Source organism: Fistularia commersonii, chromosome 14 (genome assembly GCF_037954325.1).
Source record: "Fistularia commersonii isolate RoL2024-O1a breed Wild chromosome 14, RoL_Fcom_v1.0, whole genome shotgun sequence".
Taxonomy (NCBI): domain Eukaryota; kingdom Metazoa; phylum Chordata; class Actinopteri; order Syngnathiformes; family Fistulariidae; genus Fistularia; species Fistularia commersonii.
Window position 1 is genome coordinate 5,402,567 of NC_141297.1, and position 139,744 is coordinate 5,542,310.

Here is a 139,744-nt window from a genome sequence, read left to right on the forward strand (position 1 = left end):
ACCCCTCGACCTTTACAAGATCATTACCTGTACAGCAAATGTTTAACAGATAAATGGTCATTATCCACTCTGTCAAGTAATGACTTGCATCAGACATATATTGCTAGGTTTTGCTGTTTATTATAGTACACTTATACTACTACTCTGGTAAAGCAAGTTAAATTATTTAGTGTTTTTATCCACATTGGTTGCTACAATCTCACATACACTAATACCAAAAGATTCCCATGAAGGAGGTAACAATCAGGGGAAGGTTGTCAAAGACTTCAAAATATACAGAGGCCAGCAATCAGACCACTATACCTCAGAATTGAAAAAAATGCTCCCCGATTTTAGTATGAAACCAATTTACTGTAACTTAGTCAGACTAGAACGGAACCAAACATTTTCTTTTTGTCACAACTTAGCTGTCCAAACATTGTGCCTGGAAACCCCATTATGAAAATTGACCAGCGACAGTTTGTATTGGTAGCATTAATCTCAAAGCTGCCTACCGTCTGGTTTATCTTCTGGTCATTTAACTGAAAGTCTGTAAAGCAACTAGTTAAGGCAATTTAGGCCTGAAACAGAGTCCGCTAGATAGCAGTCCAAAGAGGACTCTAAAATACTGACAACAAGATGGTGGAATACTAAATGTGGATGATACAATAAAGGAAACACAAATTGATCGATACCTTTTGACACAAGCCACCCACTGGCGTCCTGGACAAGGTCTCGTCACAATCTGATATCAGTGGGCACAGAATGCACTCCAATGCACCAAAGGAAAACCAGAGAGTAAAAACACTTCAAGGAAGTCTTTAAAAGATGTGTCTACTCCAAAAGGTCTTCCTCAAAGACAGCAAAAACGGAAATAAACAGCACGAGCGGAGAGAAAAAAGCAGCAGGAAAACAAAAACAGTGTGGTACCAAATATTATGTGTAACACAGGTAGTATTTTCCAAAAGCCAAGCCTTGTGTTCTTGAGTGAAGAAATAGTCTGAGTCAAAGGTTTTTTGAGCCAAAGAAAAAAAAAACCCAGATAGGGGTATGAAAATGTAGTTTACACCATCCAGTGTAGTTGTAGTTGAAGGCACAGGGGTAAGTCAGTTCACAGGGGTAACCAAACAACCACTGCAAAAGTGGATGGCCCAACACAAGAGAGCCAGATCCTCCAATCAAGACCCAACAGTCATATCCACTCTAATAACAAGGGACAATCTTTCAAAGACAGTCAGGTCAACATCATGGCCAGGGGAAGGATAGACAATTACAGGGAGGAGTGAAAGACACCATCTTTGTCAGACTGGAGAACTAGGTCTCTTGAGGTAGAAGGCCCTTTTCAACAAAGCTTCATACAAATCAGGTCTTTGATCACTGCTCTGGTAGATCAACATCAGTTTAAACTTGGGCACATGATCCTGACTACCTCTACTTGGATATTTGAAGGATGGGTTAACACCACGGGGTGGACCCGAATGATTCTCGTTCAAACGCTCATACATGTGACCACTGAATCTGATTCCTTCTCAAGTTGTTGAGGCTCTTACAAACATTCCATTACATTAAATTGCATTTGGCAGATGCTTTTATCCAAAGCGACTTACAATAGAGGACATAGGGCCTGCAAATACACTTGCAAAAACCCTCCAAGGTCAAATGCATGAAAACCAATATGAAAGGTGAATTGATTTCAACATGCTGAAAATAGTTCCATTACCAGAGCTGATCCCTGATGAGGTCCCATCACCACCTTGAACGTCTTTGTTACTCCTACAGCACACCTCACCGCTGTTTTACAGCTAGCATACATGTCCTGCACCATTCTAACATACTTCTCTGCCACTCCAGACTTCCTCACACAATACCAGAGTTCCTCTCTTGGCACCCTCTCTTACGCTTTTTCAAGGTCTCCAAAAACACAACGCAGCTCCCTCTGGCCTTCTCTGTACTTTTCTATTAGCATTCTAAAGGCTAATACTGCATCTGTAGTACTCTTTCCAGGCATGAAGCCATACTGCTGCTCACAAATGCTGACTTCTGCTCTCAGTCTAGTTTCCACTACTCTTTCCCATAACTTCATTGTATGGCCCATCAACTTTATCCCTCTATAGTTTCCGCAATTCTGCACATCCCCCTTATTCTTAAAAATGGGCACCATCACACATCGTCTCCATTCCAAAGGCATCTTCTCACTCTCTAAGATCTTGTTGAATAATCCAGCCAGAAACTCTACCGCTGTTCTCCTTGACACTTCCACACCTCCACAGGTATATCATCAGGACCAACTGCCTTTCCACTCTTCATCCTCTTCAACACTTTCCTCACTTCACTTTTACTAATCTCTGCTACTTTGTGGTCTACAATAGTCACCTCTACTACCCTTGCCTCTCTTTCATTTTCCTCATTCATCAGCTCTTCAAAGCACTTTTTCCATCTTACAATCACTCTTCTAGCATCTGTCAATACATCTCCCTCTCTACCTGGACCTGTTGTACATCCTTTCCATCTCTATCTGTTTTGCCAACCTGTATAGATCATTCTCTCCCTACTTACTGTCCAACCAAGCATACAAGTCATCATGTGCCGTTTGTTTTGCCTTTGTTACTTCTATCTATAACTTACGCTGTATCTCTCTGTACTCCTGTTGGTTCTCCTCAGTCCCCTCAGTGTCCCACTTCTTTGCAAACTGTTTTCTCGGTATATACTCCTGCACCTCCTAATTCCATCACCAAGACTCCTTATCTACTTTCCTTCCAGATGAAACACCAAGTACTCTCCTACCTGTCTCCCTGATAACCTTAGCTATAGTTATCCAGCTATGTGGAAGCTCTCCCTGACCACCCAGAGCCTTTCTCCTCCCTGAAAGACATACAACACTCCTCCCTTTTCAGCTTCCGCCACTTTGTCCTCCTACAAAGCATCATCCCATGCTGCCTGGCTACACTCCCACCTACAACTACTTTCCAGTCACTGATCTCTTTCAGGTTAACTCATCTATACAAGATGAAGTCTACCTGTGTACTCCTACCTCTGCTCTTATATTACCCTATGTTCCTGTCTTCTCTGGAAAAAGGGTTTACTACAACCATTTCCATCCTTTTTGCAAAGTCTACCACCATCTGTCCCTCTGCGTTCCTATCCTGTATACCAAAGCTGCCCATCTCTTCTTCATCCCCTTTATTGCCTGCACCAACATGCCCCTTGGAGTCTGCACCAATTACCACGCTCTAATTTCTGGGGATATTCTGCATCCCTTCATCTAACTCATTCCAGAACTTCTCCATCTCTTCAAATTCACATCCCACCTGCAGGGCATAGCCACTAATAACATTGACCATCACACCTTCAATATTCAGTTCTAGACTCATAAGTCCATCTGACATTCTTTTCACCTCCAGATCATTCCTAACGAACTACTCCTTCAAGATAACTCCTACTCCATTTCTCTTTCTGTCTGTACCATGATAGTACAACTTAAAGCCTGCTTCTGAGCTTCTTGCCTTGCTACCTTTCCACCTTGTCTCCTGGGCACACAGTATATCCACCTTCCTTCACTCCATTGTGTCGACCACCTCTCTAACTTTTCCTGTCATAGTCCTGATATTCAAAGTCCCTACTCTCATTTCCAGAATCTTGCCTTTCCTCTTCTCTCTCTGCTTCCGAACACACCTTCCTCCTCTCCTTCTTCGACCCACAGTAGCCCAATTTCCACTGATACCCTGCAAATCATTGGTACCAATGGCAGTTGTTAACCCGAGGCTCGATTGATCCGGTATGAGATTATTCCGTTTGGTTTTGGCAAAAGCTTTACGCAGGATGCCCTTCCTGACGCAACTCCCTGCATATATCTGATGTCGGGACCAGCTCAGGGACACACTGGCCCATGCCCCCCGAGGCTGTCTCAGGGAGACACTGGCCTGTGCCGCCCTTCGGCTGCATTTCATGGGGCCTGAAGTAATTTCTGAAATACTCCTCCAAATGGTATCACCCAGTGATCTTGACTTGAAAATATTGCAACAATAAAACAAATGTAATATTGCTTTTCGAACCGCTAAAGACAAGCATCATATGTGGCAAAACAAAAATTAGAACAAACCCAAGACCCCAACATTTTTGGCAAATATTCTTTCACATCAGTTGTAACCATTTTTTCTTTCAACTAGACTGTCTTACCCCCAAGTTCCATAATACAACGAACTGCTTATGTAATTTCTTTCCATAATAATTATCCATACTGCTTATCCTGCAGTCAGGGCCACAAAGAGCCTGGAGCCTAGCCCAGCTGTCACTGGATGAGTTCACCCTTTGACCGGTTGCCAGTTGATCACAGTGCCAGATATAGAGATATAAAACCACTCACTCTCTCATTCACATCCCTGGGCAATTATTGGTCTCCAATTAACCTACTGCAGGTTTTGGGACTGTGATAGGAAACCGAAAACCCACGCAGACACAGGGAGAACATGCAAACGCCACATAGAAAGGTTCCCTGGTGGAATCAAACTAGGGACCTTATTACTGTATTTAAATTTTGCCAGTAGGAGTAACTGTGTCTTTGATAAATGTTTGGGGAATATTAGTACAGGTTACAATCAGTCCATTTGAAAATGACAACTTCTTCAGACAAAGGTTAGGGGTCCCCTTAGCAGCTCTCTGGCAGGATGCTGCACAGGATCCTGCAAGTTCCTTTGCTATGATGCATAGAGTGAAAAATCCAAAATATTTTCATATCTTACCTGGGATGAAAATCTGATTCCAGGATCTTGACCAGCCATTCACTTTTCGAGAAACTTGCACATAGTCAGAGTAATTCCAAGGAAAGATTTACATGACGAAGTCTAGGCCTGGTTCTTTTATACTTCATCAATAATGCCACAGAGATTCAATATCTACAAAAGGAGCTCAGTGATGCAATTGTAGTCTTATATTGTAATAGTTTAACTCTATTACTCCTGGTATGGCCTTGAACACTGCTTGGTACTTGCGTTGTAAACGCCAACCTTAACATTTGACCAGTAACAAAGCAAATACACGGTGCTAAGACTGAAGTCTAATGTCAATTGTTAGCTTAATGGCTTCCTTTTTAGTCTACCTTGAAATGCGCTATGGCCAATATTCGGTAATAATAGTAACTGCCGAAAAAAGAGCAAGTATTGGTTGCAACAGTAACTTGTTTTTGGTTGTTTTTTTATGGATGAAAACTTTTTTTACACACAAGCTGAGTGAAAAACAGGTGTGGGAGATTGCTAATTGTAATATTAGCCCTCTGCGCATTGGCGCTCAGGGAAACCCCACGAACCTGACGTTTTGATTAGCGTTACACGGGACTAGCTTAATAGTCAATGACATCGTAAATCGACCAGGAAACTACTTCACTCCATATCTGTAGCTTGGACTCGTGTTTGCCGTCGTTTTTTCCGTCTCAGTCCGGGGAAGAGGTCATTCTGGTCTTTTTCTGGCGTTTTGCGGGAGTTTCGACGTGTTAACAGGGCTTGTGGTCATGCTAGCAACGTTCATAAGTTTCAAGTTCCGAGTGACGTTAATTACACAGCGCCCATATTTATCGTTCAGCTAATATTTGTTTATTTTTCATTAACAGCCATAATATGCGGCGAAAAGTGATATCTCGGGGACGATGAATTTGATACCATGCGGTAATTTCCCGCGGGGAGAGGAAGGGGCTGAAGGAGGATGTAGTGAGGCCTATTGCCGGTTCCATAGCGGGGAGTCCTGCTCTGGGACAGCCTCCATTATCGAGCCTCCAATGATTCTTCCCCGAGTAGGTTCACGTCACAAGGGCCGGGTTTGCCTAATGTGCTCCGGGACGAGGCCGAGAGAGCCAGGAGTCAGTATCGTCCCCCTGTACCCCAAAGGAAACAAAGGTAAGTATCGTATATGTATTTGATATGTAATTGCATTATGCAAAAGAAGCTACTTCCGTGGAGTTTTGATGTCCTTTCCATACGGACGATGCTTGCGGCGCGGCGTTGCCGCTGTCAGGATTTATTGTCTGGGGTTGGAGTAAATCTGCGGAGCTCACTACACAAAGACCGGCTCGGTCACAACAGGAGGCGACTTCAGACGCAGAGAATCGATCGGGTTGGTTCGGACTTCCTACATGTAGCTGCAGAGGATTTTGGAGTTTCCTTCTAAACGGGTGTTGTAATTACATATATGCGCACAGGGACTCCCCCGTCACTACACAGACGTAAGTGTATTTATCACTTTTCTACACTTTCTCTTACGCTAAACTTGAAAAAGATCGCTCTCCCTGCAAATGGACCCAGCTCTCGTCTGCTGCTGCTACGTGTAGAAAACGTTACACGAAAAATGGAAAAAGCCATTTGAATGGCATTTAGCAAAGCGATCGATGCTGGAGAGCATCGAAGTGTTTGTATTTGTGTTTCGTGTCTCATGTATAACCCAAAGTCCCTCTGGTATGTTTCAAGTTTGCACGCGTGTTAAAGTTGTACACCGGAGACGTTCGCGGCAAAAAATGGACAACGCGAGATTTCACTTCTTCTGTTAAATGGGAAAGTGGGAGGAGAATCGGCAGCATGGTGGCCTGCAGGGCGGCCGAGAAGCCTCGCGTGTAAAATAACAACAAATCGCGAGAAAGTGTAGGGGAAGCGTCCAAACACACAGACGCGAAGGTATCTGTTTTCGCCGAATTGTGCGACAGAAAACCCAAAGCCATTATCTCCACAGTCAAACGAACAAAAGGGGATTACAACCCACCCATGAGCCCAGTCTTGCCCCCCTCCCACCCCTCACTTATCAAAAGCAGTCATGGGTAAGGGCTCTCAGTAGCACTGGAAACACCTAATCATTTGCTTCGGTCGTGATATGATCTTAAATCAGGATAAGTCAGAGTGTGACGTACAATCAATGCTGTCAGCTGTCTTGTGTATATAACACAGTCACACTACTGGGGTGGCTGTAATAGTCAAACATACCTGTTTCCAATTACCTTTCCAGTTCCTGTTGTCCAAATAACTTTTTCTCATAGTTTCTGTTTCTTTCTGCAAAGAGGTGCAAGATGTCAACTACATTGGTGGTGTCTCCAGGAGCCTCCCAGGATAGAATCAATCGTTATAAATTGATTAACTGGCTCAACGGACTTCTCCAGACAGACTTTGAGGATGTTCGGCAGATTGGTTCAGGTGCATGTCTTGCCATCTATTAATTTATATTATTGCCCTTTTTGAGAAAAAAGTTAGGTAACAATAAGACTTGATATTCTGCTGAGGCAGACATGACGCTCTTATTAATTCAAATGCAAAAAATAAATTCTCACACTTGATTCTCACAAATCACACTTATAACCGAAAGAGCTTCTGATTTTAAATACATAAATTCCATTAATGTAGAAGAAATGAATGAGAAAACAGAAAATGATTAATCCAACAATTGGAGTGAGCCTGTTTTCATGATGCCTCTTGTCAACATGACTTGCCTCTTGTCATTGACTTGTCTTGTCATTGACTTGAATTTCTTCCCTTGAAGATGTTTCACCTCTCATCTGAGAAGAGGATGAGAGGTGAAACATCTTCAAGAAAAGAAATTTAAGTCAAGTTGCCACAGAAAGATGTTGACAAGACTTAACCATGACGTGGATGATTGAGAATCTCCATAGACCACTTTTCATGCTGCTATTTTGAATCTGTGGTTAAACTTTGTGAATCCTGACTATCCCTTGATTCATTGAGGTAGAGACATTTACTCCTCTTTCTTTCAAATTGCCAGCTAAAAAGAACAAGGGAAATGAAACCATTCATTACAATGTGACATTATGACTCTAGTTGGAAACAAAAATTATCTTAATCTCTTGTAAGTTGTTCCTGAATATCTACTCTTTAGAGATTAATTGCCAACAGACATTATGTTAGTTTATTGTTGCCAAAAAACCTTACCCTTATATTATTGTTTCCTGAGTAACTGCTGCATACTTTTTTAAGCGACATCAATTGCAAGTCGACTACAGGACTTGCAAGTACTTGTCGCTTTATTTCAGCATTTTCCTCATTATTTGTTTAATGGACTGCTGTCAAAGGTTGTTGGGAGGAAAAGACAAGCAGAAGGAGTCACATTGAAAATTTGCCTTGTGGAAATTTGCATTCGGGCCATCACTTTCTACATTTTATTTAATGTGCATGTGTGATGCTGCAGGAGCATGCCACTGTCAGATCATGGACTGGGTTATGCCAGGATCTGTTGACATGACCAAGGTGAAGTTTGATGCACAAGGTGCGGAGGATTGTAAGCACAACTTCAGTCTCCTCCAAGAGGCCTTCAGAAAGAACGACATTAAAAAGGTACCAAGGCATTACAGTTTTTTTTTTTTATTTGTCTGTTTTCACCCTACTATTTTTCCTGTTAATTCATACCTGTCTCCCAATGAAAACCAGCCCACCTGTCAGTGAGCTTTGTAATTGGTACTTGTTAGATCTAGAAGGGACAGTGACTTCCTGCTGACCCCGCTGGTAGATGCTGAAAATGCAGTCAGTATCCATCTATTCACAGTCATGTTGAAAGAAGGTCAGGTGAAGTTTTTTAATCCAGAAAACACTCCTGGAGTTTCACAGCAGTTGCCATCCAAACAACTGAAGTCAACTGTGGGCTATATTTTTATTGTATAAAAACACAGGGGGAAAAAAATCACTCACAAAAAGCTCCCGTGCTGCTTGTCCTGTGTAATCCAGGTTTCTGTAGCCCTCAGCATATCACACTTACTTGAAAAAACACAATTTAAACCACATTGTTAGCAAATATGTCCACGGTTAAGGTTTACACAACAGAGACCAATGCCATAACAATCCTTGGGTTCCCCTTCATGTTGGGGTGCTGACACATGAGGTTTTTTCTAAGAAAAAGAAAATGACTGCTGCCTTTGCAAGAGCTGCTTGTTGCCATCATTCCAACAACCCCTTTGGATTTAGTATAATATACCATGAAAAGTAGGTGATATTGGATATGTTTGTATTTTCAACGATGGTCAGAGGGCTGAATGACTTAATTTTCATTTTTTCTACAATTTTACAGTTTTTCACTGTACCTTTCAATGTGAAAGCTGTTTTTATTTTTAAACGTGGCCATGTCTGCTTTATTTTCATTTAGACAATTCCTGTCGAGGAAGTCATCAAGGGAAGTTTTAAATGGAACTTTGACCTGCTGAAGTGGTTTAAAGCTTTTTACACAGCAAATGTGAAAAGTAAGGGCTTGCTCCACTTGAAAGGGAGGAACCGCATTGATATCAGCCCCTTACCGTTGCCAAGTCCAACAAAAAAATGTAACAACATTTTGCTTACTTGCATTAATAAGGCAGTGTTTGTGATTCAGTCACAGTTTTTGAAACAATATTGTTTGTTTGATTTGGCAGGGAAACCTAAATTGGATTCAGACAAGAAAGAAGACACCATTAAAATAGACTACACCACAAAATGGAAGGATATTTTTGACTGGGCTGAGCGTAGCCCTCTTGGAGACCACTACACCTACTGTAGCATTTGTGACCGAAATCTGAACACATCTAGTAAAGGCATTGCAATCCTCAGGAGACATTTGCGAGCAAGCCTTCACTTTAAAAGGGCTAAACCCCCAAAGGGTACTGGCTTCGAACTGCTGCCTTGTAGTGTTTTAGCATTAAAACTTATTCGCAAACACTGTGACCCCAACTATGCTGACGGTCAAAAGCTATCAAGACATTTTGCACGCTGTAAGCTTGGGGCACTGTACCCCAGCTTCATTACAACTGTTTGCCAACATACTCCTTACAGTGTTTACATATATGGAGGGGTGTCACTTGGAAAGGATTGCTCTGCCTCCTTAGTTTTGCTCGGCTTTTTTGACACAGATGCCTCCCGGCACAGTATCCATTTTCTGGACGCTCTCGAGTCTCCAGCTGAAGATTCAGAAAAGCAAACAGCAGAAGGCGTTCTGGAGACCATAGAGAAATTTGGCCTACCGACGGGTGGTCTTGTCGCTGTTTACTTTAATGGAAATCGTGCAGCAACAGAGGAGATCTGCTCACACCTAAGGCAGGTCAACCCGAACATCGTCTCCTTCGGCGGGTTGTACAACATTGCAGATGCTGCTTACCTTGTAGGGGTGAAGAGGCTCTCCAATCAGGTTCAGGAGTTTATGGTAGATATCCATGCCCACTACATCTCATCCTCTTCCAAGAATGAGAATCTCAAGGCTCTGTTTGCCCCTCATGTCACTGGAAACAGTTCACCTTTTCATCTTAATACCAGCTGCCTTAATTTCTGTCAGTTTGTCACCAAGATCCTGGAAATGTGGTCTGCTCTCATTTCGTATTTTGGCTCCTGTGACAAGGAAGATGACAAAGTCAAGTTAATCTTCTCCCAGCTGCAGGACCCCAAAACCAGGGCAACATTTATGTTCCTGGAGCAGTCCCTGACGCCCCTGAAGAGGTTCCAGAGCCACATGCACCCAAACAATGGAGCCACCCGAGCCACCTTGCCGCTCATCCTGGAAGAAGCCAGTGGCCTTCTGTGCACATACACCTCCTGTTTCCTGCATCCTAAAGCTGCTGCACACTTCCTCAAAGAACGTGATACCCAAATCCTCCATAACAAGAACTTTTATCTGTCAAGTCCTGAACTCAGTTTTGGTGGTAAAGATGTAGAAGACATTCTGAACAAGTCTGACAGTGCTGAGGCGCTGGCACAGTTGCAAGAGGAGGCCTTGTCTTTCTACACTGGCATCACAGTAGGTATTCGGGAGCAACTGCCTTTAAGTGATGGGATGCTGAGGGTCATGGCTCAACTGCTGAACCCCCAGAGCGGAGTGAAAGTAACAGGGGAAATGGTGGAGGAGCTTGGGACTACATTGGGAATCTGCTGCTCCCCTGAAGAGATCAAGCAGCTCAGTAGTGAATTCCTTGCATATCAGCTGGCCAAGGAGCAATATGGCAAGACAGGAGAAAAGGACAGTGCGACTGCAGGTTCCCCAGAGGAACACTGGGTCAGCATAATGAAGGAATTCAAGCCTACCTCTGTTTTTAGAAAGCTCATTTTCACCCTGTTGTGCCTTCCCTGTCCTCCTCTTGATGCTCAACTGCTTTTTGCTCAGGTATGTAGAGGAGAAAGAGACTTAGAGTCCTATTTTAGTGTTTTCCTTTTGTATGTAAATGATTAAGTTTTTGCACATGATGCACTTGGTTTTGAAGGCCCTGGAGAATGGTGATTACACATCACTGAATGAAACCTTAACAGAGAGTGAGTGCGACATCACTTCAGACGTCAGCATCACCAATTACAAAGGGTCCCCAGTGCGGTTGAATTACGACAACATTGGTAAGTAGTTTTCCTCTGTCATCAAAGTTTTCATCAAGATTTATTGAAAAATACATTAATGTTTAGATGATAATATGTCATTATTTGGTGTACATGTAAAGTGTCAACTCACTTTTCAGACATGAATGGCCTTGAATTGAATTTGAAGCCGTGTAGAGTCCACCTTGTTAAATTGAAAGGTAAGAAAAAGAATACAACTCGATGTAATTGAAATATCAAATTAAATGGCTTTTCTATTTTAAGCTAATATTTTACTGAGATTAATTAATCAGCCGAAGAGGAAAAACATTAAAAAAAAGTACTCGGAAAGCACCTTTCCTGAAAGAGGAAAGCACCTGTGTGAAGTGCTGAATCACTGTTCACTCTCCTTTTTAATTCTGAAGGGACCCGGCAGCCAGACAGAGGGGTCACAGTGACCAGTCACAGAGATTGTGCCAATTGTGCTTGAGAATTTCTTGTGGGAAAAATGTCTCTGACTAGGTGTTGCTTTTGAGAGTCAAGGGCAAAATGGCAAACAGGAGCCTCAAACTTTAGTCTTTCTGACTTTCATGCTCATACTGCATCATGTATTTCTGACTTGCCTTGAATGATGGTTTAACATTATGGGTTGCCATCAGTGCCAGATCCAATGTACACAGCCAAGGCTGTCTGGGGAGTTTGTAATAGGTACCTTTTAAAAATAATTCTACAGTGTTTTTGATCTTCACTGCTCTTTTGCCATATCAGATTACAAACATTAGTAGAAACATTCAGACGAAGACTATGATTGTTGTTGTTTCCCTACATAGACCCACCAAACGGGCATTACAGTGTACCTGAACAGAATGGTCACTCGTGGAAAGAGGTAAGTGGCTTGTCCTCACTGTTTTCCTGTGTCTTTTTGCAACGCATCTACACAGGAAATAGGTCAACAATGTGGCTGCTTATTTAAGTCTATTGTTGACCATAAATGGGTCAAAATTCAGCGGACAGCTGTAAACAACTTTGAAATTTTCCTCGAGAGCTTGACCGATACTCCATTGTTATTTATGCAACATTCATATGTTTATATGAGTTGAACTAATATCAGCACATGATAGACAACGCGTGTCAATCTTAACATCACAATGGGTGCATGTGGCAGAAGAATTACTCCCATTGGCATTCAACACCTAGGATCAACCCAGTCACCACACTTATGTCCTGGTATGAATGACTGATCAACAAACTGATCAGATTTTTGATACCAGTTTATCATTGAAGGAATGACATCCAGATACATCTGTCGGGCTCTGCTTTCCTTTCACTAACACATCACCTAAAATTTTTGTCCACTTCTATTTTCTCTCTGGCCAACATTGCCGCGAGGACCTGCAGATTCAGGTGAATACAGCATGTCCTTTCGGTGCACATCAGGGTTGGGTGATTGGGCAAATCACTATAGTCCATTGAGAATTTTGTTACCAGTATTACATTGGCCGACATCCTTCAGAATTCAACTCCCTGAATAATAAACCTTTAAAGCCCAATTCAAAGCACGCAAAACTCTCATCCCATATTTTAGTGCATTTTCTTGTCACAGTAATTTTAGTCTTTCACAAAACAGAGCTGTTATTAGATGAAAATTGAGCCATTGTTATCCATTTAACCATTGTTTGTTTTGCTAGGTGTGTCATCTTTAAATCTCAAATCAGATGATTTTATTTATTTACAACAAGCGTAAAATTACCAACAATATTTGTAGAGATTTTTTTAATTATTGACATGCATTTACAATTTTCAGCGAGAAACTCTGAAGCAGACACGTTTTCAAAAAAGGATTTATCTAAAAATGAACAAGTAATTATCAGAAGAAAGAACAGCAAAACTTTATTAGTGACTATAATTTGAATAATTTGAATTTTTTTGTAGTTGAAGTGTTTTTAGTATTAATATTCATATTTTCATAAATCATAATTGATATTGATTAATATTCAATGCACAAAGTATTTATATTGATCATCATCAGATATTGATCTGATCTGATTTTTTTTTTTTTTTCCCATGTCATCGCATTTCATCGCATTTCATCCACATGTTTATTCTACACACATCTGGGTGACTTTATTGTAAATCAGCCAGTGGGCTGGGGGTCGGTTGTTTTGGGGAAAAAAAACACATCACCCAATCCTCATGTAGATTTGCATGTACATTCTATCTGAGTGTGTAATGAGAGTGTGTTGTCTCTCAGGGGGCCATTAGGGGAGGTTTTGACTGGGAGAACAGCTTGCGCCAGAAGCCACAGACCCGCACAGTGTTTCAGGCTGGTATTAACACCTGGTCCAAACCTGTAGCTGTTGATAAGGACCCTAAGGTGGTAGGTATACTCAAGTATACTACCAGAATACCCCTGGGCTATATCAGGCCACTCATGGATTTGTGCTTCTCTGGGCACACTAAAAGACTGGAAGATAGGCTCCCCTTATCTTAATAGAGGGTGCTATTGTGCTGTGAAGTTTTAAGTCTGATCTTTGACACTCAGCTTTTTATAAACAAATAAACTGGATTCACAGCCTAAAAAGCACGGATGTCCAGCAATGTCTTGGGTTGAATTAGGTTCAATTTAAGAGGAGGATTTGCTTTGCTATACTGGTGATTGGTGGATGTGGAAAATTGAATCAGACATACTTGTTGTGTGGGTTAACTCTTGATTGTCAGCTCATCACATGAAAACAAACAACCGCCTCAATTTCACACACAAGGCTTTTCAGATTTGCCCTCATTTGCCTTGTTGACTTGGCGCAAGTTTGAATTAAAAGGCAAAATACAATAACGCATTGTCCCGATCATAACACCGTCTAACTTTGAATAATCCTTGTTTTTTTCTCTTGTCCAATCACTGTAACACGGTACATCATGCAGCTGCTCATGTTCCCATATTAACACTGAAGGGCCTTTTCTTCTCATTTTCAATAAGTTCTCCCCATTTTCTCTCCTGAGAAATAATAAAGGACGATTAAAGAAGTCTTCTTCCTTAAACACTTAGTACATTCAATTTGGTTGTAATTGCCAGGATAGTGAGACCTCTCCATCCAGCAAAGCCAAAGCCAGAGGACGTAGGAAACAGACATACCAGGTAATGTTGTAGTCACTTGGAAGTTTGAAAATTCAGTACATTTTGGCAATATATTTAAAAAAAAATTTGTTTAAAAGTTTTTTGCTATGTTTGCATTTAAATCTGTTTTTCAGTGATTATTCTTTCTTCGTTTTTGACCTTTGCAGGATAATAAAGGGTTTCTGACTGGAGAGCTAGTGTGGGGAAAATTAAAGGGGTTCTCCTGGTGGCCTGGGATGGTAATGCCATGGAAGACCAAGTCATCTCCCCCGGGAATGCGGAGAGTAGAATGGTTCGGAGACGGGATGTTCTCAGAGGTTTGGAGCTTGACAGTTTTCATCACGATGTGCCACAGGAACAATTTATCAAACCAATCGTTATGTTCAATAAAAACACACCTCTCACAGATCTACACCGAGGGCCTGCTACCATTCCGTGCATTCACTAAGTGCTTCTGCAAAAACTCCTTCGCTAGCCTGCCCACTTACAAAGATGCAATCTTCCAGATCATAGAGGTAAGAGGCTGTTCTTTGGATTGCAACAGACATTGTTGGGGTTGGGGGATCTGTCTTTTCTCTGCTGTATGACTTTGCGCCAAAGTGACTTAATTTTAAAAATTAAAATTAGAAAAACAGAATTCATCTTGATAAATATTCTCTCAAAATTAAAGTTGTTTTATAGTTGCCCATGAAATGATAATATATGAAAGCCCTCTATTTTGTCACATAAAGTTAAACATAAAGCACAACAATACTCGCTGGTGACACTGGTCATTAATGTAACCTATTTCCAATAGCTGGTCACATTTAAAAAAAACATTATGGGCTTCAATAACACCACTGATTCATGAGGGTCGGTGTCTTGGGTGCAAATATTGTGGAGGAGATTAATGTGCCAATTCAGGCAAAAAGATTTTCAGCAACACGTTACCACGCCTGTCTTGTGCAGTTGGCAGGTGAACGCTGTGGGAAGTCATTTGCCAAGGCAGAAGGAAATAAGGAAAAGGAGCTGAAGCTGATGCTGGACTGGGCCTTTGGTGGATTTGAGCCCTCAGGGCCAGAGGGATTCATGCCGTCCTGTACGTCTCTTTTTGCACTTCCACACTACTTTTTCTAGCAATTGTGAGATCGCCTTCAATCTTAAGTCAAAAGCAATTATTTCAAACTTAAAATCCCATTTTCTTTCAAAGCCTCTCATATTTGAAAAGATAATTCTCTTTTAGATTCTTCTTCACATCTCGATTCGGACTCCACAACCTCCGACAGTCAGCCTCCTCCAAAACGGAAATACGTTTTTAAAAATAAAGCGAATGCGACCAGCATCATCATTAACAGAGGTATGTTCATACAAGCTCAACAGAACCATCAACACACTGTTGAACACTCAAACAGAGGGTGAAACAGGGTGAAACAGTCTGCCAGATACAAGTATTTTGGTTTTTATTAATTTTCCCTTCTTGTGACTCACAGAATTGTTGATTCAAAATCTCAAGAAGGGCAGCAAAGTCAAAGGTAAAGTCAATGTGGGAGTTGAGGACTATGTACATTTTATGACCACCTAAGACCATGCGTTCTAAAGCTGAGGCATGTTCTTTCAGATTTATGTTTGTCTTGTGGATCATCTGATATTGAAGTCCAGCATCCTTTGTTTAAAGGTGGTCTTTGTCTCAAATGCAAGGTAAACCGCTTGAACCTCAGACAAACCTATCTGCTCTGTATGGTCCACATTACGCCATTCCACCCTAGTTTCTGAATGTTTAATTATCATCTGAAGCGCCGCAGCTAATCACACCTCCCAATAAATTGGCTCGCCATTTTGGCCTTTTACAGGAGAACTTCACGGAAACACTGTTTCGCTATGATGAAGATGGCTACCAGTCATACTGCACTGTGTGCTGTGCAGGCTTGGAGGTCATTCTGTGTGGAAATTCTAGCTGCTGCAGGTAAACGCTGATCTCACACAGGGATGATCGTTACTCTGCCATTTACTAATCATAGAAACCTTGAGATAATAACTGTATTTATAACACTTTGAAATTTACTGAAAACAATGGTGTCCATCATCAACCAAGATGTTTAAAAAGTCACTATATTTTGATTTTCAGGACATCACTAAAAAATTACTCAATTACCTTAATTTCCTCTTGAAAAATTGAATAATCAATCAAAAACCCTCTTGAAAAATCAACGTTTTCTTCATCAAGACCATGTTTCATGTTTTTCTCAAGTCATGAGGGGTGTCATTTTCTAATTTGGACTTAATACTGGTGGGGTGGAGCTTAGTAATTCTGATGGTAATGGTGGTGAGCGGGGTGCGTGAAGTAGGACTTAGCTGAAAAAAGGAAATCACTCGACAAGCAGCTCAAGTTAAAAAGTGTTGTTTGTTGACTTGAACTCTCACAGGAAATGCATTAACAAATAAAGTGTTGTTTTGCTTTGTGTATGTTTACACACACATACACACGTGCAATTTAGAGCAGTTAAAATTAATTCAACATTCTAGTCAGTGACGGCTGTAGTCTAGTTTGTGTATCCAGTCCCAAGTGTTTCTGTCATGTTTTCAGCCCCACAGTTGAGCATTTCTGTAACAGAGACTCCAATAAAGAAACAAATCTCCTCATAAGAAGGACTGCTTTGTCCACAGTATTGTAAATATCAGCAGGACTCAGAAATATAAGTTGATACAAACTGAGAGGCTTGTTGCATCATCCTGAATAGTCACCTTTATTCATTCATTCACAAGTGCATTGTGTGTGTGTCACCGCAGACGTCATCCAGCTCTCCTGGCATGTGCTCTTACACACACCAAGCTCATAATATGAAACCAGGAGTGTGAACACTGAGTGGACAAGAGAAAAAGAGTCACTCCGGCCACTTAGTGATGCTTAAAACTAATTATCTTTACAAACAAAACAGTCCCTCAGCTTTTAATGTTTTCAGTGATTATTTATCTCAGCAGTGCAAGAAAAACATAAAGCTTCATCAAAGAAACACAAACACAATGAAATAATCTTCTTAAATGCACCAAAAATAATCTATCTCCAAACAATCGTCTTTGCCTCTATTTCACAGTCTAATCTTAACCTCCTGAGACCTCAGCTTTAGTTTTTATGTTTCCTTTAAATGTCTCCTACCTATTTGGAATTAGTAGAAACTTGTAAGTATAAAAATGAATCATTGTCTTTGAAGGACATGCATTAGAAATATATATATGTGCTCATATGGGGTAATTGTTTTGTTTTACTCTAAATAGAAACATAGGGCGATTAAGTCAACCCCAGTTATAATGAAGAATTTGTTTAAACCATGAAAGTGGTTCAGTTATTGTGGCTTGTGTATTCAGTGCTGGATCCACCGCTGGGGGTTTCCTATATTGTTTTCACACACTATATATATAAATGTATATATGTGTGTATGTGTGTGTATGTATGTGTGTGTGTATATATATATATATATATATATATATATATATATATATATATATATATATATATATATATATATATGTATGTGTGTGTGTGTGTGTGTGTGTATGTATATATATATGTATGAGCTATACAGACATACTAAACATCATTGCAGACCCATTGCACCCCAGACACAACCTATTCACACTTTTTCCCTCCGACGGGAAGTACAGATCACTGTGCACCATCACTGTCAGACACAAGAACAGCTTTTTTCCTGTGAGCTTTCACCGTGTTGAAAACATAATTATCGATAACAAGACCTTACATGCTATTTCTTCTAGGGCAACAATGATATCTGTACCTGATCATCACTTCCTCATATACATAATACATCTTAAATGTAACACAGACTTTTCATCATTTCCTGTCACTGCACAATATCACTCTATGCTGCTTATTGTATATACTGGTATACATATTCCTTCTGAAAATAATATCTATATATCATATAAATCAACATCTGAATTATTTTATTGCACTATTACACTGACTACATTAACAATTTACAAATGATACATGATTGTACAAGTGAAATTAAAGTCAAATTCTTTGTATATAGAAAAACGGACTTAGAAGTCTATTAAAAAATATTCTGATTGTGACATGATTAATGCAAGTCATGGTTGAATGAAAGGACATATGTTGTAGAAACTAAAAAAGTAATGTCCTTATGTAAGGACTTAGTGGTCTCTACAGGTCAAAAAGGCAACTTATGCTCTACTCTTAAGACTGTCTATCAAATTACAGTACTATCATCGTTCATATCTGTCCGGTCTCTGGCATTTTTTGTCTTTTACAGATGTTTCTGTAAGGACTGCTTGGAGATTCTGATTGAAGCGGGAACCTTTGACAGACTGAAAGATGTCGATCCCTGGAGCTGCTTCATTTGCCAGCCGTCACAGTGTGCTGGGAACCTCAAGCTGAGACCAGACTGGAGTGTGAAAATTCAGGACTTCTTTACAAACAACGGGGCATTGCAATTTGTGAGTATGATTCTCTGCCTCAGTACAAACTTCAGTTCAGGTCCATAAAAACATGATTTTGGTGTGGGAAACCCCTTTGCTTTCCTTGGAAACTTAGCAAAAAGTGGAATTATACAGGATGACGGATTAGAAAAGCAAAAAACATACAGATGCATGTATTTTCTACAGGAGCCTCAGAGAGTATACCCATTCATCCCTGTTGACCAACGCCGACCAATGAAGGTGCTGTCGCTTTTTGATGGCATTGCAACAGGTTAGTTGACTGTTTGATTCTGTTCTCATTTAAGAAGAACCTTAGAAGTTTTGCGGACGATTTTGATCTGAGAATAACCTACTAATCACATCATGACAGGATACCTGGTGCTTAGAGACATGGGTTTCAAATTGGAGCGCTACATCGCTTCAGAGATTTGTGAGGATTCCATTGCAGTGGGAATGATCAAGCACGAGGGAAAGATTGAATACGTGAATGACGTTCGCAGCATCACAAGAAAACATGTGAGTCACGGAGGAAAAAGACTTCTCATGTTAAGGCATGCAGGTGAATGAGCTACGTCCTCCAAAAAGAATGTGGACCCAACTGTATCTTTGTGTTATGCTGCAGCTAGCAGACTGGGGTCCGTTTGACCTGCTGATTGGAGGCAGCCCATGTAATGACCTATCCATGGTCAATCCTCTTCGAAAAGGACTATTCGGTAAGGTGGGAAGTAGGTCTTGGCAATGTTAACAGTATCTGAATATTTTCCCCCAAATGAATTGAAATGAGTTTGCATTTGTGTGTATGGAGGATTCAACAAGATTAACAAAAGAGATGTAAAAAAATCAGATCTATGAATATTTCAGACTGGGTTGCACCTTCTCCAATAACCTTCTCTTTTTGTCTTTGGTGTCTGCAGAGGGCACCGGAAGGCTCTTCTTTGAATTCTACCGGATTTTGACACTGCTGAAACCAAGAGAGGATGACAATCGTCCATTTTTCTGGTTGTTTGAAAACGTGGTTTTCATGTCTGCTAATGACAAATCGGATATCTGCCGATTCCTTGAGGTGATTCAATTCTACTGGTGGCAAAATGGTCCCGAGAACAGATGTTGTGAAATGTTATTGCTCATAATGAACCTTCTCTGTTTCAGTGTAATCCAATTCTTATTGATGCTGTGAAAGTCAGTCCCGCTCACAGAGCACGCTACTTTTGGGGAAACCTCCCTGGGATGAAGAGGTATATACAAATTCGTCCATACAGCGGTTTGCCCATAACAGGTGAAATGGTGGTGCAGTGGTTAGCGCTTCAGCCACACAGTGGTCATTACTGTGTGGGGTTTGCATGTCACTTTCTGTGCCGTCTCCTGTTCCCTCCCACATTCCAAAAACCTGCAGCAGGTTAATTCAGAAAATTGGGAAAAATTCCCCAGATATGCGAATGAGAGTGTGAATGGTTATCTGTCTCTGGTACTGCGATTGACTGGTGTCCGCTTCTCGCAGAACCTGAGTAGGATAACTGGTAGGCGAAGGATGGATGGTTACCCATAAAATCCAGTTATCAGATGGCACTTCCCCAAAGTACAAGTAACAACTTTCAAACTTTAAATGTCCTGCATTTCAGTCTTGCCACATTTGATTTGCCAAAGGAAATAATCAAGCGCAAGGTGAAAACTCATCCAGAAATGATGACATTGACTGACATTTCAGCTATCAAGCAAGTCATTGTTATAATGTATTATCATTATTTTCTATAGCAAGCATAGTCTACTTGCGTCCTTGTGCACTTTCAGTACACAATTTCTCCATCTGTCAAGTTTAAATAGCAGTATACATTTTCACCTCTTGCAGTCTTAGCCTGTGGTTTGCCTTTTGTAAATGGATGCTGTATTTCATACTTGCGTGTGTTTTGTGGTGCTTTTGTGCGGTTTCTGTTAAGGCACCGAATGTTGTCTTACTGCACAGCTTACAGCTCACAACCAAGGCTCCTTTGGTTAATGCTCGCTAAACACCAAAACACTGGACCATCAGAAATCTGTATCATAACTGCACAAGAACACAGACACTATATCTGTTCCTGAATGACTGAAGGGAAATTACTTTTGCAAAAAAATCCACCATTTGTATGACGTTCTGCTCTCATAGTCAAGAAATAGGAAGCTCTAAAAACACAAATAGACGGCAACATTAAATAGTCAGATATTTCCCTCAGGCCAGATGGAGACCCACTCAGAGCTTTAAAAAAAAGTAAATGCTGGGCAGACAGAAGCACAATTCTTAAGTGAATGGCTATGTTGCTCTGTAACTCTTGCAAGTGTGTAAAGCATATACGTTTAAAATGATCAGTCACAGTCTACTTCAGGACACGTTTCTGTTGCAGCCCTACAGCTAAAAGAAATTGACATAAAGCCGTATAAATAAACTCGGATTAGTGCCGTAAATATGCCAATCTGCTTCTCCTTCTAAGGCCCCTCACTGCTGCCCCCGATGACAAAGTGGCTCTCCAGGACTGTCTGGAGTCGGGACGCAAGGCTACGGTACCGTCGCTGTGCCGTTGCATTATTTATTGTTCAAGTTGGCTGTGAGACCATTATGACTGACAACGCTTTTCCTGCAGTTTGACAAAGTCCGCACTATCACGACCAAGTCAAATTCCATCCGACAGGGGAAGATGGGGCCGCTGCCTGTGACCATGAATGGCAAGGAGGACTACTTGTGGTGCACCGAAATGGAACAGTAATTTCTTTTCTTTTTTCATAATTTTCATGTTAACATGTTCTGTATCAACATAAACAGATGTTAGATAGAATCTCAGGTCATAGTTGTTCAAAAAATAAGAAGCATTCAATGATGTGTAATGACATAGGGTTTGAATCCTCAACCTCAGAGGCATGAATGAAGGGTAAAAAGCAATAAACTTGCCATGGGGATTTTTTTTCTGATACAGATATATAAGATGTTGTTAAAGTCAAAAGATAAACTGATAACTTATTCGACCTAACCAAGCTTTATTGTCTTAGTCTACTATAACTGATCATTTAGTTTAGCTCAACACTAAACCCACCATAAGGAATCTGATGTTTTTGTATCTTTCAATTTTAGGGTCTTTGGCTTCCCTAAACATTACACAGACGTGAACAACATGGGCCGGATGCAGAGGCAGAAAGTCCTGGGACGCTCCTGGAGTGTCCCGGTCATCCGTCACCTTTTTTCCCCCCTGAAGGATTACTTTGAATGTGAATCGCAGCCGTGTAGTGAGTTTGCACCTGAGCAGCCGCATCAGTAAACCTGCCTTTGTTTAGGATCAACTATCCTTCAGCCCCCCGTTAGACACGAATGTGATCTGAAATCTTCAGCAGACACACCCACCCACACTTATCAGGTTTTCCTCATCATCATGGAGGAGTTGTGCTTTGATAAATAATGGTGCTTTTATCAATTGTGTGAACATTAAGAACATAGGAGCGTATCAGAGAGCAGGAGGAGTTTGAGTGCCAGTGGTCTTGTGGTTTCTCTTAGGTCAGGAGTGTTTCATAAAAAGCAGTATTCTTTGTCATATTAAAAGCTTAGTAACTGGAGGCTTTGGCTGAACAATGAGCGCTTGCTGTTAATTAGCTGAGTGAATTATGGCTGACATTTTGGTCAGAAGCAACCATAATCGAGATTTTTGCATGAATGGTTTATCCAAATCTTAGTGTCAGAGGTGCTGCTCACAGCAATGAGCGCACTGATCGACTAATTCTTAAGCTCTGCGGTGTTTCATCATGCCTTTCAAGTGGTTGTTTTGTGTTTATTGGTGGTAGCCAAAGAGACTGATAGTTTCCCTAGGAGTTATTGGATTATTCCTAATCATGGATATATAAATAGGAAACTGCCTGCTAGAAAGTTTATTGGAAAAGAAAGATCCACTTCGAAATTACATCAGTGTCGATTTTCCAGTATGTTTCCGCTGCCCTCAAGTGGCTAAAACATCACTTTTGATAGGTTTTGTTTGGTTATTTCTTTTTGACAGGTGCACTTTCTCACCGTCTTCCCATTTTTGAACACAAAATGCAATACATTTCCCACACTTTTCTTTTTTGAGTTTTATGTTACTGTAATGCTTGTTTTGAAACGCTACAGTTCAAGGAACTACACTTTGTACCTCAAACTGCAATTAGTTTGAAGTTTTTTTAAATCATCTGACGCAGCCAAGAATTTTAAGAAGTGCCATTCTTACCCAGTGCAATCAAATTTTACATTTTATAAGATCATTTTTTTAACACATGATGCACTGTTACATGAGATTTTATTGTTTGGTATTATCTTTTGTCTGTACTACCATTATTTTAGAGTGGTATAAATATACATCAGCAGCTCTTTCAGGAACCCGGTTGTCTAGCGTCCATCAGTATCAGTGAAGCCAAAGACCACTGTTGAACCTGCTTCCTGATATGGCCCCCAGGTCTCTACCTCAAAATAAATCCGCAGTTTCTTTTTTTTTTTTTAACCTGTATTTATTTTATGAATGTAGAAAATATCATGTTTGTATTCTTTCTTTGATATGTATATTTTCAGTTGTTTTGTTTTTACAAGGGACTTTCTAAACTGATCAATAATCATTTTCCCTTTGCTCAGACAAATTCTAACCCTTTTCACTTTCTGTGTAAAATGTTTAGGAGATTAATCCTAGAAGCCTGTTTTTTACTCTTATACTTTATAGTACATGTATATCCAAGTGCTTGGATCTTAGTAGGGTGCACCAGTGAATTTGTCCAAAATTACCTCACTGGTTTTGCAATCATGCAAACAGTTTTATTTGTTTCAAGGACTGTTATTTATACATGACCAAAAATTATGTGGCGTCGATCAAACAAGGGCAAATGTGAGTGTTCATAATATGTCAGCTGTAGTTACCGGTACTTAAATAGTACCATAGTTGTCCATCAGTACTGTACATTTTCCTGCTGCAGAGGTCAGACTCCGTGTGTTTGCATGAAGGAGACACTTCCCTCAGAGGCCTTACTGGCGCTTTTGCACATTCAGTCCCTTTAAATATAAATGTGTTTACATTTTGAAGCAAACCCTTGTGTTTTTAACAGCAGCTAACATTCATGATCAAAGCATATATTTTTTGTTGCATTAAGAAAGCGTTTTAGTTACAAATAATGGTAAAATGAGAAATAAATATCACTTTTACAAAGGTCTTAAATTATCATGTCAACATTTGTTAGAGCCACACAGAAAAACAGCCAGGTAAGTGATTGGCTGCTTCGTCTCTCCACCCACAGTTACAGCCAATCACAAAGCTGCTCTATCCCGAAAAACATATATATAGATATACATAGTAGTTACTAGCATTTAATTGCGACTGTTCCCACAAAACCATCAGTATGGCCTTTGAGTCTCAGCGAGTCTCGACCTAGCTTAAGTTTTTGCGAGTGAGAAGTCTGTTTATTTCTCTTAAGAGTTGACCGTGATGTTTGTGGACGACAGCGTCTTTACATCGGCGTACTGTTCAGGTGTCTCAGAGACACGGATGTGTTGCACCTGTTTTTTATTATTCCTTATAAATAGGATCGTTTCACTGCACATTTCGTTGCCTTATAAGTGAAATATCGCACATTAATTTTTATATTTGTGCATCTTTATGTGCGTGTGTGTGTATGTGCGTGTGTTTGTGTTTGTGTGTGTTAGTGTGCATATGAGTACATTTACACTCTGAGAAACTTGTCTTTTGGATACAATGAACCAACAGTGAAAACTTACCTCAGATTTCTTGGGATTTTGGATTCCTGATGGTGCTATGCTGATGGTGCTAACTTTTTATGTATAGTTTTATTGTTCTGTTTTTCCTTTTTTTTATTGTCCTCAACTGGCACCACTCAGAATGTTTCCCATAGTTAAGCAGTGTGTTTTAATCGAGTCTTTGTCTGTATGTATGTTTGTTTGTTTGTTTGTTTTATTGAACTGGTCAAGCGATGTAGTGTAACATTAGAGGGATGATTAGTTAATTTCCTGAATGGGAATTAAAAAAAAGAAACAACAAATAAAACTGTCAGAGTTTTTTCCACTCTAGTGTGTTGTGTTTTTCTGATTACATTCTAATGCAGTGTTTCAGATGAATTAATATAACAGAAATCAATCATCTTACAAATTAAATATACTTAAATTCATTTGAAGTAGAAAAATTGTCTCGTTTCAATTTTTAGGATGGTTTTCTGGAAAATCTAACTCCTGTCCCTTTTGTTTTGCTAATTTTTATGTCAGTTTCCCCAGCTTTATTATTCATTTTTTAGGTCAAATTTTCCCATTTTTTTTCGGTATTTCCGAAAAAGCACAAAACCATTTTGCCATTTTTTTTCTTGTCTATTTTTCCAGATCCAATTCCAATTTAACCCTTTTTAATCCTGAATATTTTCAGTATCTTAAACCCTCTCATCATGCGTTGTTGAAAATTAGGGGAAGTGTGATAAATGTTTTTTAACTGATTTTATATATGCATGATTATAGACTGAGCCTCAACTATAGATCCACATTGAAACAGTGTCAAGCAGATTAAATGAGTCTTCCTTAAGAAAAGCAAAAAAGCCCGCATTTGAGGTGGATTAAAATACATATAGTGGGGCTTCCTCTCCCTATTAATTAGAGACACCAAATATCTGCTGTATAAATGGATTCCAGTGAAGGTGTTTATTCCATGCAAGTAGATGTAGATTATATTGTATTGTTTTATTTATTCTCAGTTGATATTTCTCTGAGCAAAACTGACAAGGAGCTTAACACATAGTTTAAATAACTGAGTGATCCGTTATTACAGATATATTTATTGGATAGCAACAGCCCACATTAATACAGATGAGTTTTAAAAAAAGATGTAAACTTCAAATAGCTCACACAGGTTAATAATGCAATGTATAGGGTGAAGTTAAATCCAAACATGACCATTGGTGTAATGCAAATTGAAAAACTAAGGTGATGAAAGTGCTTTTGTGGAGACCATATATATATACACATGTCCATGTGTGAAATATATCCTGACTTGTAGCCTGCAAAAAAATTACATTTTATTGTTAAACTCAAAATATATGTAGAATGTACATAACAAAGACAGAAATGATCATTTCTCATTTAATTTTAATTCATTTATTTTAATCTGAGACCATGTCGAGCAAAATGTCTCTTTTTGAAGAGCTTCCCAATCAGTGCTGCATTCAACACATTGTTAGAAACAGACACTAACAAGAAATTAATAAGATTACAAGGAACTTTGCTTTTTCCTTGTCATATTTTTAAATATGATGATACTTAACAGAATCCTTCAAATATCAGGTAACTTTGTCAATGTTTTTTTTTTTGTCTTATTTTCCAGCACTGTAGCATGATGTAATACGCTATATAAGGAACATTAGGAATCAATATGTTTAATTGATTCATTGATTATTAATTAGCTTTGTCAAACACATGGAAACACTGATCAGAGGAATAGTTCTATAAAAAGTCATGACACACCACAGGAGGTGATCACTTAGTATTTTCTTTCCTCTTTCTATCACATTTATTTTTTAACGGAACCGCAAAGACTTTATGGACAGATCAGTTTGTGACGGATAAATTCATTTCTTCGGATAAATTCATTTCATCATTTCTTCCTATTTGCGTGCACGCCCTCTCAAGAGTGTGAGATTGTCATTTGGTCCCTAAACTTTGCTCCCAGGGTTTTGTTCTTCTCTCCATCTGAGACGGCGTGGGGCTCTGGTTGCTCGGATGAATGTCAAGTTTCTTCGCGCCGGGAACGTCCTTCCCCTCCTGGACGAGCCGCATCACTTCTGCGAAGGAAAGCTGCTTGGCTTCTGATTCTCCCGAGACCTCTGTTGTGCAGGTTTTCACCCGGGATACTGCGCCGCCGTCCACCGGGGTCATGGGACAGGAAGCAGAGCTCCACTTCTTGTAGCCGTCCAGATCTATTGGCTCAACAAACCTGTGAGGCCAAAGAACAGGTGCTGTTAGTTTGAAGAATAAAAAAGCATTTCCCGTAGGGATGCAAATGCAAATCACAAGTTTTTCTTCTTAGCATTTATACAAAACCAGCGCAGTCATGTTGATTTTAATTACAAAACAGTTTAGAATATGGATACTAAGAGTGTAAAGTTATATTCTTACACACTTACTAGGCTAAAGTAGTTGAAGAAAAGTCACATGAAAACATATCAGTTTTAGCTTTAGCAAGACAATTTGATGTTTTTAAAAGACACCAATGTAAACTTTACTATTTATGGACATCTAAAAACTCAATGCAGCTTATAGCCATCACAAATTTTTTTTTTCACTACTTCCATCCTCACCTACCACTCTCATCTGTGCAATATTCATACTTATATTCATATTCATACAATCTTCGGAACATCTTACTTATTAGGACTTCAATTTACTTCTATAACTGCACAAACCTTAGTTCTTTTTATATTTTGAATTCTCTTGTATATACTGTACCTAGTCATTGTTTACTTATATCCATATTCTTTCTGTTACTATTTGCAAACTGTCCTACCCTGCCCTGCTGCTGTGACAACTGAATTTACACTTAGTGAAATCAAAAAAGTAAACCTGATCTTATCTTAATTGGACCGACTTGGGTTAATAACAGATTTCGGAATTTAATTTCCTTAAGTCAAAACATTCTGGAGGAGAAAATACTTGCAGTTTCCACACTTCATGCAGAATCACTTCAATGTGAGAAGGAAGTTTAAAAAAAAAAAAACTCCCCTGTAATTCTTCTCCTGTATGATTTTATTAAGCGTTTTTTGATGATTTTCCTCTGAATTTTTCAAGCTGCAAGTCAACTCGACCTGTTGTAGAAGAAGAGCTTCACGTCCAGCAGCGCGTCTTCTCTGCAGGACGGGAGAGACTTCAGGCCGTCCTGGAACCTCCGGTCCGCCTCGAACTGGTAAGAGTCAAACCTCAAGAAAACCGGCTCCATTTTCCACCCCGGTGTAATTTAATTTCTAAATATCTTCAAATCCAACATAGATCTTGGACATCGGAGGCTATGCCGGCCGGGCTGCTCTTCCGGCATGCTTTTACTTTGGAGTCAACAACAGAGAGGAAAGAAGGTCAGCGGCGAGGTTGCGATTGGGGAGCGGTGGCTCTGCTGCTCCTAGTGGCAGAAAGAGGTACTACATCCAGAAAACACTATTTGCACCAATACTAGCCTTCTCCTTCCTCTTTTTGATTCCTATTTCAGTAAATTCTTCTTAAATCTGAAAATGTTTATATGACATGTTTTCTGTGGTTAACTTTAATATGATTATATGATAAAGTCTTTGAAATGCGACCTACTCCCGCCTCACATTCTCAAGGTTTGTGTCTGAGTTTCCATGTTATATCATGGATAACCTGCTGGGGTGAGTAGTCTATCAAGGAAAATAATACAATGTGATTATTTATTATGTTGAGCTAATTGTGACTGGGAAGCACAATTTATCCACACGTATAGTTTTTATTTTTGAACCAAGCTTTCCAGCTGGATGTCAACTATACAGAAAATGTCAGGGAATTCTATACAGACCCAAATGCCATATTATATTTAATCGTATTCATCATAGTTTTCTTGACCAGTGTTCTGTTCCATTAATTTAACAACATAAAGTACACATATAGAGACTCTATATATGTAACATATATAGATGTCATATATATATATATGAGATCATATATAATGTCTCTAATCAAGAGACATTATATATACACAGATATACATCAATATAATGTAATCTATTATGTAGGTATTTATACTATTTAGTCAAAGCTATTATGTATAATCAACTATACATAATATATTGTCCAATTCTATTACAGTATTGCCAAAATACTGTATTTTATTTAACTGTACCGGACCATGGAAAACAGTATTCTACTGTTCTTATCTTTACCAGTTTTAAAGTACTCTGTATTTTGCATGTGGCTTTATAATATCTCATTATACTGTACTTAACTATTCCATTCTACTTCGATACTATTATTCCCCATATATAGTATATATATGGATAAAAATACTCAAACAACTAAATTCTTATCCATATTTTGCAACAGTATTTTAAATCAGGATCATTTTACTGGCATTTTATTGCTTTGTAAGAGAATATCGCACATCACTTGTGTGTGTGTGCATCGCGAGCGGTAACGTGACACGGTGTGTCTCCTCCAGTTGTTCTGCCCTTGACCTGACTAAGGTCAACTAAGGTTGCAGAGACAACATTTTTCTGCAACCCCCGCTCCACAGCAGATCTGAGAATGGCTCCAACGTCATAGTATATCGATGGCTGGAATGCGAAACCTCCGATCTGCAATTTTTTTCAATTTTGGGTTTTTGCATTGAATAGTGAGAAATTGGATGGCACCACATATTCAGTCTATCTGCAAGATAATCCCGCCCTTTCTTTTGACACAAATGTCATATGACAAAACTCCTATGTGAACAACGAAGCAGAAAAAATTAGGAAAAAAACACTTATCTGCATTGTCAGTGGTAAAAATACATGCTATGTATTTTTAAATTATAACATTGAAATATAGTCTGTGAACAATAGAATATTCTTGAATATCTTTAACAAAGACCATACTATAATCAAATGAAACGTTTTTTTCATTTCCTGGAAAAAGTGTTTTTTTTTTCAGATAGGAGGTTTTGCATTCCAGCCATCGATATAACATTTATTTCCCCGCTGGAAATCAGAAACCCACACCCTCAGCGTACTCTTTGTTGGTATGACAGTGAAAGTCACATGACTGCACAAAGAAGGATGGAGCTGAGATCTGGGACTCTTATCTCATTAGCTACTTAGCAGTTTTTCTTTTTCCTTTTTTAACATGTGACCTTACCGCCTCCAGGTGATTACCGGGGCAGAGGCGTTAGACACGAGTCCCGTACACGACTCACGAACAAGACTCAACCAACTGACCAACGGTCATGTGATAGAAATTCTGAGAACTTTTCAGCTATAAATAACCTGGAAATAATTAAAACATCTGACTTTTAGAGATAATTACATTATTATTATGATTTTTAATTTTTTTTAAGATTTAATAGTCATGTACACTTCTATTGATAGCATTCATGTCAAGTTCTCAACACAAATCTAATTTAATACCTCAAATATATCAAAGTTTATGATTCATATGAGAGATTCATTGCATCATTCACTCCCACACTCAACATTTTCTGGTAATTTTGAAAATAATTCATGCCAGAGTAAATTCAGAGATAGTCGTAGCCCCCCCCAAATTGTTCAAAGGTATTAAAATCTTAATCAACCACCAAGGGGTTTAGTGAATCCTCTTGCCTCGGGACAAGCAGTTCAAGCTCGGAAAAAAAAACATTTTGATGCAGCGTTTTTCTGGAAAAGACTGAATGTGACTTGTTTCATTCTCCCCTCAGTAACCCAGGGCTCTATTGCCTGAGTGTGTGTGTGTCTGTGTGTGTGTGTGTGTGTGTGTGTGTGTGTGTGTGTGTGTGTGTGTGTGTGTGTGTGTGTGTCCAACTGTGCTGCTAAGTGAATGCCTACAACAAAAACAAACCACTTGCAGAGTGAAGAACATTTAAAGAATACATTTTTGGGTGTTGAAAGTTTATTCAATAAAACATGAGGTCGTTCGCTACAAAACAACGTAAAGATCATATAAAATGTATTTGCATTATATATAAGTGCAAAAGTCAGATTGAGTCCTAAATCTATATCTAAAAGTAAAGAGTTTCAGAACACCTCCATCTACCCAATCTTTACTTCACGGCACAATGTTGGTGTGGATGCCGGTTCAATTCCAGAGGCAGAATGGGTGTTGAGCCTTCCAACCCAAAAACATGGTTTAATGAATAATTGGGAAAAAAAATCTTAAAATGTACACAAGGTTAAATAACAATAATAATGATAATAATTAATAATGCGTACAGTTTATCATGTGGATGACATTTCACACCAGGAGATATTTTTTACTCATCAAGGTCAGAAGAAATTAAAACAAACTGAGGAGTTTCTTCCCTCCTCAAAGGGTGGGAGGTGTGGATGCGCAAACGGGACATGGAACAGACTGAAAATATCTGCCGACCTCAAACTCAACCCGACATTTAACTCGCCTTTTTCATTAATCGTGATGACGTGATTTTGCTCATACTAGAGCCGTCTGACTCGATCCCCTGTCAAAATGTACTTTATGTTGTGCCATAATCATCACATATATGGGCAAGTAAGAGCTGCTTACCCACGCCAAGAAGCAATGCTGTCAGAAATGCATCTTTTACCAAATAGGAATAGATGATCATTGCTTTTTAAACTAGACTACACTGCTGTTTAAGGCGTGGGAATCACTCGAGACCGGCCCGTCTGGACTTGTGACCCAGATTTGGTGAGTGCGACTTGCGCCTTTGTGTTTGCGGTGCCGTCGAGCACAAAGGCGAATTTGTCTCATCTTTGATATCAGCTGACCTTCGGGCCGATGCGACGACAGATGTTAAGTGACCGGCCGAGAAGGGAGGGAAAACTGATTCCCTGTGATTTTAAATGAAATTACAGAAGCAAAGATTTTATCAAAATACCAACAGGCAAGGTAGTGTTCACTCGTGAGACGCCAGCAAAAAGAAAAAAAAAGCTAAAGTTCACTTTTTTCCCGAGCCTCATTTGTTGTGGAAATGTTTCTTCTAAAAGGGTATTTGCCTCTGCACCTGCTACCCAAGGCGTTAAGGAGGAACACATATCTTATTGTGCGAAGGCCGCTCTTTGAGCCAAAGGTCAGTTTCAGCCGAGAGGAACAGTCTTGCAGCTGTAAGTCTGACGGGTCGGTTGCTCGGATGTTAAGCGATGGACGGCGCGTTATAATAATGTTAAAAACTGGACACGCTGAGGTGTTCTAAAACCTTTTTTTCCAATACAGAAAACTAAAATGAGCATTAAAAATAGTAGGAATTGCACCGAGAAGACATGAAAAGACAGCTCCGCTAAACATCCCGTGCCCCTTCTAGACCATATTCACCATCTGGTTTATTTAATTTATCGGCTACATTCTGAATTCTCTCCCCGCTGCGCCTCCTTCTCCCACGGCCGGACCGTGAAGCCTGGCTCGCTGCAGGCGAGCATCTGAGGTGGAGCGGGACGGGCGAGCAAAGCAGAAGGTCAGGGTGCCGCCGGAGCTGCAGTCATAGTTTCCCTCCTGCTTACATGGAAAAAAAAAAAAAAACACTTAAATCTCGAATTTTATCAACGCTTGGCATTCAATCGAGCAAAAGCTTAAATACATTTACAAAAAAAATCTGCAATTTTTTTTTCCTTTTTAAACTGAAAGTGTTCTCCTCACCTCTGATGTGACTCCACTGTGCCTGCTGCCCAAACTGCCTCCCTTCTCCTCCCTGAGGCCCCGAGCCGACTCCTCTCTCTGCTTCATGAACCTCTGGTTGACGATCCTGGTCACGCTGTCGCTCCTCTGCAGCGGGGCGGCCGGAGGCCTCGACGGAACTCGCTCCAGGCTTTTCGGGACGCCTCTCGTCTTCTGGCCGGGCGCCGGTTTCTCCGCTCGGCCGCTCACCCGGCGCAAGAATTCCGTCACCAACCCCCCCGGAGATTTATTCGGAGGCTTGGCGCCGCGGCTCGGGGGCTCGCTGTTTGGAGAGCCGGGGCTTTGAGGCGGCGCTGCTGCCGGTCGGTGGCTGGGATGGCGGGTCCACGAGAGGCCGGTCTGGTTCTGATGCGACAGATTCCACAGGGATCTATCTCTCGGGACGGACGTAGATGAGGTCGAAGGGACGGAGGAAGCGTTGGTGGCAGAGCGACTTCGGTACAGTTTTGGCGAGGACGTGTTGGTTCTGGACCTCTCGGTCCTGCTGGCAAGCCTGTCCAGCGAGGCGGAGATGGGGTGAGCGCGTGAGGAGGCCAGGGAGGGGTTCAGGAGTCGGGAGGGGCTGGTTCTCACAGAGCTCTGGATCCCGTCCGTCTGCAGGCCAACACTCACCATCTGTGGTTTGATGTGAGTCTGGGTCCCCGAAGTGGCCACGTCCACCCACCTGCCCAGAAACCTCGCCCCGCTTTCCCGCGAGCCCGTCGTCCTCCGGCTGCTTGTCGCCTCTTTCATGTCGTCGCTCAGGTTAGCCGTCGAGCCCTGGCAGAGCGGCGAGAGAGAGGTGGGCGGCGTGCACCAGGGAGACGGCGTGTCCTCAGATTCCCCGTCGCCGTTCGGGCTTCGGACAGGCTGAGCCAGTTGGACCCTGCGCGCCGACGGGGGGCTGTAGTAGATCCGGAGGGCCGACCTCTCCGGGGCCGTGTGGCTTCTGTGCGCGGAGATCCGCTCCACGTCCAGACCCGGGAAGCTACGTGGCATGATAAGATGGTCCCACGTCTTGAGGGGGTCCTCCTGGTCCAGCTGGGCCGCCTCCTGGCTCAGATAGCACCAGCTCTTCCTCTCGAAGCCGCAGATAGGAAACTGTCGCCGTCTTTTTCCGGCGGAGCCGCGCATTCTGTGAAGACACCGAGCCATGAACTCGCCCGCCTCCTCCCGCCGCTCGTGATGTGAGAGTTTGATCGAAACACCAACCTGTCCGCGCCGGGCCATCGCTCCGCGGGGAGGATACGGCTGACATCCGGCTGAGGAAATGGTTTAGACAAATAATGATAGAAAAAAAATACAGAAAAACAGCCTCTTATGAGTCGCAGCAGTTTTTAACATCATAATATGTAATTATATCCTTTAGGTGTGTTGTATTCTCAGTTCCCCAGCAGATTGCTAAGCAATCTAATTCTAGTTGTAAAGCATCAATGATCTGACTTTTGAATACAAAAATGTCACTCTTTGGAAATTTAGTTACTAAATCGTCTTGCACATCCTCGCTTTCTGACTGCGCCCATGACAGCGCGGTGACGTTTTCCCTCAGATGACTCCATGGCGCCCGGCGCTGAGCCGTCAGCGCAGCCGCGACCCGTCAGCCTTGATTTATGCTCCAAACTTAATGTGTCTCGGAGGAAAGGAGGGATTACCGTCTGGTCGGCGGAGTGAAGCGGAAAAACAACCGTTTAAGGAACAAATCTGATCCTCGCCGAGCGGATCTTTACTCAAACTGTGACCATCCGTGGCACGGACCAGATTGCTTATCCAATAAACCTCTAGCGCACCTCCGCATTTGACGGAGCAGGTGGGAATATTTTGAATATATGGTACATGCGTTGCTGTGATTTTGGACACAGGGAGGCTCCGTTGGGTGTTTTTTCCACCCTGCACACACAGTAGTAACACGCTTGCCCCGTTTGGCTGCCACCCTGCAAGAGATTAGCCTAAATACTCTTCATGATGCCTGTTGAACCAAGTTTCAGGAGGACACGAGGCCACGGAGGCAGATCCTCAGAAGGATCCCAGCCTATCAAGCTAAACGCCGTCCTCACCTGAGCCGCTTTGTCCTGCGCCGCCCCGGCCTCGCTCTCCGTCGGCTCGTCCTGAAGCTCCGCGCCGACTTGTTGCAATAAACTCTGAAGCTCAAGGACGGATTTGTCTCTTGCCTGGTTCACACAGAGCCACATCGTCACAACGTTTACAATCGGGCATGAAAAAACATCATCTATTGGTCTGCCTATTAATCATGCCATATAGAGACAATATACCACCCTCTCATTCACTTATCATTTAGGGACATAAAACAAGTCTCTCCGTCATTCACATGTCTGGATTGTGGGAGAACTTCGAGGAAACCCGTGCAGACACGGGGAGAACATGCAGACTCGGGGGGATCCTTGTTGCCACATTATAAAAAAAGGTTGTATCAAAGTCTTCATAGGTGTTATAAACACCTGAACATTTTTAATAGTTAAAAGTGGCTTTTGTGTATATTACTATTACTACACTGGTCTGTAGGAAAGAGGAAAAGAGCTTTTAACCTATGGGATGAAGTGTCCCTCTATGAAAGGGGTGTCAAATTTATTTTAGCTCAGGGGCAACACGGGGGAAAATCTACTCTAAGATGGGCCGGATCGGTAAAAATCATGACATATGAACTACTGTTACGTTCCTATTGTTCAATTCACTCCTCAAACCTGGTATTTTTCAGCTTTGCGAGCCGGATTAAACCTGTTCACAGTCCTAGTCCGGCCCACGGGCCTTGAGTTTGACACCCCTGCTCTCCGGGTGAATACTGTTGAATACTACTAAAATGTGAAGGTTTCATCGACGTCAGTTATACCTCTTTCCCCTCCTGAGTGGCGCACTTCACTCGACACCACCGATGGAGGATCCACAGAATCTGCAGGCACAGGTGCATTTTGGGGTCCCTGTGGCCGCGGACCAGGTCCCACGGCAAAACCGCCCCCTGCGTGCTCTGCCTGGCTCTCTGCTTCACCTCGGTGGTGCGGAGATCTTCTACACACTCCTGTTTATACTCGGACTCTTTGTTGTCGTGTCTGGCCCATGTCGCTCCGGGGAGGGAGGAGGACGCGGCGTGATCGCAAGCTTGTCCCTCGCCGGGGAGCGAGAGTTTGCCTGTCAGGAGCTTTTCCACCCTCCCGATGAAAGCCACCAACATGGCCTGCAGGAGCTCCAGCGCCTCATTCAAAGGCCCCGGGAAGGAGCACGTTTGACTTTTGCTCTTCGCGTCGGTGGGGATGATGAACGTGGAGGGAGAGGAGTGATGGCCGTTTGTCGGCTGAGCCTTCAGGAGCTGGATGGCCGAGCTCAGTATGCAGGAGTGATCCCTGAGGGCGAGGAGGGTTCGAAAGTCACCCAGAGTCATTCCTCTGAGTCCGCTCTCGGGGATTCTTTTGCCGTCACCTTCGCGGCTCTCCGCCGGCTCCCGCTCTCCGCCGACAGGACCTTCTCGGGCGACGTGACAGGAGGTTTCGTTCTGGTCACGCGCCTTCAACCGTTCCTTCCTGCCCGTCGTCTTCACGTCAGACTGGGCGTTCTGATCCGTCGCGTCCGGATTCTCTTGCGCCTCCTCCTCGGCGCCTCCTCCGCCGCCCCTCTCCCTCAGGTCACTCATTTCCGCTCTCAGCCCTCGGTTCTCCACCTCCAGCTCCACGATGCGGCGGCTCAAGAGCATCGCCTCCTCTTCCACCAACTTCAAGTGAACTTTGACCTCCGCCTCGCGCGCGTGGGTGGAGTTTTGTTTACCCTCGCCCGATTGCACGGCATCGATATCACCGTAAGCCGAGTGGTATTTGGCCAGCTGCTCCTGCATCCCCTCGCTCTCCAGCACCAACTTGCTGAGCTTCTTGCACATGAGAGCTAATTCCTCTTTGGCGAAGTGGAGCTGGCACCTGAGATCGCCGCTGTCATCCTTTGATAAACACACAACATTTACTCTCGGTCCAGTTTGGACGGCGAACGGGTATGTCAGAATGGGAAACGAAAAAACCAGACAATAAATCAAACCTCAATCTGTTGAGAGAGCCTCTTCTCAGCTTTACTGGCTGTCGATCTGATGCTTTTCTTCTTCACGGAGCTCTGGGGATTTAAGAAAAAAATGGCAAAGACTTCTTTATCAGAAGTGTATAATACTTGGGTCAAAATAAAAACAAGCGATTAAAGACCGACGAGGGTTTGATTTTGTGAAGCAACACATTCAAGCCTTCGCGGTTTCCAATTCCCTTTTATCAACGCCGGACCGCCATTCTGACAAAATGAAAAAACACCTGCCGGCGTCCATGCATGGAATAATTACTCCCGTCCCCTCAGGACACCCTCAGTCACATCCCTTCCCATCTCAGTTCTCCCACTGTTGGTCCGAGGCAGCTATTCGTTTCTTGAATTTCTCTCAATCAATAGAGAAACACAAAGAGCCACATAAAGCATTTTTGACGCCTTTTGAATTATTTCTCATTTTTCGCAGCATCGGAGCTTTTGTGCCTACGCCATCACACCAAGCTCATCCCCGAGGGGGACGGGGACACAGAGGGATTTACAGGTCGGTAGGAGGATTTTGTAGGTGATGCGGGATTTTATCAGAGGTCGGTGAAGGTGGTTGAGGGTTGAGGTTAATGTGTGAATGTTAATGCGAAAGGGTGCGTAAAGTCCGAGATGACCTACAGCATCCTGGAGATGATAAATACGGCACCATTCCTGTGTAAAATCACACAGGAAGTTCACTGTGGATGCACACGTGGTCTGCAGAGTGCATGTCGGAGAAAGATGCAGGTAAATAATAAACATAATGTTTTCGAGCATCGGGTCTCATAACACGCCTCTGCTGGCTGGATGGAGCCGGTGTCTAAGATGGTGCCTAACTGCCTCCCCGGTCGATGAGATTTCCATTAAAGCGTGGGAACGCTACGCCGGAGAGGGACAGATTTTCAGCCAAGGATGGAGTGGGCTGCAGAGAGGGGGGGGTGCGGAGAACAGCGGGGTCCCACTCAGCAGCAGTGAATGTCATTTTGATTAGGAACATCTCTGCGTGCTGCCGCGCTCTCAGTTTTTATTCTCAACCTGTACGATACAAACATTCATCTGGCAGCTTAAGATTGTTTACCCCACATCTAACATTAACCAGGAATAACAAGAGATTCATTAGATGACACATAGAAATTCAACAGCAGCTTAAAGAAAACCCATAATGGTAAAAATGTCCGCAGTCAGCTATGAAAACAGACACTTGATCCCGGCGTCATCTCACCTTCGACTCCACACCAGTGAGTCTGAGCATGAGGGGAATGTAAGCATCTGTCTGCGAGCATTGTCTTTCTCCGAGACACTAGACAGCGTTAATAACAGTCACCATCTGCAGGCAAGAACTTCTCCGTGTGCAGAGAAGCGTGTCAGTCATTTTTGTTTCACCGCCAAAAGCGGGCTGGGTTTTACTAGTAATTCATCATTGGGAGAAATGATATCTTGGCTAATTGTCGTGTTTTTGCACTTCAACAAAATCGATCAAACGAACACTTGGATATTGGATATTTATGTAGAGACGTAAAATTGTGCCCAACCTCTCCTTCACTGTATCAGTCTATCTCATTCTATCGTTTAGTTTTCATGCACATAATATAAAGGTAGTTCCCATTACCATTATTTGTGTGAACATAGCACCGATTGAAAAAAGAATGGTTAACTTTTAGAAATGTGTCAGTAGTAGTTGGTAAATAAAGTGATTTTGAACATCCAACCTTGAAAAAAATTGGAAATTCAAATCAGGCTATCCAATTTGTGTTTGTTTTCATAGATACATGTGTGCTATAGCAGTTTGTTTACTTGCTCTCATCCCTTTTCTTGAAACATTCCCTCCCGCTGTTCTCCTCACTGCCTAATCTTCAGGAGACGGGCTAACTCCTCACAATGCAACCTGCTGATTGTGACTTTAATACAATAGGAGCTGTTTACCCTCATCCTGCACCAAAACGCTTGCGGATCCTTTTTTTTTTTAGTCATATTCGCTGACAAAGGGATGCAATAAGGGCATATTATCCTTTTTTTTTCCCCTTTGAAGCCCCGGTTGCTATCTTTTCCTTCGAGAGAAATATTGACTGTGGTTAAATCCCGCCGTCGACAAGCGGCTTCACACAATGCGTTATTGTGCCGCTCGCTGAAACCCAACAGTATTGTGTTACTATTCAGTCCTCGCAAACGGGGTCACGCTCGGTCCATTTGCAGTGTGAGAAACACCCTCCGTCCCATCTTCAAGTTTATGTTTTGTGCTCCTAGATGAGGTAATCTAAGTGGATTTCCCTGTTGGGATCAAAGAGACTAGCAGCTGTCTCAGATGAGGCGACCAGACTGGGCTCCTGCCAAAGCGCAGAATCCCGGATTAAGCAAGACACGTGTCACCTGGGCGCAAAATCACTGTCACGGGAGGCGAAAAACGAAAACGCGGCGGCCGAGCGGGTGGTTGCAAACGCACAGGTTCATAAGAACACGTTCATTGATGGTTGTAGGTCAGTATGTCGGCATGCCAACGGCAGCCTTTTCGGATGCCATAATACAAGCTGATCCAGATTTAGCCGAGCTTAATAGAAGCAGAAAGAGAGAAAGCTCTGGGTCTATTTTTGTAATCTCTCACTGGTTTGCACCCTCTCTCGCTTTTCCATGTCCTGTTTGCTGAGGATGTCAGCTGCGCCGAGGAGTTAAGACTTCAGCATACCAGGCTGCCCACCCCGCCCAGGCACCAGGCAGCTGCGAGCCTTGCCCTCCACCCGTATCGCTGAGCCACATCGGGGTCATGTGTCGCCTGACATCAGAGGGATGAAGGGGACAACTGGCCAGGATGGGTGCAGCTCTGCGGGGGGTGCGTCACCGCCCGGGATGAAGGTTCTGATGGCGGCGCTTTTCGAAGGAGAAGCCTTCAAATCTCGAGGCAAAATGCCTCTCCGCGTCCTACCTCTCTGGCTTTTTCCACCTCCGCCTGCAGGACCTGTTTGGCCACTTCCAGCTCCTGTGTCTTCTCCCGCAGCACCTCGTTGTCCCACTCCAGTTGGGAATTCTTCTTCTGCACCGCCTCCAGCTCATTGTACAGCCGCAGGGACACGCTCTTTGCAACCTGCGCAGGAATCCAGTGACAAGTTATTGTGGCTCCCGTCGGGGCAACGAGGTGTAACCAGATCTTCTGACCCAGTTATTCACTGAAGAAACAAAGCCTTGAGGAGTCTTACCCCCCCCAAAAAAAAAAAAAATCACATTTCATTTAATGTATGACAGAATATATGGGGGGGTTTAACTTTCAAAAAGTGTAATCTGCGTTGAACTCTTTATTTCAAACACATCCATACAGGGGGATTTGCTGCTTCACTTGCTATTTCAAACATCTCAGAGAAAAACTCACTCCACCTTGTGCAGGAGAAACTATCCGCAACTGATTTTGCAGCAGTTGGCTCCAGCACGAGAGTTTAAACGGAAATGTGTGTGACGGGAATTCACGCTAGGAGCGGATGGACGGAGGCGGGAGTTTAACGAGGCTGTCGGGAAATGCGTGCTAGACGCGCTGCAGCCACCGCAAAGCCCGGTAATCATTTTCAGGAAAAAGCACAGCTTCCATGTCGGTTCATCACACAGAAAGTGCGTAAACGTGGGTATTTGGGAAAAAAAAAGCACAAACAGGATGCATGACGAGGATTCGGAGGCCTGATTACATTTTTGCGCCGTGGGCTCAGCGGCGGAAGGGCCCTCATTACGCACTCATGGCAGGGCGACGTAGACTGATACAGTGCATGAGTAACCAAGTCACGGTTTCCTTATCTGAAATGAGAAATTGTTTTGCCCCCTGATCCTGTAGTCAGAGTGACTCAGTTAAAAAGCCAATTGTCTATCAGAGTAAAGTAGGGCAGCAACCTATTATCATTTTCACTACTGGCTAATCTTTGCACTGTTTTCTATAATGATCCCATAGTACATGGGTTCATGAAATGTCAAAAAACTGTGAAAATGTTGATTTTAAAACACTTAAAACACTTTATAGCCTTAACTTTGACACTTTATAATTTATTTGTATTTCTTATTCTCCCTCCTTCCTACTATTATCTATTATTGTTATGTTTTACTTGAAACTCTGGCACAACAATTTCCCTCGGGATAAATAAAGTTATTCTTATTCTTATTCTTATTCTTATTCTTATTCTTATTCTTATTCTTATTCTTATTCTTATTCTTATTCCTAAAAGCAATTCAAAATGTGACCTTTGGATGAGCTCAGATTTATAATTCTCTTCTTTTTTTTTTTAATTATGACTTTGGGCCCCCGACCTTGATGTCGTGCTCCAGCGTCCGGACCAGTTCCCCGTCCACCTGTCCGGTCTGAGCCACCCGGATGCTGCGGCGCTCTGCCTTGCGGAGGCGGTACTGCAGGATGCGACAGGTCTTGTTGGCCTGTTCCAGCTGCAACCTCAGCTCCTGCAGCTGGTAAACCTCTTCCTCCTGGAACATGTCACGCATCTCCAGCATCTCGCAGCGGAGCTCCTCCACCTCATCCTGCGGCAACAGAGAAACGCAAACACTGAGGACAGAAGGACCATAGAAGGACACAACCTGTGGTTTGGACGGACATACACTTACAATCCCTCCTGCGCTGCTCTTTGTTAGCTTTTTACACATTTTCCGGTACTTTCTTAAAAAGATTTCAGTAATTTATCACTTTCAGGACATATTTCGATATTGATGGTCATCGCACGTGCATGTTACATTACATTACATTTCATTACATTTGGCAGACGCTTTTATCCAAAGCGACTTAAAATAGAGGACATAAGGACTGCAAATAACACTTGCAAATACAAGATGCACACTTGCAAATACAAGATGCATGTTCCGTTATCTCCCGTGTCTCATACTGAATACAAATGTCACATTTTTAGCATTTCAGTGGCATGTATTGGGATTTGATTTTATTAATCTATTGGGTAATAGCAAACTATGATGACCTTGAGGGGTCAACCCGCAGTTTTACTATACATATGATATTATGCCTTAGAATATGCCAATTTCCAAAAAAAAAAATCCTCGAAAAAAAGGCAAAAATGTAAAAAATAAAAAGAGAATATTATTATAACAATAATGATAATAATAATTGATATTAGTATTATTATTATTATTATTGCTAGTAGTAGTAGTAGTAGTGGTAGAAGTAGTAGTAGTAGTATTGTACAATTGAAAAAAAAAAAATGTAAAAAATGAATGCTTTCAAATCTTTACTTGTTTGGCAAAAGGTGTTTTTTTTTCATTCTGGGGTTACTGTAGTATGTTCTCAAAAGTGAACAAAAATCAATTTAAACAATCAATCAATGATCATGTTGAAGGTGTACTGATAAATATCATAATGTAATTGAAAGTGGCCCAAAACTGCCATGCCGATGGGAACCACGAGACATGCTGAGCTAATATCATTATAAGCTATTTATAAAGTAGGTCATACAAACCAGCCCTTTAAAGGTGATGCAAGACAGACATCACTCTCACTGCTGCCCAAATCAATGACACACACTCTCTCACACACACAGACATGCAGGGATATCACAACATGAAGTATTTTCCTATCTGGGGGAGTCGGTGCAGTTTCACTGTCAGCGTAGAGAAACTTCTGTAAAAAAGTGCTTTTCTGTGGTACACTGTTGACTTTTGCAACTTCACCTGCTCCTCTTTGCTCTTTAAGAAAGACTGATATTAGAGCTTGTGGAAAATCATGCTCTGCCTTTCTGAGCCTCCACAAATGCTCCTTCAAGTCCTCAGTCACAACCACAAGACCAACTCAAAGATGCATCTGATCTGGAAACAAATGCATTTAAATGTCCCCTCGGATGTGAAGGAAAACTGAAAACAACATCGCAAATCAAATCAACCAGACCGGAATAGTACTTACTTTCAAATACTCGTTCTCTGATCTCAAGTCCTCCATCTCCCGGACCAGGTCCTCGGTTGCGTCTCCCATCATGAGGTCTAGCAGGGCCTCGGAGGAGGAGGGCGCAGAGAGGGGCCCTCCAGCCGGGGGAGACGCTCCTCTCCCGGCTTCGGCGCACACTTCGCCCTGGGCTCCGCGCTCCGCGCCCGGGCTCTCATAGACTCTCCCTTCGGTCCAGCTCAACTCACCGCCCGGGGAGTCAGGCTTGTTCCCCTCCGAGGGGCAGTCGGATATTTCCGAGCTACTGTCGGAGGAGGAGAGTTTCCCGGAGAGGCAGCCGGAGTCTTTGCTCAGATCCTCCGAGGCGTTGCTGGCGTCGGAGAGCTTCCTCTGCGGCCCGGGGCTCCTCCTGCTCTCCGACGTTTTCCCCGGTCGTTTTCCCTGCAACCCCGCCGTTTTTACTTCCTCCTGAACAGACGGCGTTTCTCCGGGGTCGAGGGGTCCCCGGGCGTCCCCGGGGGTCGGCTCTTTCCTCTTCCTCTGCTGCTGCGCCCACGGTGGCCTCTGGCTGCGGGACGCGCTCTTTACGCACTTGTCAGCTTCCCTGCTCATCCCGACTCTTTTTCAGCTTTGCGGGTGGGGGAGGAGAAAATAAGATCAACAGAGAGGAACAGTCATATTACTCACAAAAAAAAAAAATCTATAATTCAAGTCTCTTGACTTGAGAGAGGCGGATCCGTGTGGCTGCTCTTCAGCCACGAGATTGAAACTTTGCCATTACGCACGAATGGATGGATGGATGGATGGAGCGCAGGTGACGTCACTTGACGGTTTTGACAATGACTTCCGGTGAGAGTTTCAAAATAAATACCGTGTCGGTAACTGTGACGAGGCCCTCAACTGAGAAAAACTCTTTTTAATAAATCAAAAATTGTCATTTGCCATATAATAGTGATAATAATAACAATAATGACAATAATAATAATAATTATTATTATTATTATTATTATTATTATTATTATTATTATTTGCACATCTACTCTGCAATAGTGATTCAGAAAATGATGACAACGAGGCCCTCAGCTGAGGAAAATCTTCATTTTTTTTTAATTAAAAATAATAGTAATTAATAGATAATAATTATTATTACTATCGATATTATTATTATTATTATTATTATTATTATTATTATTTGCACATGTAATCGGTAATCGCGATTCAGAAAATCTTCAGAAGATGATGAAAAAAATATCTTATCCACCACAAAATACGTGTCTGCCTCCCCCTGGTGACGTGATTCTGTGAACGTTCATATCTTTTATGGCATTTTAAAAAAGCATTTACGTTTCATTGTTTTAAGTTTTCCTTAACCTTTTGTGTGACATGCAGTCTTGTCCAAAGCTCAGAAGGGGGTGCGTCATATTCCTAGGGAATCGTCAGTTTTAACATGGATTTGATGGAATAATAAATTCCATGTACAAAATAAAAGTGAAATCTAGCAACTGATCAGACCTTTTGCTCTCTGCATTTCCCTATATTATATGTTATTTCATATATATTTTTTTTGTACAAACGCTTTCCGCGTGTGTTTCCCCCTCGTTTACGTTTTATTTTGAAATCATGTTTCTGAGTGGAAAGGCGGACACTGCCAGCCTGTGGACACAATCGGCAACTGCAGTCATAGATATTCGATCAAAATTGCGCTCATCGATGTGGCAATTAACTTGACGAATCTTGTCTTTTTTCCGTGTTTTTTTTATTTCCACTTTAGATGCTGCTTGATGAAGTTCTTGTAACAAGTACAGTGAGACCAGGAGAAACGCTGCTGTCACACCTACTTGCTCTTTGTTACCCCAGGAAATAGATTTCAAATGGGGTGATGCCTCTTCCACTAGATTAATGACCTCATTTATCCCATAAACTAGAAGCCGACATGTGTGATTTATGGTGTTTTAATATCATCCTCCCCACTCCTTTCATTGGACATGCGAGTAGGTGTGTGCAGAGAAAGGGGACTTCCTGATTTGCCCATAATATTGTCCATCAAGACATCCACAATGGGGGGAAATGACAAAGAATGGGCATTTGTGGTTCAATCAATTAAACGTGTCTCTTGCATAAAAAGCCATTGTTGATTGTGCAGAGCAGTAGTTAATAACTAGTTGTGGTCACTACATTGTATCTTGCTCATGTGTGTAATCGCGTTGCCTGCATAAATATAACTGATTGTTTGGTGATGCTTGGTAATCGTCAAGACATTATAATGAAAAAAAACATAACAGAGTGGTGTATTCATTTATTAAAATTAAAATCAAGTCGGTATCGGAGGATCGGCTTGAACTCCCGTCCGCGGTAAATCATTTAAATGTCTTGTGTTGAAAATAGAAGCCGCGCTGAACATCTGCTCCCCCCTCCGCCGTCCCTGCTGCGATTGGTCGACGCGCCCGTCAATCACCGTGTCCTTGTCGCCTGGTTCCCGCCCACCCTCAGAGACAGAACTCTCTTCGATTGTTTACGTTGCCAGACCAGTAAGCGACCTCAAGTCACAGGTACACCTCACTGACCCACATTTCAATATCCCGGACAGTCTTCCCATTGACCTCCGTTCGTCACTGAATGTATTGTTATCGTTAGCTAATCTCTCCAACGGTCGTTTTGATTAAACAACAGCAATGCTAACGGCTAGCTAGCCAGGTAGCATAACTGGTAGCCGCGGCTCTTCTTCGGTGTTCCGAGCGACTGACAGCAAGCTACGTTTTCCTGTCATTGCTTTTTCTTGCATGTATCAGACGCTGGTTTGTCTCTAACAGTCGCCTTGCCCGGCTTGACCGCCTGTTCCTTTGCCGTTGCAGGTTGTGTGTTTGGCTGGTGTGTGATGCTTGGAGAGCGTCCGGGCTGCGGGGAAAGGCCGAGGGTGGAAACATGACTTCTGAGTAACGCAGCTACTTTCTCCGCTCAGCATGAACAGCGAGGAGGAGTTCTACGACGCCGAGACAGGTGGGCCATTGCGTCCAGCTGTCGGACGAGCATTCTGGCGCGCTTTGCATCGAGTCGTGACGGTCGCCTGCTGTTTGTTGTTGTCCCCCTTCCCCCGTCCTTGCGCCCACCAGGTCTTGAGTCAGATGATTCCGGCGAGGTCAGCTTTAAGGATGCCCTGGTGTTCGACAACAACCAGGTGACCGGAGGCTCCGCCGCGCAGGAGAATGGAGTGTGGGAGCGAAGGTGAGGAAGGGCCAGTGCCAACCTTAAAAACACCCAAATCTTTGCACAAACCTCCTCGAGAATACCCAGCTTTACCTCTTGTGCCAAATATCTCCCTTAGTTATTAATTATTGCTTGTATGACAGACCCATAAGCGGATTGATACTTTAATTTGTGTCTCATCGCAGTCAGACATTGATAGTGTTCAGTATTAAATGCAATGATCTCCATCACCGCAAAGTCTATACTCATGGGAAACCATTTAATGAGCGTCATCACTCACTGTCAGATGTTAAGAAACAGACAAAACAGAATGCAAGGAAACAGCCACACTTCACATTCATTCAACAGAACCATACAGGAGCTTTTAAGCATCTTTAGCAGACAAGAACCTTCATTTTGTCCGTAAGCTCTTTGGGATTAATGACATCCCATTGGTGTGCTCACAGGAAGTGAGGCGTAATAACAGAAAGACAAAAAGGTTAATATTGAACTGAAAAGCAGTTTTCACAAAGGGCATGGTTAAAGTGCAGTGATGGTATAGAACTACTGTCTCTCAGTATGGTGTCATATACAATGGAAGTATTGGGGTATAGGTGACTTGTTTTTTTTTTTTGTAATTGTAATGTGGCATTCAATTTTGATCAAAAACTGATTGAAGGTCAGCTGCCAAGTATATTCTGCTGCAAAATAACCTTCAGTCTCATTTTTTAAGTGCTGGTTAGTGAATTTTAGCATTGAGAAAACTGTCAAACCTACTTTCTCCTCCAATTGACTTGACATGTTCAGTTTTCATCTTGATGCACCTTGAGTTCTTTTGTCATAACATAACTCGTGTGCTGTAGTTACTGTATATCTTTGTTATTTGACAGCGTTCTCTGCCAGCTTCTCCAAAATGAGCAAAAGGAAATTACACTATAGAGAAGACACCGCTTCTAAAAAATGGCAGCATAACTGAACTGTGTGAAATTGACATTAACACAGTCAATTCCTGAATTCCTCCTTTACAAAAAAACAGTTGATGAAGTGATTAAGAAATGATGCTTCACTTTGAGGAGGGGATTTCCCCAAAAGCAGCGAGTTACAGCGACAAAGATTTTTTCAAGTTAAGAATCAGGTATTAAATCTGTTTACCATTACAAATTGTGCTTGGATTGTTGTGTCCAGATGGTTTCCCAGAAAAACATGTCCAGGTGTTGCCTCTTCCTCTCTCATGCACATGCACAGCTTTCGTCCTCGTTACGATGGGCTTTTTCACTGTTTAAGAGCCTGGAATAATTTTTGGAGGGAACATCTCGTAGAGCTGGAGTAGTTTTCTGCAAACACATTTTAAGGGAAGTCTTATGATTAATTTAGTTTCCCAAGTTGTCCGTTGTCAAAATTCAACGGCAACTTAAGCTGAAGCGGTTTCATGCCTGTGCACTAAAATGTCCCCCACTTTCAAAAAGAATGTCTGTTCACATGAGCTAATGGTGGAACACAAAACAAAAACTCAGCGCGCACATACAGTTAATCAAAATTAAATCCAAATCACAGTATGATCCACTGCAATTTTCAACTCACAAGATGGCACTATATTTATAAAGGGTGAACTGAGTCCAATCACCATTTTAAATTATAATTATAGTACTATATTGATTATGTAATTATGATTGGATGACTCCTGTCTACCCATATATGGCCTTACCCAAAGTCATATGCAGATAATCTATCTAATCTGATATACGTGCAGGCGTGTCATCACATGACCACATCTGTCTCCAGCTGAGGAAGATCTCATCATGCACTCACAGGCGGACGCCAACAAGACCAGTGCTGCCACATTTTTCTGCTATTGGCTTGTGAAGCTCCACTGCAGAACATTTAGGCTCAATTGCCCAGCTGAACAGTTATAGTTACATTTCACCATGAGAAATGTTGGGATTTTGATGTAGCATAATTTGACTTTAAAGAGCTATTTAATTGACAAAATAAAATATTTTTTGGTTCAAAGTTTTTTTCTAATTATCAAACTGGTCACAATGTCTCCAAGGAAATCCCTGCCTTCGGAAATGATTTCCAGGAACAACTTCAGTGTGTGGAGTATCCTGAAGAAATGCATTGGCATGGTGAGTTTCTCCTGTTTCGCCCTAAAAGAAAGATCATGTTCTATGTACTTACAAAAAAACAAAAAAGAAAATCACTTGATTTTCTAACCTGAGATGTGCTACAGAGAAGTTGTAGTCTCTGTGACAGAGACCAGTACTTGCACAAGTACTTTTTTTCTTTAATAATTGAAGGGCTACATATTTTGTCTTTGCGTATACTGCAATAGGATGAGTCATGACTGAACTAGCTCTCTGCTATGCTTAGCCAGCTAAAATTATTTTGGGCAAATCTTTCTTGCTGTCATCAAAAAAAAAAAAAAAAGCTTAAATGGACATCTGAACACAAGTCTTAGTTGTCACTGCTGCACTTGAAAGGCTATGCGTTATTTTTGCAAAGATGCAAAGCAGAGTGCTGCAGGAGGTGAATGAGCACAGCATTTTGTACAACAGCACTGAGTCACACCTTGATTCTAGTTTATACAGAATGTGTGTCACTTAAGTTTTTGATTTTCTTGTGCAGGAGCTGTCCAAAATAGCAATGCCAGTGGTGTTCAATGAGCCACTGAGCTTGCTCCAGAGAATCTCGGAGTACATGGAACACACTCATCTTATCCACAAAGCCTGCAGTTTATCTGACTCCGTAGACCGCATGCAGGTAATTTGATTTTATTGTCAACTTTATTGTCATTACGCATGTAAGGATACATAGTGTATCCTTGAGTGTGATGTATATGATATGCTTTAATTGCAGCCAATCATTAAAGCGCATAGCAAATGCACAGGTTTTTTCGACAATCGGGTGCCCTCACAGGCATATAAACATCTTGGACCTTGATAGCGAAGCTGGTGCCAAGTAACATACCAACAGCTGTGAGGCTTTTAACTTACACCATCACCGTGACCTAGCAACATAGTGTGGGGGGAAAATGGGTGCAGACTGTGATTATAAAAGGACATCTCACCAGTTAGTAAATTCAACATTTTCTCCAATGTTTACGATAAATGGGTTGAGCTTGAGTGGATCTGTATTTTAAATGTGACATACAGCCTTATGTGTAACACATATGTTCTCAGGGAACTGATCCAATACTTAGTGTGGTAAAATGTTGTCAGTTTGTAGTGAGCTTATATTCAGCACTATGGTAATATGTATTTTTAAGCTCATTTACTGAACAAGTCACAGTTTTATTTGCAGGATTTTCCCCATTGCAAAAAAGGCCTCATTGATATTTCACTAGCTCTGTTCGGCTTATGTTGCATACCCGAAAATCAGTTCTACTTCGCGCTCTTAAGCAGTAGCTGCTCAAGGCAACTCGACACAACCTCTTCTATATACTTCAAGAAATGTTTTCCGCAGCAAGAAGGGATTTCTAGAATGTGACATTAGTCAGAGATAGCAGAGCTAAGTTGGCAACTCCAAAGGTCCCATATCAGGGTTTATAAATTGGATAATATTGGATCAGAACATAAGCACCATGAACCAACTGATACCAATCATATTTGTTTGAGACAATGTTAGAGGAAAAAAATCCACTGCTGCTTTTGCTTCGGAAACAGGAAATTCCAGAAATAGGGACATAACGTGAACTTTGGGCTGACTGTCTATGTCTTTGTGGCAGGTTGTTGCAGCATTCGCTGTTTCAGCTGTAGCATCTCAATGGGAAAGGACTGGAAAGCCATTTAATCCTTTACTGGGGGAGACCTATGAACTCATAAGGTATGGGGGAAGACTGTTGACAAAAGCTGAAATTGTGAAGGTTTCTTCTCAACAGGTTAAATAGCATTAAAACAGAAAATTCCCAAAGACTGTTGTGTAACGGGATGCACAATCAACTGGATGTAGTCTGACAACTTCATTGATATAGGCATTAAATCTGCCTCCTTCAATTTTTTGACATCAAAACTATTCAGTCTTTGACAGCTAACAGTCGCTGAACTGGAGTCCCTTCTAACAGGCAGGCCAGGGGCCTTGGTTTGTTAAATTGACTGAATGTGTTAAAGGCAACACTTTAGATGGCCATATAGTATGAATGAAAAATGTGTTTGCAAGGTAAAAAAAACAGATATTCATATTACAACCCATTAATTGAATATGGAATTAAAATACCTGTCGTATCCCTTCTGACACATAACTATCTTGTCCGTCTGACATGAGAATGTCCATAGCTGAACCAACATAGATGATTATTTACAGATTAGTTATGCAGATTCTCATGTTTCACTGGAGTACATCGTTGAACAGCCAAACAGTGACCCTTTAAAGCTGAATTACATTATCAACCTAAAAATATGTGTGAAAGTTAGTGGCCTACCTGTGGCTCACTCCTGCCGACAGCAAGAGCGTGATCAGACTTGCCAACAGGATTTCATCTGACTTGCATTTTGTGCACAGAGGAAACCAACTCAAAGTTCCAATTGTGATTCTTCAGTTCAGACAAAGAAGAGCAAAGAAACTCTTTTACACACCTGTCTGTTAGTCCTCTTTATAAACCAGCATCTGTCTGCTGCCAACTGAGACACTGATGTGTTTTAAAAAGAAAAAAGAAAAGAAAAATGAAAGTCTGAATGTATGATTGTCTAAAATGTCTAATGTCTTGTGTATAGAAAGTTCTGGACATTTTTGTTATAGTTTATGTCGTGACTGTCTCTTGTGTGTTTTTTTTTTTTTTGTCGTAGCTCTGATAGATTAGATTTTCTCTGTGTGATTCTCTTCAGCTGAGCTGCCTACAGAAGAAAATGAATGTAATGTGGAAGCAGACAATGAAATGTATGTATGATAGATAGTTAGATAGAGATAGAAAACCTAGCTTCTTAAAATGTAAATTATTTACGGCAGGCATATTTGGCCCATCTCAGCTCTCAGTTACATAATTTGAACCTTTCCTCTTCAATGTGAGTGTTTTTCTTAATCTGACATGGCACTTCGTCAGTATTGCAGATATTTATCATCTTGTGTATTTATGTAACTCTGTGTGTGTGTGTGTGTGTGTGTGTGTGTGTGTGTGTGTGTGTGTGTGTTTGTGTGTGTGTGTGTGTGTGTGTTTTCCTTAAAGAGAGGATGATGGTTACAGATTGATTTCGGAGCAGGTGAGCCACCACCCGCCTATCAGTGCCTTCCACGCTCAGTCTCTGAAGCAAGAGTTCGAGTTTCACGGCTCCATCTACCCAAAACTGAAGTTCTGGGGAAAAAGTGTGGAGGCAGAACCTAAAGGCACAATGACGCTGGAGTTACTGAAGTGAGTACATGTGTAACTGGCTGAGTCAGTCGGAGACATTTTGATTTATGTTTTTTTTTTTTTTGTCTGCATCTGATTGCTTTCAAGTGTGTCTTTGCATGAAGGTATGCACAGAATGTTCTCGACGTTCTTCTCTGTTGAATGAAGGGTGCTGTTAAATCTTTGCTTTATGGCCGTTTTGCGATTAATGGTGCACGTACTATACCTTTGCATTTAGTGCCACTGCACTCGAAACTGTTGAGAGCTCAGCACAGGGCCGTTCAATTGACATAACCAACGTGGAGGTGGTGTGAATTTCTTTCAGGCATAAAGAAGCGTACACATGGACAAACCCAATGTGCTGCGTGCACAACATCATCTTAGGAAAGCTTTGGATTGAGCAGTACGGAACAGTGGAGATAGTAAACCACAGGTAAAGTGATGAATAGTTTGCCGGGAGGTTTCTAAGAAATGGGACCGCTGCTCATTAAGTAACATGTTTCTTTTGCACAAAACTGATCAGCACTGGCGATAAGTGTGTGTTGAACTTCAAACCATGTGGCATGTTTGGCAAAGAGCTGCACAAGGTGGAAGGTCATATCCAGGACAAAAGGTGAGAATACGATTCTCCAGCTGGGAGAACTTCCTTTGTCCAATCTACTTCATCCGTAATGAAGGTTTGGATTTCTTTTGTGGTTGAACCAGTAAGAAGAAGCGTCGTGTGATTTATGGAAAGTGGACAGAGTGCATGTACACCGTTGACCCCAAGACTTACGAAACGTACAAGAAAGCCGATAAGAAGGCAGGAGGAGACGCTAAGAAACTCAAACAGGTGAGTAGAACTTGGATGTGGAGGTGGTTTCGCTTTGACTGGAATATGACAACGTGAGTGGCATCTTTTATGAAGCATCTCAGACTTGTGTTGAGGGACAAATCGCCACCTCGCAAATCACAAACGCCACAGAGGAGGATTTCAAGACGTGTTCATGAGCCTCAGACTCTTCGTGGGGAGAAGATTTATTCGGTTTTATAAAATGTGTACACTTTTCCTCTGGATCGAACCAAGTCCTGAATCCTCATCTGTTAGAAATTGTCTCTCAGATGGATAAATTCTTTTGATTTAAAAATGGTCAATATGTTAACAAAAACCAAGCATATGATTTAAAAAAAAAAAAAAAAACAAGTTGGTGTCACAGCAGGATGATAATTGTTTTCTCTTGATCCACAGCCTTTCGCCTGATCCGATACCAGTGTTTGAAATAAAGCTGACCATTTTTCGCTCTGAGACGCATGACAAATACACGCTCTGATCTTCCACTTCGATAACTCGCTTGCGGGCTGTTGTTATGTTTGTCCTGTTTTCTCTGTCTTCCAACATGCAGTCGTCTGTGAATTTACTCTCAAAAATGGTATCTTTTCTTTCTAACGGCCCTTTCTAACATGCAGTGGCTTTAGTAGAAGGTAAGGTGAAAGTGTACTTGGTATCTGTAGTGTGCTACTGCTGTTGTCCAGTTGGAGTTATGTTCAGAGTGTAGTGTATGGAGAGATCATTGCCAGCACTAATCCATAATGTCTTGCAATGACATGCACTGTTTGCTTGAGAAATGTGTTGACTTTGTGGAAACTGTAGTTCTGTGACTCTCCTGTTTGCATATGTACTCAATATCTGAGGTTGGCCTTGGTCCCCTACGTCTTATAATATGAGTGTTCGCATGTGCATATGTGTATGTAGGAACGTAGCTGTGAAGAGGAGTCCGATGAGATGCCAGAAGTTCAAGAGACTGTGACTGTGATACCAGGAAGTGCCTTACTGTGGAGGGTATCACCACGGCCTGCTCACTCAGCCCAGGTGGGCACACACACACTCACTAATGGCTACTACCTGCTCCATCAATCAGCATTGAGTCACTACATGAAGGATTTGACTCAACCTATACTAACTATGCTTTGATGACACCAGACAAGCAGCGTGGAGGCATTTTATATATTACTTTGTTTTTTGTAATAGCTGCTCAATGCTTTTTCCTGTGAAAAGCTATGAACATTATGTTCTACACAAATAATGTGTTGGAACAGTCAGCTGCTGCGCAGACTTGTAAAACTGATCTCTCTGTGTCGTTATGTCCCAGCACTGGACCCGATGTCGACATAAAGCATTATGCATTTCTCACTTTACACTCAGGGAGCATACCCAAAAGAGGAAAAATTGATTTGATCAGAAAAATATGTTCCCATAAAAGGTCCAGTGTGGCTGGCAACTATAGCATGGTTAATTGCTGGTGAAAAATTATCACTCACTATTACACATTCTCCAAAGTAACCATCCACATACAGATAAACACACCACTCACCCTTAGTAAGACTCATTTGTAAACCGCTTATCACAAACAATCTCAGGCAGCAGATGTCAAAGCAGCTGTTTGTAGCTTTGGAAACTCTCCTTTCAACAGTTTTGTCTCATCGTAAATATTTGGCCTCAAATATTATTGTTGTGAGTTGTGTGCAGCTGAACACAACCACAAATCAGATAGCAGATATCTGATACTATAAACACATGTAGTGCACTAAGAATAATTCCACAGAAAAGATGCTGCAAAGGTACCAAGGTGCTGAACACACACACTTATCAAAGGCTAAGTTGGTTGCACATTCTTGGCCCGGGGGGCAGACACTGATTTTTACAGTTTTACTTGGAAGCATGTACAGACAGATCAAAAGTTGCACAGTATGTCATCTATAACTAGCTGCTTGCTGTTCAAAATCTTGGAATCACGACAGTAATCACGAGTGTGTCGCCACTTGTGTTTCCTCTGGTGCAGATGTATAACTTCACCAGCTTTGCCATGACACTGAACGAGCTGGAGCCTGGCACGGAGCGACTCCTGGCACCCACTGACTGCCGGCTGAGGCCCGACATCCGGGCCATGGAGAACGGAGAAATAGGTAACTCCAGACTCCGATACTCCCTCCATGCATGTCTCCATTATATGGACCCTCCCGTGATAGTTCACACACAATAATTGTGTTTCACAGACTCTGCAAGTATAGAGAAAGAGCGTCTGGAGGAGAAACAGAGGGCCGCTCGCAAATCACGATCCAAGGACGAGCAGGACTGGTCAACCAGGTGCATTTGGAAACATACATTTTTTTAACTTTTTCAGCACTTGAAAGGAACAGATGGGTCTTTATATGCCACACGGGGTATTTAGAAAAACACAACCATTGCAATTTATCACCAAGAAAGGAAAGCAGAAAGCAAACAAAGCAAAAGCAGATCAATCTCACAATTTCTGCTTTGATACAGTGTGATGATCTTTGTCAAGGGCGATTCAGAAGATATTTTTCATTTAAATAAACCATTAAATAACTACAGAATACTATATTATACTATCTCCATACACAATAGCAAAAAAGGTACCCTGAGACTAAAAAGTTGTGTCCATAAACGTTCATTTTGTCAATGTTTCGAATCGGGTTACTTTTGATGAAGGAAAACTACTGAATCCCTTGGTGACTGCTTGGCATGCCGGCCCCGCCATTAGGTTTGGAGAGTGTGTTTAAAAAATGAATACATTCAGCAGGATTAATGAAAAGTGAGAGAGAAGAGAAAAACTTAAAAACTTTGATTGAAGTTTTCTTTGAAGTATCGAGTATTACTGACTTCTCATGGGTCATTAATTTGTGCGGAATTCCTAAGTGAGGGCTGTGATTCACGCTCTTCCATATAAATGCAAAAGAGTCCTCCTGCAGGATTTTCACCGTTTTGTTGAAATAATGTGTGTATCTTTGATTCGCAAGGTGGTTCCAGCTGGGAACAAACCCTTACACCGGAGCTGAGGATTGGCTGTACACCGGCGGATACTTCGACAGGAACTACACTGACTGTCCCAACATTTATTGACATGGGGGAAAGGGTGCTCAGTGTGACAGGATTCACTTTATTTCTACAAAAATTGTGTCTTTTTGTGACAGTCCGGACGCTCACGGTACCACTGCTTTCTTTGAATAGACAAAGAACTGATACCTTAGTGTTATCAGACAGTTTATCAGTTACTTGACTGTGAATGTTGTCCACAAAAGTGATACTGGAGAGAATATTTTTTGAGTTTACTTACTGTAGATGTTGATAGCACACCGACCATCTTCACCTTTATATGCCCCTAATCCCTTTTTCTGACGATAGTCCACATTTATGCCGTATTCCTCCGGTGGGCTTTTTAGCATTTTGATCTCCAGAGTGCAGCTCTGACTTCTAGAACAGAGGTTCTCACCCATTTCACTCGATGAGTCCTGGACAACCTGCCTGGTGTGACAGTCAGACCCTGTATACAAGCCCTGAAACACAAGAAATCAGATCCAGCGTTCGAACATTTTCTTATATTTGATGAAGCGCAATATGCCGAGCAGTCTTTGCTTAAAATTTATTCAAACATTTTTTCTAACAAAAGGTATCTTAGAATTAAAAGTAAATCATAGTAAATGTGACAAACGACAAAAGATGTTGAGATCTACATGAAAATTAACACATTTATAATATGAATCAAAGATTTGAGGGAAAATAGGTCGAAATTGATTTGATATTTTTTCAAATAGCAATACAAATCTTTGTAAATATTAAAGCAGTCTATCTTAAGGCTAAATATTTGTTAATTATATCACTTTGTTGTGTTTCAATACTTGTGCAATAAATGATCTGTCAGGAAGCCTTGAATAAAGGTTAAATGAAAATATTTGTCACTTTGGCATGGATCCAAGGGAAGACCCTGTTTGAGAACCCCTGTTCTAGAACACAAACATACACAGACTCAAACACATGTTCTGTTGTAGTTCAGGTCACCGCAGTGCAATGTGACATGCAGAGACGCCATAAACTCCTGTCCAGCTGCATTCAAATATCAGGGTTTATCTAAACACACCTGCTGCGTTTCTATGACTATTCAATTTTTATTTTAGTTTTAGATCGAATACTTCAAAACTCATCATTGTCATTTCTCTATGACTAGAGATATACAGTAGAAAAAGGAAGCTGCTTATAATGGTGTTTACTCGCCCAGTAAACAAATGTTGTTGGTACATTACAATGTTGTAACATAGATGACGTGTAGAGTCTGTGGTGTATGCATGGACACCGAGTTACACAAATTAAAGCCATAAAATGTTTCTGCACTGAGAAAAATACTGTAAATGTATTCATATAGACTTTTAAGCAAAGGGATGTTCAGCATTTTGGTTCAAAGAGAAAGCTGTGACTCATTATTCAAACTGTTTGTCTTCGCACAGAAACTCAAATTTCAGTCCTTTTTTTTGTTCCCCCCACCACCACCACCAGCCAAAGTCATCAATTTCCAGTTAAAACAGGTCTCTGTTATGTCATAAACCTATGCAACCTGATCCATCTAGTTCTTCCTCCTGAAATGTAAAAACGCACCTTGCGTTCACAAAGCAGCAAGGAGGAGTTTTTGCTGTTGTTTCTGAGCACTAACTTGCGTAAAACTGCACATTTGAACGCTCACTGTCCTATGCACATAATGTATAGTGAAATATCTCCACGGTCCTCCAGGCTGATCTCCTTTATTCTTAATTCAAAGCACTTTGGACGACTGCAGTCACTCTACGGTGCAAGTTTGATGGCGGATTCTTCACCTCCCTGTCATTATGTTTAGCATTCATTTGAAAATGTTTACATTATATGTTCTCTGATCTTTCCCTCCTTATCATACGCATCCGTATGCAAACAAGCATATTTAAGAAATAAATTATGGACTATTAAAATAACCTGTCTTGTGATCTGTATTTCTTTGTCACATAACACCGGACAATACCATATCAATATTTTGCATCAAATGTGCATTCATTAGTATTGGATTTTTGTCAGATAAAAGTAGGTAAAAATATGTCCGGAGGTTTTCCAAAAGAAGCCTCTTGGGTGAGGGGTGAAATATCTTCAAGTGAAGAAATTCAAGTCAAGTTGCCACGACGAGGAGATTTCGACTATGATTAAAAAAATGAGTAACAGAAATATTTCATTTGTTTCTGAAAATTGGAAGTTATCTCATAATCAACAACACTCAGCAAAAAATTTGAATATTACCCAGTTCATTTACAAGATATTCCCTGATAATGAGTTGGAAAATAAAGAAACAAGCTGAAGGAAGGAAAATCTGTTTTGTTTTGTTTTTTAATTAGCAAGGAAATACTAAGGACTTACAAGAATATTGCATTTTTTTCAACACTTTTTTTCTTTTAATCTGTAAGAAGTGAAAATTATTTTAACAATATTAGATGCAAAACTAAAATAGAAAAACAATGACTTTTATGTACATTTAGAATATAAGCTGCTTTACCCGTTTTCCCTCCATTCAGAAATAACTTAGTTTTGGCAATAGCATATCAGGGACAAAGTCGAAGCATTTTAAAAACATTTTGATTTTTAATTATACTTACTGAAATGTTCAGATATTCATATCTTTAGTATTGTGGCCAATGGAAGTTCATGTGTGTCGTTTTTAGCAGCAGTGCGACCTCAACCGAACCACATCATAACAATTAAAGCTCACATGATCGACACCACCGTCGAACCAATCACAGAGGCGCCTCGGTGCCAAACAGCCAATCACTATTATCCTCCGCGAGTTTGACTTGTCCTGCCGCCGCAATATCTCTCCACAGAGAAAATGTAAGTGAAACATCTTATAAACGTCTTTTCGCGTTTTTTGGATGACATGAAGTGTGTGTTCAATTTGGGTATTTAATATGTGTGTTCGACGTGTTCAATTCCTGCCCTGTCGTGGCCGCGCCGGGCTGAGAAACAGGCTACTGGTGGCAGGATGCACAGTCATCCGGGGCTCCGGTCGGTAAGCTATTAATGGGAGCGCTGGGATGAGCCGTCGTTCCCAGTATTCGCTCTCTGGTTCCAAATAACACTCGGTCGGGCAGAATGTGCCACCTATGTTATACCTGCAAGGATAATAGATATAATATATATAAACATATATACACATACGTTCATTTAAATTTGAATATATTTAACCCACTTTAGGATAAAGTGCCATAAAAGCTTTTAAGTTCCTTGCTCATAACCATCAAACACTGCTTGTCTTGAGATGCTAATTTTAAATTTATGTTCATACACACACACACACATACCCATATATGTATTTATATATATATATATATATATATATATATATATATATATATGTATAGACACACACACATAGCATATTTTGTTTGTTTTTAAATGTATTAATCTATCTGTATTGTGTAGTAATTATTTCACTGTTTTCCTCATTTGCAGTGCTGTAGCTTACTATTGATTTTTAAAAGAAATTTTAATATTGCCCCATGATGATCTCTCTCTGTGCAATAATCATCAACCAATATACTGATTTTAGCAAAAGTCAAGTTTCTGCACCGACTTGGTTGCAAATGAGAATTTCCAACCCGAGTGAAAACCTTTTGAGAAATGTTAAATGATTTAAAATGGATGTTGTGGCTAATAAAATCGTATTAAATATTTATATTATATATCCTATGCACAGCCTGTATGTGTTTTGTTTTTTTTTGTATTTGTTCTGTTTTTTCTAAGTTACAGCTAGTTATTGCTAATTTTTTTGTTGCTTTTTCTTATAGGTTATTCTCTCATTTTCAATTTCCTGCTATAGGGGGCTGTCATACCATGACAAATTTCTGTGTACATTACACATTTTGTTATTAAAGAAGTTCTGATTCTGATCTAAGCTTGAGACAGCATGAATTATATAACATATAATATCCACCTTTTTGTTTTCATTAGTTTATTTTTATATTTTTCTCTACTTTTAATTTCTGCTGTTGCTTGATCAAGTAGGTAGAATTTGTAGGAATTTGCCTTTTTTTATTCCTTTGCATATTATAAATCCTGCCAATCAAAGAAACCAAAAAACATGCCCATACTTTTTTGTCAGACTTCCAGTATTTCCTTCCTTCTCTGTCTCTTCAGCAGCCATCTTTCTCCACCTCCTCCTCTTCATCGCCATGGCGTCCGGAGCTTTGTTCCCCAGCATGGTGTCTGGGTCCCGCGGCTCCTCCAGTAAGTACCTGGTGGAGTTCCGTGCCGGTAAGATGACCATGAAGGGCAGCACGGTGACTCCCGACAAGCGCAAAGGTCAGGTCTACATCCAGCAGACTGACGACTCCCTCATCCATTTCTGCTGGAAGGATCGCACCACCGGGAACGTGGACGACGTAGGTCACCTTGTCTTTGTTACACTGGCTGGTCTCTTTTGGCGCCTTTTAAAGTGTTCGGCGTTCCGATGCAGGACCTGATTATCTTCCCCGATGACTGCGAGTTTAAGCGGGTGAACCAGTGCACCACCGGACGAGTCTACGTGCTGAAGTTTAAAGCGGGATCCAAGCGGCTTTTCTTCTGGATGCAGGTAGGCTTGTGTGTAGGGCTTTTATTTGACCTTTCTGATATGGATATTTTAATAGCTTGTGTTTTTAAATATTATTTACTACCGTATTTCCGCACTATAAGGCGCACCTAAAAGCCTCTAATCTTCTCAAAAACCGACAGTGTTCCTTATAACCCGGTGCGCCTTATATATGGATCAATATTGAACTGCAAGAGGTCTCGCATCTACGGGAAGCCGTCGCCAACTCCATTTTCAATGGTGCGGAAGTGGAGGAAGCAATGAGATGACCAGCGCCAAGTAAAGGAAACTGAACAGAGTTTCCGAGGGAACAAAGCGAGATGGCTACAGTTAAGGGAGAACAGAGAGCAGCAAGTAGAAGCTTCTCTACAGTCACTATTCCAACGAAGGCAGCAGCGCTAGCTAGCGACATAAACATCGATGAATTTAGAGGCGGTCCTTCTTGGTGCTTTCGTTTTATGAAACATTTTGAACTGTGACAAATGGAGTTGGAAATACATTGTTTTCGACAAAGGCGGCACAAAAACACAATACAAGTACTGTATTGTGAATGCACTAACTTGTTTTGGGAGGGAACAGAGTTGTCAGAAAGTTGGTTTGTATTCTATTAATAAAGTTTGACTGACTTTTCTGAGTGTTTTGTTGACATTCCCTTTAGCGAAGCTCCATTTAGTGGATGCATAACACAACCCCAGCCACTGCTGTAGCTTCTATTATATGCACCTTATAATGCTGTGCCACTTGAATATGTTTTTTTTTTAAATAGGGCATTCATTGAAGGTGCGCCTTATAATCCGGTGCGTCTTGTAGTGTGGAAAATACGGTAATTTTGCAGGACCCACTCAAAGATATAAATATAACATGCATGTTTCCTGTAGCCTGCTGTTTTAATCAGTCTAGGTCTGTTTTACCAAAAAAATCGAACAATAAAATTGAATCCATAAACTTTTCCTTTTAATGATATATCCCTGAGTGGTCATACAGTAACTGATAACCACGTTTTCACCAAATTTCGTTTAGGAGCCTAAGACTGACAAGGACGAGGAGTACTGCCGTAAGGTGAATGAATATCTGAACAACCCGCCCATGCCTGGCGCTCTCGGCAGCAGCGGCAGTGGAGGACACGATCTGTCCGCACTTGGAGGTAACGGATCGCCCAGTTGTCTCACTTTTAGAATACATAAGAGCCTTAAAGGAAAACTCCTGGGAGGATGTAGCACTCCTCTCAGCTGATGAGGGGGAGGGCGTCACGTTCTCCATCTGGCAGTCTGAACCTGGCAAAACTTTAAGTTAACAATGAGTTTCCATCGCATCATGTGACAAAAAGGAAATTAAAACTAATTGTGGTATAATTTTTTCAATTTTATGTGTTGATTTCATGGTTTTCATCTCCATGTTTGGAGTTTAGCAGTCATAAAGTGAACAGAAAACACTTCAGTGTTATAGAATTTTTTTTTAAAATCACATTTGCAATCAAGCTGTCATTACAAACAAAACTTAAATCTGATAGAGTTGTTTTTCTTTTGGTCTTTAGGACAGATGTGAAAAAATTACAAAAAATCTTTTCACAGAATCATGCTGATCCATGTGTATTGGAAACCCTGAACAGCAAAAGAAAAAGTCACATTTGTAATCAAACTGTCATTACAAGCAAAACCATAATCTGGTAGTGTTGGTTTTCTTCTGGTCTGAATTATGCAAAATTATGTACACATTTTGCAGAATCATTCTGATCTATCTATATTGGAAACCATGAATGGAAAACGACTTTTTAGCCTTATTTGTAAATGGCATGTTGATTAAAAAAAAAAAAAAAAGATTGGCCACAAGAGAGCGCCAACACTCCACATTCTATGTTGAAAAGCTTTTTATTTATTTATTTAGTTAGTTTGTTTGTTTCTTTATATTTTTACCAAAATCCCTAATTAGGGAGAAACAGAAAGAAAAAAAGAAAATGTCCTTAACGGTGTGTCAGCAGGATGTGTGACATTATTTCCTTAAATGATCGTATCAGAGATTCAGACAATTAAAGAAAAATCACACTTTCTGGGTCTTGAATGAATAAGAAAACAAGAAGCAGTCACAAAAACAAGCTTTAAATTTATGGATTTAAAATCACTGCTAAATCACATGTTCCATCATTGTCACTACCTCATGTTATGGATCTAAACTGCTTTCTTAGCAGATTGATAATATTGATACTTTATCAATGATGATTGGTGGAAGGAAATAGTGTTATCGATAATCTCCTGCTCCAGGTTGTCCCCGACAAAGGCAAGAAGATCATTATCAATAAACAGGAACTGCGGCTGCATTAGAATCTGTCTCAGCGTCCTCTGGAGAGGAATGTTTGCTGAGGAGAAAGGGTTGAAGGGGATGTTCATTGCGGAAGAAAAGGAATAACCAGAAGTCTTTTTATCACATGTTAAATCATGTTTCCCTTCCTCTGTGTGTCAGTCTTGTCCTAATCAGTTCTTTCACTTCGTGTTTCACTTCGTCTTTCACACGTTTTAAGAGCTCAAAACGCTCCCCGGCGGCTTTGAATGCTGGTGTGTCCTGCATCTGTGTCAGCAGAGTGCGCTGTTGTTCTATGTAAAATATTTTTTGAATATTTGACAGAATAGAATAGTCTTTTATTGTCACGGCATACATTGAGATTTAGTGTCCAGCTCTATAAGAAAGACAAGAAAACGGTTGAGCAGAATTGAATTGAAGTGTACCATAGATTATTTGAGTCTAATTTAGGGAGGTAGAATAACTCTGGTTAATAGATTTAAAGTAATGACTGTAAACTGCTGTGCTGTCTGACTTTTGCCCAACTGTTTTCATGGAATAGGGGAGGGCGGCCTCCAAAGTCTTCTGGGAAACATGAGCCACAACCAGCTCATGCAGCTGATCGGACCGACCGGACTGGGCGGGATCGGTACGTAGCCTCTCGGCGATGACACCAATCCTGAAGCGAAGAATCTCCAAATGCTCTGCTGTGAATGACAAAACTGTTTTCTTGACAACAGGTGGCCTGGGTGCCCTCGCTGGCCCTGGTCTGGCCAACCTCCTGGGCAGCAGCAGCAGCAGCAGCAGCAGCAGCAGTGTCCCTGCAGCCAGTAACTCATCCACAAGGTGTCAGAATGAGCTGTGTTTTCACCACCATCTGTTAAATCTGTGTTTAGGTTGGTTAATTCTTGGTAAAGACGACCAGTAATGTGATGTTCTTAACAGACTTCAGAACTCCGTCTCATTTAAAAACTGAAAAATGAGTGTTTGGTCTTTATTTACTCAGATATGGAGAGGGTGAGAGCCAGGGGAATTTTTTCAGACCACAAGAAAGAAACACACACACACACACACACACACACACACACACTTGTGGATTTTCAGCCAAACAGCTCAGCAGTTTCCAAGCTGAAGGCAGTCCACATTTGTAAGAGTAAAACTGAAAAGAAAAGCTCATTTGAAAAGACTTCATTCACGCAACTCACGCAGAAATGTTTACTGTTGGACTTTGGTCAGTGTCCGAGTAAAACATTTGAAAACGGGCTGAAGACCTGCTTCTAACACCCACACATTTCATGTTTTTCCCGCCAGTCCCTCCACGGCCGTGACCCCTACCTCCACCTCTGCCACCAGTCGGCTCGGCTCCACCCAGGTCCCCACCACACCCATCACGCCCTCGGCCACCTCGGCCGCCTCCCCGACGGCCACCACTCCCTCCACGCCGGCTACCTCGTCCCTGGCCGCTGGGGCCGCCAACCCCACGCAGCCCATCCAGCTGAGGGACCTGCAGAGTATCCTGGCGACCATGAACGTGCCTGCCGGCAGCCAGGGAGGTGAGCAGAGACGCCCCAGTGCTGCAATCCTGCCAGCTGGAGATAAGAGCAAAATTTGAATAATCACCAAAGGGAAAATGCATAATTAGACTTGATTAGTGTAATTTCTGCTAATTATCCTGTGAATAATTGGCATCGTGAATGCAGCCGCCTCTGTAGCGGCGAGTAACTCGGTAACACAATCATTTCAGCTTGTTGCAGAAGCGTGCCTTCCCCCAACAAAACATCTGTTACCAATGAAATCAGGTGTTTCCTTTCGTTGCAGGTGTTCATCTTGTCATTCTGTTAAAAGTTCACGTCCTAAACTATAAGTGCTGAGAGAATCTGGAGAATTCACAAAAGAAAAAAGATGAAAACAAACAGCCGCAAATGTCAGATTACTCTGACAGTCATGAGCGAAACAGCAGCGAAACAGTTTTTTAGGTGCAGGAGAGAAACTTTTAAAGGTTTTTTTTTTCCTCCGTGGCTTCAAAATCCCCGCCATTTGCCTCAGTCCCATCGGCCACATTCACAGGTGCGCTGCAGGACTCTGTGACATCACTGCTACCTCCAGGTGACCACACCCTGCAGCGCACCTGCTGTTCCGCTTCCATCCACGGGGGCAGTATAAACCCTTTTCTGGTCAGTCGGCGTTGAATGCTGACTGACAGCGTACACGCATCAAACCCAGTTTAGTTCCACTCAGGCAATCAAACACTTAAATAATTTAGTGTGAATAATGAAAAGGGCCATAATATGTATTTGTTTTTCATTCAAATTGTTTCTGATTCTTTATTTTTCAACATTCCTTTTCATTTCTGAAGATTTTTCAGTTTGCTCCCCACAAATGTTCTTTCCAGACAAAAAAAAAATTGGCATAATAACATGATTGCAATGTATTTCATATATCGATATGTTGCCACCAAAAGCCTCAGAAAGATAGGCGGTTTTGACCAAGGAATTTGTTTCTGGTTTAACATGACACATTTTACTAACACAAAGGTAAACAGCGACTGGACAACAGGTCGTTGTACACAATACGAACATACAAAGTGCAATTTTGTAAATAAAGGAGGCAAATGAAATACGGTATGAGATTAATTAAATCTACATAAACATGTCTGTATATACAGTATTATTTACAACAGTATGAATAACACTTGTAATGAAAGGAGGGCTTTTACACTCTGACAGATCAGTGTGTGTTTGTCCTCTGCAGTGGACCTCGCCAGCGTCTTGACCCCCGAGGTCATGGCTCCCATCCTGGCCAACCCCGAGGTGCAGCAGAGGCTGATGCCATATCTGCCCAGCGGGGAGTCTTTGCTGCAGAGCACCGAGGAGCTGCACAACACCCTCAGCTCGCCTCAGTTTCAGCAGGTGACCTGCCCATGTCTCTAACTGCTGCTTTGTCATGTTTTTTTTTTTTTGTTTTTTTTTTAAAACCTCTCCTTATGCCTCTTGTTTTCCATTTTCTCCCACTGTCGACATGGTCGCAGGAAGCAGGACATTTAATTCTGAAAAACATAAATGTATCAAAACAGCAATTTGGACTATTAGATGTTAAATGTAGATTTAAAGTGATCGAAAATAAAAGAAAGACAAACCCTGGGGGTAAGTGTGTGGAGTTTCTGAGGATTGTCCCCCCCAAAATCAGAAATCACCTGATTATTTTTTGGAATCGTCAGCCAGAAGTTTATGAGAAATATAGTGAGGAGAAAGTTAAAACCACCTAGATATGAGGAACGTGACCCTTTGAATAACAAAATCAGCTGAATAGGTTTGAAACGCCTCGAGTTAGATTCCACCACGAGTCAGAAGGAAGGCTGATGTTTCCACGCCGACTCTCAAAAAACCACCATCAAAAAAAGTCCAAGGATTAAAAAAAAAAAAAAAAAAAAAGAAACACTTCCTGCCAGAGGGAAAGTTGTATTTATTTTGGGTTTGAGTTGAAGAATGGAGTTTGGGGAGGATGAAACTGATGATCTAAAAACAAACCTGCCTCTCGTGTCTTACTCCTGTAACAGTAGCAGATTGGCGCGCTGCTCTCGGCAGGCTCCACCCTTCTGTTGGTATTTATCCTCTGAGTCTGTCTGTTTTTTCCTGGCCCGCAGGCTATGAGCATGTTCAGCAGTGCCCTGGTGTCAGGCCAGTTAGGACCTCTGATGAACCAGTTCGGTTTGCCTGCAGAGGCCGTCGACGCCGCCAACAAAGGAGGTCTGTGTTCACCAAAAAACCAGCAGGAGCTGGAATGAATCCTAGTTTTATGTAGAATTTTTTTTTTTTTTTGGCATAAGAGAATCATTTTTCTGAATATATTGCTTTGTTCAGTTAATTTATCGCAGTTTTTTCAGACACTTTAAAAAATTTCATGGTCATTTTCAAGTTATAGTGATGATATTTTCCATTTCCTTTTTAAACTTGAAACAACCAGTTTACAAAGGATTTTAAACACAAAGTGAAACCGTTGTAAAAATAATTTGCAGAGTATAAAGGGTCAAACTGTTTAGTTTGATCACTACAGAGGAGTATTTTCCTTTTTACTTTTCACAAACTTCAGAGGGCAGAGAATTGAATTTCGGATATTTGATTGTGTTTGCAGACGTGGAGGCTTTTGCAAAAGCAATGGAGACGGAAACAAAATCGGACCAGGATGGAGACGCCAAAGACAAGAAAGACGACGATGAGGACATGAGTTTGGACTAACCGTTCCTTTTTGGGGGGAAAAAACAAACAACTTATTTAATGTATTTATTTAGCTGCTTCTGTTTTGTCACGATTTGACAAGGATGTAGGCGAGGTCTATATCTTTATTATATACAGTAAAGAAAATATTAGAACCTGTGGCCTCTCAGCTGACACTCAAACAACCGTTAAGACTTCACACACCGATTTAACTAAATGAACCTGCATGTCGACTTCATCCTTCCTGTCCCTGAAGACAAGCAGCAAACTCATGACAACCGTGTGATTTGTTTGTTATCCTCAAATCCTTTTTTGAAGCTTAAATTAATAAAGTCAAACTATGCTGTGATCATGCTCATTGGTTTAAACACTGAAATATTTTTATATTTCTGCTGCAAGTACTTGAGTTTTTTTTTTTGCAACAACTCAGTTGGATTTTAGTCATTTTATTAATGCAATCGTGATCGATACAGATGTGAAACATCTGTGGGTTCTACTGCAGCGTGGATCACTGCAGACATGGACCAACAGCCCTGAGAACAGACTTCTATATTTTATGAGCTTTACAGCAATATTTCAGAAATGTCAGGGATAAATATCAATGATGATGAAATGGTGGAACTTATTGCTCAGGCATTCCCCCCCAATCTCTTATATACATATCTGATGAGTAACGATGCAAAAAGTCAGGCTTGGTGATGTCCTACCATGATGTCATGACCCGGATTATTTTTCCTCTTTTGAAATGATGGAGATGCAAATCCAAATTTCTCTTTTCTGACACAGCTTTATTTTTCCACAAGTTTCTTTTCACAGTCAATTCACTTGATTGTTTTTCCAAAATCACAGGAAATTTTCCAAGCATAAATTGGCAATCAGTCACATTTATAAAATAAAAAAAATCTGTAAAAATTTACACAGAAATAGTCAATAATCAGCAATAAATTACATATAGATGGAAAAAAACTACAAAAAATTCAGGAAAAATACCTTTAAGTCTGCAATAAATTACATTAAAACCAGTAAGAAAATGCATGAAAATATTGGCGGAGGCGTCCGGGGGTTAGGGGAAAAGAAGCTTGTAAAAAATAAATAAATGTTGATATTAAATCGCTTAACCGCCCTTGCAACAAGTACTGCAGTCAGATGAGTACAGTGTGGTGCTCGTACGAGTCGTACTTAAGTATGTGTGGCCCCGGGGACTGGAGCCTCATCTTCAGTAAAAGCAGTACAATCGGTTCTCTCCCGTGGATTTCCCGTGACAGCGGTTGCTGCACGACCGTCTCTTTGGATTTGATTCTGTGAGACGTTCAAAGACACAAGGAAGCCAAATTCCTGAGAAATTAAATATATGCCAGGATATGTTTCATTTAAAGACAGTGTCCCTGGCTGGTGACGCGAAACACACGGTTTAAATAAATAAACAACCCTCTTTTCTTGCAAGCGCCGGCCGAGCTGTGCTGTTTGTGCTCCCTGTGTGAAGGCGGAGCTGCCACATGAGTCAGAGGGGATTAAATGATGGGTTAGATACACCAGCACAGTTGAATCGTTCAGTGCAGTGGACACACACACACACACACACACACACACACACACACACACACACACACACACACACACACACACACACACACACACACACACACACACACACACACACACACACACACACACACACACACACACACACACACACACACACACACACACACACACACACACACACACACACACACACACACACACACACACACACACACAAGAATGAAAGGCCTCTTCCACATATGAACTATATCAACAAATCTGCAGTTGGTTTCAGTCCGATGGGCAAAAGAGGCATTGATGTCACAGTGACTTTAAATCCTCGAATCTTCGGAACGCTCGTCTAAAACACAGTGCGGCTTGTAAAAGTAACAGAAAAAAGGTTCACGGAAAGAGTTTCTCACAAAGGTCACAGTTATTTATCAGAAACACCTCACATATTGATCACATGGTTTCAGAAGACCCCCCCCCACACACACACACACAGGTAAAAACAGTGTCAGCTGATACGAGCGGATTCCTTCAACTGGAATCCATTCTACGAGTGATAAGATCAACACAATGCGACATTTTGAATTCTAATGGCGCCCATATTAGTTCTTAGCCAGGTAATACAGCTTTTTAAATGCAACACTGTTTAATAACTGCGTGTGTATGAGACATAATTCTAAATGGCACTGAATCAGGGATAGAGATGCCCTAATTCATGTTCAAATCAGTCCCCAAATTAGGGCATCGCTTCACAATCAAGATTAGAAAAAGAAAAAAATGAGAAAAAAAAAAAAATCAGTAAATGTTCTCTTTGTACTGTACCTTCTGGTATCGCTTTGACTCCCATTAAAACACCAAAAATGACTTGTGAGAAACTTAAAAGCACATAAACGTGCTCACAGAACATCTCTAACATAGAGCTAATGACCGGGTCAGCGTGGGAACGTCACGCCTGCGACCCTCTGCGACATTCAGATGCACCACGTCGAGTAAGAACCACTACCTCCACCGACTCACTCCGGCCCCAAACTCACAATTTTGTTTCAGCCTCACACTCAGGAGCTTATAAACTGGTCGTGCCTCCCCTAAACACGCACACGCACCCACACACAAATACACACACACACACACACACACGCACACAATGAATCGTGCAGTCAGTCTATCCCTGCTGCACCAGCTTGCGGTAGTGCGGCATGACCTTGCTCTCGGGGAGGTAAAGTCCCATCTCCAAGGCAACAAGCACCGGGAACTCCAGGGGAATCAGCTCCCGTCTGCCGATACGGAAACGCTCCTCCAGCTTCTGCTCGTCGCGTCGGCATCGGGTGGAGAGAAGAGGGGAGGGGGTTTAAAGCGAGGACGGTTAATTATCAGGCACACAAAATAAATGGACGCAAATGAGAATGGAGGTTTGAATGGATTAAAAAAAAAAGTGATGGATGATAACTGGATGCGGTGAGGAGGCGGAGGGACTCAACAAAACTTGCGATCGGATGCGAGTTTTGTTGAGTGGAGCAACCAGAACAACCTCCTACTCAACTTCTCCCAAGACCGAGGAGGTGGTTGTGGACTTCGGGAAGAATCGGAGGAGACGGGTACCGATCACCATCCAGGGTAAGGAGTTGGAGATGCTGGACACCTACAAGAACCTTGGGGTCCCCGTTAAAAACTAACTGGACTGGTCACACAGCACAGATGCACTCTACAGAAAGGGTCAGGATGTTGTTCCTGGCGGGTTGTTTGGCGTCTGTAGCGGGCTCCTCAAGACCTTCTACCAGTCTATGGTAGCAGCGCGCTCTTCTTCGGTATAGTGTCTCAGTGGGGCGGTGCCAGGACCGGTGAGGTCAATAGGCTCAATAAGACAGTGAGGAAAGCCCGCTCGGAGGTGGGACTGAACCTGGACCATCTTCACTCTGTGGCAGTGGAGAGGGTGAAGGACAAACCGGGAGCTTTCCTGGACGATCCTTCCCACCCCCTGCACCACGAGCTGTGGCAGCCAATGGTTCATCCCAACCTGGTCCATCCCAACCCGGTGCAGAACCAAACGCTTCAGACGCTCCTTTGTTCCCACGACCGTCAGACTGCACAACAGCACACAACTCTGACCGGCCTGAGGTGCATCTGTGCTGCTCCACAGTCTCACCACCTCACCCATTCACGTCATGGCCGAACTCCGCTCTCTTTCTTATCCTTGTTTGTCCCAGCCCGCTCACATCCTGCCTATTTTTGTTTATTTATTTTATACATCGCTATTGTCACTATTTATGTTGTTGTTTAGTCCCGGTTGTGTATTTCTCACACTTACTTTTCTGTACCATTCTGTTGTCCATTATCATCCCTGATGTTGTTGTTGCTGTTGTCTATTTATTTGTGGCTGTCTTGCTATCTCCTTTCTCTCTATTTATATTCATATTTATTTTACTTTATTTGTATTTTTCTGGCATTATAACTGTCACACTGCTGTGATAAAGGAATTTCCCCTTTGGGGATCAAGAAAGTTTATCTCATGTAAGAACTCAAATCTGACCGTTTTGACTTTTTGCTTTCGTATTGGTCGACACCGATTGCTTTTGATGGCGTTCAAGTGTGGCGATCACATGGGTTTATGGGATGTATTCATAACCCCCGCCGTCCCGCCTCCGCCACCTGTAAATTACCTGCCATCACACCAACAGGATTTCTCCAAACGTGGATCTCTGCATATTTAATGCAGCGAGCACAACGGCAAGGAACCGGATTAAATATTCATGTGTGCGATCGTCTGTCGGAGCGGCAGGAAGCATCCGAGCCAAGCAGCTTCCTGTGCTTTCCTTTGTCGGCCCATCAAGTCACATCAGTTTGGGGAAACCGCTTGTCCGGTGCCGCAAATGCAGTGTCCGAGAAATCGACTAATTTGAGAAGCGGGAAGTTTAGAGAACCTTTAAATTACAGCCGGCTCAGCAAAGGTAACAAATACTCAAAGTGAAAACAAATCGCATAAGTTGTGCGGTGCAAAAGAAAACCCCCAACCCCCAAAATTTGAGATGTGAGGCGTTCAGAGGCGGCAGGGAATCGCAGGCGCTTGAATTGTGAAGATTCTGGTTTCGAGAAACGTCTCCCATGACAGAAACCAACGGGGTTCTGTTAAGTGCGGAAATAAGTCAACTTAAAAATAAGGAGGTGTTTTGTAGTTAAACCTCTTCATGTGTTTGTTGTTTCGACCTTATCTCCGTGGCAACCGGTACTCACGTCAATGAGCTGTTTGACTTCTGGTTTGCGCAGGTCGCTGCTGATCTTCGCCGCCAGCAGCACGCACGCCGCCGCCACCAGCTTCCTGTTCTGCTTGTTGAGGCGACCCTGCAGCACCAGCTTCTCGAAGTAAACAAACGCCATCGCCATGGTGACGGGCTGCAGACCGCACTCCTCGCTGACGGTCCGCATCTCTCGCTTGAGGCTTCAAGAGGGAGAGATAACATGCGTCAGTTAGTTTGGCCGCCGGCAGGAGGACGGTCTCAGGACCGCTCGGTCATTACGTTCAACTTATGGATTCCGGAGCTGCAGTGGAAAAATCGAGTATTTCATGATCAGGATGTCTTTAATTGCCAAATATAAAAAACGTACACAGGAATTTGTAATGGTATGACAGCACTCTATGGCAAGACATTTAAGATGAGAGGATAAGTAAGAAGACCCAGAAAAACAAACATAAACCTTGAGACTTTGCAAAAATTTTAAAAAGGCTCATAAACTATTATCCCACAACGGCTCATATCTAAAAGACTAGTTTTGAGAGCTAAGGCTCAGTGTGGTCTGAGACAACATTTTGAAAAGTGTTGCGGAAAAACTACAACTGGATTCTTTCAGCAAATTTGCCCAGCATGCAGTGTTTTCAGCGGGTATTTGATGAGCCTCTGCTATTTCAGGCCATCGCTTCTTCTTCTCTGCTCGGTCGTGACACGTTGGAGAATCAACATCGTCCGAGTCGGGCTGTTTCATTTTCTGGTTTTGTTTGAGCTCATCTATTAGTTGTCGATTCAGTCTTTACAGTGACATAACAAAAAAACTTGCTATAATATCAAACACGTTTGTTGGAGCGCCCAAGACTGGGCAAAGACTAAGCAAAGGCTGTGGTTAAATCGCCGAGATGACGGGAGCGTGCTACAACCCCAGTAAGACTCTGATACAACACATAATATTACCTTCTGACTTCCAGTTTTAAGTGACTTGAAAATCATAAAGGTGTAAGCCTGGCATTTGCAATTAAAGATTAAATTAAATCTAAAAAAGGCTTCGGAAAGGTGCCGAGGATCTGTTGAGGAGAGTGATGGCCTGCGGAAAATAATTTGAAATTTTCACAGGGGAACACATGATTTCAAACTGCATTTTGCTTATTGTCTCCTTTTTTTCCCCTCCACAACTGCAACATTAGCTATTTGCCTTCGAGGCTTTTCAGGATTTCTATCGGAACCTGCTTAGAAATTGAGTTCTGTGTTCTGTCATTCTGAAAATATGTTGGATCCACCGGCCGAATCGAAGTTAAATAAATCCAATGTTACCGCCATTGTTTTTCAAGAAACACCCGAGTGTGGCTTTTTTCATGTGATCGAGCGCGCTCCCAGATGTTTTGGTTACCTCTTTATCTTGCTCAGTGTCAGCTTGATGTGGGGGAATTTCTCCTTGAAGGTCTCGTTCATGTCCTTCTTCAGGTCGGACGGTTTCACGTACTCAATGACTGTCGTCTGCGGGCGGGAAAACAAACCGGCAGGTTGAAACCGAGGAGCCGCATAAATGATCGGGGTTTCGTGATCCGCCCCGCGGTGAAGTCGTATGAAATTGGACCCGAGGGCTTCTTGCCGGCGAGAGGGTGATTTTACGGCTGCTTGACAACCGAGAAGCATCGGCGTGATGTCCCGTCTACCGAGAGGATGAAGTGGAGAAGCTCACCACGTAGGAGGCGAAAATAAGGACCCTCTTGTGTCTCCCGCAGGGCCACTGGGGGTCACTGAGCAGGTTGGGATCGTACTCCGTCACCTCCTCTGTATCTGAAGGACGCGCAAACACACACACACACACACACACACACACACACACACACACACACACACACACACACACACACACACACACACACACACACACACACACACACACACACACACACACACACACACACACACACACACACACACACACACACGACTACGTGAAATCAAATTTGAAAGGTCTTCTCGGATGTTTTCAAAGAAATGTATGTAAGTGCTGATGTAAAAAATATAATGCTTCCTTCCCCCTTTGTCACTTTTAGTATTTTAATTTTTTTTGGTTGCTTTTGAAGTATGTATTTTGTGTAAATGCATATGTCTGCACTGTGTCCTTGAGCGTTGAGAAAGGCATCTTGAATAATATGTATTATTATCATAATTAAAAAAAAAAAATTTAATTCAACAGTAACATAAGGAATATGTTTGATCTCATGTAAGCGTGTGACAATGATGTTGATGTTTACTTTATGCAGGATTTTAAGTCTAATTCTTTGCCCTGCCACAGTCTGTGGGAGGCTGACCTCGAGCCTTACATGGGTCCTGTGCCACAGCGCTGCTGGGACGTGCGGCGGTGAGGTTCCTTTGCCCGTTGCCACGGAAACGGGACGGGGGGGTCTGAGCCGCGGAGCCCTCGGGCGCGCCACCGCTCTTCTGTCTTACCAGAGCGTTGGTTGGATAAAGGAACTGGGCGTAGGACACCGTCTGAGGAGAAAGGGGACATTCGGTCGCACATTAACATTTGGTCAGATCGCCCTTTATTTTTAAATCCCCTTTTCAGTGGCATCCACTGCGTCAGTTCAGGGAATCCGGTCAGATGCAAAACACAACAAGCCAAAGGTTCGTCTGCGACAAAGTCCACCAGATCAGGTCCACATTTAGGGAAATGCTTTAGCTGCCACTTAAATTATCATCCTTTCATTTTGTATAGCGCATATCCTGCTCTCAGGGTCGCAGGCAGGCCGGGGCCTATCTGAGCTTTGATTGGCCGAGAGGTGAGGTTAAGATAAGACCAGATAAGATGGACTTTTTTGATCCCACAATAAGGAAATTGTCACAGCAGCGTCACAGGGTAGAAAGGTGTTCAAATACTGATAGGTATATATATATATATATATATATATATATATATATATATATATATATATATATATATATATATATATATATATATATATATATATATATATATATATATATATATATATAATACTGATAGAAAGAACATGTAATTTCTATGACCTTTTTTTAATCATATTTGAAAAAATTAAAAATAATCATAGAAAGAACATGCTTCTTCTTCTTCTTTCGGCTTTTCCCGTTAGGGGTCGCCACAGCGAGTCAACTTTCTCCATCTAACCCTATTCTCTGTATCTTCCTCTCTCACACCAGCTACCTTCATATCCTCTCTCACTACGTCCATAAATCTTCTCTTTGGTCTTCCTCGAGACCTCTTGCCTGGCAGCTCCAATTCCAGCATCCGTCTACCAATATATTCACTATCTCTTCTCTGTACATGACCGAACCATCTCAGTCTGGCTTCTCTGACCTTCTCTCCAAAACATCGAACATGTGCCGTCCCTCTGATAGATTCATTCCTGATCCTATCCATCCTGGTCACTCCCAAAGAGAACCTCAACATCTTCATCTCTGCAACCTCTAGTTCTGCCTGCTGTCTTTTGGTCATTGTAACAGTTTCTAGTCCATACATCATCGCTGGTCTCACCAATGTCTTGTACACCTTTCCTTTAAAAATAAACAACGACTATGAACAATGTACACCATAGAATACAATAGTGTGAAAAGAAATATGAAAGAAATGCCTTTGAAAGGGAAAGGTTCTAGAAATAGCAGGTGCACAGTAAGAGATGTGGCTAGTTAAAATGAAATGACAATAAGGAAGGTGTCCTTGAGAATGTATAAATATATATAAATGTTGCACAGATGAGTGGTAAGAAGGGATGGAGGTAGTGGGGTAGTAATGCCACATCAAGTATATTTGTGGTAAATATACCATCCACCCTCTCATTCATACATTTAACAATTTCAAGTCTCCCCTGAACTCCTGCATGTTTTTGGACAGCAGGAGGACACCAGAGAAGCCAGGAGAAACCCAAGCAGACACGGGGGGGTGGGGGGGTGGAGACACACAGAAAGGAGAAAGGCCCCTGTCGGAATCCAACCCGGTATCAGGAAAAAAATATTCAATTTTTTTTTTTATACTTCACTAATCCTTTTTTCATGTAAATGACAACTAAAGTAATTTGGTCCCTTCTTCCTGATTTAAAAAAAATCACTGAATTTTTGATTATTTGGGGGGTTCATGTTTAGCTTTTATATATATATATATACATATATATATATATATATATATATACACACACACACACATATGCATATATGTGTATGTATATACATACATATACATATGTATATACATATGTATGTATATATAATGTATATATATACACACACACGTATATATGTATATAAATTTATATACATATATACACACACACACACATAAATAAATATATATATATATATATACACACACACACATATAAATTTATATATACATACACACACACACACACACATATATATGCGCCAAAAGGAAATATTGGAAACATAATACAAAGAAATATTTACTTTGCCATAAGCGCTTAGCTCCATCCCCTCCAGGGAGGGCAGTAGGTCGGCGGCCACCACTGAAGACAGTCTCTGCCTCTGTGTCTCCAGCTTGGGATCGCTATTTAGAAGTACACACACACAAACACAAAAAAAAAACCAACAACAACAAAACAAACAGGAAAAGAAAGAAACACAGGGTTAATCAGGGTTCACTGCACAGACGACCCCCTTTCCCGGGAATAATGTGGAGGATGAGGAAACACAAAAGTGGAGTGGGTGGGTGAGTGGATGGGTGGGTGGGCTGTCTCCGCTCGGGGTGGTGCCGTCTCTGTACCTGAAGTGAGCAATCTCTCCATAGGGCAGCACTGAGAAAGCGGCGTATAGCGACCGCTTGGCACAAATCAGCATGATCCTGCAGGACACAGGAAGTACAGGCAGACAGAACAGATGGCGCGTCAGTCAACAGGCAACGGCTACATGCCACTGTCACCGCCGCTCGCACGCGCTCAGCGCCACCAGCCGCTGACGCGCCGCTGCTCGTCCGTGACTGTCTGGCGGGGAGGGACGTCTAACTGCCGCCATCACTTTTCCGTTTGAGCCACAGAGGAAGAGGGGGGAAGCTTCCGCTTTTACAAAAAACCAGCAAATTAGAAACCTAGAACCCTCATGTTGATTTTCCTGCAAATTTTGGGGTTGTGACTTTAACATGATCCTGCGAGAAACTAATTGGAAAGTAGTTATTTAATATTAGGAATGAAGAAAAATAGATTTTTTTCTCCTTTTTTTTCAAAACTGTTTTCACTAATGGTCAGATTTTGTGTGTTTACCACTCGGCGCCGCTCCCAACACACTTCATTTCACTTATTCATTCATTGTTTTTTATTTTTCTCACTGGAGGGTTTACAATGATTTCTTTCTACATTTTCTGATACTTGCGCTGCATGCCACTGTTTTCAACTAATAATATTTATAACCCAACTGCCTGATTTGTTGTGCAAATTGTATTTCCCCATTGCACTAAAGGTGCATTCTATTCTACTTGATGATCTTTTTCCCAGCTTCAGCACAGATCAATATAATTATTTAAAATATATGTATCATTTTGTCCTATATGCAGGATACCAAGCTGTTATGATTTTTTTTTTATGTGGATGGTGCAGTATTTTTTCCTTAAAACATTATTAATTCAACACAAGCGTGTTTATTTGATTTTTGGGTGAAAACTGAAAAAAAGATACTGCTGAATGGCGTCAATACGTCAGTACAGCTGAGAAACAACAATTGAGCTCATTTTGGCGAAAGAATATGAAAGATGCTTTGACGAAACCCAAAAGCTAATCTCTGTGACTGGAACGGAAGAAGAGTTGTGAGAATGGCGTTCGAAGGCCGGGCCGTCCGAAACGACAACCGCAAACCGCAGCGAGGATCAACGAAACTCCCATTTTTTCGTTTTCTGGGGAAACAATAGATCACGACCAGCGGACACGGCAATGCGTAGTCTAAGGGGAGCACAGGGAGGGGAGGGGGCTTCAGCTCACTAAACACCAATTACTAATGTACTGTCAGCTGTCTCTGCTGTGACACTGCAGTAAACACCCAGTTCAGACAGGCAGGGGGGAGTAGGTGGTGGTGGTGGAGGGTATCAAATCTCTCAAACACTGCAGCACGCCACTAATATATTGTGAAGTCGCATGGGCTCTTTTACCTGAACGGCCTGAAAAGCCAAACCTGAGGATTGCTCAAACCGCTGCACGCCGTGCAGGAAACACGAGGCGTTAGGAGGCGTGAGCGTGAAAGCGACGATGGAATAAGTGATGGGCAGAAAAAAATAAATAAATAAGAGACCGGGCAATGGGAGGATGTGATGATTCAACTGGTAAAAGAAGAGAACACACAATGTGGCATGTTTAGGTCAGTGTTTACATTCAGAGCAACAACCAATCCCTAGAAACAGACGACAGCGGCCATCCATCCGTGGGGTATTTTAGTTAGTCGTGTCTTGCCTCAAGGGAAAAGGGGGGGCACATTACTGTGAAATAGGGGGGCGGGGGTGAAAACCAAATCCTGGTGCACTTCTTTGGGTTCTTGCTCAGCGTCCAAGGGTGATTAAATTCAAGCTTTGCAGCTGCACTGCTGTTCCGCCCCCGCCGGCCCAAGTGAAGTCACCGTGCCGGAGATAAGTAGCTTATTACAACTCGGGCAGGTGGAGTATCACATCGCCTGGTGGAGACATATTTCTTCGGGGGAGGGGAGGGGGCGGCAAACACAAAACCGAAGCGATCCGGCAAGAGACCAACAAGACCACCTGTTGGGTGACCTCAGCGACTCACCTGCAACCCCTGGTGTCGTACTGCCTCATGCTCTTGATAAAGTGGACCTTCTTTGGCACTTTGGGCCCGGGAGAACCGGAGACGTTCCTCAGCCTGAGAGGGATGTAAACACACGTTTAAACACTTTTCACATTTTCAACTCTTAAGGCAAGGCATCAACAGCATACAAACTACCTACTCATCAAAAGAACACAGCTTTGCATTGTTTACAACCACAGATCAGCAAAAGAGATGACATTCCCCCACGAAGCACAGATTTATTGGTCTATTTCGGGCCGCTTTCCTCGAATTGGTGCTCAAAAATAGAGTGAACAAGAAAGGAAAAGGTGTTGTGACAAACAAGGACATCCATCTGAGAGACTGGAGAGAAGGTCTGATTAAAAGCAAAGCAGGATCTTGGCTCCCTTCGGATCACCTTCACCGAAAATGACAGAAGTGACGAGAAGAACCTGCACAACAGGGAGCTGCTGTTCCCGACCGCAGGCGGAAGCCGGTCTCCTGCTCAGAGGCCCCAGGGGTAGGCGGCTTACCTCGGCCGTAAGTCCGGGAGTGTGGCGCCGGGCGCGGGGCTCGACCTAACCCGGGAGCAGGGCTGGTGTCCGCTGGCCGTCGGGGACAGCGGGGAGTCCGCGGGCAGCGTCTCCGCCGCGGTGCCGGCCTCCAAAAACACCTCGTTGGCCCCAGCGAAACCTGCCCCGGCAGGTCCGGGACTTCTAGCCGTCGAAGGCCGTGTGGGACTGACCACCACCGGAAAGGAACCGACACTGCCGGCCGCAGCGAACTCCGACACCGGGCCCGCCGGTCCCTGGGTCACCGCCGCCTGGCCGCCGTCCGCGGGCTCCTCGGCGGCTTTACGACTCGGGTTCCCATCGCCTGGCTGTCCGTGCGGCCGGCCGTCAAGGGAAATATTACTAAGGAACAGAAGAGCCGCCTGCCTCCTCCGGGAGTCCTTTGTTTTCCTCCGTGTCTTCGCCGGCTGGTTGCCGTTGCCGGTAGACTGGAGACCGCAGACGGCGGTCGCCATTCTAGTTTGAAAACCCCCTAGACGAACCCGGAGGAGACGCTTAAACCGTGCTGGCTCAGCCCCCGCCTTCCTGCCCGCTGATTGGCTGAGATCCTCATAATATATTCCAAACCCTTCTGATCCCGGCAGATGATTGGATGAAATAGTAACGATGAAATATATTTCCTGCCAGTCGTGGTTGATTGGCTATGCGGAAGTAGTGGGTGTTTTCTTGAAAACAAAGGAAACGTTCAGTGTTTCTGACGCCATCTGATTTTTTTTTTTAATAAAATGAGGCTAAAGACACTATTTAACACTGACTTTTATCCCTCAAACAGCTTTGTATTGTAATCGTTATAATCCGAGGTAAACAAACTCACACACGTACGTGCTCATTAAAAATGTGAATTTTCTTAACACAAAATTATTACATTTATATTAAATGTATTGCCCAATTATCAGGAGGAAAACACCTGAAAAGTGGCAAAATTCCATTAAACTTCAAACAATAAAATCGTCAAAAATTTCTTGGATCTTACCTAATAATTAATGCATAGTAAGCTACAGTGTCATTTTTCGTGAATTGTATTATCTTCCTTACACTGTCGGTCAACATGAAATGCTGCCAGGTTTTTCGTAAATTCTGCAAATATGTGGTAATGATCTGCAAGATCTCTGAAAAAAGAAATTACCAGGAAAACTGTTTTCCTTTAAACATGACTGTCTTAGAAAATTAGAATATTGTGATAAAGTTCTTTATCTTCTGTAATGCAATTAAAAAAAACAAAAATTACTTTTTCAAGATATTCTAATATTTTGAGATAGGATTTTTTTGAGATAGGAGTTTTCTTAAGATGTAAGCCATAATCAGCAATATCAAAATATTGAAAGGCTTGTAATATTTCAGTTGATTTGTAATGAATCCAGAATGTATGACATTTTTGTTTTTGTAATTGCATTACTAAAGATAGAGAACTTTATCAAAGATAGAGAACTTTATCACATTATTCTAATTTTCTGAGACAGTCCTGTATTTTTTTGTGAATTTTCAGGGAATGTCATCTAATTTGGATGATGATGTATGCAGATGACACTGTCACCTGAAGTGAGGGCAGGGAGCAGGTGGAAGAAAATCCAGAGAGGTGGAGAAGAGAAGAGGAATGAAGGTTAGCCACAGAAAGACAGAAAAAAAGGATGTGAACGACATGAGAAGAATTGTGAGGTGAAGGAGTGGAGATAAAGAAGGTGGAGGGTTTGAAGTTCCTAGGGTCAACAGTCCAGAGCAAAATAGTGTGGAAACAAGGTGAAAAAACATGTGCAAACAGTTTGGAACAGATGGAGAAAACTGCAAGGTGATAAGCGCATCAGCAAGAATGAAAAGAGAGGTGTGAAAGACAGTTGTGGGAGAAGCCATGTTGTCTGGTTTAGGGACCCTGAGAAAATACAGGAGGTACAGATGAAGATGTCGAAGTTCTCTTTGGGGGTGACGAGAATGGAGAGGAACGAGTCCAGAGGGACAGCGCATGTTAGATGTTCTGGAGATATGGTCAGACCGATAGGGTTCAGACAGGGACAGAGGAGGGATGGTGAAAATCGTGGCGGAACAATACTGATGTTGGAGCTGGCTGGCCGGAGGTCTAGTAAAAAAACAGATAAGATAAGGATGGAGTGAAAGAGCACATGAGGTGAGTTGGCGTGAGAGAAGAGGATGCAGAGGTTGGCTGGAGTAGCTGTGGGGACCTCGAAGGAAGCAGCTCAAAGCAGGGGACTTGATTAAAACTAGAAAAATCTACACATTGTGTAAAATATCTAGTTCTGTTGGTTCTTTCCAGTCACATTATTAAAATGAACCTTCGTTACTTCAAACTCTGGGAAAAAAAACCCAAATTCATCTGACGACTATTTGAGTTCTGCTAGTTTGTGAAGAAGAAAACACAATAAATTATCATTTTGAATTTGTTATCAGATATTGTTATGTATTACGAAATAAAAAGGAGTTATCTGAATTTTGGCATCTGCTATCCGTCTTAATCCAAAGTCCCCTTTTGTTTCTTTGCATATGAAATGCATCTTGAAATAAACGCACAGGTCAAGTAAACACATTGCTCTTTATTCAAGCAACACCAACATAATGAAATTGTCTTCACCTTCTTTTCATCCCTTTTTCTTTTTTTTCCCCCTCCTTCCTTGCTCTGAACAGCAACAGTCTGGCATGACCAGTTTAAGGCTTTTTGATTTTAGCATTGTGTTTGAGGTACAGTCCCGCTTGTCCTGCTCCTGTCAAAACAAGCTGATTTGTTTTTTTTTACAGTGCCTCTTTTACACGGTGGACTGTTTAGCACCATAATAAAGTATCTCTGGCGTTTGTTCCAGCGTCTGTGTTGGTCAAAGGTGCTCAGCGGGCTGCTGATTTATTTCAGTGTCATCCAGAGGGAGAGGGGGTGAGCTGACTGAACAGTGTTTACAGCGAAACTGTTGTGTCAGTGACACGGCTTCAAATTAAACACACATGGTATAAGTTCACCATTTCATACACACACACACACACACACACACGCACATACACACGTGTGCGCTTGCTTGCTTGCATACATGTGTCCATACCGCCTTGCGTCTTTTGTGTGTGGCTTGAATAGATAATCAACCCTGATGTATTAAACATGCCGTTGCCATCGGTTATATCGAAGCTAATTTTGGGAGCCTGGAGTCTGTAGCTAATACACACAACCAAACATGAATACAGTACAATTACAGACAGTGCTGTCCCTCTATAACATCCTCTTAATTGCACAGTTTAATTTACATTAACAAATGTTTAACCTGTGTAAAGGGACGCAGTGTGAAAAACAGAAGTCCGCAGGATGCATCCTGCAAAGGAAGCTGAAATCATAATGTGGCTTTTCTCAAGCACACGTCTCCTGGAATGTGCATCTTATTTGAATAATAAATAATAATCATCCTAATGGCATGGTCCATCAAAAGAAAAAAAAAAGGTTTTCTCTTATTTCCTCACCGTAAAAAAACAAACAGGAATGTTGTCAGTTCGTCAGTCCCACCGACAGTGTGAAAACGGTCGTAGCCTTGTCACAAACAAACACACTTTCTACTGTTTCTTATCATTTTCTTCCACTTTTTTTTTTTTTTTTTTTACATTCAACTCCAACGTTGTTGCTTTTTGATCTGGCTTTCAGGACTTAAGCAGCACTATCAGAGACTCCAACACGAGTGAACAGCTACAGGGGCGTGTCTTATCTATTGTAGATTGTGCTTTCTGTCATTTAAATGCGTCGCCCGCTCACTCCTGACTGCATCCTCTGCGTTTCTAGCTGCCATTATTAATCATACGTGTTGAAGGCTCGTCCCTGCCGCCGGCAGATTCTGATGTGCTCAAGCGTATTCGCCCAGGAGGACTTCTTGCCTCTGATTGATGGTCGTGCAGCTTCAATCTGCTGCCTGTGCTTCTCTCTAAGTCCCCTCGGCCCCATTCCTGCGCCGACCTGAGATGTCACAGCACCCAGTGCGTGGCGGCCTGTCTTTCGTCTCTCGCTGCTCGATGGTGCGGTGAGCAGCAGGAGTACGCGTGGGAGCCGCCCCGGTGAGAATAATCGGCCTCGGACAGGAAGTTAGGGCTGCGTCGTAGCGCCGTCGGCAGCTCACACCGTAGTTTCGTACTCCATCACTTCTTTGGGCGTGCCCAGGCAGCGGTACTGAATCCTGGGTGTGACCGGGGCGGCGCTCTCCAGCACCAGGATGGTTTTACGCAACCGGCGGTCGATGTAGTGCGCGTCCCAGGCCGGGTACTTCTTCCTGGGCAGGTCTATTCGGATGACCGGCCCCTCTGTCCTGGGTGTGAGGGGGGCCGCGGGGGTCTGCGCCCCCCGGGGCGGTCGAACCTGAAACACGTCTCCGTCTATACCGGGCCCCGACTCCCTGTCTGACCCTTTAGTTCTCTGCAGGGTCCTGGGGGGGCTGCTGACCAGGTCGGGCGGGAGGCTGGAGGTCGGGGAAACCAACGTCTCAGCCGCCGCCGCCTCCTTCTCCACCATGTAGCCCCACGCCGAGACTGGGCCGTCGGGGTGCAGCAGACAGTAATAAACAAACATGAAGAAGGTGCCCAGGGCGTAGCTGCTGGCCACCACGCATACCATGATCACGGCGTAGAAGTCTGAGGTATTGGGGCCGCGGTACAAGTACCATGCAGCGATGAGGGCCACGTTCTCCGCCAACACAGTCAAGCTGTAGATGAGCATTCGGCAGCGGGTGCGTCCCTCTCTCACGCTGAACCAGCAGAACACGTACACGATGCCCACCATCATATTGTAGATGATCTCCTCCCACTTGGACATGCAGAAGTCTGTCTCGCCCTGAATGATCCAAAATGTCATGATGCACCAGTGGGCCACGATGAAGATGCCGAAGTACAGCTGGAACACGGAGGCGAAGAGGGCGAAGGCCAGCGCTCTGGCCCCGATGGTGAAGAGGTGCCACAGGATTTGAACGATGACAGCCTTGTAGGTCATGGGCAGCTTGTCGTCTCTAGAGTCCCTCAAGACCTTCTGGTAGGAGGCGATCATCCAGGCCAGGGATATGAGAGAGGCGGAGGCCGAGAGACCTGGAGCAGGGAAAGAGAGAGACTGAAGTTTGACAAGAGGAAAACTGTCCCAGGTTTGTCTCTATGTGATGTGTGGATGAGAGGGTGAATGGTTGAGAGAAAGACGAGATGAGATGAGATGAGAACAACTTTATTTATCCCGAAGGAAATTGTTGTGCCACAGTTAAAAGCGAAAACATAACAATAATAGATAATAGGAAGGAGAGAGAATAAGAAATACAATAAAATATAAATTGTCAAGGTTGTACGTCTATGTATGTTGCCCCGTGATTGAGTGGTGAGCTGGGATAAGCCCTCTATGCAGTATAAATGGGTGAACTGACAGTGCAGAATTTTACTGCCTGCATGCAAGCATTATGTGTTTTTTTTTTCCCCCACAGTTCTTTTGCTTGCATTATGTCTTTTTTTAATCACATGAGAAGTTACCATTAAGATCATGAAATCCCTTTGAAAAACAATTATGATTGAAAAAAAAAAATATATCCCATTGCCATAAAATGCTTATTTATAGGTTTTTTTTTTGGTACCCATATGTCTTCACTGTGGACAACAAAACAAGAATGTCTTTGTATAGGGAAACCAGGCTGTACATATGAGAACAAACACTTTGAATCTTGAATCTATTAAGCAAGAATTGCAAAGAAAAATAATAAGAAATTCCTTAAAAATAAGTCGGAGACTTGGAGTAAAATATTATCGATAATTTCCAATGACTGAAATTCTGAAAGGTCAGATCAGTCTCGTTTTTTTCTGTTGTGTGTGTTAGACACGTGGATGGTTGTTTTTCCCCACCCTCTCGGAACAACAGCAAGATATATGTCCTTCTAGGCTAGTGTGGTGGCGGCGGCGACAGAGGGATGACTCAGGATTCGCAGCAAGGCCCCCCCAGACGTGTGATTTGTGTGTGACATGTTGATGACACCGGGTGCCGCGTCAATTGGTCATTTCGGCGGCGGCTCTCACCCTGGAGGGGCAGCACCAGGCCGGCATGGATCATGATAGAGAGCTGCAGCACCAGCTGCGGAGCGCTCTTCAGGAAGGACTCCAGCAGTCGCAGGATGCTGATGTCGGCGCTTTCAAACATCATGCGCCAGTAGTAGTGTCGGCGTTCCGGGTCCCGGTGCCAGCGGCTCTGGACGCCCAGGTACAGGGCGTGGACATACCTGCGCGGCAGATGCAGCACTCAGCTTAGAGTGAAGTGAAAAATTGATTATCTTTATCAAGTGTAAGCGAAACAACAAGAAAAGCTGCTGATTTCTGGCCATTGTTGATAAATAGTTCAAGGTTATTCACATTCTCAGCTGCAATTTCAGGGCTGATTCACAGAAAGAACACAAGCTTAGTCTTCCCTCCTCAGGGACGGAAGAAGAGCTGTCAGATGCTGTGTTTTCCTTCTTTTTTTGTTCTTAAAACAAGGGGTTTTGGACCAAGAAGCACCTAAACTCTCCCAGAACAAGAACATCCCTGGTTGGATTCCAACAGGGAGGAATCTCCGTGTCCGCGTCGGTTTCCTCAGGGTTTTCCGGGTTCCTCTTGCAGCCCGAAAACAAGCAGGAGGTTCACTGGAGACCCTAAATTGCCCAGATGTTTGAGTGAGAGAGTGAATGCTTGTATGTCTCTAGATAATGCGTGGAGGAGAGCATGAATGGTGTACATCTTTATAGGATGTGTGAATGAGAGAGAGAGTCAATGGTTATGCGTCTCTATATGTGGCCCTGAGATCGATCCACGGTGAACCCCACCTCTCGTCCAACACAATAGCTGGGATTGGCTCCGGCCTCGCTGCAACGCTGAGTGCAGGGTAAGTGGTATAGATTATGAATGAACGAAGGGCTTCGGTGCATTTACTATTTCTTTTGCCGGATAATGATCCGATACTGTGTGAAGTTGATGATTCCCTGTGTTGTATGATATCATTCTTTTGAATGTGCGCACACAGCATCCGGCTCCAGATCCAAATATCACCCATCAGCGTTGCAGTGAATCCGGATCGTCTCCTGAAAGTGTTTCAAAAAGTGAAACAGACGCCAGAGTCTGCACTCATTATAACAAACTCTAGAAACTGTCAGTAGCCTTGCCAAAAAAAAAAAAAAAAGGGGGGGGGGCGGCTGTTTGCTTCTTCTTCCTCCGGGATTTAGATTAGACTCCAACTGAACTAAGCTGCTCTGTGCTTTTTTTTTTTTCCATTTTAGTGCAGACAGACATCAGAGGGGAGGATGTGGAGCTTGTCTGCCGCCGCACTTCAAATAGAACCAGTCGGCAGGGCTGCGCAGGAACAGGGAGGAGGAGGACAAGGAGATCTCCCTGGGTTTGCTGACAGCCCCCCCTCCCCCTTCAGCGTCAACTTCCTGTGTGCATGACCTTGTGTCACACTCACGCGTCACATGCATGTGAGAGAAAAGCCTGCTCCTCGCCCAAGGAGGAGCTGTAAACATCTAATCCCCCCCCCCCCCGGGTGGAGGTGGGTAGGGGGTAATGGGTGGTTGGGTGGGGGGGTTGCATCACAAGAGCCCGGGTCAACAGGCCCAGTGAAGCACGATGGGAGTTTGTGTAAGCCTGGTGCGCCCCAGGGCGCCACGGGGAAAACAGAAAGGAGCCCCACATCGGGAGGGGGCGATGTGGGTGAGACACGCCCTCGATCCTGCCTGCGTCCACAACCTCGGTGCACTGCAGAAGCCCGAAAGTTAGCGTCCGGCAGCTAAATCCAAACATTTGATTTTGATTTCATTGCGATTTTGTTACCGCTTCCTTTAGACTGCCATGCAGGTGTGAGCCTCCCCGCCCGGGCTGGGCCATCGGGCCTGCCTCCTCTTCTTCCTCCTCCACCTCTACAGCATCCTCCAGTTATCTGACCCACAGACCTACTAGCATCCATATGCGAGGAAGAGGAGGAGGGGGGAGGCAAGCGGGATGTTTCCGGTGTGTTTTGTCGGCAAAGATACTTCAAGAGATGGGACCGTGGCAGCCTCTGGCTAGAAACTGAAAATACACTCTTTAAGGGAAAAAAATGGAAGGTTGAGAGGACACACACACACACACACACACACACACACACACACACACACACACACACACACACACAGACACACACACACACACACACACACACACACACACACCAAATAGGAAGCAACTCCCGTGACATTTATGGCGGTTCATCATGCCCAGCTGGACGCCCCCCCCCCCCAACCCCAGTGGACAAAGGGATTTCTCTTTGTGTGTGTGCGCGTATTTTCCACGTAAGGAGATTGGTGTGGATGAGTTGATGATTTTTCCCGGGAGATGATTGACCTAGAAGCCCGGCAGGGGGGTGGGGTCGGGTGGGTGGAGTCTAGGAATTATTTATTTATTCTTTTTTTTTTTTATTCTCTTGCTCTACTGCTGGAGAGAAAATAATACAAAAAGACATGCTGGCATTCCGGGTGATTTCATAAGCTACGGGTTGTGATGTTGAACTTTAAATACAAACACGCACACACACACACACACACACACAAAGGCAGGATGCACACACCCGCACCACCACGACCATCCCTCCCCGATCGTTCTTACCTCCAGACCTGAGCCAGCTGGAAGGTGTGCACGACGCCCTGGAAGAGCCACATGAAGGCTCTGCAGCAGCCCCGGGCTCCTCCCCCGGCGGCCGGCCTGGGCTGCACCCCGGCGGCGATAGGGGCGCTGGCCGCGCCGCCGCCGCCGTCCTTGCCGCCCTCCACGGCTCCGACCACGGCCGCGGTGCCGCTCTCCGCCGCGTCCGAGAAATCGTAGGCGAACCAGCGGAAACTGAGCACCTGCACGACCGCGGACGGCACGACCACGAAGACCAGGGTCAGCGCGAAGCACCAGTAGTCCCGCCGCAGGTAGTAGTCCGCGGCCAGCCACAGGTCCGAGGCCCCGTCCGAGAAGAACACGAGGAGGGCGCACAGCGTCCAGCAGCAGTCCGGGACGGAGTAGCGCTGCGCGGCTACGCGGCTCGGCGCCACCCGCGGCTCCGGCCGGGACGCGCGCTCGGCCGGGATCTGGCTCCGCGCGGTGCCGTCGGATTTCGCAGCCATGTTTGTCGAAGGGAAGAGAGTAAGGGATGGAGGGTGGGGGGTGATGGAAGGGGTGGAGGGGGGTGGAGGAGCCTGTCGGTCGGTCGGTGTGGATGCTTGTGGGAGAGAGGGAGGGAGGGATGGAGGAGGAGGAGGGAGGTGGGAAGTCACCGCCGCTCATCGATCAGCACTGTATTATGGAGGAAGAGCAAGTCAAAGAGATGAACGCAGCGGCTCCGCGATGATGCCTTCACACACACACACACACACACACACACACACACACACACACACACACACACACACACACACACACACACACACACACACACACACACACACACACACACACACACACACACACACACACACACACACACACACACACACACACAGGCTTTGCATTCTCCAGGGCGAGGGGGGGGGGCTTCCGCCCTAATTAAGATATAATTAGAATTGTTTGAAATAAAAAAAAAATGATTGCTTCGGATTGTGAAATCTGGTTCACACGATTAAACACGTGTTGAAAAAACGAAATAAAATGAATGTTTGATCTGGACCATTTTCCTGCAACACACACACACACACACACACACACATAATGTTTCAACCCAAGCACTATTGCACACGATTAAACAAACCTAGAAAAAATAAAATATTTGTTTATAAACCTTACACACACCACCACACAACTAGTTTTGTAGCCCCTGGGAAGTACCATTCATATTTATGTACTATTCCCCTTATTGGATCTCATTTTATTCGTTATATAGTGTAGTATATTGTGTTTTTCTTCTCTTTTTTTTCTACACCAAAGGAGTAGCTTTCCAATTTTGTTGTGTTCTGCAATGGCAATAAAGGCTATTCCATTCTTTTTAATGTCCATTTCAACTGCATTTTTGTGTAGCATAACTTATATGTATATTTCTACTTGTAAATTATATGCATAGCATACATCAACATTAAATGCGCAAATCCATCTGTATAATATATTCATAGTACTCGATCTACAAAATCACATTAAAATTGACATAATATACCATGTATGTACTGATAATTGATTGTATCTGGATCTGCCCCTTTTTTGCACTTCTGGTTAGATGCTAAACTGCACCCCATTGCCCTGTACTTTTACAGCTGTTATGACAAAGTAGAATCTGATCTAAATAACAATGTATTTTTGTTTATAAAACAATGTATAAAAAATAAATGTGTAATTCATCCCACCTGTCTATTGTATTTAGCACTATTGATGTTGCATTTAACCAAAATAGTCAATTGCATTTCCTGTTAATTTGTTGCATTTCTCCTCCAAAAGAAAAAGTGAGTTTTCTTGAAAAAAAAACATTTAAAAAATTATTTCATTAAGAGTAAAACCCATGACTTATTCTTACATCCTTGAAGTTCGTATCAGTGACACTGGATCATATTTACTGTGTTTAAATATTTATAAAAGGTGTCTTAATGTCACCTCGGATGAAACATGGTACGCATGCATGTTTAGGGGGGGGGCTTATTCAGCATAACACCAGGGTACAGAACATTAGTTTAAGAAACTGCTGAACAATGCAGATGAATAATGACTACAAGTATAATGTCATCAAACCAAATAATGTAAATCAAGAGAGCTACTCTTTCAAGCGCTGGAGAGTATTTGTGCATTTCTGCCCTCCAACCCTTAACACTGAATTTCAATTCACGGCTTGGAATCATGCAGAATTAAATGGTTACAAGTGGTGGGAAAAGGACCTTTATTACTATTGAAAATATATTCCAATACAAGTTCTTCTTTTGAAAAAAATACACCTGACCCCAATCGAGTCTCGGACTTGAAAAAGATATTGTGCTTCTTTTTCCAGCATCTGATCAGTGCTGAGCAACAAGACTCGAAAGGGTCCGCCACAAGAAAGTTGCTAAATAATACCGGTGTTAAACGTTGCACGTTAGAAGAGCCGGTTTATTATGAAATTACATGTCTGATTATTTACTATCCCCGTCTGAGAGCTTCTAGACTCAGCAAAACACACACCAGCTCATAAACAACCTGATGTCTAGAGCCTAAAAAAAAAACAAAACAAGTGTTCTGTTCTTACGTTAAGAGTGGCTGTCGTTTCTCCTGAGAAATATCCTAGAGTAGCCAAAATCAGCCTCTTTCACCTGCCACTCCAGCGCTTTCACTTCTCGTTTTTGCTGCTTTCACTTGATCGCCTGCTGTCCGGAGTCCAGCTTCTCCTTACTAAAAAAAAACTGGCCCTTCAGACAATTTGTGATCACTGGAAAACAGCCTTTGCAGCTGCCTCCCTGCTTACTACAGCTGAGAAAACAGAGCACATGTGGATTTTCTTCCTTAAACCTGCAAAATGACTTTTTTTTTTGAGCTAAATAATCCTATATGTTGTGCTGAAAATAACTACATTGATTGTAAACTTAACTTCAGAATATTTAAAATGAGGGGGGGAAAAAACGGACAGAAAAATGAAAATGTACTAAAATTTAATCATTCATAAAAGCTGGAAAAATCATCTGACAGGGTAACACAAGAAGCAATATTAGAATTGGTTTAGTACAATTATCTTTTCATCCTCAAAAGACACAAATCAGCACCACCCCCATCCCATCAGTCTATAAAATACTAATTTCTGTAGCTTTATTATGCAAAAATTGAAGTAGAATATATTATGGGAAATATGGAAGGCTTGCAGCTCTTAATATAAAACAAGTCACTTAGGAAAAGTGTTACCTCATCAATACACATCCTGGTAAGTAGGAGCGAGTAACTGATTTGTGACGATGCGTCTTCGTCAACGTGGTTAGTGCAGAAATGTGTGAAAAGGCCATTGCTTTACAGGTTTTCCTTTGCAAATGTATTGTCACTATATGCCAAGAAGTTGATGTTACCTTTAAGAAAAACACTTTTAGCTCCCACTTATGGATTAAAACCCAAGATCTCCTCTTTTACACTGATATTCCAAAAAAGACACATCGAAGAAGGAGGCGGGAAAAAGAACAACAAAAATAAAGATAAAGTTTCTTTGCCATTAAGGAGCAGAGAGGAGTATGCAGAGTTATGTGCCATCTCCTGCCTTTTTGTGAGTGGTGAAAGTCCGTCGGCCTTTTTCGAAAATGTTCTGCAGAGGACTTGGGATGCTGGCACAGTCCACTGGGAAACAGTTCATCATTACACATTTCTGGATTTGGGTGAAAAAAAAAGACATAAAGACATCAAATCACATGGTGAAAAAAGTCAGCTTCATTTCTTCACTTCCTAGGGAAGTTTAGGAGATTAAAAAAATATCATGTTCAAACAAGTTTGTTTTTCTTGACACATGACAAGAGCAGAGGAAAATGTTTTCTTCGTTAAATGAGCAGGAGTAAAAAAAAACAAAAAAAACAGCTACTGCTCTCTCTGCAATATAATTCTGATTAAAAATAAATCATTTTAAATCATGATGTATAATTAAGAAAACCCTCTCTTTTTTATTTTCAAATCCCCGTTATCTTTACTGCTCATTGTCTTATTTTCATATAGTCAATTCGTTTAGCTACATATTTACATCTCGCCTCCATTGGTCTCTTATGAACAGTTGTAAGCAGAACAGTCTGAAGAGCAAATTAAAATCAGTATGGAAAAAGCACAGGGATCAAGTTTATTGTACAGGCGTGACCAATGAGTGCCCAGCAGGCTTAGGATTAAAGATCAGTTTTAAAAAAGCACTGGGATCGAGCACTGTTACAAGACATGAGGCAGATTAAATGTGTCTTGCTACTTGAAACTAATGTGTAAACCCAATTTACATTAAAAACAAAAGGGATTCTCTAATGATGCCAATGTGGTGGTTGTTTTTATTAAATCAAAAATTTAGGATAAACTTAAGGATTTGTCAGAACTTTAACAAACATACATGAGGCGAATTGAAGGTGACGCCTCCAAGCAGCAGAGGGATGTTTGTCTCTGCAGACAAGGCTGACAGCAGCCTCAAAACCTAAAGTGAGTGATCTAACTAATAATATCGGACCAGTAAACAAAATGATTCACTGACAGGCTTTGAGAAAAACCTGTTCATTTTAAAGTACAATTGCCACACTTGGACACCAGATGGAGTCAGAGTGTTTGATTAAGGTTGATATTTCAAACGCAAGTTACAGTAACAGAATGAAACCTGAAAGGCATTTTGTTCCCTAAGGACTATAAACACCATTTTCCCTGTAGAGCGTTTTTTTTCACCATCTATAAAAGTGCTGTGTGAGTCATAGGCGCTTCAATCCTACCGATGTTCAGCACGCCATTCTTGCTCAACAAGCAAAAGGAAAACAGTTACTTAAGCGCTGCAACAGGCGTCTAAACATTAAGTGACAATCCAGAGCTAGGCGAGCTGCAGGAGCCTTTCACTCGTCTAGAATAAATTTAGTCCCAACACCCACTCACCTAGCCTGGAGCTACAGTGGGAGGGCGTTTAGAGCAATGTGCAGCCCGACTTCTTTTTTGTCTTCTTTTCCATCGGCGTTTTTCTGTTGATCTGTCGCACCAGATCATAGAAAATCTAGAACAGGGGGGGGGGGGGGGGGGGGGGAACAAAACGAAAAACTTTTACCTCCGCTGTCACAACACTAATTCATTGTTTAGATCACTTCAGCTTTTGAATGCTGCAGGAAATACAAGACCGCTTTCCTTATGATTCAAAATCAGTCAAAGTCACTTTGGTAAACGTCACCTTCTGAAAAATGACTCATTCAAGCACTTGGTGGACTGAGGGCACACAGAAACATTGGGACACTTTATCGCAGTCAAGTGCTGAGAGATGCAATGTCTGTGGCTGGCCTGCGGACATGTGCGTGGAAGAAGACCCACCTCATTAACATTGATCTTTGATTTAGCTGACGTCTCTAAAAAGGCACAGTTGTTCCACTGGCGGGCCAGGTTCTGGCCCTGCTCCTTGCCCACCACACGCTCATCCTCCAGGTCACATTTGTTTCCCACCAGGATCATGGGAACCTGGTTGAGTCAAAAGGATGACAGAATTTTTTAATGTTTAAACCCATATCTTGCTTGTTTGTGGTAAATGCATGGGGTTTTCACACCGCACACACTGTTAACAAGTCTTCTACCTACGCTTTAACAAATATAACCTTCCCATCGGGTCCCAAAATGTAAGGAGCTACTGAATACTTAAATAATTGAAAAGGAATGGATTCCTTGAACAAAATCTGTACTTACAGTCAATCTGGCTATATGTAACATGTATGTGTATGTATGTGCAGAAGACTGAGTTACGTATGCAATTAAGTTAGCACAAAAGCTCATTCGTATTACAGTATTTATGTCTTTATGATTCTTGCACGTTTAAGTCAATGACAAATATGTAATACATCTTTCAGATCGTGTTTACAGTCCCATTTACAGTTTTCCTAATGCACATTTGAAAAATACACCGGTGTCCTCTGAACTCATTTTATTGAGCACGATGCTCACTTGTTTTTGAAGATACTGCCACTAAGCTGAAAATAATATAGAAGGTTTTAAGAGACATCCTCTGGTATGTTCTCCTTCCTCAAAAGACAAATTCTATGCCAGCTCAATTGTGCAATGCGATACACAAAATCACGTCTTGAATGTGCTGGCATTGACGGGAAGCGGCTATTTAGTGGATTTATGAGATCAGTGAGCTGCTGGTAACGGGTGGCTTGATAATATGATAACATGATAGAAATTTGATACGGACATTATTATCTCTGAAAATTAAACCAACTTGTAATGTGTATGAGGTGAAGATAACAGCTACGGCCTCAAATCAAACACATATTTAGCGGGGCGTTTCATTATGGTAATTGCACTCTGCCTGGCACGAGCTCGCAATTAATCAACAGATGTGGATGGCAGACGACATTTCATGAATCCCAAGTAGGATTTTCTAATTTCCCGTCTTCCCCAGTTTTGTAAAAGCATTTGTGAGCAAGAAATTAAACATTTGTGCAGGTTTTTTTTTTTTTATTTGTTTTTTTATAAATCACTTAGATCTAGTTTAACGCCTACGAAGCGGACATTAACTCTGATCAGCTAGTAAAGCAAAACATTTAAGACAGCCTCACGGACCAATTAAGCAAGCGCTTAATAAATAAATCACACATCGCATGCTGTTTATCCTCTCGCCAAATGAAGAGATGAAGACAGGGACGGAAAGTGGCAGATAGCATCTAACGGCAGCGCTGACATTTCCACCCTGTCACAAAGTTCCTGCCCCCCTTCGCTCTTTCCCACAGCGCAGCTCTAACAAGGCATAGACGAGCCCGCGAGTTCCAGAGGCAGATTATACAGCAAGGCATTAAAAGGTTATCAGTGTGGCGCCTTACATCGTAATGCAAACTATAATTAAAACTCCCTTTTATATCAAGTAGTACAATTGTCACCTGAACCTGCACTACTGATGGAGCACGAAAAATATCCAAACACTGATACAGTTTGGAAAAAAAGCACTATAGTGAATGCTGGATGTAAAATATATATTTACACAATAGAAAAATTATTCAATATGCCAATTCGATTTACTACATTGCTAAAACTTGAACACCATTTGAATTTTCTAGTATAGCTAATTCTATTCACGATAGCTTTTAACTCCACAATTTGACAACATGAAATTGTTTGCAAAAACTAGTCTGATCTGTTTGACGACACAGGAAAAATAAAAATAAACAAAAAGAGGTTTCACTTTCACTTACAGGTGAATGGAAAATTGGGACTTATTGGAACGTTAGATGTTGCTTCATTAAAACCTCAGCACATTAGTGTCTGTTACACTCACTCTTCTTTACATCAGACGTCACCTTAAAATTAAATGCTCACCACGTCATTTGGTGACCCTGGATTGGTTAGGATTCGCTGACTAGTCAAACAAATGAAAATAATGGAGATCTATGAAGTTTTCGGAACAGTCAGCTATCACATAAAAACTGATATGAGAAGTCTGTAAAACCACTCTTACTAAAATAAGACTATTGTTTATGAAGAGTCTTGCAGTATTTCAAAAACATGATTACAAACTATGTTTGGAAATGCAAGGTTTTCAAAAGGTAGTGTCACATAAACGGTGAATGCTTTTTTTTTTGTTATCTGAACTGGTCTGGAATTCTGTACCCTGAATGAATCTGCCTGCAAAGAACTCCAAAAGCATTTTAATGTTGAACTTCCATGTCACTCAGATTTATGTGAAAAGCAAAGGAACAAAACAATTAACTGTACTTCATTAGAAACTCTTATGAATAAGTGAGAATATCATCGGGAGGCTGACACTTACGTCCTCCGTGTCCTTTACTCGCAGGATCTGCTCCCGGAGGTCCTGCAGGTCATTAAATGTTGACTGAGCTGTAATGGAGTAAACCAAAGCAAAACCCTGGCCGTTCTTCATGTACAGGTCCCTCATAGCCGTAAACTGTTCCTATAGAGCAGAAAAATGGGGTTGGGGGAGGGACGACATCAGTTGCCTGTTTGTAAAGTCCTACACCCAACACCTGAATCTGATCCCACTTACTGTTCCGGCCGTGTCCAGAATTTCAAGCATACATTGCTGCCCATCAACCTCGACTTGCTGCAAAGAAAAAAAAACAAAAAAAAAACACAGTAAGTTAGAAAACAAAATAATAATAATAAGAATAATAATAATAGTATTAACAATAATCATTATACACACTTTATAAAAAAAACAAACTCAGTAGCTTTAACAGGTAAGTACCAATTAGACCATGCTCCCCCTGAGCTCACCTTTCTGTAGGAGTCTTCTATTGTGGGGTCATACTTCTCCACAAAAATGCCTTGCACAAATTGGACTGTCTGCAATGGCCAAAAGCAAGGAAGCATCAAGACGGGCGATTAATGATGTTTGGTACTGAGACTGAACTAGGAAGCAGCACAGAGATAACCAGAATCAACTAGTTTCTTTGATCACTAAAAGTTACATATTGTTTTGGAAGCAAGGATAATTTAAGTTTTTGCACATGCCCTTTTAAAAGGAATCACTGATCACGACTGGCAGAAAAGACGTGACCTTGCAAAAAAAAAAAAAGAAGTCACAACAAAGTGACAGACACCGATTTGGATGTCATCACTGATCAACAAAGGCCAAAAAAAAAAAAAAAGGCAGTGAGACTAAGGATAACTCACTTATACAATATGCTGATGTGATTGTACATTAAAATGTATGTGTACAAAACATGTCTGGGATATGGCCTAGACAAGGTCCAGGTATTATACAAAGCTCTATCTCTACATTTGTAAAATTAAGATTTTTTCTTTTGAGGTATTCAGGAGAAGAACAACCTCAACATCTCCCTCTTCTAAAGAGTGAGCGGAGTAAAACATGTCTATTATTAAAAAAAGGTCACAATTCAGCAAATTTGCACTGACTCATTATGATCACAGACAACCATTTCAAAACATAAATATGTCCTCATCATGATCTTTTTTCTGAATCTACAAACTTCTGTGTCCGAAAATTGATGGCTTTACAATGCGTCTGAAGTTCACGGCAGCAGCCATCTCTCACCAGTGCAGATTTTCCCACGCCTCCAGACCCTAGTACCACTAACTTGTACTCGCGCATGGTGGGGAACGTCACTGGACAGCACAAGGGTCTGGGAAAGAATACAAGACAGACAGAAGGTGAGCGAGAGATTGTTTGAGTCATCAGCTGCAGAAATACACTTCAGCTAAAGTTAGATGCTTTTCCTAAATTAGTCTGCAGTGGAACTTATCAGGAAATTTTCTGCCTCGTTTTAAATATGTTGACATATGCTTGAGAAGCTCAGAACTAAAGAATCAATCATGTGTATTATGTTTGCAAACAGATGTGTCTTTGGATCCAGTGCATCTGCAGCACTGAACCCGAAGACAAAGACGAACAATGTCAACGCCCAGCTAGAACAGTATCAACCATGAAAACATTTAAACAAAAAATAAAAAGGATCACGGCTTACATCAGCAGAATAAAACGTCATTATTCTGCCAAAACTTGGGAGTTTTTTCCCACCCACTACCATGGGATTTCTGCTGTCATGATTATAGGGGTGTTGCCTCTCTCTTTTTTTTTTTTTTTTTTTTTTTTTACAGAGAGAGAAAAGAATATTTAAAGAGGAGTGGTAAGTCATTGCAAGCTGGTTTCTTAACTCAGCGGACCCAGTCCGCTGTTTTACCTGATTAGATCGTGTACTTGGAAAACTGCGCAAGATCCAGAGAATGAGACTGCAGCTGACTCCCGATGCTACAAATAACTTTCTCATTTCAAGATGGAGGTGAGGCCAAGGAGGATGACCCAACATCATCTCCATCAGCTTGACACAGTTTCAACTCACAACTTGGCCTAGAAATAACTGGCGCATGGAGCCTTCAAAAGGCATGGAAGCGTTTAAGATTATGAAATCACTTAATCAATCACATCACACAGGGATTACTGGCTTGAGGGGTAAAGCTATGTGTGTTCTTGATTTCATACAATTAAAAATAACATTAGACGTTGGTAATGAAAGAAAGATGTCATTCTTTTGTGGTGTCACTTTCCACCACAGTGTTTTATTATCTTTCGAGTGTGAATGCTGGGGAAAAAAATCACATGCTCATTGGCAAATCACTTGTTGTATGTCAAGAGGAAACTCAAGTGCACCTATTACATTTGTAGAGTACTTCCTGTGTACAAGATAATCAGTAGATATCATTGAAAGCTGCAATAAAAGAAAAAAAGGCGCACATTGGTGGCTAAAAAAAATCTGACTTTTGATTTTTGACAACACTCAGGCATTTTTACATGTTTGACTAACATGTAAAAATGTAAAACGGTTTCATACCGAACCCATGTGTGCCAAGCCTGACATAACTATACTTCTCATTTGACATTCTTAAATATCACCAACTGCTTTCTCTGCCCCCTCCATAACATAACTACGCCAATAGTTCCACCTCTTGCCTCAAGATGTCTGCCACTTCCCTAAAACGTTTCATTGTCTCTTTTTTGAGCCCAGTTCGTGTCCGTATGAGCTTTAAGCTCATACAGCATACCTGTTTGGTGTAACTGCACAAAGATTGGATTTAAAACAATTTGTGAAAGTAGGATCAACTCTTGCAATAAGGATGGTCAGAGCCCACAATGAGAAATTATACTCAAGATAGGTAGGTGAGTCTTGAGTGTCAAAATCTTTAAATCATGTGAAATAATGAACTTCAAATATTCAACTGCACACAGAGGAAATAGGGACTTAGAAAAAGAGGTACAGCTTTAAAGTGCTTTGTCTTACGGAATATTCTAAATTGCAAATATTGTATATGAATGCAACAGAGGAGGAGATTATTTAATTATGGGACCTATTTGAATTTACTAATCACACTATGTCTAAGGGACCTTTGTCAAATGTGGCGACAAACAATACAAAAACCACTCTGTCACACTCGAGCAGCATTTGCAATTCTAACGACGATGTATGAAGCACCACCAGAAACCCACAGCGAGAGACAGGCACACAAGGCTCTCTACAAAGACCCATTGTAATGACCCTCCATTACTCAAGTACAGCATACAAACAGAAAATAGAGATTGGTGTATACACGCATGACCAGGATACTGAAAATATCGCCATTGGAGGTGCACCTACAGATTAACACTAACATGAGGCTGATACATTTGTTCGTCTAATAATACGCAAAAAGGCAAATCCGTCATTTATGTTGGAATCTGAACACTTTGCCGAGAGGCTCAGAATCAGATAACAAAGCTAAGCCTTCCTCTGATTAGATATGAGCCTGAGCTCACACATTTTCAAGTGTTAAGTACTCGAGCTGACAACCTTCACCAATCCTATTCAGGAAATGTTGGTGGCTTTGCCAATAAGTGTGTCTCTTTGTAGAGTGGCAGTAATGCTATAAGCTATTTATTGCATATTGACAATGCATAAAACAGTACTCTCACCTGACCCGCAAATACAGACAGTGTAATTTACGCAAACTGAAAAACCTACTATGTACACGGCTGCTTCTGCAGATGACAACTCCCTCTACATCTGGGGAAGGGGGGCTGGCAGAAGGTCCTTAGGTACACTGATGTCAGCGGGCTGGAGCTCGGGGTCGGCTGTGAGCCAGAAACCTCTGCTGCAACAAAGTTCAGAAAAAAGGCAGTAGCTTATAAATTACATATTGAGATTCAGCGCCACTATTGTTCTGCACAAACTGGAAAATTGACAAACTTCTGGTCACGTGTGAAAAAAAATTAAACGAATATACCACATCAACTTCAATATTCCTGTCTGTAAGGCACACGCAGGCATCCAGTTAGTTGATAATATTGCAAGTACTCAGAATGTATGTGCAGTCCTGCTTTACAAGTCAGGAGGTGTGCTGTCACATGTTTGCTCAACACAACTAAATTAAACTCACTCATTAAAAAGGTTAATACTGAGCAACATAATCAGGAAATATTTATTAATCCCAAAGAAGTTTTTAAAGCCTCACATATCCCTCAAACTAATTCGTAATTCACATCAATAAAGCGAAAACACGGTCAGAGGGGGGAAAAGTGGATTTTTAATTTCCCCAGAGTCCAAACAGTCACCAAACTTAAGAAAACCCCCGAAAAGCTGTTTTCGCTGAAGCGCGATTTACACGTTTACCGACAGGTGTGACATTTTTCTAGATTAAATAAATTTGTTTTTGTGCCAACTTGTAGCGTCGCAGGAGTGAAGAGGAAGGGTGTGGCTATTAGTTTCCCAATGCAACTAACTGCCTTCGCCGAGTAGAACGTCCCATCGAAAAAGTTGGCCGTGTTAAAATATAAACACGAATAAAGTTTACTGCAACATTAAGGGTTGAAGGTCGTACAATCAGAACCCTACAAAAACAGACTTAAGTTTCGCCCGGCTTGTCAACCCAAATGCTAGCACTCGAATAGCTACATTCGGTAAAAAGTAGCTAACATTAAAGGGTGTCCCCCTGAAAATGAAAACTGAGCAGAATATACACTGTGTTCATCAACATTGTTTAACCTTGAGAATAAATGCTTATCATGTGAATGGGCTTTATCTTGTGTTTGAGAGGCATGGGAATAGAATTTCGGTGAACAGCCAACTGCTTAACAGAAAATAACTCAACTGTTTGCCGAACACCGTGCGCTAATAAGTTAGCTAGCCAGTTAGCAGTATCTTAAAAGTCTATCTATAAATCATGAAAGTTATTCCGATCTGCACACATCTTTTCTGCAAGCGTGACCTGCAATCCAAATGAATATGACTGAGAAAAAAATCGAACATGAAATCCATTTGAAAAGCATATCGTGTTTAAGTCGGCAACTCGTTAGTTAGTCATTAGCTTACGTTAGCTACTAAACCAAACCAGTTAGCTTGAGAGCTAATCTACTTTACCCACAAGAACGATGTCGCCACACAACGAGCCGGAAATCCGTTTTCGTCGGCTTATCTTAGACTTTTTAATTTTTCGTGACTAATCGCGAAGCTAATGGAGTCACGGGGCGGATATTTAGATTTAAAACTGCTACTTCTGTAAAGAGTTCGGGCTTTGACCACTTACCGTATTCCGCTGTGTGCCGATGTGTGTGTGTGTGTGTGTGTGTGTGCGTGTGTGCGCTAAATCATACAGGGCGAACGTGCGGAAGGGTCGCAGAGCGGCTATTGATTGGATCATGATCAGCCAATCACGGCCTTCCAAGTCCAGGTAGAATTTAAACCTGTGACGTCCGTAAAACTGTAAACACGCTTCTTCAAGTCTGTACAGCTGTGTGTTAGTTTGCAAGTTGTCCACATAGGAAACACAATAAAAAATCTGCCTGGAGAATGTCCTCATTGTCTTAACCAAACTTCAATTTAAATGTAAATATTCTCTACATTCTAAAATTACCTATTTTCATTTTTCCAAGTAGCATAAATCATTGGTTTTCCGCGCTTAAAGTACTGAACAATCTACAGCTCCCATGATATTATAATTTGAAGTTAGTTAAACTGCAAGACTCCAAGTCAGTCCCACTTGTTGAATTTGAAACTTAACAACCCATAAAAGCTGTTTTTATGATCTGTTAGATACTGTAAATAAGTAACTAATCAATGTGAAGCTGCTGTTATATCGATCTTTGATATGAAACTGTAGTTTCAACAGTCTTCGTTAAGTCTTTTACAATAAAAGGTTTTAAGTGTTGTTGCTGACTGTTAAAGAATTGTCACAAAGTTGTTGTTGTGTCACCAAGCTATTTTATGCCATATGACTGTCTTACTAGGTTTAGATATGGTGTATTTACATGATCACTGCGCCCACTTTTGTCAAGTTGATGTCAGTTCATGTAATGTATCCTGGTTCATCAAATCAGTTAATTTCCAAAACTAATCCAATACTAAAATACTGAGTAATGTTGGACTCAGTCGTATACTTTGTTTCAAGGTGCTGACTTTTATCAAATTTTTAAACACATGATGAGCCATACTGATAATATCAGCAAATTTGATAACTGTATTGAAAGGCGACATCATTGGGCAACTTACTGGATCATTACGTTCTTTCAACATAAATATATAGTTCAATTTCTGTATATATCTATGTTTGCAGGAGAGTAGTTTGAGATAGATATATTTAATATTGAAGAGAATGCACATTGGGCCATACATACATATGTTTTAACTGTTTGAGTCCTGGATGGACTCATAATCAAAGTAATTTACTTTTCAGACTGAAATGAACATTTGTCATAACATAGAGTCCAACGGTTCCATGACATTGCATTGACCTTTGCTGCTGTTGTCTCAACGGTAGCATGTCGAGATCTGCATGGAAAAATGAAAATACTACTCCAATCTAAATGAGATAATGGGTCATAAATACTGTAATTAATAAAACACTGGTCAGATCCTTTCTAATTATGACCACATTAGGAATTAAATGTAAAGTACAGTTGATTGATTTCGCCCGCATTGCTCAATACATCAAATAGGGGAACTTTTTACACGAAAATTACATTTCCTGCTCCTATTACTATTTCCTGTCAGGAAGCACGGGGTGACCTTCTGGTCCTTATTGACTCGAACGCCTACAGGTCTCAACCAACAACAGCTCCAGCCTTAGAAATTACCTTGGATACCCTGGCATCTTGTCTGGCCCTGCTGTTGCTGCTGCTGCTGCGCCCCCTGGCGGCAGTGCAGTGAACGCCACTTGCGGAAGTCTGCAAGAGGCTGATTATTTAAATTGGGATTTAGCGCCCTCTGCCGGTAAAAATGGAAATGAATCATTGTTACAATTAGATTGAAAAAAAAAATTCAATTTGATGTACTAAAATTAAAAAAAAAAAAAACCTCTCAACACTTCCGTAAAGCAGCTGGGTGTGTAAATAGTTTCTAGTCATGCTCGCTTTGTTTTAGTTTCATTTCCTGCCAACAGTGAATGGAAGTCAAAGATATTTTCAGTTTTGGACTAGTTGTCTGCACTATATAGTAAATGGTATTTCATTTTTGGTGTACCAGGTAGGTGTGTAAGTTTTAAATCAATTTCAATAGAAATATTATCATGCACATATGGAATATGTTCACTAATTACTTAATGCCTTATCTGTCATCAGAAAAGTCCCTCAAGCAAAACATGAGTCTTGTCACTGTTGAGGCCTAAAAGAAGAAGATGAACCTGTGTTTTCGCACAACACAGAACACTTCTGTGCAGGAAGGTGCATCCATCTCATCCACTAATTTCACTGTGCTTCATAAGAACCCTTTTTATTCTGCAGCTTTTCAGCCCGCTCCAGCCCTTTTCAGCCCAGCAGCTGCCAGAGAGGCCATTACCGCCGCCTGATGACAGGTCACCTCAAAGATCCTGCCGACGTGTTTCATGTGATTCACTCTTGCTCCACAATCTCACACACTAATGGATTTCCAACTGGCATGACCTGCCGCCATTGGCTTCCCATGTGTATTTACATGCAGCTCAAAAGGACTCTTGGTCAATGTGTGAGTCATCCTGCCAACTTAAAGGCATACTTTACTTTGGCAGTTAAGAAAGGGAAATTGTTACCTTTTTTATTTAAAACTACAAGAGGAAATTATGGGGGAATACGTTCATATGGTTATAATCCATCCGGTCCAGAGGTTTCAGTTCTCTTTCAGATATTTATTCTCATCGCCATGACACTATTCTCAACTTCCTCTTATTCTCCTGGGACTCAGAGATCCTTTACAAACGCTCTCATGGAGTCTTGTGTTGGTTTTTCCTTCTGCTGTGTAAAAGACTGAGCAGGTTTCCACTCTTTTACGGTTCTGGTGTGGCCATCAATTTACTCTACCCATTCCCAGTAGTTTTTCCTTTCATTTTTAATTCTGCTTTATGTCTTATCCTTTTTTACTGTTAATTATAACATAATGCATTTACAGGTACTTTGCTAACACTTTTCTAATTTTAAAGTAATCTTTTGACATCTTCAAAGAGATTTTTTGCTTGTTTTTACCTGGTATCTTAACAAATAACAGTTTATTTATTTTCAAGGTATCAAAAAAAATAAATTAAGATATTTATTAGATTGTTTTTAACCAGTTTTCAAATCATTGGTACAGAACTGTCTGGTTTCAACCTGCAATGAAGTTCAGCCATTCGATGAGTATTTCTTCATTGGTTCCTGGGTAAATTGTAACTTTGGGAAGTCTGATAGACAAAGAATGTCTGAAATCTCAGTTCCTTATCAAAAAACATGCTGGACATTAAGGTTTTCCTCATGACAGGAAATGTTGGTACCATCAAGTGTACCATGCCATCTGGTGTTTTTCTCACCATCTTCCAGTAACAAAGGCAAGGCTTCTCCATAGAACAAAAGGGCTTTATTCCACAATATAAACTTGTAACATCTTCAGCTATGCAAAGTCCCTCCTGCAGTGTCCTATGCCAGGTTACAAGCTGCAGCGGCACGTCCTCCTGTCTGCTACATAACGACTCCACAGCTGTAAGCCATCCATCTGCGTAGCCTTCTGTACATCACACCATCGCTACAGCACCAACACGACTCGTTAAGAGATCAAACCATTTAAATCAATTTGGACAAAAAAAAATTATTGCTCAGATAAATAAACCTATTCTACAAAAAAGAGAATAATTATATTAAGATGCATGTACCAAACACTGAATTTTAAAGAAAAAAAATTGGAATAGTCATTATGTGGGATGGCGGTGATGAATAAGTTGACTTCTGTCTCCTTATATCTGGTTTAACATGCAATGAGGTTCCAGAGGAGATAATATTAACCCTTGATTAAACCCTCTTTTCTGGTTGCATCATATGGCAAGACTCCTTTATGCCAACTTAACGGAATCCCATGCAGCACACTTGACATCCTGTTTTTTTTGTTTTTCTTCATTTCGACAACCACAAACAATTGATAAGAAGAAAGAAATATATATAATATATATATATATATATATATGTAAAAATACAAAAAATAACTAAACAACATAGTTCTGAACAACAAGAGAAAGAGAAGATAGCACCGTTGTTACAAAAGGGTGGGAGAGACGGAGTGGTGGGAGGGGATTCAGTGACACATCCAGACGGTGGCTGTCATTCAGATAAAACTCTACTTTCTCTTCATTTTCTCATGTGTCCGTCCTTCAGTGTACATCGGACGCAAATGTAGTCCTCCTTTTCTGCCATCTCGGGCGTGACGCCAACGCAGACCTGGTGAAACCACTGATTACAGCTGCCGTCGCACTGGACCCAGTCCACCTGAGGGGCAAACACAGCGGTTTCAGTGACTAACAGAAAGCTGCTCGGGTGTTGAACCAATCAGACTCAAGATTACTTGTCGAGTTACATGTTAGTTGATCAACAGGAGATTTATCTCCACAGACTATGTTGCTAACTAGCAGTCTGAAGGGACTTTAAATAAATATTTATAGACAATTTCTTGTTTATTGCAATATAAATGCTATCTAAAACTGCTCAAATACCAATTTACAAATGAAATGCTCCTATGATTTGAAATGTAATCAATAGTAGATGTATATTGTGTGACCAGATTACATTTTGTTTATAGTGTCTGAAGAGTGAATGGTTTGAGGGGACATGAAATCACAGATTATCATTTACTTGCATTACAAAATAAAAACAACTATCAATCACAAGTAGGAGAGTTGTTAAAGGAAATGGGAGTAAGGAGAGGAACTAGACATTGTGTTTAAGTAAATGACAAATGACTAATCATTTGCTTCAAAATTCAGTTCACCCAAATAATCCCTAATACTTACAAAACAGTATGGAGAACTAAGAAATCAGTTATTTTTATGGTCATATAATATTGCTAAATTTAACAAAGGCTCTTCTCTGTCGCTTCGCTTCACTGTCATCGTATACCTTTGTGAATCTGTAACCTGAAAACGTTCTCTCTATGGGAAAACACACACCAGCAGGAAATAGCTGTTGAGAACAATTTCTCCTTGCTCCTCACCTCCTCCCCCTCCGGGAGCTGACATCTGTCTGCTGGACACACAGCCAGCTCCTCATCAGAGTCGTCAGATTGTGAGAAATCAGAACGAGGCGAGGACACGTTGGAGGTTGTCCGGTGCTGCAGGTTCTTTTTACTCATCTTCTGTCTTTTGTGTGAGTGCCTTTTGTCCTTCCCCCTGTGCTCCACAGTCGGACTTTCCCTCTCCATGTGCCTCTTGGCTTTCTTTTCTGGACCAGCCACGGCTTCCCTCACATCATTGACACCGTCCTAAAAGTACATACACAGACACACGCGTTACTCCAAGAGCCTTATTTTTAAGTCATCATCCTGTGACAAAATGTTCTACCTTGTTCAGTGGCTGAGTTTTTCCCTGAGAATTACACTGCGCGTGTTTGTCGCAGTCTGCGTGCTCGTCCTGCGGTGGAGACACGCATCTGTTCGAGTGCTGGCTTGTGACTCTGTCCAGTAATGCATGGTGGAGGCTCTGCACTTCTGGCAGAGATACTTGCAGGAGGAGGCCCTCTACCATCAACTCCTCCAGCTCCTGACTCAAACCTATCAGACAATTTCAAGGATGAGCAAGACGCACGGCTCACAAAGACTGATCTGTTCACCTGTAACCACACCATAGGTAGAACGGGGAGCAGAGAGGGGCTCCTTCGGTTGGTTAGACAGAAACTGACCCTGCAGCGGTATGCATCTCTGCTCAGTGTAGAAGACAGTCTGGGCATGGCTACTCCTGTTCCACTCTGGAGTCAAACAAGGAGCCTGAAAAAAAGCACACCAGGCAACAATTAACAAGCCAGAAAGACTCTGTGAGCCCCTTAGAAAACTGGGAGATGGAGACGATGAGTGACCTGGGTGTTGTGGTGAATCTCGTTGCTACTGGACGCCCAGCAGGTTAAAGTGGGAGGAGGTCCTGCTGTGTCTTCCAGCTCTGGTAGATTACAGGGCTGTGTGATCTGCTGTGCCCGATGCTGCCAGTCCAAGGTCCTCTCAACCAAATAGTGCAGGGCATCGCCCTCCGGCAGACGCACCCGGATGCGCTGCAGAGACGCCAGCAGCGAGAGGACCTTGTTGAAGGGGGGCTTTTCTGAGCGCAGGCAGTGTGGACAGAGCCAAGGCCGGGTTTCGAAAGGGTCCGACGGGTCCTTGACACAGACGCTGTGGAATGCATCTCTGCAGAGTTCACACTGCAGCATTGCCCCCATTGGGGGCTTCTGACAGACGCACACCTTCAGGTCCATGCAGTCTGCGGTGGGAAGCAGCTTTGACTCATTTGCTGCTCTCAGATTAGAAAAAGCATCCATCTCCCTCATCCGCAGCTCCTCCAGGGTCGCTACCTGGTGAGGAAAATGAACGACAACAAAATCAGATTTGCCTCTATTTATCACAGGAGGCACTCTGAATGTCTTTACACATCAAAAGTTACACCTGAGGGACTGAGTGGAGAAAGTCAAATATTAAGGGGATTTAGTGGATCATTTATTCATTGTGTTACATATTTTGACAGGTTTTGACTCCACTCAGCCCCTAGTGTGAGGACACACCTCACGGTCGGAACAGGCAGCTGACGCTGTACTAAGAGGAGGTAACCCCCCACACAAGCACACAAGTAAGTGATGCCACAAAACCAAAAATTGAAGACGTTGAGCAAGGAAAAATTAAGAAAAAAAATTGGACATTTGATAGCCATTCTGACATCATGCAATAGCTTCTGCCTTTTAATGTTAGAAAAAGTGAAACTGCTATCGGGAGAAAAAACACATTAATCAGATCAGATGATGCAAAAAAATATTAGAGGAACGTTTTATGCGTGCCAGCATTACGAAACTTGTTTACTACTCTGGTCACATTAGTTTCTCCTCTTGGTGCGCTGATTTGTTAAAGGCTGATCAGCAAATCTGGATTTTTTTTTCTCTCTCACCGACAGCCTGGCCTGAAGATTCCGCTCAAATCGCTAAAAGGCCAGAAAAGCTGCTGGCTCGAGTCAAGGTGCTTATTAGACAGTCACTTTGTGTATTAGTGTTCTTCCCTCCGGAGGAGAGTCTGTCTGAAATCTGTGCCAAAATGTACTGAAAGTAATCTGGCAGCTCATTAGTGCCACATAACCAAAACTTTGTTTTTGTTTCCCTTTCTTTTGCATCTAATCTATGCCAATTGGATTTTTTCCGCCTTTTTCCCCCTCTCCTGATTTGAATAGACAACCACTCAGAACACTGTTTAGAAACAGACGAGTGGAGAAAAGCCCTGCATGCTACTGTGTAGATAGTGTGGTGAAAATGATCACTGTGGGGATTGGAAGTTCTCTTTGACCCAGTTTATCTTCTATGTAACAGAATTACTGCTGTGTATAATAAAGACTTCATTCTGTGCAGGGACAAAAATACTGCCTGACTGGCACACAGGGAAGGTCCCTTCGGTCTAAGCGTAATGAGATGTATTCCCCTATATTTTTGACTCAACTATTGCACCTCAAATCAAATTTAGTTAGGTATAGGAAAACAAAATAAATCAATTCATCTGAGAGATAGTTGATGGTAAACAAACATGAAGTATGTGCTGGGATCTATCTGGAGCAGAAAACTTAATAAATACAGAAGAAAACTTTAATTATTTTGTATTTACTACTAAAAAATGCCCATGTGAGCATGTATATTATAAAGGATGTAAGATGAGATGATTTTTGTGGAAAATGTAATGGATAATCTATAACAGCATCCCAGCACGAAAGCATGGGAACGTGAATAAAAGAACGACTGACTTACAGCAGAGGTAGAGTCCAGGGTCTCCGAAAGCACTTTTTCCACATCACTGAGAGAGTTTAGTCTTGGAGTTTTCTTCTTGTTACTTTTAGGTGATTCTTTGCCTTTCTTGGCCTTCCTCTTCGGAGAACCTTCATTTCCAACTTCACATCTCGGACACAGGACCTGAGGTAAACACAGTGACACCTGGCTGACTGATGATTTCTTCTCATGCTTGTTTCAACCTAGTGGGATTTTACCTCCATCAAGGAAAAGCCAGAGTCTTTCGGGACAAAAATCGTAGCTGTAGATTCTTTCCATTCTTGCACTTCAACCATTAAAGATTCCAGCCTGTCGAGGGGCTCCAGGTGGACCTGAATAGCTTGTCCACGCAGCACCATGTCAGATAGGTTGTCTACCATCAGTATGCAACCGCTGGCCTGAAAGAAAGGGAGTTTCTTCAGTGCTAATTGTGGGCTGACGTGCAATGAATCCAACGGGACACAGCAGGAATATCGAGCGTGTCAGAACCTGGAGCTCCTCGGCTTCCTGAAGCCATTCCTGAGCTTTCCTGATGGTGTCCTTCAGGAGGAGGCAGTTGGGGAGATACGCGGGGATGCTGGACACCTTTTCAGCAGCAGCATTGAGGGTTTCTATGGAGTGTGGTGGTCTGGCAGGTGGTACAACAAACATCACATTCTAAGTGATAAAACTATGTGCCTCAAAGAAAACGTCAATGACTATTCATGGCAATTTCCTTAAATTCGTTACAGGAATTCATTTTGAAAATATCCTGCAATCACAGGTTTGGTCGGTTAACTTGAAGCCTGCACATTTCTGTACAGATTCTAAATGCAGTGTAACTCAAGTCCCGAGTGTCAGACAGTGATTTTTATAAGATAGTAAAACACAACATTTAAAAAATATTGTGAAACTGAAGATTCGAAGCTGCAATAATCTAAGCATGGTGAAGAAACATAAATTTTGGAAATGTAGGAATTTAATTTTTTAAAAATTGGTTAATTTGATGATGGAGAGAAGAGATGCACAATCCTGACAGCCATGCCATTAAAAGCCTTTGAAAAGCAACTTGCGACAGTTAATACTGGACAGCACTGAGTACCAATGGAATGAGGGCAGAACTAAACATGATGCTCACTTTTTGTTGATCTTGTTGAATATTCTAGCGGCAGCATTTTGCACTAGCTGTAATTAAAACGAAGCAAAATCAGGAGCACTGACTTAATAGTATATTATTCAGGTGCAATCGGTGCAAAGATCTGGAAAGAGAATTCATCCTATGGCAATAACATTTTAGACAGGATGATTTGGGATTGGAGCTACTATTAGAGGAGCAACATTAGGACGTTAACGTGTCCGCTTTTGACGTTTTCAATCATTTCCAACCGATTGATTAGCTACTGTGATGGATCAGTCGGCAGCTTCACCTCGCTTTAAGAAGACTGCTGGCCCTGTCTTCCCAGTGCTCCGACACCGTGAGCAGCTCCTGAAGTCGCGCCATGGCTTTCTCCACGGACGGATGAGGAGCCAGGCCGACTCCTTGGTCGATTAGCCTTCTCATCATTTCCAAAGTCAAGGTAGCAGGCTGGCCGCTGGCTTGCTGCACTCCCTCCAGCCAGCGCGCCTGCTCCAGCCTTACTCTCAGGCGAGGCAGCTCAGGCAGCTCGACGTCGAAATCGAAGCTGGTATCCAAAAGGCTCTGGATTTCGGCAACGCTGGGAACGTCATCTGCCAGCACCTTCTCACTGTGCTGCTGAAAATCTTCGATGCGATTCAAGAGTTCCTGACAAGTCACAGCAAATCACATTCACCAGTGATTCTTTTTAGTGATTCTTGCTAATTTAATGAATGGAAGCCAGACCTCACTTAGCTGAAGTGCGTTCCAAAGAGCCTACCTTCAACAAAGGGGCTTGAGGGAGGCTACATGAGAGGTTATAGAGCTGCCTCACGAATGAACTCAACTCCTCCACGGTCAGCTGACTGCGTGACTTCCCACTGCCACACCGATACCTTAGGAAAGGGATCCAAAGGATAAAAAGATTAACCTCCGTACTTCTCAGACTTAATCCTAAACAGAGGAATCATTCAGAAATGTAAACACGGCAAATCTAGGCATTTAACCTTTAAGCGGGATATTTCTGATGAGCTTAGAGTATGTTCACAATACCTGGTCTGCCTCTTGCCGTTTAAAAGCTGCTGCGCCACCGTGGCACACTTCTCTGCGTCTTGTGTGACCATCCGTAGCCGACGGAGCAGGTCGTTATCTGGGAAAAGTCTAGATTCTGATTCAGTGAGAAGGGAGCGAAAGACCGGCAGGCCTGGAGAGACACACAAGAATGAAACATCATTAATACAGCAGGAAATGTCACTGTTTTTCGCAAAGAAAAAATATTTAGACATAACAATTAAAAAGAGAAATAGGACACAATCAAGTCTAAACAAGAGAATGTTAAACTTTAGTGGAGTGGGAGGAAGGTGCTGGAATTCATAATGCAGCCAAAGAGAAGGGCATCTGACAGCAAGCGGGCATATTCCCCCAAAAGCATAGCCGGGAAAATTAGGAAATTTAGATGACCTTTCTAAGAGCTTAACACGATGGGAAAAACAAAAGAGCTGTATGTTTTCAATTGCTCATGACCTTCATCATGGTGATTTGCTTGATGCTTTGTTTTGTTTTTTAACTTGCATTTGAACTTACCCCTCTTCTTTTCCAGTTTGGCCTCTAGAGTCTCTGTCACACGGGAGGCCCATTCATCATACTGCTCAGCTCGCTGCTTCACTGCATTCATCATGGGGTACAGGTCATCCAGTGTGTATCTGTAGCTGCAAGAGGAAATAGAGCCCTCAATTTACTCTGAATAGATACTAAACCTACTTTGGAAGGGGCAGTTTTCATTGATTGAATGCTTTTTTTCCCCCCCTTAGTGGCAGCGATTCTATAAAGCTCCAGGGAGACCTACTTCAGTGTGTAGTTGGTGACTGGGCAGGAGCAGAGGCTGTTGATGTGGTGCAAACAGACCAGCACACCGGGGCTGCAGGGGCAGGTGACGGCAGAGAGGTAACAGGTAGTCCTGCACTTGGCACACTGCCGCTCGTCATCCTGAAGGTGATCGTATGTTGCTTCCTGACAATGCAACATGCCCTAAAAATGTGCGAAAACAAAATAATTAATATCAGCTTGCGCAAGACATGGTAAGCGTGAACGTAGCATCTTTACACATCAGATGATGGTTACCATACCATTTTCTTTACTTTTTCTCTCAGCTCCTGCTCTTCTCGGATCATGAGGACCAAATCTTTGTGCACAGCTGATGCCAGGACAACGTCAAGGGTGTCTGCCTTGGAGGCCATGTTGCACACCATCTCATCATGGGAGAAGACATTATAGCGATGCAGCATACGATAATGTTCAACACACTGCCTACCAAGAGGCATCTGGGATCACAGAAATAGAGCAAATGAATTATAAAGAGACACCTTCTCAAAGCATGGAATATTGATATGATTGCTAAATATATAAATTCAATTGAATTCACAGTATAAATGTTCAAATATGACACCCACCCAGTCGACAGTGCAGAAGTTGACCGCCTCGGCGAAGTTGAAGCCTTGATTAAAGCCGCTGTGGTAGGCTCGAGGAAACGTGACGACAAACTCACCGGCACACTGGTTTGTTCTGTAAATCTGTGGGATTAAGCAAAAAAAACAAACAAACTTATGTTTATGATACCAAAGACTTGATGAGAAAAGCTGAGCTGCGTTGCCGTTGCCGGGGGGGGGGGGCATATTAACACGTACTGGGACTCCATAAGCCATCAGGGTGTTGGGGTTCATGATTGTGACCAGCTGGTGTAGCAGGTCAGGCTGAGACTCAAATAGCTCCGGAGCCAGCTTCTTCATCACCTCCTCCAACTGTTCCGCAGCAAAGCCCGGAGCACCATACCAGGTTTTGGGTTCCCCCCTTCAGAGGAGAAAAAATGGAAAATGTTTATGTTAGAAATTCGGGGAACAAATCTAGACATTCTTGCTGTACCAAGTGATCGCCGAGACATTTTTCTTAAATACCAATGCAAGTAGTTGATGGAGTAGCTCCAGTGATCCTCAATGTGCCAGCAGAAGGAGGAGAAGCACATGCCAACATAAAGCCACGGCAGCGTCATTCCACAGATGTCAGCGGTCACGTGAGTGAGTACAGAGGGGTTCATCATGGCCAAGTTGTTGAGGTTCCAGCCACACTTGAGGTATTTCTGCCAGAAAGACACATCACATGACTGACTATGCAATGTTCTTGCAATGAACGCATCAGGTCACAGTTCCCTGAAGTTATTTGGAAGGAAGCTGCAACACTGATTTCTTAGACTTAACACAGGCTTTATCGCCATTCAGTAAACAACAAGTGCACACAGATCGAAATTTCATCCCGTGATTCAGCACACAATTAGATATAAAGTTTATCAAAAACATACAGCAGCAAGAGTGTTATGGAGTGCGATAGTCAAAGTGACATCTGAAAGTTAAAAAAGGTGCACAGTGAGTTTGTATAAACAAGAGAGTAAATTGTAAAGACGGGTGAGACGTGATATCCAGTATAAGAAAGAACATAGTACCCAGTGTAAGAATGGGGTATCCAGAAGAAGCAGCATATTTTAATTTTTCAGCTCAAAAGTCTGATGACCTGAGGGAAAACAAATGTTGCAAAACCTGGTATTCCTGCACCAAAAGCTGTAGAACCTCTTTCCAGAGGTCAGCAGGGAAAAAGGTCCCTGATGTGGATATGAGGAGTAACTAATTATGTTTCTAGCTTTGTACATGCAACGCTTCAGTGGGATGTCCTTAACGGGGGAAAGAAAGGTCCCAATGATCTTCTCTGCTATGATCAATGCTCTCCTCACATTCTTCCTGTCACAGGCACTTCAGCCTCCACACCACTCAGAGATGCAGGTAGTTGAAGTGCTCTCTGTGGCTCTTCTGTAGAATATAGTGGGAATGTACGAGGGCAGGTGGGCTCTCCTCATCCAGTGCATTAAAGTTCAGACACTTCTTGACCAGCGACGTGGGATTCACGGACCAGGTGAGGTCATCTGTGAAGTGCATGCCCGCGGACCTGGTGCAGCTGACCACCTCTGCAGCCATGTTGCTGATGAGAAGTGGCGCAGGGGTGAGCTGGTTCTTCTTGAAGTCAACGATGATCTTTGTTTTTTTTCTCTGTTCAAGATCAGGTTGACATGACAGCAGTGCTACCATCATGCTCTGTGGAGCGGTTTGGCAGGTGGGCAGACTGGAGGGGATCGAATGTGGGAAGGATTTTGGAGGGAGGGATTTTGGAAGGATGTGCTCCTTGACCAGCCTCTCAAAGTACTTCAACATAATAGGTGTGAGCGCAATGGGCTGGTAGTCATTCAGTGACATCATCTGAGGGGATTTTTGGCACTAGAATGATGATGTGAGTCTTGAAAAACAAAGGAACTTTGTTGATCCGGTGACGTATTATCGTCTGTTACAACAAAAGCCAGCTAGTCTGCATATTCCCTAATTGTCAGTTTAGTTATGTTATCAGGGCCCGAGGCCTTCTGAGTATTGATTCTCCAAGACAGAATTCCTCCTCACCCAAGTGGGGAATGACTTTCCCGGCAGGAGTGCAATTTTATGCCTCAATCCACCCAAAGAAGTTGTTGGATTTCATCAAAAAAATCTGCTTCAACATCACAATCAGGAGGGGCTACCCTGTAGTTTGTGATAGCCTGTATGCCTTGCCACTTACTCCTGGAAATGGTGGCATTGTGGAAAAAGTCTTTGATTTTTGATTGTGAGCACTCAACAGCATGGTTCAAGTTATCTCTTGCTGTTTCCGTCTCTCTGTGCCTTTAGCATTTTGCGTACTTTCTCAGTTATCCAGGGTACGTGGAGGGCAGGGGTGGTGAGTGGACGCTGCAGTCATCCACGCATTTGTTGACTTGGCCAACAAATGCATGTCATGCGATTTTCTTTTGTGGACTTTGGGGTTGGATCAATAATGACTCAATTATTTACACTGACAATATCAAATGTAGCCAAAACATCATAGCAGCTTTTTGAATGTATCCTCACACATGAAGGTTGAGGGGGAATACTCTCAGTGGAGTGCTAATTTACCTCGTCACCTGGAGACACCTTGAATTTTCCATTCGGAATTGGAAAGCCACTCCCAAACTCCTTGGAGGCAATATCTGCTCCGTATTCGACGGTAACGTCCTCCTCGATGGCACCCACTAGTCGCCAGAATTCCTTCTCCACAAGCTCAGTGGGTACCATCTGGGGGAAAAAAAAATTGATATAAATGGTAAAAATTTATGCCGCTCATAACAAGGGGGACTCATTAATTTGTTAGAAAGTTGTTCAACTAACATGAACCGGCATGTTGAAGTAATCCGATTTGAAAGCATCGGCCATTTGTCCGAATGCACGCAGCGAGTAGTCTCTGAATGCCTGCTCAAAGCCGAATGCCTCATGAGGTTTGCTGCACTCCTACAAAGATTAAGCACACACAAAAAAAAAAAAGGATGAACAAATGTGTATATTTTCCCTTGTTTCTCACTTACTGGTGTTTTCAATCACACCTCACTAAACACATCAATTTGTATCAGACATCATTTGCACCTGAGCCAAACACTTGGGGCACCTCCAGTCTCCCTTCGGGACGTCGTGCAGGGGGGGGATCAGGCAGAAGGTGTGGTAACTATCGTCACAGCCGTCACACAGCAACAGTCGTTCTTCGTCGCCCCCACTGCCACAAACCAGACACACGACCAGATCCACCTGGAAAACACAGTAGAGGTCTGTGTTTAGTTTAATGCGGTGACTGTAACATAGCAAAGTTGAGATGTTACTATCTGTACAAGCCTTTTCGGAGTAGAACCATTTTCAGCGTGTAAATGTATGTAATTACCCATGTGGATATCAAATGAAACACGTATTCAAGTCCTCCATCATTAACTTCATTTTCCCAGTATTTCATTCTGGTCCTTTATGCTCTCAAATGACATATTACAAGCTATTGTTAATGCGCCATAATTTTTATCTTTAGATTGTTTTCGTAATGCGCGCACAGAGATGTGTCTCTGGAGTGTGATAGATTAAGCTAGCTTCACCATGGGGATCAATACACTCAAAATAAAGAATACACCAAAAAAATAAAAGACGTTGAGTCTTGGATCTTGAAAAGCTCCGCAAGGGGGAAAACATTAGTGGGGTTTGATCGGAGCCGAACTTGCACATTTGATGATAAGCCTTATATGTCTCCCTGGTTTCCAAGATCATTTATTTGATCCATATAAATCAGACATTTCTACTTACGGGACTCGGAGGAACTGGAGGGATGTTTTTCTTGTACCGCTGCTTGTATTTGTCGGCTTCAATTACCATCTCCTTGATTTCAACCGGTTCCTGTTTCACTGTAATAGGAATCGCTTTTTCTGAAAGAAGCAAAATGAAAATGTAACACTTTTACCACGCACGGCGTATCTGTTATGAATATGAAGAGCAACTTTTGTTTTATACAGAAGCATGGATTACTTCTTGCTTATTTTAGGGTATCAAGAGGTAGTGTTACAGTAATTTCTTTAAAACTAATTATTTTAATCCTAAATTTAATTAGAACATATTTTCTTTTAATTTTCAGTCATCTGTTTTGCAGTTTTTCAGGATCGGTGGAAACCGTGATTTGGTGATATGGAGCCTGACCTGGTTCTGACTTGGCAACAAAAGAACCCATCCTCCTCCGCAGGTTTGGCCGGTTGTCCCCCGGCTCCCCTGGTTCGGTCTTCACGCAGACGTTCTACAGAGGAGATGACGATGTGATTATGTGTGAAGCTGCCAAAAACATGAATTTGGAGCTTTTGCAAAGACGACCAGCTAAAATGTGTGTTCATAAAAAGGTCTGCGAGTTTCAGGACGCCCACCTCAGACTTCATGCGCTTGGCTCTGCGAGCGCCAGAACACAGATCAGGTGTCTGTACAGGCGACCTCTGAAGCTGATCCTGCATCTTCATCTCCTTCGCATCTACGCTCTCAATGCTCCCTGCGCTGTCCACTGGCTGGACGGGCTTCTGGACACACTGAAGGAAACAGTATTTGGGTGAAAACAACATCTCCATGGGAACTAAAATAAGGAAACACTGTTTTCCCCAAACTTAGTTGGCAGTGAAATATCAATGGACTGCAATGTTTATGAACAGGGCTAAACATGCACGACTGAAGGGGTCTATAACCGGAAAGGGAATGTCACCAAAAGTGCTACGTTAAAGTGGAGTAGTACACCACCAGTCATAAAATCAATTAAGACTCTTCTATGTGACTGCTTGGGACCCAAGTGGGTCACATGAATTTGACTTGCACTTTTTGACACTCAGAAGAGGTAAGGGGTCATAAAAAGGATGTGGTTAGTTTTCACATCGAAACAGGGAGAAGAGAAACTAACAGGTTACTAGCCACATCAGAGGAGGAAAGCTCGGCACTCGGGTAGACGTGTAAAGGTAGTTAACGTCAGGCTTCATGAGGTGCCTTTCAGTTTGCAGTTTGATTATTTTTGGTAGCAATAGAGAACAGAAATTAAATGAAAAACATTTCATAGATTTAGACTTAAAATATTTTTTCCAGCTAGTTTCTGCATGTCAAAAGGAAATCAGAAACTAGTTTTGACTTCCATCCAGGAAGAAACCGAAATGGTTAAATGTAGGCCAATTTCCCTTGAGTGGCTGCAAAACCAACAGAGGCTGTTTGAATGTTAAAAGACAACTCGCAATGTGGACTCTGCAGACAGAAACCACGAGCCAGCAAAAAAAAAAAAAAAACACAGTGCCAGCAGGAGATAGGCATGCATTGTGTTAAACTGTGAGTCCTTCACGCACAACAACAACATACCTTTTCAAGATCAGGATCAGCCTCCAAACGCATCAGTTTGGAAGCTGCCTCTGGTGCCTGATACAAGAGAGAACTCGGGTAATTAAACAATTTAGAGTGACCTGTGCAGGAGGTCACGCTGCCAATCGACCCATGTTGGAAGAACTCTCTTGTGAGATTTTACATAATATTAGTGAGAGTATACAGACTAATAATCAATGCATGACCAAACTACATAGTAGCTTGCTTTAAGGTTACGGATGAAAAAAAATGTGCAAAATAATATCACGTTCATATGGACATCAGTTGTCTTATCACAAAGCATGCAAATGATAAGAATGTTCAATTAAAATTTTTTTACAGCAGCAATGAAATGATCATTAATATGCAATATTCATGTTTGATGTTACTTCTGCGCTGGGAAGCCAGTCACTGCTGCTTGTGTGAGCAGAACACACTGTCTTGCTGGTGCGGCATTTAACTCACCAGCAGGTTTGCTCCACTCTGGAAGAGATTGTAGGGATAGAGGATTTTCTCATAATGCCCTCGCAGGTGTGAGCCAACAGCTTTGCCAGGGGCGAAGCCCATTTGCAGTGCAATCTTAGTCCATCGTCTGTCCCGGCAGACAAGATCAAATCCGCCCTCTTCTGCAACCAGCTGAAAAATAATTACGACTCTTGAGTGTGCCGTCAGTACGGCGTTTTCAAATAAACAGGAAACTGATGAGAAATGTCATCTGTCTTTAACCTTGTTGAGCTTATGTAAGTCCAAAATCTTCCTCTCGACGTGAGGGATCTTTAGGGGACATCCCTGCAAATCCCAGAATTTGGCGATCTGGTCCAAGAAGTTGAGCTTGACTCTGGTCTGTGCCTGGGAACAGACATGTGCAAACGTCTCAGTTAGCTCCATATGAAGGAAATTGAAAAATGCCCAGCAAAAATAATTCTTCAAAGACTGATATTCATTTCAGAAAATGGAGAGCGTCTAAACAAATACAGACCCTGTTTCACTTTGGATTGAATGAAAAGCAAGACTTGCAATTTCAACCCTAAATGTTACATAACATTATCACAGGGCATGAATAATGTTAATGTTCTTTATAGCATAATTGTATTTTTGAAAACAGCCTACTTAATAGTTCAATGCACAAGTCAGGTAGAAATGTAATATCATAGACACCTGAGGAGTAAATGTGTATTTTAAGATATGCAAATACAGACACAGGAGTTAAATATCTAACCAGCCAAAACTCACCTCCAGCTCATTAAGCCTCTGGATCCGGGGAACAAAGTGAAGTCTGTCAACATCGCAAGCAAATGGCGGCTGCCAACCCTGAGAGGCAACAAAAAAGACACAAAACACACGAAGGTCATTGGAATGTGTGTTCTTTGTAGTAACACAGTAAGCACCAACCCCCATTTTCTCTCTCTTGAATTGATAATCACATAGTATCTGTATTTAAGATAAAGACCCGTTAAAAATATAGGCATTTGATTCAAACATTCTGTTCCTCTCGACGTGTTATTGGCCACTAAAAGTCTGAACTGTGGTTTTGTGGAGCGCATTCTGTGATCGCTTATGAAATCATTTTCTTTGACTGGAATCCAAATCTAATTAAGATCTATTACCAAAGTATCCCCGTCAAGCAAATGGAAAAGCTGTAATATATATCTCTAATTCAACAGACTTTGTGTAATTAATATTGACACATTTTTAGTACCTTTCAGTTGAGTTTAAATGTTCTTCGTTCTTGCATTGATTAGTCACGGCGGTCTCGTCATGAACAGTAGTTTTCAGAGCCAAATTTTGGAGAATCTTAAAAATGTCACCCTCCATGAGTTACCAAACAAAACAGGGGCCGATTGACACATGAAACAATGAAGTAACAAGTATGTTTCGAAGCTGGAAAAGCAAGACAAGTCCTAGTGATATGCTTGACAGTGAGGCCACAGTTATCCTTCGCAGTTTCAGAACTCGCACCAACAATCAATAACTGTGTCAATACAGCACACGGCCCAGGCACAAACAATGGCAGGGGCCCCTTTGCAATAAAAATAAGAGGGGACCCCAAGTTCTTGGTTAAGTCAGTAGCCAACATCCCCCCACTGGCACACAAAATGGCCAGATGGAAGACTCAGTCACCAGCCCAGCTTACCACAAAGCCAACATGGAGGACAACACCCTACAACATGGGCTCATGCATGAGCAATGGCTCATCTTAAAGAAGTCCCAGCAAAAAAAAAACAAAATAAAAACGATAAAAATCAAATAGCACACGAGTTGGAATCTTGCGTAACAAAAAAAGAAAAGCCCAACTGTTTTCCCCAACTGTCCCAACCGTTTTTAACAATACTGGTGGTTGGGGCTGAATTACGCCGGCTTGCTTCTTGTCTCACCTTTGAATAATTTTTATTTGTAATAAATGGGCATATTAGTAAACGGCGGATTAATAACCTGATAACTACATCGCACAAATAACACAGCTTCTGTCTTCATTCGGAGTTGACCACCAAGTGATGGATCACGCACCGTCTGCATCATGATGCTGTGGGTAACATTATACATAACGACTGAAAATAAACTGCAAAGGTGATATTTACAGGCTGAAAGGGGGGAGTTTGAATGCAGCGATCGGTGTCTTTCTTTGGCAAAACAATCACACCGAGGAAACAGAATGGCTTCCGCATCGCCACCTATGTCAAAGCCGTGTGCTAAATTATGACAGGTTGGTTGCTGGAGCTGTTAGCTAGCGTTAGCTTCTCGCTAGCCTGCCCGCTCCGGGCTCGATAACCGGAGCTTTTGTTGACCACACGGCGGCCGACGGGGAGAATTCCCCGCCAAAAGGACTTTATCATTGACGGCGACGCGAAAAAAGTCGAGCGAAACGACACGGCGGCTTCGCGAAATGTCACAAAGTGGGAGACGGCTAGCAGCGGCGGCACAAAGAATGAATATAGCCGCACGTCCGCCATGTTGAACAGTCCCTTTAAATCTCACAGTACATCTACAGACCAGTCTCAACTAATTCGGCAGCATCCGCCTCGGGTTTTCTCCGGACACACTCACCGGAGGCGGCCGGACTTTGCAAATGCCAGTTTTCTCGGCGATGGGACGGATTTTGTTGATGAAGGCAAAGGGATCTCCGAATTCTTCCCAGCTGGGCTCGAAGACCGGGCACTCCGGAGGAGGCTTGAACTCGTCCGGCCGAGGCTGGCTCATCGCGACGGACCGCGCCGGTTGCTAGGACAGGACGGGTCGGGTCACAGCTCGGGGAGAAAAAAAAGAGGTTGTTTTTTTTAACCCCACGACCTGAAATCCGGTTATTTCACCGTCTGACTCGGCGGCAGACGGGCGACATCAACACGACAGGAGGCAGCTTGTACACACACATACAAGCTCACACACACATAACACTCCAATCCACGCACAGTGAAGAGAATGTTCCAAGGCAGTGAGCACGTCCGCTCAAAAAACTAGATACCAAACACTTCTTGCGGATGTCGGATTCATTTGACTGATTCCTTCAAGTTTTTCTCAAATTTGCTAAAAGTAAATGTTGCTGAATGTTTTAGGCGGCAGTGAACACCGGTTTCTGTTTTTTTTTTGTTCCACTATTATAACAATTACAAGGCTGTAATCCTATCATCATTTAATTAATTTCCCCCCAAACTTCCCTGCGGTAGGGACATTCGTTATCTCTCTTTTTAATCAATTGATCAGAGGTGGGTTATTTTTCATTTTCCAAAATGTGCTTATTTTGGTGTCACTTTCTGAAAAACAAACAAAGAAACACGCAAACACACAACGGAAACCCCATTCATCACACTTGTTACTCTGCAACGGCGACTTACCGTGATATTTTTACATCTTAGATTTTCCATTTTGTTTTGTTTGGGAGTTATGATGGACTAAAACGTTGACAAAGATCTCCGTATTAAAACTAAAGACGAGCTGTTGCAGTGACGTCTGCTAAACGGCCTGCTGTCTCCATTCTTAACATTTTTTCCCATCATTATCGGGAGAGAAAAAAAGCAAACAAACGCGGGAATTAAAGAAATTTAAAATAATCACACGCTATCGTAGTGAAATATTAGAAAACATGGAAAATAATAAAATAAAATGGTGATTGAAAAAAACAACTTATTCTTTGTGGATATTTTGTGTTTACACTTGCGCGGATGAATACATTCAGGTGACACTTTCACGTCTACCGGAACTCATTGTTTAAATGGCAAGTGTGGACGGTTGAGTGGGAGGGACGGTATTTAACGTCTTGTGAAGTTCCTAATGATCAGAATAACTTTTCAACCGTTTTTAACGATACAATAAGGTTTTTTTTTTTATTTCATCCTATGTAGACTTTAGAGGTCACTTGATATTTCTCACTGTCATCAGCCATGATGATAGATCAGGGGTCGGCAATTATTTTGGCTGGTCGGCCACATTTCTTATTAAATTTTTATGCACGGGCCAACTAGGTATCATTTGAACTGAAAAAAATGAAAATTTTAATGGATATATTAAAATTTTGTGACACCTTACCTTTTAAATTATTCATGATCATATTCATGTACTGACATTATTTTGTTTGTTCCATACAAAATTAAACAAAAAAGAAAAAAATGAAGAGTTTCTAATTTCAATATTGATTGAAAAACTTATTGAAATATTCAAAGAAATTGATTTGGCTGGCCGGATAAAATACTAACTTAACATCATTCCCAACTTAGTCACTGCGAGGCCTTTTTATATTAATCCATTATATCTGATATGGAGGAATGGTTCTTGACACTTATATGTTCAATACTTTGGCTACAAGCGGCCGACGTTTGCACCAAAATCAACCCCTCTGCACATTTGTTTTTACGCTGATAACCCTGCCAATAAAGGATCCACATTTTCTTCACTTCTCTGTCATCAGTCTTGAAAGTTATTACCAAAGTCTAAGTAACCAGGAGACAGACATCGTCAGGTGCTTTGGGGCAAAAAAACACGGTTAATGTCTGTGTGTCTGTATGTGTGTTTTTTTTCCAATTATTTAATCATTTATTTATTTTTCTATCTATTTATTATCTTTCTTTTAACAAAGTTCATACTGTCATACCTCTCTTTTGATAGTGTGTGGCCTCAAATTTGTAGTCGCCACACAAATCACGATGGCACAACATACTTGCATGTCTGACATTGAGTTTGTGATGGACAAACCACTGGCAAGTGAGGCGCGAGATCCACACAACATCAGGACGGAAACTCAATTGTATCCTTAGGTTAGTAGTTCTGACGTTAAAGTCACGATGGAGATTTCTAAGTCTGTCGTTGATTTAAAAAAGCAGCCCGCTCGGCGAGTTATTTCAGATACATCCAGTGACAGTTCTTATTTACTTAAAACAGGATGGATATGTTCGATCCTGGAATACTCATTATTTATTCTCAGGCTGAAAATATACATTTCAGCGGTAGGTACTTACAAGAAGCAAATACAAGAATGTAGATACCGAGAACGAATTGTATTTCGCAATATGATGCCAAATACTTGAAAGGACTTGATTTGACTGAGTGGGGCAGACATGAACCAGAGAGAAAGAGACATGCAAAACTGCAATGTGGTGGTTGAACCGGTCTTGTATGAGCGCAACAGGTTTTGCAAAATAAACAACAAACCATCTTTAATATAGCACAGATGATATTAGCCTCCGACATAATCAAATGAGATTATGAACTGGGTTCATGGTTGCTTAGAATATGTATAGTATTAAATATTTTGTCTCAGATCATGGCGGTCATGTTGGCGCAAAACAAGGACTTGCAAGTTTCAGTACTCCTGATCTTCATCGTCATTATCGGAGTTGAGAGTCGCGTGGCCCAGCTCCTCGTAGTCCTTTTCGAGACAGGCGAGGTCCTCTCTGGCCTCCGCAAACTCCCCCTCCTCCATGCCCTCTCCCACATACCAGTGGACGAAGGCCCGCTTGGCGTACATCAGGTCGAATTTGTGGTCGAGACGCGACCAGGCCTCGGCGATGGCGGTGGTGTTGCTCAGCATGCACACGGCTCTCTGGACTTTGGCTAAGTCACCTCCGGGAACCGCTGTTGGTGGCTGATAGTTGATGCCGACCTATTAAGACAAAAGAGAGCGATGAGAGGGATGCCCTCGTCCACCCGAAAAAACTCAATTTTGGTGGAAGAGTGAAATCAGCATTTCCCACCTTGAAACCAGTCGGGCACCAGTCCACAAATTGGATGGAGCGTCTGGTCTTGATGTTGGCGATGGCGGCGTTGACATCCTTCGGGACGACATCGCCTCGATAGAGCATGCAACAAGCCATGTACAGGCCGTGACGAGGATCGCACTTGACCATCTGATTGGACGGCTCGAAGCAGGCACTTGTGATCTCCGACACGCTGAGCTGCTCGTGGTAGGCCTTCTCGGCAGAGATGATGGGAGCGTAGGTAACCAGCGGGAAGTGAATACGTGGAAACGGGACTAGATTAGTCTGGAACTCCATCAGATCCACGTTGAGCGCGCCGTCGAATCGAAGCGAGGCGGTGATTGATGACACGATCTGGCCGATCAATCTGTTAAGATTTATGTAACCGGGACTCTCAATATCCATGTTGCGGCGGCATATGTCATAAATGGCCTCGTTGTCCACCATGAAGGCGCAGTCGGAGTGCTCCAGGGTGGTGTGGGTGGTCAGGATAGCGTTATAAGGCTCCACCACGGCGGTGGACACCTGGGGAGCTGGGTAAACGGCAAACTCCAGCTTCGACTTCTTTCCGTAGTCAACGGACAGGCGCTCCATCAGCAGGGAGGTGAAGCCGGAGCCGGTGCCTCCTCCAAAGCTGTGGAAGACGAGGAACCCTTGCAGACCGGTGCACTGGTCCGTCTGAGGGGAGGCACAAGGAAAGGACCGGCACTTAGGGAGTTATACATTTCACTAAATAAAAACAGATATGTTTCCTGTTCTTCACTACTCCTGTAATTATCCTGTAATGTCACTGTTCTGCACTAAGAATCCAAAGCTAGCTTATACACACTACCAGCTGGAGTTTCATACACAGGTAACTCCAGGTTTTCTTCTTCTGCGAGGTTTCACGGTGGCTGGCGTCCACCAAGTTGTGAGGTGCGTGTACCTTTCATTTTCACCGACGTCGACCGAAAGCGGCACCATAATCTCGTGAATGCTCTTGCGACTATCAGCTTGAGTTGAGAATTTTAAAGAAGTAGTTGTTTGAAGGACAAGTTTACAGACGCAGCCCGATGGCACAGCAGTTCATGCTTCTGCCTCACAGCAAGAAGGTCCCTCGATTCTGACAGAGGGCCTTTCTGTGTGGCGTTTTCATTTTCTCCCGTTTCCTCCCACACTCCAAAACCATGCAGTAGCTGCATGCCTCTATAAGTAGCCCTGTGATCGACTCAACCGGACCAGAGTGAACCTCGCCTTTCGCCCAATGACAAACGGGATAGGCTCCAGCATCCCCTGCAACTCTGGCTGCAGGATAAGCAGTATAGATAATGAATGAATGAAAGGACATGTTTGCTTGAGATAGCAACTCTGGGTGGTGCAGTTGCACATTGTAACCAAATGTATGACTGCCTGCCATCTTATCTTAGTGGGGAGGCTTAAGTGTCCCAGTGATCCACGGCGCTCAGTTGCTTGTGCTCCTGGCGAGAGTCATCAGGTCTGAGGTGAGGGTAGAGAATGTGGCTAAGAATACCACTTGGAATGGGAAACAACTCTGGAGCAAGGCTCAGGAGCGGGGATGGTGGTGGCGAGCGCCTGGTGGCTAGGAAGGAGAACGTGGGTCCCCCTTCCCATTGGTCCACAACCCATAGGAGAGGCCTATGGGTCACCTCAGAGGTGACTGAAACGGCTGGGAAGAAAATCCAAGCCCATGATCTGCAACCGGAAAAGGGTGGAGTGCCCTCTATGGGTCAAAGAATTGGGTCAACCTACCCAAATGGAGGGGTCTAAGTACCTCAGGGTCTTATTCACCAATGAGGGAAAAACTCAGTGGGGGATCGATGGGTAGATCGCTGCGGCGTCAGCAGAAATGCAGACTCTCAATCTGCAAAGAGTGAAGCCCTAGATTTATTGGTCAATCTGTGTTCCAATCTGCTGTAGGTGGTTAGCGAAAGAACTAGATCACAAACTCTCCCTTAGCAACGGGGCGAGAAGCTTGGCCATCAGTGAGGGGCTCAGAGTAGAGCCTCTGCTCTTCCGTGTGGAGAGGAGCCAAGTCTGGATCTGCCAGCTTAGGCTGCTGCTCCCGCAACCTGATCTCGGATAAACAGCAGGAGATGGATAGATGAATGGGTGGGATAGCCACCTTTTTTGTGGGTCAACCTACGGTAGCATGTTGCTTCAATCCCCTGGGCAAAACTAATGATCCAGACATTCACTGGGATCAGTTCTGTCAAATATTGTAAATCAAACCAAGAATGCTTCAACAGGTGAATGCATCAAGTTCAAGCACACGCTGGTAACACCAGGAAAAAGGACAGACAAACTGGCAAGGGAGACAGCCAAAGAAGGTGGGTAAAATCAATATTTGATTAACAAAGTAGGACCAGGAGATCATCGTTTGGAGAAAAGTACTTTTAAAAGAAACAGTAGCAGCAGAATGACAAAACGGCTAAAGGGAGGCAGTTTGTCCACAATGTCAAGTCAAGAGACGAGATCTCTGAATCAAGCACGGCGATCTCTGTGGTAAACGTTCATTACAGGAAATCGCCTGACGGGTTTCTGCAACCATTGCACTCAGGGCCACGACAGCGTATTCTTTTACCATGCAGGAAATGTGTTTGTGAATGACAAACCATGAAAATACCAATGAGGAAGGTGGGTGGTGGAAAAATGCATTCACGTTTACAGAGACAGTGAGCTCTGAGAGGGAACCATCAATTCGAGTTTCCCCATCTCTTGCTGATCTTATTTAGAAGGGTTTTATGTCATTGTGATTATTAAGTTTCAGGAAAATATTTCAAACGTCAGTGATGACTGACCATTTTTCGTATGCGCTCCATGACACCATCAATGACCGATTTACCGACGGTGTAATGGCCCCGGGCGTAGTTGTTGGCTGCGTCCTCCTTCCCGGAGATGAGCTGCTCAGGGTGGAAAAGATCTCGATACTTTCCGACCCTGACTTCGTCTGAAAAGAAAAGTTTTAATTTCGAGAAATGAAAAAGGAAAATCACATCTTCAACAGGTATATTTGGCGTAATGAATACACCGGGTGAAATTTAAGCCAAGACTGGTAAACATTAACAGCTATACTTTGTAAGCACGGGTGCTTAAACTAGCCTAACACTGCATCTAATAGTTCGTATGGTATCCATGCTGGGTGTGATGTCCAGGTATGAAAGAAGGTCAAATGCTTTGCAGGAAGTGATGATTAGATTTAGAAATCATGCTGTACTAACAAGGACATGGAAATTTTATCATCACCTGAGCCGGGTTGGGGGAAAAAAGCCATAAACCTTGTATGACTGAATCCATGCAGCACTTCACAACTTTCTGCTAATATGATGCACTTAAGTAAATGTTACCGGGGGATGATTAATAGGTCATGCAATAAGCTTGTTGCTAGGATACGAGAATTCGCGGGTTACCTGCAGATTCACTCTAGACACAAGCGATAGTGACAAAGAGGAAAGTGAGCATGAATAAAGGTGCAGTACCGATCACGGTGGGCTCCAGGTCCACATATATGGCTCGAGGAACGTGGCGCCCGGAGCTCCCGGTGTTGAAGAAGGTGTTAAACGGGTCTTCACGTGAGTTTTTCTGCGCAGGCTCGTCCAGGAAGACACCATCGGGTCCGACGCCGTGCTCCAGGCAAAAGAGCTCCCAGCAGGCATTTCCTGTCTGCACGCCTGCCTGGCCCACGTGGATGGAGATACACTCTCTCTGAGTCAGAAACCAAGAGAGTTTAATTATTCCCAAGAATCTGATATAACACTGAAGCAGAGCTGTCTGTTGAAGACAAACACACCAGTGAATGATGAAATAGGTTTTCTTTCATTTGTACTTAATAATCCATTTGCAGAATCCACTTAGGAGTCCATCTTTACCAAAATGTGTACTGCTTTGAACACTAGGACCGTGCAGAAATAAACGGCTATGTGTGTTTCAATACATCCAGAAAACTGTTTTGCATCCTGTGCAGAACCGGATACATAAAAGGATCCTCTCATATAATTTCAGCGTAATAAATGACGTGGATGGAATTTCGGACAAAAAAAAAACGTCTGTTTTATTTCAAGGAAATGCCATTTGTTATGATCATGTTTCATATGAAGTGGTTTCTCTTCAGGGGTCACTCATCCGCCTCCGTTTAAACCCCATTCTGTGAATCCTCTTCTCTCAGGATACAAATGTAACTGAGATTCCACAGTCCACAAACATGGCGGAGTCCCTAAAATGCCCAGAGGTGCGAAAGAGTGACTGAATGGTTGCATGACTGTATGATGTGTGATCGGTCATTCGTCTTTATGACATGTGAATGAATAAAAAAAGACTAGAAAAATAGAATGTGTCTTCAATCGTCCCACAAAGGGGAAATTTCAATTCACACAGCAGGAAGTGGACGGTGCAGCAGAGGTATTTACGTAATATAATATTCTTTACAACAGAAGGAAATAAAAGTATCAGAAAATATATTAAAAAAAAAAAAAAAACAAGTGGGTGAACGGTTTCATGTGTCTATATGTGGCCCTGTGTTCGTAAGTATTTACATTTTTTATGATTTTCATTATGTTGTTGCTCAAGTTTCTTGAGAAATGCTAGTTACATCATCAATTTGGTTAAAGTGAAGTGGAGTGAGTGTGTATCCATTTACTGCCCAGCAGAAACGTCTTGCAGGAACACTCGACAGCACACACTATTGTTTGTTGTTTCTTGGGACAATCTTTTCCAAGTTAGGCTGCAAATAAAACACCCCCTGTCCCTCGCCATCCAAAAAAGAAAAAAAAAGAAGGGAAATCCTCACACCAGTAGTTTTCTCCCTAGTTTTTGGAACATTCATGTTACAACATGTTGAGAATTTCGTCTTTGTTAAGCCTGGAGGAGGAACATCCACAGAGATGATTTTGGGCTGTTGAGTGACACACAAGCAAAGACACCTGAATACGACCAGAAACAATGAAATACATGAACGCAAACAGACTCTCCGAAAGTGTCAAGACTATTTCCATATTCAAATTAAACCATGCAATGTTTATAATGTAATATAAATGAAAAGTCTTTAAAAAAGCGATGTTTCACAACACTGATAGACAAAGTGTGCAACTTATGTGTCTGTGGATCAGATTGAATCTGCTTCTGCACATCTCCCTGGCCCCATGCAATGAAAAACTGGTTTAGAGAGAACAAGCATATTATTTTTCACATGAAAATACCATAGGTTTTCTCACCATGTCGCTCCAGATGATGTGAGCAGATGATACAGGAATAAGGACGTTGTTCGCCAGTAAAGTCTGTATTTCGTCTCCGTGTCCCGGGACGGTGAGGTGTCTCCGCTAACACAAGGCTACGCCTGGTCCGTCGTGTCACAGGCTCTTTATACCTTTGCTCAGAAACGGGCGAAGACTGCAGGAGGCCCTCCGGGCACAAAGTACACCTCCCACAAACATCTCAGCCCAGGAAATCTGATCCAGCCTTGCAGATTTGACCCTCAGATACATCTGTTGGTAAGTAAAAACAGGGTCTTGTTGAAATCTTAAGGTTTACGTCCCTTGTGATAGGTATTGTATTCCGATGCATGTTGTACTAACTGTAAATTGTAATTTCGACAGAAACCTCTGCAAAATAACAAGAAAAATGATGACATTTTTATTTTATCGTTTTACTTGAAAAATACGAAGACCTTGTGTAGAATATGCATGAAAGCACCTGGGAATTTGTAAGAAATAATATTAAAAATAATAATTTCAATAATTTCTAAAAGTTTGGAGAAATGAAAAGAAACAGAAAAAGAAACAGAAAATGACCCTTAAATCAGATACTACACTGAAAATTCAGCAAATCAAATGACATTTTTCAAAAAAGATATCAGAACAAAACATCAATTGAGCAAATACTTATATTAATTTGTAAAATGTATGAAACCCATGATTGATTATATAGACTTTCTTCATTTTGCATCTTAGCCATCTCATCTGAATGTGTTTCGCAGCAAATCTCTTTGACCAAATAGGCTCATGATGGCATTTGCAGCAGAAAAGCTGAATTAAAATAAAGTGATTATGAAGCAATAAAGCTCATATATGAATGTAGTTAAAAGAATACTTCGATAAAGTTACTCTCAGTAAACATGCCAATAACCTTTTCTTTGCAGAAGCAATCAGATTCTCAGAAATGTGAAATTGACCTGTTAAACCCCAATTTTGAAAGCTTTCTGTTCCCTATTTTTCTTCTAGTTTCCTCATTTCGTCTCTTTTCGTACTTTCTGTTCATGTAAACCTAGCTGAGCTTTTTCCAGGTGTCTTATTTAGAAAATGTTTAATCCAAACGAGGCTCTTCTGATTACTAAATTAAAAGGAAAAACAAACATGGGAACATGGGAATAATTGAAATTAAACTGATTTTCAATGGTGTGAAATCCCATCGACCTTTAGAAGGTAAGCTCTGCGTTCTTACAGGGGAAAATACAGGAAGAGAGAGATCACCTGTCAGACCAGCTGGTCGGTGACTGAATACAAGTTTTTCCATCTTTCCTCCTGCTAAAGTGAGAATCAGGGAGGGAAAAGGCGAATAATTCCCGGTTCTTCCTGAGCGCCAGAGGGGATTCACAGCGGAGACGCAACGACTTTCGGCCTTTCCACTCCGAAACGCTCAGACATGACACCACGCACAAAAAGTGTCAGTGTTTATTCACTTGTCAGGCAACAGTGAGCTCAGGACATTGTGTCCGACATGTTACATCTTCAAAATTTAAAAGCTTTGTATGAGGGAAAATAAACAGTATGACGTTCACTGCATACTTTTGTGATTCTTTCCAATTTTGCCAAATAAAGGGACAAAAACGGGGTATGATTATGCCAATTTCAAAAACAGTATGAAACTCTAAATAGATTATTAGCATGAAAATAAGTATTCAGTCAAAATAATACAAGTGATTTGAATCCAAAAGCACAGTTTAGTGTAAGAACTACCATAAAGGGCTGTATTAGTGACCCATTAATGTCAAATGAATGCACTGGATAAAAGGCCAAATGAGAGGCAGCGTGGAATTTTCACTGTACGATGAGGCCAAAGTCATAAGGCGAATAGCAGCAGCCGGAGTCTCATCGTGCTCCTTTGTAGCTTCTTTTCCTGTCCAATGAGTAGAAATATATTGCACTTTGAAAGACAAACTGAAAAAATAATCTCAAAGGGTAATAACGACAGCGACAAGTTCCACCGTACGGATTCATGCAAGTGGTGATGGGTTTTTGAGGAAATGTCGACCACGGTGCAGTCAGGGTGGTGGAAGGTTCAACGTCCAGCGGAGGAAGCAGCTCCTATTTGCATACTGGTGAACAATCAAAAAAACTTCCCTTGGGGTTCGATGTTGAAGTGGCATTTTATCAAAGTCTAGCTGCCTGTCTTTCTTGCCACTTTCTCTTGTGTGGTTCTTGGCAAAAGATTACTTTTCTCGCAGGACGCACACGCCGGCGTCGCAGCGCTGCGTTACCATGGAGGTTACAACCTCCCAGGAGTCAATGACAGGATCGTAACATTCAATACTGCTGAGGAGAGAGTTCCCGTCGTATCTGAAAAGAGGTGCCCAACAAGAGAGAGAAAAATATTAAACATTCAAATAATGATAATAAAAACAAAACAAAAATATTTTCTCTGGTTGACCTTCCTTCAGGGTGGAGGTCATTCTAACAGATTCTTTCCAAAGATTGTTATGTGTACATATCACTTTCAAACTCAACCTTTACCTTTTTTTTTAATCATGAGGACACTTCTTGAGTAAATTGAAAAGAAATTACGTAAAAGCAACCCGTCGAGGCTTGTGCTTTATATTTTGAACGTACCCAGCGATAGCGTACAGACGTCCTCGGAGCACCGTCGCCCCGACATAACACCGGGGGGTCGTCATACTGGCCACGGTGGTCCAATAGTCGGTTCTGATGTTGTAGACCTCCACAGAGTCCAGGTGCGAGACCCCGTCGAAGCCTCCCACCACGTAGATGTGGTCATTGAGTAGAGCCACTCCTGCCCCTGCAATTCGACAGCGTCACTCGCATGTTGCTGCCGCCGAAGGTACTTGAAACAGAACGCGGCGAATGCTGATATAGCATGAAAAGAAGTTGATAACCCCGATACTACACTCACATATAAAGGGATGAAGGAAACGGTCTTCAACTCCCCGTATTTTTTTGGAAAGAAATGTAATGTGGCGTATGTGTGAGATTTTCAAAGCCCGTTGACTTTTTTTTTTTTAAACCAGAACAGCTGATTTCAGGGAAACACAAAACTGTATCTGCTAAAGCTCTTGTGTTAAAAGCCCATAAACTAATTATGGCAAACTGGGTCAAGCTCCTTCCTCCTGCCCTTGACCCCTGGCTACAGAGACTTATGAAGGAGATAACAGTGAGCCTCCAGGAAACTTATTATAAATAAGCGGATGTATCGCACACACTTGCCTGGAGAGGCTGGATTTCATTTAACCAGATACATAACGCATGTGAAACCAAATTATCTCACCTTTCTTCATCTGCTATATTTATTGTTTTGTGTGCTTGTGGTTTAATTATTTGTTCTCCCTCCCCTCGCTGTGTATTTATGTTACAGACGGCATCCTCAAAAAGAATGGAGCCATTTTCAAATGTTCCGCCTATGCACTGGCCCAAATTGAAAAGGCTCTCGGGCACAGGCGGGCGGAAACCCCGCTGTGGATGCTTCCTGGCTCAGCTCGTCCACACTGTGAGTGAATTCATATTTTGACGCACTGGTTATTCGACAAATCCGTGTCCCTTTTCAGAAATAATTACGCAAATTACCAGCACACAAAGACACATTCCACGTGTGTATTTGCTGCTCGGACAACCTGAGGCCATCTCAGGCCTCTCCACTGACATCAGATCCGCCTGCTGGTATATTCTGTCTTTTGTTGTCTAGAAATCTTTAATCAGATCAGTTTTGATTCCTCTGAAAACTGATTTACCACCTACCCGAGCGCTTGGTAGCCATGGGAGTGACGCTGGTCCAGTGGCCTGTGTGTGGATCATATCGCTCCACAGAATTCAGGATATTGAGCCCATCGTAGCCCCCTGGTAGGAAACATCCGAGGAAAGATGAGCTTCCTCAGTACAACCAAGTGAGTTTAGTGGAAGAACGGGGCTGTTGGATCATGTGATGTTACCGAGACAGTATATGAGTCCACTGGCCACCACTAGTCCAGCCCCCTCTCTTGCTGTCTGCATGTCCCCCAGCATACTCCACTGGTCGATGTTTGGGTCATAGCGCTCCATGCTGGTATGGCGGCGGCTCCCGTCGAAGCCCCCGGCAACGTAGATCATGTCTGTTGGGAGACCAGAGGCAAAAGAACACTTAAACTCGCATTTTTTTGGGGGAGTGACAAAAACCGTGGTAGATAAAATATTGCCACAACCTGTTCATTTGATATAATGTGTATTATATCATAATATCAGCATTGATACAGGCGGTCAAGAGTCTGATATACAACACTAATAAATCAACTGTGCCCCAGACATAATACAAACAATGGTTTAACTCAATAGCTTATATTCAAAAGCAGAAGTTAAATGAATTACCTGTATTTTTACTATCTAATCACTGAGAAAGAAAGTAAAACCCACTCGGCTTTTATCATCATTATCTGGATTTGGAGATGTATTTAGTGTGTCAAAAGTGCTGATATTTAGAAAAAAATGCATGGAGGCATTGTTATTTGACATTTTTGGACATGTATTGAGAGATTTCCCAGCCCTGACAGGGGGAAACAGCCAACCCACATAAAGCCGTGATCCGCCTGGCACGGAGACTAACCTCCGAGCGTTGTGGCTCCAGCGAGGCCGCGCCGTACATTCATGGTAGCAACGGTGTACCAAACTCCGTCTTCGTCCGCTGTGTAGTCCAGACACTCCACTGAGCTGAGCCGCGACCGTCCGTCATAGCCTCCAATCACGTAGACTCGATCGTGGAGGGACACTGTGGCAACATAACGTCTCTTCCGTGCAATGTTCTGTAAAACAGCATTTTAACAACAGTTAAATGCACTGAAATAAAAAAAAAAAAGTAAAATAAAGAGTATAAACACTGAGCCTGCAATATCTCCTAATCGTGTTAGAGTAAATATATCTGACATTTGACAAGCAGTTCAGTCATAGTCAAGTAATGTTGCCACACAGAGATCAATGAGAAATCATGTCCAGTGTTAGATTTGAAACCAATAAAAATGATTTTTAAAGACTTTGTCGTGCTGAAGTAAATGATCGGATGTTTAGAAGACGTTAGATTTTGGGTGAACATCAGACGTCATCATTACCAAAAAAATGATTGACATCAGAGGTCCAGACATGGACATCGCAATCTACATTTGACCACTTATCAATATCTAAGCACCACTGAGAATCCATCTTGGAATAGTGACTAACTGAACTTGTTATGTAAAATATTGATCTGTATATGGTCCGATATATTGGTCTGTCTGACGGACGGATTGCTCCAGCTCTACTAAACACTCACAGGGAGGAAGCTCCACTCCTGAGTTTTTGGATCATATTTCTCAACAATGTCTATGGGGGACTGCTGGCTTCCGAACCCACCGATTACCAGCAGCACTTCTTTGGCACCTGGAAAAATTTGGAAAATGACTTTCGTTGTCAAAAACCCTGCACATTAGAGGATATTGACGAAAAAATATGGATGTTCCAAAAAAAAAACCAAACAGAACACTCACCTAATCTGGCCTGTGTGCGAGGCCCCTGCATCTCGCTCCGTAGCTCCGGTCTTAAGTGGAATTTCTTGGCCTCGTCGACGAGGTCCCGACATGGCAGGCTACATCTAATGAGGGGCTAAAGCATGCCGACACTTGCTTAATAATGACGGGGACTGTGAGAGTCACTTCAGCAGATAATCCTTCACTGGAAGCTAAAAGGTGTTATTACAGATGAAGCTGCCTGCCTCACCTCTGCGTCGATGACGTCCGTGATGTAGCGTGGAGTCAGCAGTGGCATCCGAACAAACTCCAGCATGTCGGACAAATAGGGCTCCCGTTCTTTACGGTTGTGCTTGACCCAGTTCAACACAGCTTCAAACACCGGCTCCTCCGAGTCCACCTGTAAACAAAACAGCAGCAAATATACACCTTGAAACAAGTACGATCCTTCCTTCCGTCTGTGAGTATTGATTGCTCATGCTGCAGGGGAATTAAGGAGCTTAAGAGCACCCTGAGGAGGTCTAAATTACACCATAAATTCAAACTCCAGCTTATTCACAAGTGAGAGGTGACTGATTTTCACTGCAGGGAAATTTTGGTCGGCTAAGATTCAGTGTGTGGTCCTCTTTTATTTTGAAAACAAGAAAAAAAATGTCAGGAAGTGCCACCGAGTGAACAGAAGATCTATAAATCACAGGGAGATAATAACTGTGTTTTTACAATAAATGCATGTGGTTGGGAGCAGGAATTTCCCAACAAACCTAAATCTGGTTTTCTCCTCTGCAATTTGATTGTCAGCTTGGATCCGCATTAGTGAGCCGTTACGAGGGGGTGACTGGGGTAACAGCAGGTTGGTACTTGCATTTCTCTTTTCAAACTGTGTTTTGACGCACAACATAAAAGCGATAAAAGTCAAGCAGGATGATACAGAAAACAAACATGAAATGAAAAAAGAGGAGAAAAAGAAAAATCACAGACGCACTTTGTGATTTTGATGTAATTCACCATTTCTGTGGAGTTGAGACAACATCACTGCTGACTGACTGCAAAGGTACAATTTGCAATTTCCTTTGATTTTGAAAACAAAAAAGTGACTTCACTGAATTACCAACATGACTGGCAAGGCACAAACAAAATATAAAAAGCAGAACATTTTAACTAGGCAGTGCTGAAATCTGGGTTTATGCAGTGAAAAAACAAAACCATGGCATTATATAACAAGTATGTGAAAAATCGATATACTGTCCAGGTCTAATCTCAGCCAGCAGATTGAGCTACTTTCCGTCCACTGCAGTCTCTGCGTGCATGTGGGTTAGAGACTCATTTCAGCTGTTTCGAAGCTGCTGCGGGCACTGGTCCGAAACAACTTGGCTTTAACTCATACAGCTGCCTTACCTGGATTTCATCACATTTGATGAGCTTTTCCACTTCTGTCTGGCTGAGGAGCATGAACTCCTCGTGCTGAACCACCTCGGAGAAATGCTTCTGGGAAAAGACCTCGGCGGCCTGCATCAGGTCCAGGCAATTGTGAGTTTCAGCAAAGTCACGGATACCCAGACAATTGGAGGGATCAAGCTGGCTCTCCAAAAAATCACAACACGCTCTCTTTACCCCTGGGGTGAAACAAAAACATACAACTATTTCAATTCAGGCTGATCCCAGCCAGACAGGACCTGCGGTCAATCAACAGCTGCTAACATGTACGCAGAAGCCAATTTATTTGAAAGGCTCATTAAATGACGGTACGAAAAGGCGCAACTAAACCCACCTTTGAGTTGAAGCAAACATGCCGCAGGGAGGAGCTCTTGTACATTCTCCACCGTAACCAGCACTGTCTCTGTGTAAACAAAGTCCAACAAGATCTCCATAGTTGATGCAGTGAGACCCTGAATGTCGACGAAAGATTTCCCCTTTTCTGCAAGCTGAGGAAACATTTACAGAAAACAGTATTGAGTTGCCTGAGTAATCTTTTGTGATTAAAAATACCTCAGAAAGGCCAAAGGGGCCTCATTATATCCATACAAGGATCAAGAAGGGCTGGTTGAATATCATAGTATCTACAGTTAGGCCCAGAAATATTTGGACAGTGACACAAGTTTTGTTATTTTAGCGGTTTATAAAAACATATTCAGGATACAATTATATCATCAATACGGGCTTAAAGTGCAGACTCTCAGGTGGAGTTTGAGAGTATTCACATCCAAATTGGAGCAAGGGTTTTTTGAATCACAGCTCTTTAATACGTAGCTGCCTCTTCTTCAAGGGACGAAAAGTAAAAAAAAAAATAAAGCTGCACGGGCTCTTCCCTCAGTAACCTGTCATCAATTAAGAAGTTAAAAGGTCAGGAGTTGATTCCAGGTATAGTGTCTGCATTTGGAAGCTGTTGCTGTGAACACACAACACGTGGTCAAAGGAGCTCTCAATGGGGGTGAAACAGGCCATCCGGAGGTTGAAAAAAAAAAAGAAGAAATCCATTAGAGCAATAGCAGAAATGCTAGGAGTGCCAAATCAACAGTTTGGCAGTTTGGTACATTCTGAGAAAAAAAAAACCAAAACAAAACACTGGTGAGCTTTGGAACTCAAAGAGGCATGGACATCTACGGAAGACAACAGTGGTGAATGACTCCAGAATCCTCTCCATGGTGAAGAAAAACCCCTTCACAAAATCCACTCAAGTGAAGAACACTCCAGGAAGTACGTGTACCGGTATCTAAGTCTACCATAAAATGAAGACTTCATGACAGTAAATACAAAGGATTCAACACAAGGTGCAAAGCATTAATCAGCCTCAAAAATAGAGAGGCCAGAATCTACTTTCTGCTCAGATTCAGCCAAATGCAGCAAAGCTGATTGGACGGCACTTCACAGTAAAGATAGACAATGATCCAAAATATACTGCAAAAGCAACCTAGGAGTTTTTTAAAGCAAAGAAGTGGAATATTCTGCAATGGCTGAGTCGCTCACCAGATATCAACCTAATTGAGCATGCATTTTACTTACTCAGGACAAAACTTAAGGCAGAAAGACCCACAAACAAGCAACTACCGAAGACAGCTGGAATAAAGGCCTGGCAAAGCACCACAAAGGAGGAAACCTGGGGTTTGGTGACGTTCATGGGTTCTAGACTTCAGACAGTCATTGCAAACAAAGGATTCTCAATAAAATATGGAAAATTAACATTTCACTTTGGGTTATGTTTATTAATCAAATTACGTTTGAGCCCCTGAAATAAGGAGCCTTTGAATAAAAATAGCTACAATTCCTACATGTTTAACCTTATATATTTTTTTCAACCCCTTGAATTAAACCATAACGTTTGTACTTCAATTCTGCTGTAGTTGTTTCATTTTAGTTGTTTCAATGTGGTGGCATGAAGTGCCCAAATCATGAAGTTTGTGTCAAATAATTCTGGGCCTAACTGTCTGTCTGCGGAAGTTCTCAGTCACACAGCTCAAGGTAAATTCTTGTCAAAATGTTCTTGTCGTGTCAGCTGGACTTGAATTTCTTCACTTGAAGATGTTTCACCCCTAATCAGAGAGGCTTCCTCAATTCTGAACTGAAGAAGCCTCTTCAGTTCTGAAGGTTGGGGTGAGAGGTGAAACACCTTCAAGTGAAAAAATTTAAGTCCACTTGACACAACAAGAATTCATAATGGTATCTAGAAACTTGTTTTTTGACGCTTGTACATATTAGATATGAAATATCACCAATCAGCAAGAGAGTTTGAACGTGGTTCATTTGTATTCCGCAGTTAATATGCATTTAAGTACAAGGAATACTAAATAGATCTCTGATCTGACTCTTAAATTTCACGAAAAAAAAATCCCTTTATCTCATTCAGTTACACACAGCATGACATTAGCGAAATCCAATGTGTTCACTGAACACATCACGGATGAACCATGAGCAATGCACAACCACTTAGCAAGGCTAACAGTGGGGAATAGTTAGGGGTTCAAGGTCTTGCTCATCAACACTTAAACGGGTGAGGAGGAGCTGGAACAGGGTCTCTCGGTTCCAAGATGACCGATCTAACTACCTGAGCCACGCCGTTCCCTCCAAAAATTTTAATTTTTGAAAGAATTGCAATTTGCTGCCAAAACTTGGTGCAAACTTTCCCAGTAGTTTCCTACCAATTTTTAAACAGAATTTCTGGCTGATTTTCTGATCATTTCTCATTGTTCAGCAAAGTCTTTTACACTTTACTAGAATACTATCTGGAATCACCTTAATGCTGGAATAATATCAATAATTTAAGGAATTATATTTTTAAAAATAACCCTTGCACAAAGACAAACACAAGTCTTTTATTCTAATTTATCGAAAAATGATGTGTCTGGATATAGATGATTAAACTATCGCTTGATTTTTTTTTTTTTTTTTTAAAGGATCAATGTAAAGATCTTTGCGTATAGATAAATTAAGCAGACTTAGCATAAGGCAAGATAGATCTTAACAATTCAAGTAAGCAAGCCAGGTAGAAGAGTGACAAGATTCGATCGGCTGATAAACAATAATTACCTCACTGGTGAACATGGCACAGAAATAATCGCTGCAAGCAGCCAAGACAATGCGGTGAGCCGGAAAATCGGTGTTCTCCACCCGGAGAGTAATATCGCAGAGTGTGTTGCTCTTGCGGAGAGAGTTCATTGCATTGAGGATGGATTTGGCATGGGAATTGGTCATGATGTCTTTGGGAGCCATGGTGTCTTGAGAGTCTTTCAAGGATCTCAGGCTGCTCCAGGAATCTAAAAGAAATAGTTGCACCTTTATTCTGAAAAATCTGTGAGGGATTGAGGTCTTTTCAAAATAAACATTAGTGACAGTGTCTCATACCCCACCTACTGTGTTATTGTTTGGCGCTTGAGTGTACATTTTTGAACGTGTGTGTATGTGTGCCTTGGTCTTACAAAAACCTTGTGTTTTGGGGATGTAATGAATCATGCATTCCCAGTGTTACTCGTGCAAAATGTAGACAGTGTGAGAAATTGGAGCTCAAGTGTGAGCAATCTGTGCAACCTCAAGTCATTTTACAGGGAAACGCAGGGGTTATTCAGTTTTATTATGGACTTAGATTGAATACCATACTGACACTTGGAAGACCGCACAACAGCAGATGGAATGGTCCTTTTTGTGTCACAAAGGCTTCCAATTATTAGTTCGATGTCATTAAACTTTCCCTGTAAAATGGCGAATATAATGAGTTTTACTCAGGGGTGAATGTTTGTTTTTCTTGTATTGTAGTGCGGCCCGTGCTACTTACCGTTAAAAGATTTGAACACTTTTTCCACCACTGGGAGGCAATAACTATAGCTACACATCGGCTAGCAAACCGACGCCAGCTGAGGGCTAACGCCGACGGCAGACAACAACTTAAGAAAACAGAGCCGCGGCGAAGGAGCCGACGACCGGGAGGAGACAAAACATGAGGCGACACACACAGACGAACTTGTCAAAAATGTGCAGAATACCTGTCGCTGTCGCAAAGACCTGAGGCAAAACGGCAGGCTAAGTTGCTTTGCTAGCTAACGTCAGGAGCACCAAAGTCCCTTGTCCCGCTTCTTGCTTGTCAGTCAGCGCGGAGAAAATCTCGCAATTTACAGGTAATCCATGGTGGGCCTGCGCTACATGCCGTCCCCCACTTGGAGGACACTCGGGGCTGAAATGTCCAAATACTAGCACAACATTCCCGGCACGCTTTTTTCCCAGACGCAATTGACTCAACTGCGACAGGGTCGCGGATGTGTAGTTCCCCCCCTTCTATAGGACTGGTATTCCTGGTTGCGGGAGCGCGCACATATTCGGCGGAAGTGGGGGGACATTTCCGTATCGGATTTACGTCATACATACGTCACGCGTTGAGGAAGAAGGCCGCCATATTTAGAGGCCGACGTCAACATGGGAGCCAGATATGGTTTTTGCGTTGGGTAAAAAAAGGAATATATATAAACTGACTGTCAGATAAAAACTGACTGTCAAATAAACAATGAAAATAAAGTCCAATTAGCAAGTATTCTCTAAAAATGCCATCACCTCCAAAACAAAATTGCCTCACCAACAACATGTCCAAATAGTTGCTTTGATGCTCACGATTTATCTGAATTGGCTTTGTTAACTCAGTATGTTCTCTACACAGGAAATTCAAAGGCTACACCTTGCACTGAAAAGAAGGTAAACAAAGACTGGAAAAAGAACATTATACACTGAGCAGACTATTAAGTGTAGTGTGCAACAGAATTTAATAATGTAACTCAAGTGGTCATTGAGGTAGTGCAAAGAGATGAATGAATATGACTGTGTTTACATAGTATGTATATTATTTACAACAGGGAAGTGTCTTATAATATGAGCAATGAACAGCCCATAATGGTAGTGTGTGGTGACATGAAATGGCAAAAACACTGCGTTGAGATCAGGACTAGGAAGTGATGATCGGGAACAGGTGTCATTTTTAGTGTGTGAACTACTTCAGCTGTGGACCTATAAGGTCACGAGTGTTGAGTCAACATGCACAGTACTTACAGCTTAAAAAATCTGCCCGCTTTAAATCAAAGTCAGTGAATAATGCTTGAGAGCATTCAGTTAAGATTCCATTGACATCCTTGAAGGAAATAAAATGTGAGTAGAACAACATTAATTTAGATTTAGAAATGACAAGAATCATACTTTTCTCTAAAAAGCACTATTCCTCTTCCGGAGTACTACATCTCACAGCAGCCATGGAAACAAGTCTACACCATCCGGCAGCATTGGCAGTCATTACATCAAATGCATACAATTATTAATAATGGGGAATTTGAACAGAAAAAAGGAAATCATTTTTTACAGTTGACTGTTACAGTCAAAATATTTTTAGACTCATGCTAAAAAAAACCAAAAAACAAACACGTTTTCTGTATAGTAAACTTTCACTGGAGAGAAAAAAAAAAATCTGGATGTGAAAGTTTAATCTCAGTATCTGTCAAAATCATTTACTTGTTTTGTGACTAGCATTTTAGTGACTTGACTGTTTACATTTCAATGTTCACATTCTCAGTAATTGGTAATAATGCACAATGGTGCACAATGATGGTCAAAGAACCTTGGACTTCCTCCTCATATTCATTGTCTGCCAGCACTTGACTTTGCTGTTTCCA

General features: G+C 42.3%; 10 protein-coding genes and 1 long non-coding RNA gene across 21 annotated transcripts; 3 read left to right on the top strand and 8 right to left on the bottom strand.

Moving 5' to 3' along the window:
* The first annotated feature begins 5,667 nt into the window (after nucleotides 1–5,667).
* Nucleotides 5,668–24,817, top strand: LOC147227038 (uncharacterized). Of its 3 annotated transcripts, XM_086159526.1 has the most exons (26): nucleotides 5,817–5,864; nucleotides 7,015–7,145; nucleotides 8,152–8,297; nucleotides 9,100–9,271; nucleotides 9,362–11,076; nucleotides 11,174–11,300; nucleotides 11,420–11,479; nucleotides 12,089–12,144; nucleotides 13,510–13,635; nucleotides 14,332–14,394; nucleotides 14,541–14,690; nucleotides 14,781–14,888; nucleotides 15,322–15,451; nucleotides 15,596–15,709; nucleotides 15,843–15,884; nucleotides 15,971–16,050; nucleotides 16,203–16,315; nucleotides 18,642–18,825; nucleotides 18,994–19,078; nucleotides 19,178–19,323; nucleotides 19,430–19,520; nucleotides 19,722–19,870; nucleotides 19,957–20,042; nucleotides 21,270–21,339; nucleotides 21,420–21,538; nucleotides 21,905–24,817. In XM_086159526.1, the coding sequence occupies exons 2-26, from the start codon at nucleotides 7,022–7,024 to the stop codon at nucleotides 22,086–22,088; spliced, it is 4,440 nt and encodes a 1,479-aa protein (XP_086015652.1). In that variant the 5' UTR covers nucleotides 5,817–5,864; nucleotides 7,015–7,021; the 3' UTR covers nucleotides 22,089–24,817. The 3 variants fall into 3 exon arrangements, with proteins under 3 accessions (XP_086015653.1, XP_086015654.1, XP_086015652.1); XM_086159527.1 differs by lacking the exon at nucleotides 13,510–13,635 and having other exon boundaries at nucleotides 5,668–5,864; nucleotides 7,013–7,145; XM_086159528.1 differs by lacking the exon at nucleotides 21,905–24,817 and having other exon boundaries at nucleotides 5,668–5,864; nucleotides 7,013–7,145; nucleotides 21,420–21,542.
* A 1,094-nt stretch (nucleotides 24,818–25,911) lies between these two features.
* LOC147227039 (uncharacterized) lies at nucleotides 25,912–27,887 on the bottom strand. The gene is made up of 2 exons (XR_015107110.1): nucleotides 27,631–27,887; nucleotides 25,912–26,762 (listed from the first exon to the last, which is right to left on the bottom strand). It is a non-coding gene; the product is annotated as an uncharacterized LOC147227039 (long non-coding RNA).
* Nucleotides 27,888–30,319: 2,432 nt separating this feature from the next.
* Nucleotides 30,320–42,826, bottom strand: LOC147227040 (uncharacterized). 2 transcript variants are annotated; one of them, XM_086159836.1, is made up of 9 exons: nucleotides 42,078–42,826; nucleotides 40,469–40,693; nucleotides 39,111–39,269; nucleotides 36,179–36,250; nucleotides 34,992–36,083; nucleotides 34,201–34,314; nucleotides 33,359–33,408; nucleotides 32,129–33,281; nucleotides 30,320–31,987 (listed from the first exon to the last, which is right to left on the bottom strand). In XM_086159836.1, exons 1-9 carry the CDS (start codon nucleotides 42,666–42,668, stop codon nucleotides 31,832–31,834), a joined length of 3,612 nt encoding a protein of 1,203 aa, XP_086015962.1. In that variant the 5' UTR covers nucleotides 42,669–42,826; the 3' UTR covers nucleotides 30,320–31,831. The 2 variants fall into 2 exon arrangements, with proteins under 2 accessions (XP_086015962.1, XP_086015963.1); XM_086159837.1 differs by having other exon boundaries at nucleotides 30,321–31,984.
* A 1,701-nt stretch (nucleotides 42,827–44,527) lies between these two features.
* LOC147227041 (oxysterol-binding protein-related protein 2-like) lies at nucleotides 44,528–56,331 on the top strand. Its single transcript, XM_086159533.1, has 14 exons — nucleotides 44,528–44,605; nucleotides 44,909–45,053; nucleotides 45,167–45,278; nucleotides 47,290–47,365; nucleotides 47,865–47,999; nucleotides 48,964–49,061; nucleotides 50,398–50,580; nucleotides 50,885–50,992; nucleotides 51,083–51,172; nucleotides 51,265–51,391; nucleotides 52,292–52,408; nucleotides 53,379–53,502; nucleotides 53,593–53,683; nucleotides 54,358–56,331. The coding sequence occupies exons 2-14, from the start codon at nucleotides 45,017–45,019 to the stop codon at nucleotides 54,458–54,460; spliced, it is 1,401 nt and encodes a 466-aa protein (XP_086015659.1). The 5' UTR covers nucleotides 44,528–44,605; nucleotides 44,909–45,016; the 3' UTR covers nucleotides 54,461–56,331.
* Nucleotides 56,332–57,154: 823 nt separating this feature from the next.
* LOC147227042 (proteasomal ubiquitin receptor ADRM1-B-like) lies at nucleotides 57,155–65,812 on the top strand. 2 transcript variants are annotated; one of them, XM_086159229.1, is made up of 10 exons: nucleotides 57,155–57,235; nucleotides 58,541–58,785; nucleotides 58,860–58,976; nucleotides 59,994–60,117; nucleotides 61,810–61,896; nucleotides 61,988–62,093; nucleotides 62,559–62,800; nucleotides 63,999–64,156; nucleotides 64,891–64,993; nucleotides 65,379–65,812. In XM_086159229.1, the coding sequence occupies exons 2-10, from the start codon at nucleotides 58,576–58,578 to the stop codon at nucleotides 65,480–65,482; spliced, it is 1,251 nt and encodes a 416-aa protein (XP_086015355.1). In that variant the 5' UTR covers nucleotides 57,155–57,235; nucleotides 58,541–58,575; the 3' UTR covers nucleotides 65,483–65,812. The 2 variants fall into 2 exon arrangements, with proteins under 2 accessions (XP_086015355.1, XP_086015356.1); XM_086159230.1 differs by having other exon boundaries at nucleotides 57,166–57,235; nucleotides 58,544–58,785.
* Nucleotides 65,813–67,103: 1,291 nt separating this feature from the next.
* On the bottom strand, nucleotides 67,104–78,012 carry cables2a (Cdk5 and Abl enzyme substrate 2a). 3 transcript variants are annotated; one of them, XM_086159226.1, is made up of 9 exons: nucleotides 77,507–78,012; nucleotides 76,977–77,069; nucleotides 74,981–75,058; nucleotides 74,665–74,764; nucleotides 72,549–72,717; nucleotides 71,918–72,015; nucleotides 71,606–71,712; nucleotides 70,223–70,427; nucleotides 67,104–68,297 (listed from the first exon to the last, which is right to left on the bottom strand). In XM_086159226.1, the coding sequence occupies exons 1-9, from the start codon at nucleotides 77,998–78,000 to the stop codon at nucleotides 68,157–68,159; spliced, it is 1,485 nt and encodes a 494-aa protein (XP_086015352.1). In that variant the 5' UTR covers nucleotides 78,001–78,012; the 3' UTR covers nucleotides 67,104–68,156. The 3 variants fall into 3 exon arrangements, with proteins under 3 accessions (XP_086015352.1, XP_086015351.1, XP_086015353.1); XM_086159225.1 differs by having other exon boundaries at nucleotides 68,105–68,297; nucleotides 72,537–72,717; nucleotides 77,507–78,011; XM_086159227.1 differs by lacking the exon at nucleotides 74,981–75,058 and having other exon boundaries at nucleotides 68,105–68,297; nucleotides 72,537–72,717; nucleotides 77,507–78,011.
* A 2,056-nt stretch (nucleotides 78,013–80,068) lies between these two features.
* Nucleotides 80,069–86,666, bottom strand: xkr7a (XK related 7a). Its single transcript, XM_086159790.1, has 3 exons — nucleotides 86,144–86,666; nucleotides 83,555–83,754; nucleotides 80,069–82,591 (listed from the first exon to the last, which is right to left on the bottom strand). Exons 1-3 carry the CDS (start codon nucleotides 86,644–86,646, stop codon nucleotides 81,633–81,635), a joined length of 1,662 nt encoding a protein of 553 aa, XP_086015916.1. The 5' UTR covers nucleotides 86,647–86,666; the 3' UTR covers nucleotides 80,069–81,632.
* A 2,435-nt stretch (nucleotides 86,667–89,101) lies between these two features.
* rap1aa (RAP1A, member of RAS oncogene family a) lies at nucleotides 89,102–99,246 on the bottom strand. 2 transcript variants are annotated; one of them, XM_086160016.1, is made up of 9 exons: nucleotides 99,182–99,246; nucleotides 97,621–97,750; nucleotides 95,163–95,250; nucleotides 94,382–94,450; nucleotides 94,152–94,208; nucleotides 93,918–94,058; nucleotides 91,475–91,618; nucleotides 91,052–91,166; nucleotides 89,102–89,813 (listed from the first exon to the last, which is right to left on the bottom strand). In XM_086160016.1, exons 3-8 carry the CDS (start codon nucleotides 95,217–95,219, stop codon nucleotides 91,080–91,082), a joined length of 555 nt encoding a protein of 184 aa, XP_086016142.1. In that variant the 5' UTR covers nucleotides 95,220–95,250; nucleotides 97,621–97,750; nucleotides 99,182–99,246; the 3' UTR covers nucleotides 89,102–89,813; nucleotides 91,052–91,079. The 2 variants fall into 2 exon arrangements, with proteins under 2 accessions (XP_086016142.1, XP_086016143.1); XM_086160017.1 differs by having other exon boundaries at nucleotides 97,621–97,747; nucleotides 99,182–99,225.
* A 3,188-nt stretch (nucleotides 99,247–102,434) lies between these two features.
* kdm5bb (lysine demethylase 5Bb) lies at nucleotides 102,435–119,197 on the bottom strand. Of its 2 annotated transcripts, XM_086159408.1 has the most exons (28): nucleotides 118,782–119,197; nucleotides 116,970–117,047; nucleotides 116,463–116,585; nucleotides 116,202–116,372; nucleotides 115,737–115,793; nucleotides 114,776–114,931; nucleotides 114,558–114,651; nucleotides 114,171–114,289; nucleotides 113,475–113,633; nucleotides 113,223–113,342; nucleotides 112,971–113,129; nucleotides 110,904–111,085; nucleotides 110,637–110,799; nucleotides 110,403–110,522; nucleotides 110,079–110,273; nucleotides 109,799–109,980; nucleotides 109,537–109,661; nucleotides 109,006–109,156; nucleotides 108,734–108,848; nucleotides 108,266–108,621; nucleotides 107,349–107,487; nucleotides 107,078–107,257; nucleotides 106,842–107,003; nucleotides 104,931–105,416; nucleotides 104,757–104,841; nucleotides 104,420–104,628; nucleotides 104,074–104,340; nucleotides 102,435–103,352 (listed from the first exon to the last, which is right to left on the bottom strand). In XM_086159408.1, the coding sequence occupies exons 1-28, from the start codon at nucleotides 118,932–118,934 to the stop codon at nucleotides 103,215–103,217; spliced, it is 4,644 nt and encodes a 1,547-aa protein (XP_086015534.1). In that variant the 5' UTR covers nucleotides 118,935–119,197; the 3' UTR covers nucleotides 102,435–103,214. The 2 variants fall into 2 exon arrangements, with proteins under 2 accessions (XP_086015534.1, XP_086015535.1); XM_086159409.1 differs by lacking the exon at nucleotides 115,737–115,793.
* A 1,924-nt stretch (nucleotides 119,198–121,121) lies between these two features.
* tuba5 (tubulin alpha 5) lies at nucleotides 121,122–127,262 on the bottom strand. Of its 2 annotated transcripts, XM_086160020.1 has the most exons (5): nucleotides 127,129–127,262; nucleotides 125,398–125,623; nucleotides 124,720–124,868; nucleotides 121,919–122,599; nucleotides 121,122–121,827 (listed from the first exon to the last, which is right to left on the bottom strand). In XM_086160020.1, exons 1-5 carry the CDS (start codon nucleotides 127,129–127,131, stop codon nucleotides 121,528–121,530), a joined length of 1,359 nt encoding a protein of 452 aa, XP_086016146.1. In that variant the 5' UTR covers nucleotides 127,132–127,262; the 3' UTR covers nucleotides 121,122–121,527. The 2 variants fall into 2 exon arrangements, with proteins under 2 accessions (XP_086016146.1, XP_086016147.1); XM_086160021.1 differs by lacking the exons at nucleotides 124,720–124,868; nucleotides 125,398–125,623; nucleotides 127,129–127,262 and having other exon boundaries at nucleotides 121,126–121,827.
* Nucleotides 127,263–128,564: 1,302 nt separating this feature from the next.
* klhl12 (kelch-like family member 12) lies at nucleotides 128,565–138,422 on the bottom strand. Of its 2 annotated transcripts, none has more exons than XM_086160018.1 (12): nucleotides 138,080–138,422; nucleotides 137,130–137,356; nucleotides 134,377–134,530; nucleotides 134,004–134,221; nucleotides 132,859–133,008; nucleotides 132,630–132,744; nucleotides 132,416–132,522; nucleotides 131,717–131,912; nucleotides 131,070–131,228; nucleotides 130,879–130,977; nucleotides 129,739–129,925; nucleotides 128,565–129,468 (listed from the first exon to the last, which is right to left on the bottom strand). In XM_086160018.1, exons 2-12 carry the CDS (start codon nucleotides 137,310–137,312, stop codon nucleotides 129,342–129,344), a joined length of 1,695 nt encoding a protein of 564 aa, XP_086016144.1. In that variant the 5' UTR covers nucleotides 137,313–137,356; nucleotides 138,080–138,422; the 3' UTR covers nucleotides 128,565–129,341. The 2 variants fall into 2 exon arrangements, with proteins under 2 accessions (XP_086016144.1, XP_086016145.1); XM_086160019.1 differs by having other exon boundaries at nucleotides 137,872–138,166.
* Nucleotides 138,423–139,744: the final 1,322 nt, after the last annotated feature.

Coding starts and splice junctions, on each gene's coding strand:
- LOC147227038 (XM_086159526.1), top strand. CDS start 7,022: ATGTCAACTACATTGGTGGTGTCTCCAGGAGCCTCCCAGGATAGAATC. Junction 12,145..13,509: donor ATGGTCACTCGTGGAAAGAG/GTAAGTGGCTTG, acceptor GTTGTCTCTCAG/GGGGCCATTAGGGGAGGTTT. Junction 21,539..21,904: donor TGGTGCACCGAAATGGAACA/GTAATTTCTTTT, acceptor TTTCAATTTTAG/GGTCTTTGGCTTCCCTAAAC.
- LOC147227040 (XM_086159836.1), bottom strand. CDS start 42,668: ATGAGCAGGGAAGCTGACAAGTGCGTAAAGAGCGCGTCCCGCAGCCAG. Junction 40,694..42,077: donor CAGAGAACGAGTATTTGAAA/GTAAGTACTATT, acceptor CTGTTGCCGCAG/GATGAGGTGGAGGAGCTCCG. Junction 34,315..34,991: donor CCACTCAGGAGGGGAAAGAG/GTATAACTGACG, acceptor TGTGTGAACCAG/GCAAGAGACAAATCCGTCCT.
- LOC147227041 (XM_086159533.1), top strand. CDS start 45,017: ATGAACAGCGAGGAGGAGTTCTACGACGCCGAGACAG. Junction 51,173..51,264: donor GGTCATATCCAGGACAAAAG/GTGAGAATACGA, acceptor TGGTTGAACCAG/TAAGAAGAAGCGTCGTGTGA. Junction 51,392..52,291: donor ACGCTAAGAAACTCAAACAG/GTGAGTAGAACT, acceptor ATGTGTATGTAG/GAACGTAGCTGTGAAGAGGA.
- LOC147227042 (XM_086159229.1), top strand. CDS start 58,576: ATGGCGTCCGGAGCTTTGTTCCCCAGCATGGTGTCTGGGTCCCGCGGC. Junction 58,977..59,993: donor GGCTTTTCTTCTGGATGCAG/GTAGGCTTGTGT, acceptor AATTTCGTTTAG/GAGCCTAAGACTGACAAGGA. Junction 61,897..61,987: donor GACCGGACTGGGCGGGATCG/GTACGTAGCCTC, acceptor TCTTGACAACAG/GTGGCCTGGGTGCCCTCGCT.
- cables2a (XM_086159225.1), bottom strand. CDS start 78,000: ATGGCGACCGCCGTCTGCGGTCTCCAGTCTACCGGCAACGGCAACCAG. Junction 74,765..74,980: donor GGAGAGATTGCTCACTTCAG/GTACAGAGACGG, acceptor ACTTCTAAATAG/CGATCCCAAGCTGGAGACAC. Junction 68,298..70,222: donor AAGTCAAACAGCTCATTGAC/GTGAGTACCGGT, acceptor CGCGACGAGCAG/AAGCTGGAGGAGCGTTTCCG.
- xkr7a (XM_086159790.1), bottom strand. CDS start 86,646: ATGGCTGCGAAATCCGACGGCACCGCGCGGAGCCAGATCCCGGCCGAG. Junction 83,755..86,143: donor CAGCTGGCTCAGGTCTGGAG/GTAAGAACGATC, acceptor TCTGCCGCGCAG/GTATGTCCACGCCCTGTACC. Junction 82,592..83,554: donor CCTGGTGCTGCCCCTCCAGG/GTGAGAGCCGCC, acceptor TCCCTGCTCCAG/GTCTCTCGGCCTCCGCCTCT.
- rap1aa (XM_086160016.1), bottom strand. CDS start 95,219: ATGCGCGAGTACAAGTTAGTGGTACTAGGGTCTGGAGGCGTGGGAAAA. Junction 94,451..95,162: donor GCGTGGGAAAATCTGCACTG/GTGAGAGATGGC, acceptor TGGCCATTGCAG/ACAGTCCAATTTGTGCAAGG. Junction 91,167..91,474: donor CAAAGATCAATGTTAATGAG/GTGGGTCTTCTT, acceptor CCCCTGTTCTAG/ATTTTCTATGATCTGGTGCG.
- kdm5bb (XM_086159408.1), bottom strand. CDS start 118,934: ATGAGCCAGCCTCGGCCGGACGAGTTCAAGCCTCCTCCGGAGTGCCCG. Junction 110,274..110,402: donor ACTTCTGCACTGTCGACTGG/GTGGGTGTCATA, acceptor CTGTGATCCCAG/ATGCCTCTTGGTAGGCAGTG. Junction 109,662..109,798: donor GTCACCAACTACACACTGAA/GTAGGTCTCCCT, acceptor TTCCTCTTGCAG/CTACAGATACACACTGGATG.
- tuba5 (XM_086160020.1), bottom strand. Junction 124,869..125,397: donor CCTGGAGCCCACCGTGATCG/GTACTGCACCTT, acceptor TTTTCTTTTCAG/ACGAAGTCAGGGTCGGAAAG. Junction 122,600..124,719: donor TGGAGCGCATACGAAAAATG/GTCAGTCATCAC, acceptor GCCTCCCCTCAG/ACGGACCAGTGCACCGGTCT.
- klhl12 (XM_086160019.1), bottom strand. CDS start 137,929: ATGTGTAGCTATAGTTATTGCCTCCCAGTGGTGGAAAAAGTGTTCAAA. Junction 134,531..137,129: donor GTGCCATGTTCACCAGTGAG/GTAATTATTGTT, acceptor ATGTTTCCTCAG/CTTGCAGAAAAGGGGAAATC. Junction 131,913..132,415: donor AGGAGTGGAGCTTCCTCCCT/GTGAGTGTTTAG, acceptor GCTGTTTTACAG/AACATTGCACGGAAGAGACG.